Here is a 121,896-nt window from a genome sequence, read left to right on the forward strand (position 1 = left end):
TGTCCTAGTCCCTTGGTAGTAATGTGCTCTCCTCAACATATTGAAATTGGATATGAAAGGATAAATGTTTTTCCATAATATCTGTTCAGTAAGCCAATACAGGCCATCTTCCCATTTGTCCAACTTTTCTAAGAAATCAGAATAACTTTTTCAGTTGCTGTAAAGCACTGTTCCTTAGAACAAAAATAAATCTAATGTGGCAAATGTACCTTAACTTAAAGAAAAGGCAAACTCAGCTTCTTGCTTGCCAAGCATAACTGAGATGCTCACCTCTGCCACCAAAGAGCAATAGTTATTTATAGTAGCCAAGATGAGGAGCCTGGGGCTTTGCTCTCCTCATTTTCTTTCTTTCTCTTTCTCCCCATGCCATAAACCTACAATTTGAAGAGGCTGAATGTGAAACGCATGTAGCAGAATTGGGGCAGAGATCTATTAGAATTGAAATACTGTCTTCAGAGCCCATGTTCTACAAAAGCTGATCTCCAGCTTTGGTAATATTAATTGTGGTTATGGGATTTTGTTTTTTGTTTTTTGTTGTTTTCTTTCAGCCCACAACACTGCATACATCACCCAGAATAAAATACAGACCTGAAGTACAGTTGGATTTATGAATAAGAACAGGACAAGGGTGGATGGATGCGAGGGGACCCATTTTTGCTTTGTTCCAGAATACTAGGTGTAATATGTTATCCACATCTCAAGCAGTCAATACACAACTGAAACTTTAAAACAGACTCTAAACCACACATCATACAGTCTAATATTTTAACTCTTCTACTTCTCTGATTTTTGAACTTTCATCTGATGAAGCATTTTGGAAAACTCAGATTTTGCACTTGGGTGGTGATATTTAAGTTCTCAATAAAAATATGGAATACTTACACATTTTGGAATTATTATTATTTATTACCTTGCCATAATATTTCATAGGACTGGGTTGTTTGAAGTAAACTTACTAAATCAATAGAATCATCTGGGGATTTTTTTTTATTGGTTTCTTGTTAGCAGAAGTGGGTGCAGGAAAGGGCTTATTATTCCAAATCTGTCAGACCTACATGACTAATAGGCCTACCAGGAACCTGAAGAAATATACCATGTAACTATCTCATTTACTTCACTTAAATCTCTACACAAGCAGCATTGAAAACAATGCTTTTTTACATTCCTGAATGGTTATTTAATATACTGTTTCATCTAAAAGGATGGAAAATGTTTTTTGAGCTTATGGTACTTTGTAGCATTTTGCTTTCTGAAATGAGTCAGAGTACAAATATGTTTTGTGGAATGTCATTGTTTAAACAAATAGTAGTTCAATAATTTTCTTCTTAGTTTTGCCAGATTTAAAAGAATAATATCTGACGTTCACTCCTAGCAATAGTAGTAAAAGGCACAGATGTATAATACTTTCATTACATAATATTTTCTCAAAAATGTAACAACACTTTTATGCTAAAATAATTTCTTTAAAGTGCTGGTATTTCTGATTTCTTGTAGTAAAGAACTGAACATATAACTTTTTTGTAACATGTAAGTTTTTCTAAAGGTAGATTTTATTCCTTCAACTCCTCTGAATTCAGAATTGAGAAAGCTAAATGAAGCTGCTATTTATTTCTTTGTATCCTGCCCTTATTATTTTTGCAAATAATTCTAGGTGGAAACACATCCAATACACCTTCTTCTTCCAACAATTCTGTGAGGTAAGTTGGACTGAGAGAGAACGATTGGCCCAAGTTGTTTTATTAGCACCATTTAAGAATTCAAAATATAGTGATATACATGTCACAGAGGAAAAAGTTCCTCAATATATTAAATTGATCAATCTGTCCTGAAGAAAACAAATGAAATGTCCTCACATCATTAATATTATTCCAAAACCACCTAATATCCAAAATAGGATGGAAGAGCTAACATACGTTATCCTCAGAGCTTCAAAACAGCAGCACTTAAATGGTTGTGTATTTGACTGGGCTAAAAGCTCACCAAAGCAGTACACAAAAGTAAATAAATTGCTTTCTTGAGAATCGGCTAGCGGAGGATAATGTCAACTGAACCTAACTTAGAGATTTGTTCAAACCACTCCAACAGATTAAAAAGCCAGGGAATAATGCAAACATGAACTTCAAAAATTTCTGGTGCGTCCATTCTCCCTAGTACTGAAATGAAATCATTAAAAAAGAATGTGATTCATGTGTCTTAACCAAACATTCAGAAAAAATGGGTTGAAAACATTAATAAAGAGGAAACAAGTAAAATATAGAACATGCCTTATAATAAAGGAAATAATATTGCTTCTACAAATAAGTTTCCTATCCATAAACCCGTGGGCTTTTTTGAAGGTGATTATAATCACACAGAACAAGAGTGACCCATAGGATATAATATTTGCATTTTGAAAAGGCTTGGACTGGATCAGAGAGGCTCATGGAAGATCAAACTACTAATGGATACTAATATTAAGGACTATTTGCTATCTTAAATACTGAAATATGAAAGCAACTGAAAGGGTTAGGGCTAGGGTCAGGGTTTGAACAGGTCTCCTGTTCAATTTTTTGGGCTTCCCAAATTCATCCGATTGACCAGTATGTGACATAGAAGGTTGACCTAGATACAGTAAGGCTTTTATTATTTTACCTTCTATAGAGAAAGACAGCTTCTCTGTCTTTCTCTAAAGAAAGAATAGAATGCTAACTTCTCAACCAATGGCAAGATACCAACTTTGATAAAACTCTTCTTTGGAAATTGTTCAGTCATTTGGACAATATACCACATCTAGCAATGAGACAGAATCCGCCTTGCCTTATTTCTACAATTTTATATTTGAGTTTAGTTTAGTTCATGCTAACATTGGCCTTTTGTTCCTGTTAACTATCCTAGCCTACTTTATGTTACCTTCCCATGATCCATGTGAATATGGTTGCATTTTGTCAATCCCAAGCTATATGGTAGTTTTTTACACATAGCCCCAGTAGATGCAGAATTGTATACTTTTACTTATCTCAAAATCTTCTGTCTCTCTTGAATGTCTACCTATTTTGCACATCTGAAGCATATTCATGTACTTTCCAATTAATTCAATTAAGCTTCTGTCCAATTATTTTAATGTTACAAAGAAAAGAAAACATAAATACATAAGAATAACCAATGTATCTTCCAAGGCAGAGACTAAGAACGTAGCATGAAATACTACTTCATTATCAATTGGGTAAATAGTCTAGCCTCCTAGAAATCTCTTTCCTGAAGGAAAGGGGAAAGGTGGCCGCCCTTAGAAAACTTGGTGCCAAACACTTAAGATCTTAAGATTGTTAATGTCCCTTGGGACAATGCCAAAGATGCCACAAATGATCAGAACCACTGGAAAACACTTGCTGTCCAATGTGCTCTGCACAGGGCCTGAGGATGACAATGATAAGCCTCTAGATCAGGGGTCCCCAAACTTGGCAGCTTTAAGACTTGTGGACTTCAACTCCCAGAATTCTCCAGTTGCCAAGTTTGAAGACATCTGTTCTAGATCTATATGGACTGTTAAATACAGACCAAAGACATTAAAATATGGAAAAACGTTGCATTCCAATAATCCATCCTTTATTTTATTTTTTGTGTGCCTTCAAGTGAGGGTTGATTCCTGGTGATTGCCTGGAAAAGTCCCTGCAGGGTTGTTGTTTTTTTGGGCAAGGTTTTTTCTAAAGTGATTTGTCACTGCTTCCTTCCCAAGCCTGAGAGAAAGTGACTGGCCCACCCAGCTAGTTTTGTGGCTAAGGTAGACTAGAACTCAGGTCTAGTCAGATGCCTTAACCACTACCCCACTACCCTGGATCTCTAACTCACTCTATAATAGGCACAAAACTTTTGTGCAACACTGACATTTACTACACAGGAGCTCCTTCGAAGCTAATATCCCCTAAAGCAGTGGTTCTCAACCTTCCTATTGCCGCGACCCTTTAATACAGTTCCTCCTGTTGTGGTAACCCCCAACCATAAAATTATTCCTAAAACCATTGAAAATATGTGTTTTCCGATGGTCTTAGGCGACCCCTGTGAAAGGGTCATTTGACCCCCAAAGGGGTCCCGACCCACAGGTTGAGAACCACTGCCCTAAAGCTTTGTTTTGCTGTTACTATTATTTGCAAGAGAGTTGGAGGAAGGAAAAGAAAAGGACCTCTGCAGACCGCCCCTCTTTTTTGATAACTGAACTAGGGTAACCTTAAAGAAGAGAAGCTGGCCGTCCTTGCGCCCCCCGGGGACAAGGCCAGCAGCAGTTTACTCCCTTGGGATCCCTCTGGGATCGGGCGCAAGATTGCCAAGTTGCTGTTCAAGCGGCGCAACCAGCTGCTCCTCCAAGCGCAACGCAGCGCCTCCTCCAAGCGTTCCGCCTTTCGCTCTCGGGAGGGACAACCGCGTCCAGCTCGCCAAAAACCAGGCAGCTGGCGGACGGCCCGTCCCCCTTTCTCCCCTCCGCTGAGTCGCTGAGCCGCCCAGGGGCGGTCCTCTCCAAGCCGGCCATCCCACCTGGCTCTGCCCGCCTCTTCCGCCGGTGAACCACGGCGAAAGCCGACCGGGCGCTGCCGACTTTTAGCCAGCGGCAATTGTTCTCCTTGCCTCGGCGGGATGGAGCAGAAGCTGGCCGAGTTCCGGGCGAATCGCCGCGCTTCTAGCTCCCCGACTCGCGTTGTGCCCGCTTCGGGAAACCCTGCCGCCACCGAGACCGGGGACAGGGCCTCAGCCCAGGCTCCGACGGAGGTCGGTGCGTTTCTACGCCCCGACAACGGTGGTTGCCAAGTTGCCCTTTGCTGGTTTTTCCCCCCCAGTCCCGCAGACATGGACAACGGAGCCAGGCGCATTTGGCAGCTGCTTCCGTGCCACATCCCGTCAGAGCTAGTCCTACGATTGCATCTTTTTTGCCTCCCTGAAGGGGGCGATGTTGCGTATAAGAAAACTTTTAACGCTAGGCTAGAACCTTGTTCCTGGAGGGAATCCAATAATAATACAGTATCCTGACTTATCTAACCGCCCCCCCCCCCCAATACCTTAGATCTGCCTTAAAAGTCTCCGTACCTGGTGCCTGTATGTACAGGTAGTTCATAATGGACAGGTAGACATTTTTTGCTGGCCCCTTTTTTCCAGTGCCCCAGTCTTTGATTTCATGGTGGTCTCTCCAGAACTAACCAGGTCTAACCTTATTTTTTCAGCATCAGTAGAGATCAGCCAGATACTGCCACCTTTGAAATTGTCTTGCTCTGTGGATTTCTCCAATGCCAGTAAAAATAATAATAATAATTGATTATTGTCCCTGCAAAGGCTGTAGTTGGAAATTGCAACATGAGAGGTCATGAAAACTTGCAATTCTTAATTCTTCAGCATATGCATATGTACTTGTTTTTCTTGCAAAAGGGGTTTTTGCTAATTCTGCATTTCATCCAGAGATAAAGGAAGAGTTTGATGCTCTTCTTCCCCTTTGTATTTTTGTTGGGACTACATCTACACTGTCTCTATGAGGGCGGATAGGCTTGATTGCTAATAATTTGCCTGTGGCCAAGCAGCATGGCCAGGTGTGACTCTTTTTGGTACAGCTATATTTCATTCATTATATTAGTTATTAAATGTATATCATTATGGTAAGAAAGAGAGAGGCATTGAGACCATGTATACTTTTGGGAACATCTAGATTGCATACTGTAGTTCCTTGGGATTTCTGGCACTGAATACTGGTAGTTCTTATCAGCTGCAGGCTATAGTTCTTCCATGATTTTTAAGGGAAACTGATCTAATGCCTACTATGAGGCCTTTTGCCTTTTGCCCAGACATCTTAAATGGTCTAATTTTATGTAGCATTTTAGTCTTTTAATAGATAGATATTAGAGTCCAAAACAAGCCACTGTATTATACAAAAAATTGTGACGTGTGTCCAAAATGGTATCACACACCATGCTGTCAAGTCAGCAGGTGATAACTTATTGGAAAGCAAGTTAGTAAAATTTTAAATCAAAAGTTGTGAAAGGCTTATAGGCACTGATAGTTTACTACTAAATATTGGTGGCTGAAAGGATGTTGAATAGTTAGGGATATAAATTTAGCCTTGTACTTGATTAACACTTGTCTGACAAAAGAGCTCATAGCCACTTAAATAATCCATGATTATTGAACAGGCACATAAGAATCAGATCTAAGCCTTATTGTTTTCATTATAATATAATGGTAATACAATATATTTCCTTATAATGAATGTTACTAATTAATGGTAGTACTATATATTTACTTCTAATGAAATGTTACTAATTAAGATAACTTTTCTTCGTAATCTAGCTTCGCTCCAGTACTTCCTGTAACACGAGACTGAATTTAATATTTATTCTGCCATGGAAGAGAAAGAAGTTTTAATCTCAGCGTTGTAGGGGAAAGTAATAATTCAGTTTAACACTATGGCCACCGTGCAATTTTAAAAAGTTCTCAGGATTTTTTTAATAAGTGCTATTCCAGAAAAACGAACGTGACTATTTTCCAGCAGCATGCACTCACTTAAATGGAATAAATAAATATTGGAAGGAGGGCCTTCTTTTGTTTAATTCCATGCACTGACCTTGCTCCTCCAACATGTTAAAATTGCGTCAGTGGAGTGATCAGTGTATCATGGGAACACCAAAAAGGGGTCAGTTGGCCCAGCCAACTAACTCCTGGGGTTAAAAGTGGAGCCAGTTTTGCATAGGGTAGAATTAAAATCCACCCACACAACTATGCTATGAGAGCACCAAAACCCAGTTAGAGCTTATTATTATTTTTTCAAGAGAAGAAAAATCCAAGCCATCCCTTTACAGAATTCATTGCAAAGACCTAACAGCACAGAATATACCTATCAAACATGAATGACGGTAGCCAGCCAAACAACACTTGTTGTGTGGGAGCAGCTAGCAATGGAACAAAATTTTGCTAGTACTTTTCCAGTGCCAGGACTTGTGAGAATTCTTGGAGAAAATTGTTGTGTAAAGATCTGAATGGCTTGATGGGCAGTAGAAGTCGGTAGCTTGTCCATCTGGTAGCTGATGATGGCATATGGAAGACTTGCATCTTGGAATATCTTGAAAAACAACTTTAGAATATAAAATTGAGTGACCAGTAGAAAAACAATACATTGAAATGTCTTGATTGTATAGAAACCGAATTAAACTATTGGAAAATAATTATTTGAAGGAAGAATGAAAGGATTAAAAACAAGGGCAAAAATTGAGAAAGTTGTAGGTATGTTTTTATTATGCATTTTAGCAAGGTCATGACAATTCAAATGTATAATCCAGTTATTTTTATTTTATTTCCCAGGAATCCGGTCAAAGATCAGAAAACCATGAGGCCCAAATCATTACATCTCCTCTGCCACGGTGGATCCATTATGTACTAAAGAATGAACTCTTTCTCAAGTTTCTTCTCTGGTTGATCCTACTTGGACTGTTTGTGGAACTGGAGTTTGGTTTGCCATATTTTGTTCTGTCTATGTTTTATTGGATCTATGTAGGAACTCGTGGTCCTAGGGAAAGGCAGCCTGGAGAAAAAAGTGCATATTCTGTATTTAATCCTGGCTGTGAAGCTATCCAAGGAACTCTCACAGCAGAACAGTTTGAGAGGGAATTACAGTATCGGCCTTTAATTGAGAGATAAATAGACTAAAATTCATTATTGTATGCTTAACCTGCTCATGAATTACAGAGAATAATTTGTTTGTTCAATTTCTTGTGATATTCTGCAACATTTTTTTATTTTTAAAAAACACTGAAGATGTGAATTCTGTTTCTAGTGTTAAGAGAAAGGATGGCTATGTAAACTTTGTCAGACATCCATTGTTAAGCTTTTTGAACACCTGATAGACAAATAAAATGAAGAAAAACTTATCCAAATAGTTGTTTGAATGTTTCTAATGAGAAGCAGGCTTGGAAATAATGGGATACCTATAGCTGTTAGTGTATTGGAGAACCCCAAAATTGCAAAAACGTTGCCTGCTCCATTTTCTCACGAAGCAGTTTAAGAGTATTCAACACACTTTCCTTGACTTTGAAGAAGAGGGTTTAATCCAGACTAGTTCACAAATTATGAACCCCATGATTTCAGAGGGTTTACTTCACATTTATATTAGTGTTTTGCCATCTAATTATAGTATCTTTTGAAATAAGTAAGAAGTAACAAGAATATTTTACATATTGATCTTTGCAAAGGAAACTGGTTTCTGATTTAATCTGAATGTTGCCTATATTTGACAACAATGGAGTTTTTCTGCAATAGGGTAGCAGCCCAATATAGAAATTCTTCATTTGTACTTGTCTCGTTGATAGGATATAGACCTTTGCATATCGTGTATAATTTTCATTCAGCCTAGATTATTTTTGAAATTCAGCAAGTTTAACCAAAACCAAGTGTGTAGTTCTGACATTTAATGTTATTCTAATCAGTAGCTATACATGACCAAACTTTTTTCTCTAAGGTTATTGAGATTCCCAATTCTAAAGGCATTCTTTTCGTAAGTGGTATAAGCATCCTTTTCACACATAAGCAGTCTGTGCCTTAAATATATCAAATGAATGTGGATCAGTTTACAGATAGTCCTGTACCTATGACTATTTGTTCAGTGATCAAAGTTATGACCGTGCTGAATGAATCACTGGTCCTCAAAGTTCTATCCATCCCAGCAACCTCACAATCATGTGATTGTGATTGGACACAGCTGGTTGCTCAGTGCTCTGGGAATTTGTGTTGTCATTTTGCAAACTTCCCTGCTGGCTTCTCTACTCACCTCCTCGTTCCCTTCACTACCTAGCAGCAGACACTTACCTGCTTGCTGGCCTGGGACTTACATGTTCTTGCTGGCTTCCCCACTGATTGTGAGAAGCTGGCAGGAAATTGCCTCACATGAGGACCATGGGTTCAGTTAATGGCAGCAACCTGGACTGTAGGGATTGCCGTTGCTAAGCAATGTGGATGCTCTTTATGATTGCATTGCTTAGTGATATAATTTCCGGTCCCAATTACCATTGTCAAGAACTACCTAGAATTTGGATTTGTTTGTGCCTTTGAATCTGTCATGATTCCTGGTAACTATATGGATAAGGCCATGCAGTTTTCTTGGCAAGATTTCAGAAGTGGTTTGCCATTTCCTCCTTTCGAGGTTGATAGAAAGTGAGTGGGCCAAGTCACCCAACTGTTGTTTTTTTTTTAACCTAAGGCAGGATAGGAAGTCATGGTGTCCAGTTTTTTAATCTCGGGCCCTTATTAACTACTATAACCACTCTTAATTTAGATAAATACTTAGTAATAAAATGCAACACCAGTTTTCTTTGTAGACTTGTAAATATAAATCTTGAGAAACAGATAAGCAACCTTGCTGTTCAGTTCAAAATCAGGGGCCTTCAAGCTGCTATCTGCTGTGAGGTACAGGATCATACAGTGGCAATACTAAAAAAAAAAAATCTGCACTGGTTATTAGTTGCTTACTAGTAACAAGTGTTAAGATTGACCAATAACATCCTAAACTCCCCCACCCCACCCCAAGAATATGCAGTGTTTGAGGTTGTGTTCGTCTCCTTTTCTCACATTTTTTGGACAGTCTGTATAGACTTATAGTGTACATATTGTCTAAACAGCTGAGAATAGGGATCAAACACAAACATATATTGTATTTTTCGGAGTATAAGACACACCTTTCCCCCTCCCCAAAAAAGGGTGAAAATTTAGGTGTGTCTTATACATTGAATGTAGCCCCGCCCACCCACTGGCCCCCACCCTTTGGCCTATGTCTCATAGCAGTTACCTCCTTGCAAGCAAACAGCAAGAAAAAACAGCTCCTTTCAGCTTCAGCACAGCCTAATTAGCACAAGTTGATTGGATCGGCTTTCCGACTCTCAGCTGATTTGCTCTCAGCTGCTTTACACAGGACTCTGCTGCTTGCTGCAAAGAGGTAAATTGCTGGAGCAGATTTTTTTTCCTTGTGCTAATCAAGCTATGCTGAAAACGAAAATGAAAGTAAAGCAGGCTGTTTGCTGCACCGAGGCAAAATTGCTCAGAGGCAGAGGGAGATTTCTTTTTCTTCTTTTCCTCACCAAAAAAGGTAGGTGCGTCTTATACTCCGAAAAATACGGTACTTTGCCAGGCTTTTAATTGCCCATTTAGTACTCTGTGTTAATTTATACTTTTACATTTTTATGTTTTCTGTTTTCAATTTTATTGGTTACCTTCAGTATTCACTGGGGCAGAATGGCAGGGTGACAGTCGTCCAGTCCAATCAAATCAAATACTACAGGAAGTGGCAGTGTAGCCATTTCACTATTTGTTCCGAATTTGTTCAGTCACCTCAGTTTACTCATTCACTCATCACTTCTTGTGTCATAAATTCTATTATTTGATTGTGTAGTGTGTGAAGTATTTCGTTTCCCAATCTCTCTTCCATTTGCAGTTCTATGAATTGCACTGCAGACCCAAATTGTTTTTTCCTAGCTCCTTGACCATTTCTTGTATACTTTTATTGCATTTATATAATTTCTCTATTTTTTCTTATAAGCAGAATAATATCTGTTGGTTAAAACTTTGACAGAACTTAGTAATTACGGTAGCTGCACTTTCTATCCTTCTATTTGCTTGATAAGTGAAAATCTATTTTGCCTCAGTTTACTCAGTGCTTGATTGCTTTAACAAATGATTTTACATTGATTCCCTTTCCAATCTGATACAGAAGCCATTCTTTCATCCTCATTAGAGCATATTTCTTATTTGAATTCTTCAAAAACTCTTGGTAGCATAAATATGATTTCCTAATGCAAATTAGTCAATCGGATCTAGAAATTAATCATTTTCTGAAGTCCATTATGACTGTATTGAGTTTCCATGGCAACTTTCCACTTACAAGTATATTAAATTTGATAGCACAGTACTTGCTTTTTTCTGTTCTGATGAGAACATTTAGTTCATCAACAAAATCAGTCCAAAATAGCAGCTTTCTTTTGACGAACAATAGCCCTTTAGAAAAACTCCATTTTATTTCTGCTTGTTAAGCTCCTTTTTAAATATAAATCCAATGTTAAGAGGAAGAATAATCAGAGCTATTATCTATGGAAAGGTTTGCATGACATAATACAACCCTTAGGTTATATTTTGGGTGGATTTACAGGTTTGATTTAGAATTCATTAATATTCTCGGATTTGAACTTTTTGAGTTAAATATCCTATTTTTAACAAACCCCTCAAAATATTCTGACATAATTTACTTGTTATTTAAATTACAGCAATAAAAAAAACAGAAAAAAAATCTTGTAAAAGAGCAGATATGGTGCTTTTCATTGGTATAATTGACAATGTCACCATATTAATGTTAAAAGCTTAAGTAGCCTACAAATAGGCAATAGTATCTTCAGAAGAAATTATGGTACATTTGATGCAGCAAATGAGATGTGTAGCAGTGGTCTATATGTTTGTAAACCAAAAAAAAAATATCTGTATATCAGGAGTTGCTTATGGAAAGCCAGAGAATTAAATATTGAATACGAGTTGCTGCAGTAATTTAAATCATTAGATTTGAGACCTGATTAAGTCAAATTTAAATGTAATCCTATGAAACAATTATCCAAATTCAGAGGTAAATATGGATGATCCACTTTTAATATTCAGTGGCCAAAATTATAATCTGGCATTAAAATTGCAGGTTTAAAATATTGTTTAATTTTCTTTTTTTTTTTTTTTATTGAAAAAGTTTTAAAAACAAACATATTTTCCCCACAACCCCCCCAACCCCCCTCCCCCTCCCCGACTTCCCAGAGCAGAACACAAGGTATTTCTATTGATTTTTAACAATAATCTAAATTGCATAACCAATCATTAAACTAACATCCCTAAATATTGTTTAATTTTCTTGTTGAATTACTAATGCTTCAGTATTTACACTGGATTATATGTGTTTCTTTTGAAAGTACAGAAGAGGAATTATATTTGTTAATAACAAAGCAATAACAAAGTAAGGTGTCAGCTAATAAGAAGACTAAAATTATATTTAATTTTACAGAGGTGGGCCAGCATGAAAAGCACAGGGAGCTGTCTTTAGCAGCATTTATGAGAAATGGATACTAACTTCTAATGGGTAAAAAAGTAAGGTAAATAGGGTATGTCAAGAAGCCTAATAGTATTGCTGATTACCTGACTTCTGACATTTTACTATAACATGTAAGGTTAATCCTGCCAACCTCATAGCATAAAACTATCCTAAATTTTTGGACATTTATTCAAACCATTTATTTAACTCAGTAGCTGGATTCAACGCTTGATGTTTTACACATTATTTCTTTACCGTTTTTTTAAAAAATGATTTTTATACTGCTTAGCTGAAAACAGTTATATGGACAGTTTGAAATCTCCATCCCAAGGAAAAGAGACAGACAGAACACGTGTGAATGGGACTAATTTTTCAGAATATTTTATAAGTATTTTTTTAAATTTTAAAGTACATGCAATATTGAACACTTTCTAAACATGAGTCAGAGCAGTAATAACAAAAACAAGGCATTCACTCATTTTTATTAATCCTGAATATATCTTTAGGTCCATTTACAGTACAAGCAAGTACTTAGTTCCATACCTCAGAAGCTGAAGTATTTGTATGTATAACTATCAAATGCAACTTTACTATCCATATACCTTGAAATAGAGTCACAGTGAGTAAACAGGTTGCTGGTGCCTTTAGCTGTTCAATGCATATAAACAAGCACTCATACAATACAGTACATATTCTGAAGCAAAGACATTTCGGATGCAGATTGATGCATATATTCCCTTTCTTATACCCATCTACGCTAATCTGGTGAGGAATATTTTAAATAGATTGCTTGCAATCGCAAACATATATCTTACTTCTCAATATTTCTACAGCTTCAAAGGGGAAATAAAAGAAAATCTTGCCACCCCCTCCCTCCCCCCCCCAGCTAAATTAAGTTCGTGGAAGAGTTACTAGCCACATTTAGAGAGTACTAGGCAGCCTGTGGATCACTTTTGGTCATCATTTCAAAGATATTTCCTTACTGAAACAGAGAAACAGAATAATACTAGCAGGCAAAAAAGAAGTGGAATGACTTCCAACTTCTTGTTGGCTTCCCCATTGAGTTTCTGGGATACTGGCAGGAAGTGTCAGAAAACCTTCCTTCCTTCTTAACATTCCTGTGGCTTCCCTATTTATTTTGCTTCTGGGAAGCTTGCAGGGAGAAATTCAGTGAGGAATCCAGCAGGAAGTTGCAAATCCAGGACCAGCAGGCAGGTAAGTGAATGCTGCTGAGTGGGGAAGGGAATGAGGAGGTGCAGTGTAAGTCAGGGCGCATGGGTGCAGAAGGATTAGGAAGGATGCACAAGAGGTGCTGTGGAGGATGCACAGAATTGCAGCGTGGGTTGGGAATATGTGCAGGGGTATATGAATGTGGCATGGGTCAGGAAGAGAGCATAAGAGGTGTCGTGGGTTGGGGAGGACACTTGGGATACACAAGTGTTGGCACTGCATGAGCACAAAGGAGCTGGGGAGATTGCGTGGATAGGTAAGATCTGAGCAACATGCAAATTTCCCTGCTGGCTTCTCCATTGACTTGTTGGAAGCCGCCAGGGAGCATTGGAAATGAGGATCATGTGACCCTGGCTGATTGTGGCAGTACTGAAGCAGCAGCAATGCAGTACAGCTGAAATGGTCACAACGTACCTGAATTTCATCCCCACAGGAGTAATGAGCCCCTGCATTCTGTAAATTTACCCATTTGAGGTACCTTGGTTCAATAATGGTTGCCCTATGATGCACCATTTTACACAACTGAAGGTTACAAACAAACAAGTTTTAATAGCACATAATTATCTTCAACAAATGAAAAACAGAACACCAAGAGAAGAAAATGCTTGAGCCATATAGAAGAGCTACACATTTTTAAAAGCATTTTTCCTTCTAAATGTAAATTACTTGGAAAAGGTCTCTCCAGGTTAGGTGTATATGGTTAGGCAGATACAGAATTCCTAGACAAGGCTTCCTTTGGAATCTGCTTTGATGCTGATAGGTTTCCATCAGGTTTTCCTTGAGCCCTCTTACATTAACCTAGGCCAACACGGTTTGCATTATCTATTGGGAGAGCCCAATTTGGGGTTTGCAAATGGTGATCAGATCTTAACTGAAATGGTGAGAAAAACAGATGAGTGAATAAACAATTTTCCATTGGAATCTCTATCATGTTTCATTTTCATTCAGAACTTGCTAGTCACCAATTCAATGCATGTTTTTTCATTGATCTATGATCATTTCTTCAGATTGAAGAAAATATTTGGAGGGGCACTTTGCTTCATGGGCAACTCTGGTATATGCTTAGAAGATCAGGAGAAGTCAAATCTTTGAGACACATAACTATCTTGATGCTCCAAAACAATGGATTAATGGGAGTTTCATAAATTGCATAGCGTTGTGAATTGCACATACAGGTAGTTCTTACTTAATGACAGTAATTTGGACCAGCAATTCCATCACTAAGTGACACAGTAGTAAAGCATAATGTCATGTGACCATACTGACTTATGGCGATTGTGGCAGTTCCAGTTGCTGTCATTAAATCAATCCCATACAATTATTAGGTGCACTTGTCATGTGATCATCATTTGCAACCTCTTGCTGGTTCCCCACTGATTTTGCTTTTCAGAAGTCAGCAATGGTCGCAAATGGTGATCACTTGAACATGGTGATGCTGTGGTAGCTTTATGATGACCAGTCTTAAGTCTCCTCATTCAGCAGAGTCCTTCCTCCTCATTAGGTGGCCAAAGTATTTGAGTTTCATCTTCAGAATCTGGCCTTCTAAAAAGCAGTCAGGGTTGATCTCCTCTAGGACTGACCAGTTTGTTTGCCTTGCAGTCCAATTTTAGCCATTAAATCCCATAGCAATTTAACAGACTTTAGTCACAGGAGGAAACAAATAACTGAGTTCACTAACAACACAATTTTACTTATGAGAAGGCAATATTTAAGCAGATTACTAATGAATGCATAGAGGAGAACTGCTTTATAATAATTAACTTCAGCTAATCATAAAACTTATTTTGGTAGATATCTAGGACTGTCACAAGACAAATTACTTGTTTAGAAATAGGATGAATGTTCTATGTAATATGACCAGTTTATCTTGGTGGTAAACCCAGACTATATTACATATCACAGCTTGTGGCTGACTTTAGAAGCATTGTGACATTGTAACCCTTCTCTACAAACATAGTGACTTATAAGACTGAGTCAAGTCTTTCACCCCACAGTCTCTCACTTTCAAAATCTGCCAAAAATTGCACAAATAATAGTTTTAAATAGCAATTATATCTACCTATAAATCTCTGATAATGAGTATAATGAACTATACAAAGTATAATTGGAGAAAAATATGCAAATACAATTTTTAAGGTCCATGAATTATAAACAGTCAGTGGCTAATCAGTTACATAAAGTATCCACCTATAACTGAAAATTACACTTCCATTTTTGCTTACTTGGAAACAAACCTCAAAAATTCTTATCGTTGAACAGACAATTATAGGGCTGCATTGTAAATTTGAGTCAATCACTGTTGCAGTGTTTGAAGTGATGGTTTTCCTAAGAGTTTGGTAGGATCTACCGTTTCTGTTCCTAAAAGTGAGTGTACAGCTCCACATTTCATACTTTGAAGCCAAAGGAACTTTAGATTCCACCTGACTTCAGGTTTTGAAGGCAGATTTTCTGTGGTCAGTACAGTAGGTTATATTGGACACAATGGTTCCAATGACTTCATCTATTTGTAAGTCACACAAATCATGGACAGGGGCTCTAACAGAGATTTAACATAGCTGTCACATGGGGAAAGTTTTTTAATGTCTTGTATATAGCATTCAGAGAGAAGCGTTTTGCAATTAGAAATTACAGTTGTGGAATTGGACTATAGTAACAACAAAGTATTGAAGGCAATAGTTCTTCCAATAGACATGGGGATACAGGAGGGAGGTGCAGCCAGCGCAATGGTTATACTGAGTTAATGAAAGTGCTTATGAGCTTTATGTGTTCTAGGATGGTTTTTTAGATGCATTTTTTGTTTTTAAATTGCAGTATTGTTCTTTTTATTGTTTTATATTTTGTTTGTCTCATAATCTCTCTCTCTCTCTCTCTCTCTCTGTGTGTGTGTGTGTGTGTTTTCTGAGGTTTTCGTGGGTGTTTGTATGTAGGTCTTTGGTTATTCGGGTTTTCTCCTGCGTAAAATTGGAAGTGACTTGGCGACGTTTCGACGAAGTCTCATTCGTCATCTTCAGGTTGGTGTTTTCGGCTTCGTGCTTCTAGGAGCAATGTGTGATAGCAGTTGTTTCTTCCTTTTAACTGCCAGTGGGGGTGTGAATTGATTGGGTGGGAGCTTGGCTGTGTTCTAATTGGGTGGAGGTGTGTTCTGATTGGTTGGGGCCTTGGCTGTGCTCTGATTGGATGGGGGTGTGTTCTGTTTGGGTGAGGGCTTGGTTGTGCTCGGGTTAGTCTGAGTTGCAGGGGGATTTGAGCTGGTGAGCTGCGTTGCTGTTGTTTGGCTTCGCGTTCGTGGTCGTGCCACATCTTCATGGTGGGTGTCAGTTTGCTTCATGTATGGATTGGAGGGGTTTAAAGTGGCTAATGATGCAGCTGTGGTCTGGCTTCTGGTTTGTGGTCGTGCCTCATCATCGGTGTTGGTTTGGGTTTGCTTTTTGCGTGGATGTGTGGTGGTGACATCCTGTGTGGTTTTCGTGAGTGTGAGTCTGGTGTCATTCTTTGTGTTAGGGACTCGTTTGTCAATAAAGGCGGGTTTCCCAATGGCTGGTAGGCGGGAGGTATCATCTCGTTTATTCATGCTGTGTGGGCGTTTTTCTATCTTGATGGCTTCTCTGATTATTCTGTTGTTAAAGTGTTCAGTTTTGGCGATAGTTCTGGTCTTTTAAAAGTCAATTTCATGTCTTGTGGCTTTAAGGTGTTGGACCAGGGAAGAAGTTGGTTCCTCTTTTCTGACTGAGTTCTTGTGTTCTTCAATGCGTGCACTTATTCTTCTGTTGGTTTGTCCGATGTATGTGGTGGGGCAGGCAGTGCATGGGATTTCATATACTCCTTGATTTTCTAACTCAATTTTGTCTTTGGGGTTTCTTAGGATGGTGGATATTTTTCGGTTTGTGCAGAATGCTGTCTTGATGTTATGTTTGTGGAGGATCTTGCTGATTCTGTCTGAGGTGCCTTTTATGTATGGGAGGAGGGCTTTGCCGTTTTCTTGTTCTCTGTCTTGGATTTTAGTGGGGGTTTCTTTTTGGATTAGGTTGGTAATCATATTTCTTTGGAATCTGTTGGATGTTAGTACATTAATGAGAGTGTATAGTTTGGTTTTTAGGCGTTGTTCGTCAGCTAAGTGTTTTGTTCTGGAGATGAATGTCTTGGCTACGGAGTTGATCTGTGCTGGGTGGTGGTGTGAGAGTGCGTGCAGATAGCGGTTTGTGTGTGTTTTCTTCTGGTAGATGGTGTGTCCTAGGGAGCCACTGGATTTCTTGTAGACTAAGACATCCAGGAAGGGAAGTTGGTTGTTAGCTTCTGTTTCCATGGTGAACTGTATTTTGGGGTGTAGGCTGTTGAGGTGTGTGAGGAAGTTGTCCAGTTTTTCTTTCCCGTGTGGCCAGATTATGAAGGTGTTGTCTACGTATCTAAGCCAGAGTTTGGGTTTGTGATCAGATTTTTCTAGAGCTTGGGTTTCAAAGTGTTCCATGTAGAGGTTTGCAATGACAGATGAGAGGGGTGATCCCATGGGTGCTCCTTCTATTTGTTTGTATTTTTGTCCGTTATAGATGAAGTATGTGTTGGATAGGCAGTGATTGGTCAGATCTAGGATGTGCTTGGGGGGGTTATATTTGTTTTGGATAGCTGTCAAGGCTTCTTTGATTGGCACTTGGGTGAAGAGGGATATGACATCAAAGCTCACGAGTAGGTTGCTCGGCTGTAAGTTTTGTTTCTTTATGATCTCTATGAACTGGAATGAGTTTTTTACATGTGAGGTGATGGATTCAGCATAGGGCTGTAGTTGTTTGGTGAGAAATTTGGCTAGGTTTTGTAGAGGTGAGCCTATGGAGCTGACTATGGGTCTAAGTGGGGTTCCTTCTTTGTGTATCATGGAGAGACGAATGAGACTTCGTCAAAACGTCGCCAAGACACTTCCAATTTTACGCGGGAGAAAACCCGAATAACCAGTCATACACACACACACACACACACACCAAAAATAACCTGTTCATACCCTATTACACACTACAGTGGTTGAAACATGAATAACAATCCATTAAGCTTTAAGAAATCCAGGATCAGAATGGCTACAAACATTACTATTGCCATATTCTGCTTGCCATATTCTGCTTTAATCCAATAGCATCTATTAAAAAAAAATATTAAAACAACATTGGCACATAACAAATTCAGGTTTGAACTGTTTTTCAAATTAGCACCAGTACCCATCTTTTTATTCTGATGAATGTTTTAGGAATTATTGACACCTTGAAATGGATTTACTAATAGCAGAATATGGAATTTATATAGTTTTAATTCATTCCAACTGAGGAGTCCACTTAATTACTAAGATTCTGAAGATTTCTCTGCAGCATGAATGCCAGCTATCTCTCCTATTGGATTGTGAGCTGACCAAAGTGCTGAAATTATAGCTCCAAAATCAACTCACTCAAATCATATTTCCAGAAGACAGAAAAAAAAGCTATGGTCACATATAACTATACTGTGCAGAATGTTTATGACCAAGACATCTGAGCACAAAGAGGCAGTTTTCACACATATACCTTCTAGGTTTCAGCATAATAAAATATAGCATTTCTGTCTATTCTTACAGGGACAGTAACATAATCCACTTAAAAATACAAGACAATAAGCTATTAATTACTTTGGTTCATACTAGCATTTAGGCAGCTTTCTGAAGCAGTGAAGGACTATGCAAGAGCTAAGGCATAAAAGGCTAGGGTATACTACAGCCAAGTAGTTCTTCAGACAAAAAAAAAAAAGCTAACAAGTCTGAAACCGTGCAACAAAAAGCAACATATCCCATTACTTCTGACATTTGAACAAGAGTTGTTCAGGTCTTTCCAGGTAGCAAGAAAGTAAACTTTCCCAATGCCGTTGGAGCTACTTATTGTAAAAAAGCATTTACTGGACTTGCATTTCAAATATTTTTTTAAAAAGTTAAACATTACTGCCTCAGGACTGCAGAGAACATGTTTTCATTAGCATTAATGACAAAAAGTACTGGCCCATATTTTTTAACTATAATGGGCATGCTCTTTTGTGAAAAGCTTATTACAGCCAAAGTACTGTAGAAGATATTTCTCTACAAAAGTGTTGCTATGTAGAGAAACTTTCTATTCTGGATTGAGTGGCTCAAAATGGCTATTTTTCGCTTAATAATGCTACCAATAAGAAAGGCTCTGAAATGTATACAAAGATTATGCAGACTATAACTGCTTTTTTCTAACCATGACAGTGGTTAGCCTTACCTTTCTCAAACGCTGATCTTTCTTGTTTGCATTAATCAGCTGCATTCTTATAATGTAATCAATGCTTCAAATTGTCTACCTGTTCTAATAGGTTATTAACCTCATGCTTTGTAACTGCATCAACACAGGTTGTTAGAGTTTGGGCACCTGAAGGCCTCTGGTTTTAATTGGGGAAAAACTCTTTAAACTTACGTTGGAGGTGACGTCTACCCTCAAATGCACTGATTATATTAGCCATCTGCTTTATTTTAAAAGATTATTCAGCTGCCTGCAGCAATGAACAGCGGAAGGTCAAGTCTTTTAAAGACTCTAAGAGTCTGGCTGGGCGTTCAATTTTATCTCCTACAGTTCTGGTCAGAGGGGGCATTTCTTCTGCATCTTAGTTGAATGTAGTAGCTTGACAAGTAGCAGCGTAGACTGTGGTTCCAACTGTACCTCCACTGCTAATGCTGTTGGCTGGATACTTAAGTGGCTTCATACTGTTGTCTCTCTGGACATAAAAGTGTTCTAATCTCCATCGTTCCCAGCTTTTCTGGAATTCTGTCCGAACCTTCCATAAGGAAACAAAGGGAAAGAGAACGACATATGATCTAGTATTGCTGTTTTGTTACAGAGCTTAAAAATCACATAATATTTTAGATCATAAAAACAATTCAAATCAAAATATCTTTATTATGATGTTTGACCTTTACAGTAGGAAAACAGAGTTTGGTACAGCAATTCATTGTCAGGAAAAAGAAACAGTAAGAATGTAGAACCACCTATCAATTCCTGTAAATGTTTTGTGCATTTGTACAAATTGAAGATATTTGGCCATCTGATATAAATGTAAAGTTAGCATCCTTAGCAAGGTTTTAATGTAATTTGAGTATTCCAAGACATCTCAAATAGGTTGTTTTATACTAATGACAACAGATATATATTAATGGCGCGTGCGCATACACACACACACACAATACAGAATATAGAAGATTTATTGAACTTCTTTGCTGCAGAATGAGCTGTTCTAGTAAATTTAGACAGAGCATGACTTTATAAAATCTGGTATGTTTGCTTATAGTTTTTTTTAAACCCTCTTTTCTAGCATTCAGTGTTTCCAATGTAATTGCAGCAAGTCCAGCTTCTTGTATAGATAGCGTTAAAGAGCATTATATCAATAGTTTTAAAAGCTTGATTAAAATGTAGGGTTTTTTTTTTCATGAGCTCTGGCTGAACCTCTGAGGGACTTACTGAGTAAATTTGCACAGTACTGAAATATAAAAACAATTACAATTGTGACTAGTTACATATGTATGTTGTGTACATGCAACTTTTGTACTCTAATTTAAGGATGAGCAATTTGCTATGAGAAGTCCCGATAGCATGAGCAATGAAAGAAAATATGCAAATTACAATACATCAGAAGAGTAATTACTGTTGATGAAATAACCATCTACCTCAACACAATCTATACCACAGGTGTCAAACTCGATCATGTCACGTGATGTATTGTGACATATTGCATTGTTTTTTGCCTTTGCAAAGCCCGCATGTGACGCATCCGACCCACGGGCCGTCATTTTGACAGGCCTAATCTGTACTAACAGCAGTTTTGGCTTCAGAGAGGACAACACCGTAACACCGCTCCTGCGCGAGCTGCACTGGCTCCCGGTGGTCTTCCGGGTGCGCTTCAAGGTATTGGTTATCACCTTTAAAGCGTTCCATGGCATAGGGTCTAGCTATCGAGACCACCTGCTGCTACCGACGACCTCCCTCGACCTGTGCGCTCCCACAGACAGGGCCTCCTCAGGGTGCCATCAGCCAAACAATGTAGGCTGGTGACCCCAGGGGGAGAGCCTTCTCTGTGGGGGCACCTACCCTCTGGAATCAGTTGCCCCCAGAGATAAGGAGAATCCAAGACCTCAGTGCCTTCCGCCGTACCCTTAAAACCCACTTTTTCCAGCAAGCCGGGCTGGCTTAGGAAGAAATTTTTAAATGTTTTAAATGTTTTAATTGGTTTGTGATTTTTAAATTTTGGGGCCAAATTTATATATATTTTAATTGTTTTTAATATTTGTATTTCATGTTTTTAATTCTGGCTGTGCACCGCCCTGAGTCCTCAGGGAGAAGGGCAGTATATAAATTGAAAAATAAATAAATAAATAAATAAATAAATAAATAAATAAATAAATAAATAAACAGAGGATTGAACCTTGTATGTGCCAAACATGGGTCTACCATAAGTTTCTCCCTCCCCCAAGCAGAACAGATGAATGGTGTGAGGAAGAGCATGCATTTACCAACCATATCCAACTTCTTTCAAGCCACCATTAGTAGTTTAACTAAAACACAGTTGAGTGACATTTCGTATTTCATTAAGTAAGTTGCTTTGAATCTAGTTAAAATTTATGGTGACTGAAGTTGTTGAATACCAAGTTTGGTATGTGAAAATAAAAACTCAATCTAAATAGTATTCATTCTACTGTTCATTTGATTATAATCAACAACTGAAAAGGACTATTTCAATTCATTCAGATATGATAGAAATTTGGTACAAATTATTTCACATTGCTTACAATATTGTACATGAGATCCACTATTATTTAATTATGGATAGGCAATACTTTATGAAATGGCACATTATTTGGATGGAATAGCCAAATAATGTCTCCCCAAAGCTCTTTATGATGACAATTAAGGAACAAAAAGCATCATTGTACTTCTATATTGCCGTCACCACATGATTTCTTAATTGAACATATAGTTTTTCCATTTCTGCTAGGTTGAAGATTAATGTAATTTCTCCAGCCTTCATCCATGACTGCAATTTAAGAAAGCATATTGTTGTATAAGAGTTAAAATCTAATTGTATAAAATCTGCTCTGAGCCATTTTGTCAGGTCAACAATCTAGTGATATGTGAATGAACTCCAAGGTGATAATAGGAAATAACTATGGCATTGGGGAAAGAAAACTAATTATAACCGTTATAGCTTTATCAGCTTTTAGCCATATCAGCTTTTAGGGGGAAAAAGGGGGAGGGAAAATTGGCAAAGTAAATAATAATTTGAAAAATACCACTGTGAGGTTATTATTTCTAGGTTCTAGAATCTAGGATCATGTCTTTTTACAGGAACCTCAGTTTCATCTTGTCTCTTTACATAATATGGTACATTTGATTTTTGTAGAAATAATATAGAGTGGCTTATTAAATAATGACAGGACTATGCATATCTATACACTACTATTATTTTTCCACATCTATAAATCAGAAACAACTTAAAACCTGAAAGTTACAATGTTTAACCTAAAGTAGAGAAAATGTCTGAGTACAATTCTTTCCACTGTGGTATATTGATCTGCATGCCTGCAAAGGATGGAAGTGTAGCCTCTAGAAGTAGATAAGATATCAAAAACAAACCAGGCCTGCAACTGTGAGGATGGTTGAGCATCCCATATATTTAAACTTATTCCCTGTAAAAAAAAAGTTTCCAGAAGTTAGTTGATTGACTCTTTGTTAACGTATAAGTGTTTACATGTATTTGTGTTTTATGTTTGTTTATGTTAATAAAATTTAATTAAAAAAAAATAAAAAAAAATAAACTTATTCCCTGTAAGCAGTAGCATATGTCAATCAGGAAAGCTTGGGTGAAAGAAGAGCTAAAAAGAAGAGTATGAGTAAGAAATAGGATTAAGATGTCTCCCTTGTGGCCTTCCTTTTGCTTTTCAGATTGGAAATAGATTTGTCCTGATAATATTGTAGTGTGTGCATGGTAAAAAATGTTTAAAGAATTTAGTAGAACTGTAATTAAATACTTTATTACATGTTTTAATGTGGAATTACAGTATTTCTTTAAAAAATCAGGTTTTAATTCTTAGTAGCACATTAATTGAAAATTCAAGGAGTTTCAGATTCGAAATCCTTCTAACCATGCATCTATAGTTATAAGGAGATTTATTTGGCAAAATAGAATAACTGTCTATACTGGTTAAAAGTACTACAACTTTGCTAGAGACAACTATTCTCTTGTCAAATTTTCCATCAGAGATAAACATTCAAGTAAAAATTTTGTACAGATTCTGGTATTTTATCAGAACAAGAACTGAGTAATTCAAATGTAATTACTTGTTAACAAGAATTGGAATTGAAAGCTGAATCGACTGAAGAAAACAATTGAATGACAACAAAATATGATCAAACAACAAGAATCTATCTGCCCAAAGATATTTAGTTTATTTCCATTCATGTTTTCCCTTGAATGGAAATTTATCTTTAACATCTGTTCCACAGCTTTTCAAGATTCACTTTATCATGAACAGTAGATTGGGCAGCAAATGATTTCAAACATACCAAAATTATGATTACTTCATTTGTGGTAATTCACTGTTCGCTAAGTTATGCAGACCTATTATTGTGCTCAATGTTCAATGAAATTCACTTGTTTTTAGAAATAGAACCATATTGAATGAAGAATGCTATCTATTGAATGATGTACAGCTACATGATTTAATAGATGCTTTTTGTGTGATGAGTACAACGATTTTAAAGAGGATATGAAGCTCTGCTACTTGTTCCAGCATTATCTATTTTATAATTTGTAACAATATGACAAATTTCTTTTTTCATTTTGTTTTCTGCCCTTGTAGCATTTAAATTGAATCTTCGGAGAAAAGCGGCATACAAGTTGAACAAATAAATAAATTAATGGAAAATTCCCTATATTTCAAAGTGATAATAATAATAATAATAATAATAATAATAATAATAATAATAATAATAATAATAATAATAATAATAATTTTATTTCTATACCGCCCTTCTCCCGAAGGACTCAGGGCAGTGTACAGCCAATTTAAAACACAGGACACAACAATGATTAAAAATTAAAATAATTAAATAGATTTGGCCGATTTAAAACCCCAAAAATTAAAATACCCCAATTTAAAATTATTATATTGATAGCCCTGCCTGGCGGAACAACAGGGTCTTCAGTGCGCAGCGAAACATCCGGAGGTCGGAGATCTTACGTATTTCCGGGGGCAGTTCATTCCACAAGGCTGGGGCTCCCACAGAGAAGGCCCTCCCCCTGGGTGTCGCCAGCCGACATAATTTGGCTGATGGCACCCTGAGGAGACCCTCTCTGTGGGAACGGACTGGTCGGTGGGAGGCTATTGGTGGCAGAAGACGGTCTCGAAGGTACCTGGGTCCTATGCCATGGAGCGCTTTAAAGGTGGTAACCAACACCTTGAATCGCACCCGGAAGACCACTGGGAGCCAGTGCAGCTCGCGCAGGAGAGGTGTCATGCGGGCACAACGAGTTGCACCCATAACCACCCGCGCGGCCGCATTCTGGACCAGTTGGAGCCTCCGAGTGCTCTTCAAGGGGAGTCCCATGTAGAGAGCATTACAATAGTCCAGCCAGGAGGTGACAAGGGCATGAGTGACCGTGTGCAAGGCGTCCCGGTCCAGAAAGGGCTGCAACTGGCGGATCAGGCGAACCTGATAAAAGGCCCCCCTGGCCATGGCCGTCATATGCTCTTCTAAAGACAGCCGTGCGTCCAGGAGGACTCCCAGATTGCGAGCTCTCTCTGTGGGGGGCAAAGATTCACCCCCAATAGTCAGCGATGACACCTGCTGACTATATCGGGACGCCGGAAGCCACAGCCACTCTGTCTTGGAGGGGTTGAGTCTGAGCCTGTTCCTCCCCATCCAGACCCGCACGGCCTCCAGGCAGTGAGACATCACATCAAGGGCATCGTTGGGGTGGTCTGGGGTGGAGATGTACAGCTGAGTATCATCAGCGTACAGATGACACTTCACCCCCAAACCACGGATGATCTCACCCAGCGGCTTCACATAAATGTTGAACAGAAGAGGCGAGAGGACCGACCCTGTGGCACTCCCCATGCGAGACGCCTCGAGGTCGACCTCTGCCTCCCTGCAAACACAAACTGCGAGCGGCCGGAGAGGAAGGAGGAGAACCACCGCAGAACGGTGCCCCCTATTCCTAACCCTCTCAACCGCTGCAGCATGATACCATGGTCGATGGTATCAAAAGCCGCTGAGAGATCTAATAGGACTAGGACAGAGGAACATCCCCTGTTCCGAGCCCTCCAGAGATCATCCACCAACGCGACCAATGCCGTTTCTGTGCTGTGCCCCTGCCTGAAGCCCGACTGGTACGGGTCTAGATAGATAGCTTCATCCAGGTGCCTGGGCAGTTGTCGTGCCACCACACTCTCAACAACCTTCGCCACAAAACGAAGGTTGGAGACCGGACGGTAGTTAGCTAATTCAGCCGGGTCCAGGGAAGGCTTCTTGAGGAGGGGCCTCACCACCGCCTCTTTCAAGGCGGCGGGAAAGGCACCCTCACTCAGAGAAGCAGTTATAATCCCCTGGAGCCAGCCTCGTGTAACCTCCCGGGAGGCCAGTACCAACCAGGAGGGACACGGGTCCAATAAACATGTGGCAGCACTAATCCTACCCAGAACCCTGTCCACATCCTCGGGAGCCACACTCCTCCCAGATAATATTCTCAAGACCTACCCTTGTCTCCTCCCCCGGACTGTTAGATGTGTATATCTTCTGCCATATAGAGGTCTCAATGAAAGCCACAAATTACAATGTGTTACATATACCTTGCTCTTTGGAATTGCTTCTTTAGAAACGATATTTTTATAAAGTGATTCTTGCATAGAATAAATGAATAATAATAAATTTTTAACTATATGCATCAGACTGGACCCCAGGACAAAATCCAGTCTCAGTTTTTTATGAATGAGACTTGTTAGATCTCCATTGAACAGCAGTTATAAAATATGGTTTGGTTGCTTCTGTGTGAATTTCAATAGCATTTGATACTGAATGGGTTGTAGCCAGCATATCTTCAAATTGAACTTACATTCTAGTGAGTACATGAACATTTCCGAAGAGTTTTCTTGGCAAAAGTACAAAAATGTTTTGTCATTGTCTAGTAGGTAATTAGATAGCAATCTTCCATCTAAGTATTAACCAGGCCTGATTCTGCTTAGGTTTTGAGCTCAAGCAAAAGTCATTATGGAAATTATCATGGAATTCTCTTTTCTGGATAAACAAATTCTCTTTTCTAGACAAATAAAGCCCTCCCAATTCGTTTAAAACGTTCTTAAATCAAAACACCCTTCCTTTTTTGCTTCTTACTAATTGTACCCTGGACACCACCCAGAGCTCCTCAAGCGACTTAAGCCTCTGTTTAAAATTTCTTAAATCCAAAAAGGTAAAACTCACCTGATGCCAAATTTAGTTTGTCATTTTAAAGATTCAAATCCCGTTTTTAAAGTCCTTTTTAAAATAAAGGCTTTAAAAGATTTGGAGCCAAAGCAGCCAGCATTTGGTAAATAAATATGATTTCATTTTCTTTTAAATGTGTTATGGATAGAAGTAATTAAAAATTAGTATTGTGGAATAAAGCAACTTTTTATGCCTCTTACCTCAGTATTGTTAAAACAGTAGAGAATTGCCACCAAAAGTCCCTGAAAAGCAAAGATAAGAAAATAGCAGTTAGAAAAACCACATATCCTTGAATTAAGCATCACTAGCAAAGCTAATAAGGAAACAGACTATATCTAATATTATTTCCTGCAGCATGAGAAAGCAGTTCAATGGAAGAATATTTCATTTGGCTAAATAGTGCCTTGCTGACTCAAGACCAGGAAGAAAAGCTCCTACAGAATGTCAGTTTAATTCATTTTATTAGCAACTTGGTTCATTGCCCTTTTGAAATAAAATGATAAAAAGGAAGACAACTGATAATCAGATAGTGGCTGGTTCAATGTAAAAACAGCAGCACTAACAGGTTAAATCAGATGCACATTCACTACAAGGAGTTTCCCAGAATTAGGAGCAGTGTGTTGATAACATAGTCTTCCCCAACCAGACAGGCTGGGATTGCAGTCCATCAACCTGATGACCCTTTACAAATACTCTGCAAATAATGCAAGTCACATCTCTTGGAAAATTATATGAGTAATTTTCAGATTAGCTTGCAGCCAGCATACTTCTATGTAGACCCTAAGCCTATTCAGAGCATTCAGTTCAGCTAGAAAAATATAGCTTGACGTGTAACATTAGAAACCTCAAAACATTTAATATTTGACTCTTAAACTAGATTAAAGTAGATGAATTAGATAAAAAGCAAATCGGGGAGAGATAGAGCAAAAACAAGATTTTATATAGCTGTATAAAAAGTCTTTTCCAGAGTCATTGGAAATAATTCTGTGAAATATTAACATGGACAGTCCTAAAAGACAGTCTACCCTCAATCCTTTCTCTATATAACAGCAGCAGAATAAAGGCAGAAAGTAGGACACCAGGTGATCTTTTCTGTATTCCACATCACAAAGACAAAACAATCTGGTCCAGGGGGATGATGTATCCAGGTGTGCCATATTAAGCAAGTATTTCCAACTGAGATTGCAGGGCACATTTTGATTCATATTTGCACATCGTACCACTTGAGCTGTCAAGTAAAATTGATGGATTCCTTTGTTCAACTCCAACCCGCAATTCTGAACCAGCTTGCATGTCTTGCATCAGTCAGCTGCAAAAATGATGAAATGACTTGGCAATTTTTTTTTTTTGTTATTTCCTGTTCTTCAGTTCTGATGAGCACTCAAAATTCTGGACAGTTGACAAACCTAATGGCTGGGTAAAAGATGCCTGCAATGAAATTAAAGGGGTCCTTTCCTGTTAATCTAATGAAAAGGAAAATTGTGATTTCTCATCTGGTGAGAGTGTAATCTAGATGTCTACGTAGATTTTCAGTCATCCAGGTCATGGTAGTCCCAAAGGTGCTTTTTTTCAAGAGGCAACTGGACTTTCTGGTTTTCCTTTGAAGACATTTTGCTTCTCATCCAAGAACCTTTTTCAGCTCTGACTGGATGGTGGGGAATGGAAGGATTTATACTCCTTGCGGACAGTTCGTCACTTGCATTCTTTTAGAGGGTCATTAAGATCACCTGGAGGTTTATCGATGTCATCAGAGTCACCTGAGTGGTGCAAATTGTGTGGATTCCAATTTCCACACCAATTTGCACTGCTCAGGTGACCCTGATGACACAGATAAACCTCCAGGTGACCTTAATGACCGTCTAAAAGAATGGAAATGACCAGCTGTCTGCAAGCAGTATAAATCCTTCCATTTCCCACCATCCAGTCAGAGCTGAACAAGCTTCTTGGATGAGAAGCAAAATGTCTTCAAAGAAAAACAAGACAGTCTAGTTACCTCTTGAAAAAAAGCACCTTTGGGAGTAATCTAGATATATTCTATGGTATATCAAATTCTAACCAGTGATGACATTCATCCTCTCAGTTTCTGGAGCACAACAATCCTAGTGTAGACTGGAACTGACACCACTGGAAATGGACTTTCAAAAAAGAAAAATCCTGAAATCCTGATTATAAAATTTCAAACTGAATAAAGAATGTAGATCCTACCTGAAAAGAAGAGGAGGAGAGTTCAAAAAAAAGCTTCACAAACCGCAGCATCCCCTTGGCATGCTCATCAGTAACAAAAGCAAAGATGATCTCATGTGTACCCAGAAGTGGGATCAGAATCAGTGTAGATTTGGCCAATCTGGGAAGATCAGTCAAACAGGTTAACAAACAGAAGTAAAAGGTTCATATAAAAGAAAAAAAAATCCACTGGAATAAAACAAATTTAACCACTCTTATTTGTTGCCAAAGTAGTCCAATTAAGTTAACGAGACACATAGTTTCTCTTCCAAATTGCTAACAAGCCAGTTATACTTTCACTTCCTCACAGTCTCCATTTTGTGTATTCCAAGCCTATCTGCTTGTCTTTTCCCTTTTTTTAAAAAGGTCCCATTTATCAACTCTTTCCTTTTCTCTCTTCCAAGAATAATCCATTCCCATTTTGTAAAAAGAAACAATTTTTCAAAGTTTATAGCTCCCCAAAAGAGCAGTCATTCCCAATTAGCAATAAAGTCTGCTCATGGGTGCACACACACTCGTGGGTACGTGTGACACTTCTGCGCATATGCAGAAACATCTGGGCGGATCCTCCCGCCGCCACCAGTTCGCCTGATCTGGGGCGAACCGGTAGCAACCCACCACTGTTACATAGGGAAAAAAATGTTTTGATCTATAGGATAGGACTGATTTCCCCATAAGCTATTCCAGTTACAAAAATATACTCAAATATAAAATGTGAGTGACTTCGTAAAATGGTACTTTAAAATATTATGTGTCTAGCTAGAGAATTAAAAGAATGTTTCGTTAAACTTGTACTGGAAATGGGTATTTGTGGATGTATCATATTTGCTGAAATGGTACTTATTGGACATATATTTATATACAGTATGCCACTATGCCAAGCAACATTAAATATTAAAATCAAATATAAATATTGATACAAACATATTGGTACATTTCTACTCCATACAATACCAAAACTATTACTTTAAAATGCCTGTTAAATCAGAACTTTTCCACAATAAATAACTTGAAACCCACATAAAAAAAGAATCCCACAGCTTGACATGGGAGTGACAGGTAAATCTTCAAAGTGATTTATTAGGGAGACTTTTTAAGAAGCTGCATATACTTCAAAACACTCCTAAAACAGAGTTGAATTTCCTCTCCTTAGGAAAAAAAAAGAAATCTGACACATGTACTCTCTGCCACTATTCAAAATTCATCTTTTTAAAATTGTTACTGATAAATGGCACCACAATTGTGTTTCCTCTTATTAGATGTAATCTGCACCTTTCTCAGTTGTCATAAGCATTTTTCATTATGATCAATTACCGTAAGCATTTTGCTTGGGGGGGGGGCAGAATCTTGATAGTATTTTTGCCTACAAATGATCTTACCTGCATTTTATGTCATTTTTGCGCAACAGATTGGCTTGCAGCTTAGAAATTATAATGCAAATAACCCTGATAAAGATCAGGAAGTTCACCTGAATAAAACAAAAAGGAATTACGAAGCAGATTGTAGAACTGAGCAGCATATCTCTGTTATCTCTATAATAATATTCATTTTAAGATTATGTTGCCAGATAACTTACTCCAAAATTATGCTCATCTTATGAAATATCACGAAGGAATACATCATTATATATTCTAGTTGACACATTTAATATGAAATTTTAGATACACATGCCAAGTATAAATTGATATTTTAATTGATGCCTTAATTATTATAATGGTTTAATTCTTACGCATTTTATCTATAGCTTATTATTATTATAACATTAACACAGGCTATTAAGGATTCTTGCCAACAGCTTTTCTGTTTAGCACAGAGTCCAGTATGCATACCAAGAAAAGACTGGCTTTTTAAGAAAGAGGATTTTTGTCACAAGTAGACTATGAAGTAGATGGACATTCAATTATTTATTAATTGGAACACAGAAAAAGGCAATTTCCAAATTCGTTTTTACAGATAGACTGGTTAAAAAACTGTCATGCATCATTTATGCATTGAAAGTTAGGGGACAGAAAACAATTAACGGAACTCCTACAAAATTATTTTACTAGTGAAAGGACAGCTACACTGCCAGCATTTTTATTATCCCTTTCCACTCACTACCCATAATCCATGTTTCTATTGCAAGGATTTCCAAACACTTACCCCAATAGCAACCATAATAGGTAGCCTGATTATCAGCCAATAATTCATGTTCAGATTCTTGTTCCAACAGCTGGAATAATAAAAAATGGGATAAGGATCAGCACATGGAGATAATTATCCCACATTTCTGTTCCATACATAGAAAAGCATGCTACTTAATGTTGATGCATAGCACAGCTGAATCTTAGAAACAGTTTCAGTTAATCTAGATAATTGGTGCAAAAATGGGTGCTCTCAAGATGTCTCGGTTATATATTAATAGTAGTTAATAAAAGTTATTTCATTAGAAATCGGAAAACAAATTATAGGGCACAGTAGATGGTCACATTTCCATCCTCAAAATAAAAGGTCACAGACAGATTGCCAATAAGTCCAGATATCAAACTACTATACCAAATCAATCAAGGATTTTGATTGATAATGGGGAAAAAAATATGTGTTTTGGTTTGCAGAAAATTTTGTTCTTGTAGCTGACTAGACAACTGTCTGGTTTGTCCTGACTTTCAATGAAAGCCTGTTCAAACAATCTGAGTGTGTACACATGCACATCCCTGCAAAGCTATATTTTCAACAGCTCCTTCTTTGGGCATTTTCCCTCCTTCAACAATTCCTTCCAATCTATCTTTCAAATCACTTCAAAGCTGACAAGCTTTGAGAAAAGTCTTTATAATCTATTGATTAAATTACCATGAAGAGATTGAACATTATTAAAATATATCTAATTACAATTTATAGTATAGAGGTATAATGTTTACAATTTTGTGATTGAAGGTTAAATTGCTCCCTATAAAAGTGAGTGACTTTTCCCCTCTTACTTCAATTGTCCCCAATTATCTTATCCTTTATAAAACCCAGTAAGTATGTGGGAACTAAAGTAGTCCTAAAATGTACATGGACCTCGCATAGCCTCAGCAATGTCTAATACTCTTAAAGATAGGAGCTGGACAGAGACACATTGCTGGAGAAAACACCAAGTCAATCTTGAGATTCTCAATATATATGGCAAATGCCTGCCTGTACAACATTTTGCTCATGTACCATTTACACACCACTGAAGATGATAGGTATAGAAGAGGTAGAAATGGACGCTGCTATCTCACTATGCATTTATGCATTATTCACAAGGCACTACTTGTCTAATTCTACAGACATGCAGCTAAAGTTTAAAAAAATATCCTGAAAGTAAGAAAATCTTTTACTTTTATTTTTAGGCATACTTTTATTTTTAGAAATAACAGCCTCACTCTCAAAACAGACATACACAATAGCAAAATGCTATTGTAACTGGATCTGAAATGATATTTGGCACTGTGAAGCAATTTTTTCACTAAGACAAACCAAAGAAAAAAGTCCATTAGTGAGTGACAAGTAACTGCCTACCAATTTACTCAAAACTGTCATTCACCACACAGCAAATTATGCTGGAATACGAAGCTGTACTTCTGCATTCAGTACTTGGTCTATCACTGGGTTGTTGGCGGAAAGCTTATTAGCGCTCAGGATGATTTAAACTCTTTTGACTAGTGCTCGTTTCAAGCTTGATATACCCCTTTACATCACCAATCCCACTAGGAGATATTGAGAAGTTGTAGGCACATTTCACAAGTATTTCCCCCACTTTTTTTGATAATCTGATGTTTCCTGATCTTTGTGGAACATGAGGAACTGGATATAATAAATTGTACAATGTTTGTGTTCACATTTCTGTATGGATTTGGCATAATGTAACAAGAAAGGTCTTAAGCAACATTTGTAAATAAAACACAGGAAAACTCTAGATTCCCTCCCTCCCTCCCACCTACCCACAGCTACCAACTCTGCCCACAGTCTGGAGTTTGATCCTGACAGGGCTCAAAGTTGACTCAGCCTTCTATCCTTCTGAGGTCGATAAAATGAGGACCCAGATTGTTGGGGGTAATATGCAAATAATGTTTACATTGGAAACCACTCAGAGAGTGCTATAAAGTGCTATGGGGCAGTATGTAAGGCTAATTGCTTTTGTTATCATTCCCATAAGAAAATTTGTAAGTTTTCCAGAATACGTTTTCACATAGGATCCAAAATTCCCTAAAACTGTAGATTTCCACAGGATATTTCACAGGTGCTTTTTCAAAAGGCAACTGGTCTTTGTTTTTCCTTGAAGACATTTCACCCTCGTCAGAATAGAGCTGGAAAGGATCTTGGAGGTCTACCAGTCCAACCCATTGCTCAAGCAGGAGACGCTAAACAATTTCAGACAAGTGGCAGTCCAGTCTCTTCTTAAAGACCTCCAGTGATGAAACACCCACAACTTCTGAAGGCAAGCTGTTCCATCGGTTAATTGTTCTCGCTATTAGGAAGTTTCTCCTTAATTCCAAATTGCTTCTCTCCTTGATTAGTTTCCAACCATTGTTTCTTGTGCTTTGGAAAATAAGTTGACTCCCTCTCCTTTGTGGCAACCCTTCAAATACTGGAATAGTGCTATCATGTCACCCCAGTCCTTCTTTCCACTAGACTAGTCATACTCAAATCTTTAAACAATTCTTCATCATGAAGACATTTCCACAGAAGCCAACTATAACCTAGGATCCTTATAACTTCTCAAATAAGAATATTTAGCATGTCCCTAAATGTCAGCTCCAAAAGATCAGGTCTTCTTCTCCTACATCAAATTAATGCCATCATGCTGGAATTAATTTTTTGAAATAGGGAAGGTTGGATACTGGTTGATTGTTGTCAAACACCTCTGGATAGACGGATGGGATCTTAAGGATCCTTCTCCTTCTCCTTCTCCTTCTCCTTCTCCCTCTCTTTTTTTTTTTTGATTTATATACCGCCCTTCTCAGGACAGCTTACAATGTGTTAAGCAATAGCCTTCATACTTTTGTATATTTATACAAAGTCAGCTTATTGCCCCCACAAACCGGGTCCTCATTTTACCTACCTTAGAAAGGTTGGAAGGCTGAGTCAACCTTGAGCCTGGTGAGATTTGAACTTGCAGTAATTGCAGGCAGCTGATGTTAATAACAGTGCTTTAGTCTGCTGCGCCTCCAGGCCTCTTTTAAGGTTGCCCCTCTCTTTCACGAGCATTTGGAGAGCACTTTAAGGAACAAATACACTTCTTGAAAACTTTCTATCCCTCTGCTGAAAATATGCCAAATGAAGTTACACTTTGCAATATGGCTGTTGACATATCATACATAGGTCAAAGTGGATCAGCAGCTGTCAGAGGTTGCAAACAAGTATCTTAAGATGAGAGATATATTCATTGCACTCAGTGCCTCCAGTCCTCATAAGCTGATTGGCTTAACAAAGAGTTTCAAAGTCTGAAATTGAACATAGTCCACACTAGCTTCCCAACTTGATGCTTCCCAATTTTGATTAATAAAATACTACAAACAAATATGAAATAATTGTATTGTGTAGCCACAAGCAACTAAGTGCAACCTCCCTTGAATTCTGTTGACCCTTACTGAACTCCAAACAGATACTAATCATTAATTGAGAATGTTCCTGTGCGTAGGGTGAATAGCAATAAACCAGTTTAATTGGATTTTCACATGTAGACCCAATCTTTTGTACCTAACACTGAGTGACATGCTATTTTTATTGGAGAATACAATCAATGAGTGCAATTAATGAAGTTTTAACTTTTTTGTTTTGATACAGGTATAAAAACATAAAAGGTAAAGGTTCTCCTCGCACATATGTGCTAGTCGTTCCCAACTCTAGGGGGCAATGCTCATCTCCGTTTCAAAGCCGAAGAGCCAGCGCCGTCCAAAGAAGTCTCCGTGGTCATGTGGCCGGCATGACTAAATGCCAAAGGCACACAGAATGCTGTTACCTTCCCACCAAAGGTGGTCCCTATTTTTTCTACTTGCATTTTTTATGTGCTTTTGAACTGCTAGCTTGGCAGAAGCTGGGACAAGTAAAGGGAGCTCACCCTGTTACGCGGCACTGGGGATTTGAACCGCTGAACTGCCGACCTTTCGATCAACAAGCTCAGCATCTTAGCCACTGAGCCACCACATCCCTATTTGATACAGGTATACATACATAAAATTAGGTTTAATATTATTAACTGCCTTACATGCCATTCATGGATGGAGAGATAAGACAAGGGTGTAAAGGAAGCAGAGAAAGGGCCAGGAAGGATGTGGCAAAGGTTGGAGTGAGTGTATAGGGGCATGCAAGGGGTGAAAAAGAGGCACAGTCAGGCTCAGGGATAGTATGAGATAGGTATGGTGAAGCTCAAGGAGGATGTGCATGGTAGGCACAGTACAACTGCAGAGGGGGTTGGGGAGAGTGGGTGGGTGGGTGGGTGGGTGGGAGAAACATGCAATGACATGATCTTCCCTGTCGAATTCCCCGTTGTCTTTCTGAGGAAACAGCAGGGAAGGCTACAAGTAGCAATCATGCTGTAAGTGTGAGTTGTTTGCCAAGTGCTCAGATTGCAATTACATGACTGCAGGGGTGCTGGGACAGTCAGAACTCTGAAGACCAATTATAAACATCATTTCTTCAATGCCATCATAATTTTGAACAGTTGCTGAACAAATGGTCAACTAAATGCAACCATTTATGCTAAATGCACATCAAAGAAAGCACTTATCTTTTTCTTTAGTTTGTCAAATGAAATATGTTGAGAACCCAACATATTTCAAGAGATGTGCAAAACCACTGTGTCCACTTACCAGAATAATAGTCAGCAGAACTTGGGTGAGAAAGAGGAAAATTATTTGATTTTTAATTACTGTATTTTTCGGAGTATAAAACGCACCGGAGTATAAGACACACCTACCTTTTTGAGTGAGGAAAAGAAGAAAAAGAAATCTCCTTCTGCCTCTGAGCAATTTTACCTCCTTGCAACAAACAGCAAACAGCCTGCTTTACTTTCAGTTTCGTTTTCAGCATAGCTTGATTAGCAAAGGAAAAAAAAATCTGCTCCAGCAATTTACCTCTTTGCATCAAGCAGCAGAGCCCTGCACAAAACAGCTGAAAGCAAATCAGCTGAGAGTCGGGAGGCCGATCCAATCAACTTGTGCTAATTAGCCTGTGCTGAAGCTGAAAGGAGCTGTTTTTTCTTGCTGTTTACTTGCAAGGAGGTAACTGCTGGGAGGCAGAGGCCAAAGGGTGGGGGCCAGTGGGTGGGCGGGTACATTCGGTGTATAAGACGCACCTAAATTTTCACCCCCTTTTAGGGGGGAAAAAGATGTGTCTTATACTCTGAAAAATATGGTACATCATTGTTATTTGGACCTTGCCTGAGCAACTAAGTCTTTGAACTTAAACAAAAATTCACTCATCCAATTCTGCAAGATGTTTTTATTAAAGGTAACTGATACCATTTAGGAAGGGAATAAATTATTTGTGCTTTATGTTTAAAACTATTGATTTTCACTTCTATGCACAAAGAGAATTGTGCATCAGTTGCTGGGATCACTGAAGATTGAACATTATTTATTTTTCATTATCCTTCAAAGGCAAATCATAAGCTCATTTTATAACATGGAGTAATTTATTATAAGTATGAAGACTATTAGGATATTTAGTAGCCATTCCTACCTTTTAGACTAGAGTAAGGGGCAAAATGTTGCCTTTTACAGAGAGAAAAGCCACAAGTATATTTTACAATTTTACAAATATCTTTGTAAGATTTAGATAATCGATCATACTCCATGAGTTCTACTGATTTGATAATGTATTTAACAGAAGTTGTAAGTCTTTTTTAAAATAACATAAAAGGCAAGCAATTGAACATAAACACTTCAAACACATCTTTAAACTGACAAAAATCTGCTATGTTTGTAAGTGTTCTGGGTGCTTAGAAACAGAAAACTGAAAAATTACTGTAATCTGGTTTTTGAAAAGAAATTCAGAAAATGTTGGAAATACCCAAAAATACATTAATTGCATTAATAATAGTAATAATAAAAACTGTATTTTCTGTACAGCTTACTCAGACAGTTGAAAGTGCTGGATTTTACAAAGACTTTTAAATGAAACTTGTAGGTTCATCATTTATGCACAGAGCAACAGATGCAACAAGATGCAATGTCACATTTGCAACAGCCTCAAAATCATCCTTTAGAACAGTGGTTCCCAACATTGTTTTGGCCATGCCCCACCTAAGCATCTCTAAAATCCTGATGCCCCCCCTGCAATGGTGAAATGTAAAATTTGTTACTACCGGTTCTGTGGGCATGGCTTGATGGGGGGGGGGGGGATGTGCCTGGAAGGGTGTGGCCAACTTTTGTTTTTTTTACTTTTAAAAGCATTTTTTCTACAACCGTAAGAGGTTGCAGAAAAAAATGCTTTTAAAAGCCTCTGACAATCAGGCAGCTGAGCTGGGATCATCAGAGTCTTTTAAAAGCATTTTTTCTACAACCTCTTCGGCTGAAGAGGCTGAAGAAAAAATGCTTTTAAAAGTAAAAAAAAAAAACCCTCTGATGATCGTGCGGCTCAGTTGGGCATGGGGGGGGCAGGGATTTTTGCTACCGGTTCTCTGAACCACTTGCTGCCATTGCTACTGGATCGGGCAATCCGGTCCGAACCAGCAGCATTTCACTCTTGCCCCCCTGTGACATATAATTCTTACTTTACTCAAAAAGTGAACTCTACTCATGTGGAAGAAGCCTAAAAGGCCAATAACTTGGTTTAAACAAGTTAAATTGCCCCCATTAAAAATTAAATTGCCCCCCTGTGAGGCGTGGGCCCCATGTTGGGAACCACTGCTTTAGAAGAATCTTTTTTTACCCCTTTCGTGTTTGTCTATACTACTCCTTTCAGCAACTACTGTCAAACTTAATTCAAAGACATATTCAATGTCACTAATTTAGTACAGAAAGCAAAAAGGCACCAAAACAATTGCAATAACCAATATTCTCACTGTTATACTGACAATTTACAATACCCAAACACAATAGTAGCAATATTAAATACTAAACTGTTCTAGAAGACTAGGGGGAGGGAACACCAGAATGCTCACTCCAATGGACATAGTTTGAAGGCTTTTAGGCAATCACTTTACCTACAGTTATGGGATAAAGTTTTACTGAACTTTATCCAGAACTGAATAAATCTACAGAAGCAGTGGTGTTTAAGTATATATATTTAACTTCTTTTTATATATTCTTCTAAACACTCCTAAAAGCAGAATAAGAATATGGAGTATATCACAGAAGTGAATACATCCCCTCACATTTTGTAAATATTTAAGTATGTTTTCATGTGACAACACTGAAGAAATGACACTTGGCAACAATGTAAAGTAGTGAGTATACAGCTTGTATAACAGTGTAAATGTGCTGTCTCCTCAAAATAACGCAACATGCAGCCATTAATGTCTAAACTGGTGGCAACAAAAGTGCGTACACCCCTAAGTGATAATATTGCTCCCTACATCCCCAAATATTTCAGTTTTTACAGACATGGCACTGACTGTACATATTGCTTTTATAAAAATTCCTGCAAACCCATCAGGTATCAGATGAGAACATGCATATTAGCAGGTCAGAACAATACTACTAAAATCATTGTATTATTTTTCAGCTACATAAAAACTGAAGCTACATTGCATAGAAACGTTGGCGTAAGAAGGGAAAATTTTGATTAGAGAGAACGATTAAAGCATCAAGCACAAAAGGGAAGTAAACAATACTCAACTGATACGTATCAATTGGCCTATATCAAAACACAATAGTAGGAATTTGCTCTACACACCGTTCCATAAAATGAATGAATACACTGTGGTGAAAAGTGACCAGAATAACAGTACAGGTTTCACTTCACCATAATTTTTTTTTTATTATTTTTATATGCCGCCCTTCTCCGGAGACTAGGGCGGCTTAATCATTTCCAGTGGGCTCCAACTAAGTGAATAATAAGGTATAGAGTGTAGCCATCAAAGCAAGACAATAAGATGTAATGGAATTGCAAAAGAAAGATGAAGATATTATGTGCATTTTTTCTTCACTTAATGAGTGTGCATAGGTTTTAACCAATAGTTTATGGGTTAATATCTTAATCTCTCAATCAAAAGCAAAATCAAGAATTTATATTGGCATGGTCAGATATATTTCCTTTATCCCTTCAGGTACACTCTTTATCGACAGGTGTTTTCTTGGCACGTATGCCAGTGTCAGGGGAGATATCTTTATATTTTCTCAAAACAAAAAAGTGATTAAGTAATGTGTATATTTTCTAACCTCTAACCTATATTCTCTGAATCTCTATGTAGAGAATCTACATAGAATCTATGTTTCTAGGACTGGACTATGCCAAAACTAACTTTGGGATACATCTGTTATCTCTAGGGTCCAAATCAATTGAAGATATATAAGGAGTTTGTTTTATCAGTCTACTTTTAATATTACATTTACTATTAGTCTTGTATTTGCAATAAAAGCTTTAAGTAACCTAACGAATTGGACATTCATTGATGATTATCTGTTTACTTGCTGCCATGGGACAATGCATAAATTCAGGTTGTGCCTTGTTATCAATTTTATGTCCGATCAAATTTGTCACTGAACAGGTGTATTAAAATCATTTATAACTGGCAAGTAAATGACAGCTAAATAAGTGCAAAATATAATACATATTCAAACATATTCATCCTGAATTTTTCCCCAAATTCATTCTAGTTGTAATTGATAAAGCAAGGGCACAAAAATGTATTTATTGTGTATGTATAGCTGGCTTGCTTCATCAAATGGATACCCACAGCTAAAAAAGCTTTGTATATTTTTTATAAATACGTTTTACTAAGTCAAATGAAAGAAAAAAGAAAATCAGTTCCCTGTTGAGACTAGCACCTATTCTGCAGGACAATACTTTATAATAATAACAATCTGCCATTGAAGCTTTTTGCAATCCACAGGAAGCATGGCTTATTACTAGAGATATGAGTAAACATGCTTTATCAGACTAAAGAAGCTACAGAATCAGATTAAAAGTTTACAAGTTCAGTTTCCACGGTGACAATTCACTAGTATGATTGCAGGAATAAATTGATCAGGGGCTATGAGAATTGAGATTTAATCTAGACAAGGCACAAGTAGTGATGGTCAATAAACAAACTGGGGAATAAAAATAAACTTGGAACAAAATGCAGAAGTGAGAATGCTTTAGTGTCCAATTTTGAAATCATTATTACTCCCCATCTATTTCATACCCACTGGTTTTATATTTATTTCCAAAGTCTGCCATATACTAAACAAATAAACATTTCCAAAGCCAATTCAATGTCAATAGCCCTGATAGGTTTAGAACCAGGTTACTAGAAGGATATCCTGCAAAGGGCCTCCCTTTGCATTAGACTTGTCACTGGAGATTTATCATCATGGGGAAAGTGAAGCATTGTAGCCTATACTTGAATGCAGCCTACAAATCAAAGCAATACATACAAATAAGTACGAGAGAGTGTAAGTAAGAAAAATGAAACTCAAAACAATCTACCTGTGGGTGGGAGGACAGAAAGTTACAGTTATACTATTTTTTTTCACCAGGGTTTAATGATTTTAACCAGGTATTTTAAAAAAAAACAGCTACCAGTAGGATGCTTTTTAAATGGTCATTTTATTAACCAGATTTGTGTTGTTGTGAATTACAGGTAGTCCTTGATTTAGACCACAATTTGAGCCCAAGATATCTGTTGCTAAGCGACATGGTTATTAAGTGAGTTTTGCCCCATTTTATGAACATGCTTGTCAGTTGTTAAATGAATCACTGCAGTTGTTAAGTTAGTAACATGGTTGTTAAGTAAATCTGGCTTCCCCATAGTCTTTGCTTGCCAGAAGGTTGTAAAGGGTGATCACATGAACCTAGGGCACTGCAACAGTCATAAATATGAATCAGTTGCCAAGCATCCAAATTTTGATCACATGACCATGGAGATGCTGCAATGGTCATAAGTCACTTTTTCAGTGCCGTTGTAACTTTGAACAGTCACTAAACAAATGGTTGTTAAGAAAGGACTACTTGCATGGGGTTTTTATGAGGGCTGAAAGGTGCTATATAATTGTTTTACCAAAAGCATAAATCCATTGGAAACTCACTAATAAGGCATATATCCAATAATACTTCCTTGTTGTTGTCCCCTTCAGTAGAACAGTAAGTACTGTGTTGTATCCTGAAACCAGAATCAATGACCAGAAGCTATGGATAGCCCAATCCTCACGGATCATGGATTTACACTTAAAATCAGCTAAATGTTTTTTGTGAAAATTTTATCTCTTTTCTGTGGAAAAAACAACTAGACTATAGAGTAGCCTATCACTAGTGTTTGATCTCTGATTAGTGTCATTTCAACAAAATCACAACTCTTGATCCTCAAAATGTGCATTTTTTCCATCAGATTAATGTCATCATTGGAAAGTTTTATTAAATAAGCCAGGCATATTGGCTGCCTCTAGAAATACAAGTTTAAAGACAGGCTGTCCAAGTGTGATGGTGAGTCATGACGAAGAGCAGGATACATAAAACAGTGTACTTTTCCAGCCAGATGTATATTTAGGCATGCAGAAGTTGCTGAACAGCAAAAGCTTGTGCTTATTTGTTTGGATAAAATGTAATGAGAAGCTTTTAAACTAATCAAGTGACAAGTGGAGCAAATGCACAAGATGTCAATATAGTAGCCATTGCCAAAGCAATTATAACTAAGAAAAATGTGCAACTTCACCCCCTTCCACAAAACACAACCTTCACATGAATTAGTTAAGAATCAGAACTGAACCAACCCCTCATCTTCATAAAGGTACTTGACAATTCCCCAGAGGATTACAAACAGCATTGGCACACCTGGGGGGAAAAAAAGGAAAGAAGAAATGCATAGAGAATGAGTCACTAGAAAAACAATCAGGAAGGCTTGCAATGTTGTGAAATTCTATTCAGTGCAAAACTTCCTTAGTCAAATGAGATTATAAGTGGCACTTATGCATTTACAAAGTCCCTTATAATTATCTGATGACCTTTAAAATGCATTCTCCTTAAGAAAGCATTTGGGTTGAAAATCATAATGTTGGAAGCACTTCAGTAATATCTTCAGATATAGTATAAGACAACATCATGTTAGTAGATAGAATGAAGCCCAGAAGTGCAAATACAGAAAAATCCAAAGAAATAAAGCATCACATTCCTTTAATTTCTTGGATACCTCTTGTTGGGATATGAAGTACCAGAGGATACTCAAAATATGTAATTTGTTCTAAAAAGAAGGCCATGTAGTTCTTAGCTCTTTGTCAAGGAGATGTTGATTAATCAATCTAGTGAGATGATGCTCCTTCTCCATGTTTCCTGCAGTGCTATCATGGACATGTGCAATTTGAACAAGTTTGAATTTCCTCCTGCTTCACCTTTCTAACCAATCCGTTCTTATGGTAAGAAAATATGGCTAATAATGTACAAAGAAAATATGCCTTCCTCCCACTGTTAATGGCTATGAATACTGAAATGCTGATATTGCTGATGAAAGACTGTTTAATAAAACGCAAGAAGTCAGTAAGCAATTACAGTTTGTTTAATGCATACTTGTGTGGCACAGACAAGCATGCATTTTCTTTTTAATATCTCATCATTTTCTTTAAAGTTAATGCCAGAGTGCTCTCTTGCTGGAAAATTGATAACCTTTATATAATTCAAATGGATAAAAGCAGGGGTGAAATCTACTTACCTTCCTTACCAGTTCGGAAGTGCACGCTCGCGTCCCGTATGATTTTGGACTCTCCATGCATGCGCAGAGGGTAAAAAACAGATTACTTCCTGGTTAAAACCAGGAAGTAACGATATCCAGGCGGAGCCTTGTGCTGCCGCCCCTTCCAGTTCTCCGAACCACCCACCACCACCACTACTGGTTCGCCTGAACCGATGCGAACTGGTAGCATTTCACCCCTGGATAAAAGATTTAAAATTAAATATAGAATTTAAGTTAGTTTTAAAGTAAAACTAACATTTAATTATATGTGGGTAAAGTTACTGCTATATAATGTAAATATCAGTATGCCATTGTTTGTTTTTCTTCTTATTCATTGGTTCTATAATGGTTGACTTTGTGTGCTTTTGTAAACTACTTTTTCTAATTGGAAATTTCTGGTTGCCAGCATTAGTTCCCTTTTGCAAGTTTAGTAAAGCCAAAATATAACCTATTTTTTTTACTGTTGTCCTAGCTACAGTTAAAAATGCTCCCTCAATTATTAGATGAAAATTACTAATCAGTAGGCTGGATAGTTTAGCACTGTTCAACTAGTCTTGCAGATTGAAACCAAGTATAGGAACTATGAGAAATTATCATTTGGTGACTGCAGATGTTAAATCATGTATTTAACATTACATTATTCACAATTTATTAGATAGCTATAAATTGGCTCAACTGATCATATAAGCAATAGGCTTGGTTACATGGTGAATCAGTCCCCATGTACATCTGCAATAATGGATAAAATTTTGGGTATTATTACCCAGAAATATTTTTTCTTATCTTCTCAATGTTGCCACCACTTTTGGCTTTAGAATGTACTTAATAGTACATGTTTTCTTCAAGCAACAGAGAAAAAAAAAAACTACTGATACTCCTTTATTTATTAAATTTATTCTGATTTTTCTACTGTTAGTAGAGTAGGCAGGCAAGTGACGTGACAACAGAAAATGTCTCGCTAAATGTGATATAATGCCTAGCCGTGGTTTAGTGCTGCATGATATCCTGGGATAGTCTAACTGTCCCTGTGAAATCTTGTAGCAACCTACAATTAGCTGTTATGAACTAAGTTTTATGATCAGACTAAAATTCTGATTAAATCCAATTTGTAAAAGGTTTATAAAAGCAGGGAAAAGCAAACAAAAAGAAGTGGGGAAACTTCTGAAGAATCATTTCAATCTTGTTCCGATAAATTTCAGTCATTGGCTTTGATACTATTCCTGAATTGAACATACATTGTTGCTATGTTTTACTCCAATAGCAGCTATAGGTAATCAAAACCTTTTGTATTCCTCTAGTACTTAACAGAATGGAGCATTAAATCTGATAAGAACTCTTATTAGAGAAGATATTGCTAGAATTTAAAGAATGTGTAAGATTTTTTTTCAAGAAATAAATCAAGGATTCATGATGGCATTTGTGCTATATAACATTTGTGCTATATCATTTCTTAGATAACTGATAAGGAAGTTAGCCACTGTAAACACTGAGTGGGTCGGGAAGAAAAGAGACACTTTCATGAGTTAAAATGCAATTTAGAAGTTTAACATTTAAAAAGTGATATTTACACAATTAATATGTCCAATGGGATTACAGAATTACCATCAGTGGACTTGTTGAGAATGAATATTGCATTAACTGTCTACTGGAACAAGTAAATGACAATAAATATAATCCAGCTGTGGTAGTAAAAAAATGTATCAGATTTTTCATCCAAATTCATTTATAAACCCAGGTGCATGTTTAATTAAAAGAAACACTTATTTACTATGAATGCTATCTTCTTGACGTTGAAACAAATTAAGGCTGTATTTATAATCCATAACATTTGTAAAATGAAATATGCAAACTGAAAGAGAACAAATTATATTTCTGCAGAACCAACAGATGTGCAAAGCAATAACTGCTGTTACTGTAGAATTGTCATGGCCAGAATATATCAGAAACATCCCCACTTCTGATTTTTATTTGATGTTTGAAATCCAATTATTAATCCAAATGCCAGTCGCTGTGAACCCACTGCAGTATTCTGAGTAAATAAAAAATAATAAAGAGCTCAGAGATAAGCTGCTGTGTTGCTGCTAAATTTCATTGGTTCCATATGTTGAACAGTCTGGATTTATATTGGACTATTATATACTGTACAGTTACCGCTATCTTTAAGCAATCTTTTCCCAACAGCATATGCTTCTGGTAAATTGAATGTGCCAGTCCCAAATGTCAGTCAGCACATTTGGAAGATACCACATTACAGGAAAATGTGTTTAGATGAGTTGCAACAAAGGATATAAGTTGCTGACTAATGATCCAATGCAGCTTTTTTTTTTTTTTACCTCAAGTGATATTTTAATATCCTTTATTTTATGTTAGCTCAGATGCTTACTTAACTTAGTTGCTGATTATTTTTGAACTTTTTTGTACCTAGGAAAATCTCTATGCACCTGTAAATTATCTTTTTTTGTGCTTGGTTTAAAATTATAAGAACCTGATGTTACCTGATGTTTTATTAACAATAAGGTAAAAATACACTACAAACGAAATATAGTGAAAGCAAATAAGTGTTTGTAGAAAGTAATGAGAGGGCCTTGAGAGGATCAGGCAAAACCCATTACATAAGCAAAGAGGAATGAGACAATCCTTAAAGCTCAGAGACTCAGGCAAGTGGAATGGAGTTATCTCTTCACAAGTAGTCTGAACTTCTGAGAAAAATATTAAAATTACATAAGGTGAATTACCAAAAGAGGTTTTTTTTAGTTTTATGGGCAATTTAAAACTTGTTGATGCAGTGGCAGTTCAAGAGAGTATTCTAATTTTTCTGAAAGACAGATCTTTTTCAAGAACATACCTCTATGAATTCAACTAAGGTTCATAAAGTATAGATATTACCAGAGAGAGTTTGGTTTTTAAATGGAAACCCAGTTCTTTCAGAATGGTAAAATGAAATGCCATTACAGAAAGAAGCAGTAGTGGAAAAATATAAAAAGAAATAGATTTTTTGAAAATAATCTTAATAAAAGTAGAGATATAAGAATAGTTTGGGTGGAAGCAAATCTTTCAAGAGGTTACTTTATAACTCAAAAAGAAGAGACAAGGGAAAACACAAGCTATTTTCAATGAGACAAAAAGAAAAGAAGAGGAATTAAAGAGGTTTCCAGAGACAGTAAATATTCTCAACAAATTAAGCTTCCGCTTAATAACAATTATCTATGTTAATATTAAGAGAAATGAAAATAAAACTGACAAAAAGGAGTTTATAAATAAATCAGGAAGTGGTTGGCATACAAATTATGAAAAGAAAATGACATTGAAGTTATAAGGCGGAAGTACTGAAATAACAGATAATTTGACTATGCAAAGAAGTATTTCATCAATATTATTCCAATTTATATAAAGGACAAGCATTTCCTTAGAGAAAACAGTATGTAAGAACATGTAAGAAACAAAATTTACTGAAGATTACAGAGAAATAGAAATAGATTATGAATGGGCCTATAATAATAAAGGACGTTTGTGAAGCTATTAAGAAGATTAAAACAGGAAAGGTATCTGGACCCGATGGGTTATTGGTTTTTTATTATAAACGCTTTGAGTTATTAATTCCTCAGAAACCTTTAACTCAGTATTAAAAAGTTGGTTATGAAATAAAAAGGCTGTTCTATTAAATCAGAATTACTATATGTTTTGCCCTAAACATCCTTAATAGCAGAAATGATATTACTTGGATATGGCTGTTACAATCTAGAGGACAAAATTTCACTTGGAGTTTTTCCTCTCTGTATTCAATTTATATATAGGTCATCCTTCAGATTCAATGAAGATAGGTTGTGCACATTATCTATGGACACAGAGATGGCTCTGCAAACATAGTCTGGAAGTTCAGAATCTAGCACAACTGGGGCATGGGACTCCATTATAATAACTTTTGGTGTTATTCTGTGATGCCACTCAATATTTTCTATCAGTTTTTGATTATGACTATCTTCAAAGTCAGTAGAGGCTTCAAAGGAGTTACAGCTTTTAGTTCCCTTTGCTGGATGTCACAGTAGCACAGGTTTCCTTCACAGCATCTTTGAAGTGCTTGTGTGGATGACTTTTAAGGTCTCTTCACAGTTTCTAGTCTAGTACAACTGGTGAGCAACTGGTGAGTTATATGGTGGTCATGCATTCTAATTATTTGTCTCACACTCCATATCTGGTCTGTGATAATCAAGGACTCAAGGGTGATGGACTTCACATGTTTCCAGACCTCCAGGTAGGATGGATGGAACAGAGAGTATGCATGTGAAATTTCTCTAGCTGTTTGATATGTTGTTGGTACAGTGTCTGGAACTTACATCCATATAGGAGAGAATGGACCACCACAGTTCAGTAGGCTTTCAACTTTGTGGCGATACTAAGGCTGTGTGATTGAGCACTCTAGTATGCAGCTGCCCCAGAGCCTGGCTGGGCTTGCTGATCTGAGAATCAATTTCTTAGTCCAAAGATCCATTGCTCAAGATGATGCTTCCCAAGTATTTGAAGCTGTTTGTATCTGTCAGCTGGTGTGTGTGTGTCAACAGTGATTTTTAATTCTACAGGATGACTATTTGGCACCGGCTGGTAAAATACTTCAAACTTGTTCAGGCTGATAGTCTTGTTTTCATTATTTAATAAATATGCTATAGCAAGAGCATACATGGAATTCTTCAGTTCCCCAGACACAAAACCTTACTCCTGTGTAGGCTGTCTTGCGTATTTAAATTCCTTATCATTTATTTCCTTTAACTTTTATTTTCTAAATTTTCTGATATTTAAATTTTATTTTTCCTTCTTCATGTAATATTGCAATTAGCTACCATTATGTTGGCACACTATCTCTTTATTAAAATCTTCTTCTTCTTGTGCCATATCCGTCATCGTACATCAGCGATCATGTTGGCGTTCCTATTTTTATCACCAGCCACATGAAATAGTGCTGCTGAGTTTTGTCCAAACCAGTCCCTTAGATTTTGAAGCCATGATGTTCCTCTTCTGCCTGGACCTCATTTGCCTTCAATCTTTCCTTGGAGGATTAAGTGAAGTATGCCGTATTTTTCCGGGTGTCGCATCACATGTCCGAAATATTCTAACTTTAGCTTTTTAATGGTTTTGATGATTTCCTTTGGCTTTCCCAGGTGGCTTATCACCTCCTTTTATTAAAATAGCCTTCCAAATCTTATTGCATCTGTTTTACAAAAAGTGTATCATTTTATGATGATGCATTTAAGTATTATTTTGGGGAAAATAAGCTTTTCTTATAATAATTGACTATTACTAGATTTTGGTCATATTAGTATAGAACCAATATTATATTTATTATTCCATCAATTAAGGATTAAGATACTAAAAAAAGATCAAGTTGGGAACAACTCTGGTATAGAATTGCTATAATATAACAGTAACCACATTATCTTTTACTGAATCACTTTTTTCACCATGAAATTGGAAGACATATGAGATTTACAATACCCGGAAGCAGAGTTACAAAGTTAAATGCCAATATAGGAGCAGAGGACATATAGAAGTTACTATGCCCAGTAGCAGAATTACCAAATTAAATACCAATAAAAAGTAACAAATTAAATGTTGATAATAGAAACCTGCAATACTTGCCATGCAGAAAAAGTAAACTGGAACAATATAATTATCTAATAAAGAATCTAAAAAGTGAATCAAATATTCAGGCATATTTGTTTGATTCATATCTAAACCACAAAAGATATTTAAAATATGAGCCATAGTGCTCTGGTAGTTAGAATGCACTATTACAGGCTAACATTTGCCACTGCCAGTTTGATCCTGACCAGCTCAAAGGTTGACTCAGCCTTCCATCCTTCCAAGGCTGGTAAAATGAAGACCCAGATTGTTGGATGCAATAAGCTGACTCTGTAAATCACGTAGGGCTGTAAAGCACTATGAAGCGGTATATAAGTCTAAGTGCTATTGCTATGTAATTAGCAATAGCAACAGCACTTATCTGAATGCTGCTTAGTAGGACAATATTAATTCATAATACAACATAAGACATGATTGCCAATTTCTCTCTCTTTTTCTCTTCTTCTGAATCACTTCTGAGGACATGTACAAGTTATTATACCCAGTAGCACATCTTGAATTCCCACTGAAAGATTCTTGATCAACCAAAAAAAAATCTTTCTTAGGTGGAAGGAGATGAATTTCTTGCAACCCCTTGACCTTTATCCATTAGAATAAAAATTTTCCTTGACAACTTCAATGTTCAGTTCCTTAAAGGAATCCAAACAAACCTTCATTCAACACATTAACTTAAAGAGAAAATAATATGATCAGTCAACAAAAGCTTATCAATTATAAAGTTTTAGCAATGGGAGATATACAAACCAACAAGCAGAAGAAGCAAGCCAGAAATTCAACTCAAGTTTTTATTACAGGTATGATTGTCTTAAGATTCAATGGTACTACCTCTATCTGTTGCATTAATAATGGAAATTTATGACACATTATAAGAGAAAATCACTTTTTGCGAAGCTCACAGGACAAAAGCAGCAAACTCGTACCTATCTAGAGCAAGACATGAGAAGTTTAATAAAATAAAAGTGTAGTGCACTATAAGATAGGAATATTGCCAAACCCAAAGCAATACTGAATCTTCAGTTTTGGCATTTCTAAAGGCACTCTTGAAGCTCAACTGTGCACAGAAGACTCAGAGGGCATATAGGGCTTATAAATCCCATATCGCATGGAAATGCATCCTGCTTAGCATTAGTAAGACATAGGAACATGCAAACAGTACTCACTGCTCTCTGTTAGTTAGATTTATGCAATCTCAACGGCATTAGCTTTGTATATATGGCAATGTACACACACAACATGCCTCAAGGATAAAATATAGCACAATATCTAAATAACCATCAAAATGTGATCTTCTTTTTAATTAGCATTTTACTATGATTATTATTTAAAAGAAATAACTTGTCAAGTACATTGCTAAACATGCATTTATAAGCTGTCTTCTATTTGGTTTATTCAACACTCTACTTCTGAATCACCCCCCATTCACTCCAAATGAACAGTGCTAGGGCATATCTGATTCCCACTGCTATACTGACTGAAATAAAACATTTTTTTAAAAAAAAATCAAACCAATCACAGGCCAAAAAGCAACAGTCCAATCACGGCACTTTAAACAGTTGGATTAGTCAAACTGGTGCTATTTGAAGGGATGGCTTTGTTCCAACTTTCAAAACAAACACTGGGATTTGTTTTGAACTTGAAATGAATCTTTTAAAAATACACATTTTACTTTACTTTTACTTTAAATTCTCAAAGTGGGATTTTAAGATAAGAATATTTGGAAGTCAAAATGTTTTGCATCCCTAGTTCACATTTTTGGCAAAAAGCATTGATTTTTTAAAAAAAGGGAAGTATACAGTATATAAAAAACCCTAAACCCTATGAAGAACTAGAACTAATAAAGGACACTCTATGATATTGTAGTAAAGTTTTAATATTAATATCTTAAATAAGTTTCTTAAGAGTTCAGGAGAATAATTGTTTAATGAACAAGGTCTGTATCAAAATCATGTTATAGTTCAAAGCCTAAAAGTCCCTCATAGCCCTTTTCTAGTTAAATTCTTCTTTCTACCTCTTGTGCTTGCTGACATATTGCACCAACCCTATCATAAATAAAGAGTGGAACAAAATTATCAAAGTGGGATAGATAATTTCTCACTCTTTTTGATTGGGAAGATTGGATGCAAAAATGTTGGAGGAAAGAGCACTGGGATTTTTATTAACTTTTTCTAACACAGATTTGAATGTCTCAAATTGAATTATCACAGTATCCTGATTGTTTGGATTTTGTCATCACAATAGAAAGTTGTGATTTCTATAATTGTGGAAAATTCAGTCATGCCCATGTAGGAATGCATCTAAGTCTGACTGTCCTCCTATTAAGAGTCTATAAAAATGACACTAATGTGAGAGACCACAGACCGAGGGAGACGATTTCAGTTGGAGAGTCCCCAACATCCAAAATGCAGAAATGCAAGAATAGACAATAACATTTTGCTCTGTCCTGCTTTCTGCTTTTCTGGAATGAAAGTATTATGGAAGCTGGTAAAAGAAAAGCTCAGTAGCTTTCCTAATGAAAAGTGTATCTTTAATTAGTTAAACACTTATATTTGACTGATATTAATCTCATTAAGACTAATTATTTTTATAGCCTATTCAAACTGCTTTAACGTTGAAATCTCCTGCCACAAGTTACAATTAATATTCCAGCTTTTAGTATTTCTTATAAGAAATCTGAGTATTCGCTTTACATGCTGTGCTACTTTGTATAATTTTAGACTTTTAGAACCACAGAAGTGTGTGAGTATTTCTCAAACCTTACATCCTCCCATTAGCAAAAAACCTTCATGATAAGGTAGTCCTTGCTTAACAAGCAAATTGGGACTAGCAATTCCACTAAGTAACACAGTCATGATCTGCAAATCACATGATGGATTTATAATCTTACACCCGTCATGGTTGTTACATGAATCGCCTGTGGTTGTTAAGCGAAATATGACGTGATCACGACTTGCAATTTTATTGCAAGTTTCTCTGTTAACTCTGCTTCTCAGAAACTGATTGTGAAGCATAGAAATGGTGATCACATGACTGTAGGAATATTACAATAGTCATAGATGTAAAGCTTCTTTTTCAGCACCGTTGAAACTTTGAATGGTTACTGGACAGGGCAGTTGTTAAATGAGCATTATCTGTATGACCAATCATTCCATTCATGCTTCCTTGGATGACCCTGATTTCCAAAGAGTGGCGAATCGGAACAATAGTTGAGGAATTAGATACTTATACACTCCTACTACTTCCAAAATAGAAAGATCCAAAGCATTTTCTACTAGGACAAAATTGAGAAAACTTCTGTTTAGTTCCTTCAACTCTATTGGCTATAGCAATGATATTCTAGCAACAAGTTGTTCTGTCCAATGTCAGAAGAGGCATGCAAATCACAACTTGAGCTGCAATTCCTGTCTGCATCTCTGCTGGGTTGATGAGCAAACCTACTTTGTAAAATATTGCCTAGGATACAAGATAGGAATAAGAAAAAATAACAGCAAGATCTTCATAAAATCAGGAAGCTACAATTTTATAAAAACATGGAATAAAATAAAAGTCTGAAATACTGAACCAAGTACATGCTTCAGCTTAATAATTTCTATTTTATCCCAGGGGAAGAAATATGTTTTGTTGAATACAAATTGGCATAGTGCAATTATATAAAGATTTGTGCTTAACCAATAACCTAGCATTCATTTATTTTCCACTAAAAAATTAAGGTCAACATTTTAAAAGCTATAGACTGCTGTAAATGGCATGTAAGATAATTAGATTTTATTAACAATATTTTTATAGCAGAATTGCAAGAACCTCAAGCTACGTATAATAGAATTAGTCAACTGATAAATTAGAAAGTGTAAATGTATGAGAGAACATCAATGGTTAATGAAAACTGCTAAACAAACATCGACTTAAATTGTTAAGAAAAATATTGCAGCTTTTTCAATGAATGGAGGAATGAATGAATGGATATGAGCCTGTGTGTGTATATGTGTGTGTGTGTGTGTGTGTGTGTGTGTGTGTGTGTGTGTGTTTGTGCATGGACAGCATGTGTGTGGTGGAGGAAAAATAGCCTTTGTGTGATGCAAGACATATATCACTGATTCAGAGGTACACATGTTCACAATAGACTGACATAACACTATTAGCACAATGGTTTTTAATTTTAAGCCATTTACTAATTCCTATCATTATCTTTCCCTACTTTCTTGCAGACACATGCTGGGTTAATGTCTTCAGAGTTGTTTTGCAACAGTAATTGCATCTTTTTTTTTTGAGTAGTTAGTGGCAATTCTGAACACATCAGTATGGTTGCAAGGAGTTGTAAGTATCTGCCCTAATGTGAACTAATCTGATTTATTAATGCCAAGTCTCATCTGCCACCCTGTTGCCTTGTGAACCAGTAGAGAGAGATCCTTTGGGAACTCTTTGTAGATGAAAGTTTTGTTCCCTATGTAGACTTTTATGGTCTTAAATACTGAATTGTAATCTACATTTGACTGGGTCAGAGTCAATTTCCCTTTTTGAAGGTAACCATAATGTTGGAAAAACATGGCCCGGCTATTGAGTTCTGATGGATGCAAGATATTATCAGTTGAGAGGTTCCAGAATTGCATAACAAAAGCATAATTGCTATAAAATAATCAATACTTGCTAATCATATTAAAAATAGGATGGGGCTGTGGAGTCTAAGAACACATTATCACTATGTAAAGTTTTAATTTAAGTAAAAGAAAAGAATGCATAACAGTTTAATATGAAATACAGAATGGTATAAATATGTGCCACATTAATGTCTCCAAGAGAAAGGAACTACACAGGCTACTAACATTAAAACAAATTACTCAAGGTCAAAGAAAATGTTGGTGAAATGAAAATCAAGGAGCAATGGAAAATTCCAAAAATCAGAAAAGCTTTTTAAAAAATATTATTGATATTGTAATACATATTGTCTATTTGTAGAAAATCAGCATTAAGAGGCTTCCCAATTATTCATAAATAATTGTAGAACAGTTCCAAAAGTTGTTTCTTTCTTGATTTTGTTGATTCTATGAAAACATGACTAACAATAGAATAAAAAGCTGTTCAAAACTTGTTTTAAAAGCAATTTAGTTAATGGTTGGTGAATATAAATTATATACCCATATGTATAGACTACATTAAAGTGACTACATGAATCACTTATTTTCAACTTCTCTCTTCATTCCTTTTCCTATTTGAGCTTTAAATGTTATAATTATTATTTTGTATTCTATGCAACAGAGCTCCTCCACAATTTTTATTTTTCTGAAGTAATTTCATACTCTTATTAGCTAAGAATCTCTTCAAATACATTTTGAAGGAATATAATCTATAATTGGTTTTCAAAATGTTCTATTTGAAATATATATTTTTCCTTTTATTTGAAATGTGTAATTTACCCCTTTATACTGAAAGAAAATGCACATCCCATTTCATATTTATTCTACTAAACATCATAGTAAGTTAATACCCATTTTCAGTTATCTGTTAACATTCAAATGAAGGACAGTTTGTCATTAGTAAGTTTTTATCAACACAAAATGAGAAAGTCCTCCGAGTTTTCCTTTCCACTCCTTGTAGGAAATTATTGCAAATGCGCCTTGAATCCAAAATTAAATTATGTGACTGTCTGTTTGGGCTTTAAGATTTATCTTTCATCTCATTGTCTTGATATTTCATATTACTAAACACTCAGTACCAGTGGGAGAGCCTTGGGAACAGTGCTTTGTTAAATCTATCTGTACAGTTGCTGTGCGTGGATGTGTCTTAGTAGCCTTCAAGATTGTTTTGTAGAGAAATAAAATTGTGTACATCTTATTTATTAAATTAAAGCTAGGATTTTGCATTATAAAAGTAAGAGCTTACCAATTCTTTCATAAGCAGAATTACACATAATGTTTCCTTTAACATGAAGTGAATTAAATTATATACAAAACTCTATATAGTATTAGCAGAAATAAGTTTTTGAAAATATTATCTATTTAATAATAGGGTAATTGGCAACCAGTCATAAGTGTGAACAGCACCCAAAATGTGATTATATGCCCATGGGGGTGTGTGTGACATATAACATGGCTGGAATTGCTTAGTCGGTTGTAAAGCACTATTTCAGATGCTGTCATAACTATAAATGGTTGTTAAGTAATAAATTCAAGTCAAGAAGAATTACCCGTAATTCAGTTTCCTTTACTGCAAAAAGATCATGCTTCTAATCCTGGAGAATGAAATCTCTGACAGGCTGAGAATAAAATGAGCATGATTTTCTAAAGGGAAAAAAAGGAAAATAAAAACAGAGAATGGAACGCCATTAAAGTAAAGTGCTCAAATATCATTTAGCGACTTTTGCTCTTTAGGGCCTTGGGTTTGCTGCAAAACGGCACACTGGTGGTCTTGGGCAATTTAAATAGTTGGAAGACAGGGAATCTCACTTTATATATTTCCTTATAGAAATCAGACATTAGACTGAATTATTACATACACAAGAGGAAGGGACAAACTCTTATTTTTGTTTAACTAGTTGCCCCCTTTTCTTCATTTATGCCTATAAAATGGGCTTTAAAAATGTATGTCTTACTATAGTTATCACTTCAATAAAGAAAATAGATGATAACTACAGTACGTTCAGTACCCCAAAGGTGTATTGATCATAGCAGGGTAATTGTGCATGATTCAGAACTCCTTGTATATGAAGTTTATTTTGGGTTCTTTGTTCTAAACAATTATACAACCCCTTTTGCTTCATTTAGTGTTCTGTTTTCAGCTCATAACAGGCATCAGACAGCCTCTGTTCAGAACGTACTGTATATAGTTAGCCTACTGGATGACAACCACGGAACTCAAGTATTGCTAAATATAATCTGCAATCAGAAATATTTCAGGTCAGCCTTTTATGATTTTTGTAATGGAGTTGGGTTTCTACTAAACAATAAAAATAAAACAATAAAACCTTCAATTTCAACTTGCTTAGAAAGCTATTCAATAACTTTAGTATAGGGCTCACCATTTTTCATGTTTTTGCTTTCTATAAGTTTAAATAATTTACAGTAAGTAGGTTGTTATGAGATCTATGGAACTTTACTAGAACAGCCCAATATATTTTCTTATGAATACTTCATTGATTATTGGTTGGGACAGAACATAATATATTCATCCTCCATACATCATGTGTACTCGGGTCACATAAATAATATGCATGTGATCATTTATATGAATTTTACAGTGCACTTATTTAGAATGTTCACATAGGGATGTAAATCTGTGGAAGAGAAAAAGCCCCATCAAACCCATTCAAGATGTATTTAAATGTTTTACCCCCACTGGCATTTAACACAATACAGGCTAGAGGCTGTATTAAACTAGGGATCTACAGTGATTCTACAATCCAAAACATATTGGGAAGTTTGTCTTGTATATTCTGCACCTGTGCAGAAATATGTCACTGTTTAAAAATGATTTGATTAATGAAATGACAGGCTACCGAATAATGTATATTTACAATGAAACATTATATATTATCTTAAAAGATTTGCCTTATGATTACATTAGGGAACATGGTAGTAAACATAACAAAAAAAAAAACCCTCTCGGCCATGAAATAGAGAATTACACCACAGGAAGGAAGGTTAATGAAGAAAAAATAACACATGGTTTTATGCTAGTAAACCCTAGGACCAACATCAGGTAGAAAGAGAAAGATGCCTTTTCTCTTTGAAAGTAAATACACAGCTCATGTAAGAGACAGTTTGGTCCAGTAGTTAAGGCACCAGGCTAGAAAGTGGGACATGGTGAATTCAAGTCCTGTCTTAGTCATGAAAGCCAGCTCTGGGTGACTCTGGGTCATCATTTTCTCTCAGCCCAACTCACCTCACAGTGTTGTTCTTGAGAGGAGAATATGAGAAGGGAGGTGTGTTGGATAAGTTCATTACCTTGAGTTATTTGTAACAATAATAAAAGCATGATATTAAATCAATGTCCTACATTGGCTCATTCATTATTATGTTAGTACAGGTAGTCCTCGACTTACAGACATAATTGAGCCCAGAATTTATGTTGCTAAGTGAGAAATTTATTGAATTTTGCCCCATTTTATAACTTTTCTTGCCACATTTGTTAAGCGAATCACTGCAGTTGTTAAATTATTAACATGGTTATTAAGTGAATCTGGCTTCCCCATTGACTTTGCTTGTCAGAAGATCACAAAATATGATCACATGATGCCGGGACACTGCAATCGTCATAACTGTGAACCAGTTGTCAAGCAGTTGGATGTAAATCACATGACCATCGGGATGCTGCAATGGTCATAAGTGTGAAAAATGGTCATAAATCACTTTTTTCAGTGCCGTTGTAACTTCGAAAGGTCACTAAATGAACTGTTGTAAGTCGAGGACTACCTGTAATGTTAGCATTAAAAGTAAAGCAAATGATAGTTGTGCTAGAGAATTCAGAAAGGCCTCTGCATTATTTCTGAGCATGTTCTGATTGAAAGTGTAAAAACAGACAAAGTGGATTTTTAAAAAATCTATATTTCTTTGTAATAAATATATGCAGTATTTTCTCAGTTCACATCTCCTAAAATACTAAACCAAGAAATACCATATTTAGAAAAGAGGCATAAAGACTACTTACCCCAGCCAACACAAAGGTAAAGTCGAAAGATTCTCTGCTCTGAAAATACTGAGAGGGCTAGTAGAGTATATAGGTACATTCCTTCCACCAGTAGCCAATAATAGTTGGCAGTCACACAATATTGCATCATCACAAAGATCAAACGGCAGCTGAGTGACTCCTGAGAGGGCAAAGATTTGAGTAAATACTTTAGGTGCCGCAGACCAGGAAAAATGTAAAGTGCCCATGAAACCACAATGCCACCATGCCCTCAAAAATTTGATAACAATGCAACCTTTGGAGACTGTCAACAGCAGGCTAAAAAATAATTCAATTCAGTAGCAAATATTCCTTCACTATACAGCCCTTTAGCATGCCTATTTAAACTACTGTATTTCTTAGCTGACTTGAAGCATTATAAAGTTTTCATCTATGTCCAAGGGGACATTTCTATTCTGCCCAAGAGGCAGCTTCCCTTATGCTCATTCTCCACAAAAAATGTCACTCAATATAGAAGCCTCAGTTGAGTAACCTGGGTTGTGGCAATAGAAGCTGCCAGAAAATGATGCAGAGATGCCTTGTGAAGGCAAAACTTTGTCTCTGCCAAAGTATATAAACTCCCTTTTTTCAACACTGCAGCGCTTATGCCTCATTATATTCTGAACAGATTTTGGAAGAGCAGTGCATTCTCCTTCTATCTGTTTCTCTGTGTTTATTATTCTCAGAATGTAAGCCATTGTTCAAGAATAAAACTTTTAATAAAAATAAGAACTGCCATTTCCTCTGAAAATGTTAGTAACTACATTCCCAATTGCATCTTATATCCTGGTTCCTCTCTCTGACAAAAGTGGGTTTATTTGTATAGAACAGGAATAGGGCTAGACAGTATTATGTAGTATTTCAATGTTCTTATTATGAGGAAAATGATATCTTTTTCAAAGGATATTTCTAATCGTATTTATTAGGATACTGATTAAAAATCAGAGTTTTTGGACATGGTATCAAGATTTACCATTTTAAGAAAGATCTAAGCACTTACAGTTGCTTTTGGACTTCTGAAGTATAAAAAAAGAAAAGAAAATTGAAGCTAAGAAGAAATCTTATCCTCAAGTGAACTGAAAGAGGTTTCTATTTTAAGTACTTTCATCTATACTCATATGTAAATCTAACAAGCTTTCCCCCAAAAGGAAATGCACACCTTAATGCAAATATATTGCATTCACATACTTCTGTTTAGGAAAATATGTTTAGCCTTATCATACCTGGTAGGAAATTACACTCTCCCACTGTTGTTGACGTGGGGCTGTCTTGTACATCCATGTGAGCATGGAGTCCTTAATAAAGATGGACACAGCACGTAGGATAAATGAAGTAAAAAGGTTCAAGTGAATGTAGTTCCTGGTACAATGTAGATGCCTGTAAATATAATTATGATGCTTAATTCACTTGAAAACATGTAGGCTATAATGATTGTCAAGTGAGGTACCAAGGGAGCTCTGTTCAAAACTGAAGTGTGTACATCAGATAGTTACACTGTAGAGTTAAAAATACATTTGTGGGTTGCTCTCATTTCTGAAATGGAAAGCAAACTACTAATACTAAAAAATATACAAAACTATTATTGGAGTACCATTTTCTATAGTATTCAGAGAAAAAAAGGTTTAAAAACAAAGATTTAAAATTGAGTTTTAAGTCCCGTAGGTAAAGATTTAAAAACCCATTGTGTAAAACATGCTTAGTTTAACTGTGCACTGCACATTCTGCAGGAGATTGTGACAGAAGCATCCATTCCCATCAAGAGAAAGCATGCTATTTACCAGCAATTGTTTGAAAGGCAAATTGAAAGAGGACTATTACTGATATAGCACTTAAGAAAGACCTGCATGCACACAGTAGGAATAAGTGGAGCGTGATTTCACTTCTGGCATCCCAATAGGCAAAAATGAAAATTCATTATGAGTATCAAGTTAAGAGAACATAAATTTCAGCATGTCAAAAAGAAAAACTTAATTCAGTGACTAAACCTGTCATCATTAGAGCAGCAGTACTTTATTTCGGAACCTCTTCTCCTTATTTCTACCAATTTATAACAAACCATATTTAAAAGCAGATGAAGTAGAGGAACAAGTTTGTTGAAAAAAAGTTCTTCTGTTCTACCTCTAACAAAACCAATGTTCTGCCAATTTTGAAACAGAATATTCATACCAGTTTAGCTGTGTCCAATTTAAAAGCAATGTTTATTTGCTTTTTTGCAGCTTTTTTCCTTTCCCGCATATCCACTCAAGACAAACTGTATTTCGCTTCTTATTATACACTTCTCTTTAATTCCATACTTTGAAAATTTCCCAATTGTCATATGACGTTTAATTTTATGCTACTCCTAATTATTCATCGTTACATTTATTTTTTGAAGTTAAGCATCAAGTACCAGATAAATACATATGCTAAAATTCATTCTTTTTAGCCATGTGGCTTACCTGAACCAGAGGAGGATGCCAGTTGCTATAACAAGGGCTGAGAAAGAAACAGCATATCCAGTGGTGTAGATAACAGAAAGGAATAACAACCGTCTTCCTGTTGAGTCCTGAAAAAGTAACACAGAAACAGCTGAAATAAAATTACTGGACTTTTCCTGTTTTGTTGTGTCATAGTTTGCTTCAATGGAGCAGACAGAAATTTTACTGGAAACACAGAAAAAGCTGATCAAACATATCTACTACATAATATTCAAACAATCAATCAGAACAGAGCCGAAAGGGAGACCCTGTACAATTTGAGATAACTGGCTGTCCAGTCTCTCCTTAAAATGAAGCATCCACAACTTCTAAAGGCAAGCTGTTCCATTGGTTGATTGTTCTCAGAGTTAGGAAGTTTCTCTTTAATTCCAGGTTGCTTCTCTCCTTGATTAGTTTCCATCCATTGTTTCTTGTCTTGCCTTCTGATGCTTTGGAAAATAAGTTGAGCCCCTCCTCTTTGTGGGAGCTCCTCAGATACTGGAGAGCTGCTATCATGTCACCCCAATCTTTCTTTTTTCTAGACTAGCCATACTCAGTTTCTGCAACCATTCTTCATATGTTTTTTTCTCCAGGATTTTAATCATACTAGTTGCTCTTCTCTGCACTTTTTCTAAAGTCTCAACATCTTTTTTTGTAATGTGGTGACCAAAATTGGATGCAATATTCCAGGTGTGGCCTTACTAAGGCTTTATAAAGTGGTACTAATTCTTCACGTGATTTTGATTCTATGCCTCTGTATATACAAACAGGGATTGTATTAGTTTTTTTGCCTGCTGCAATTCATAGTAGGCAAGGGATGTACCATGTTCACAGTATGCTAAGAAGTGAGCAAACTTCGTTATTTCTCCTGGATTATAAGGTGACTCCAGCATCAGTTCCCAAGTATAACCTAGGTAACAAAGCTTCATTTTACAAGTTTGTTAAGATCAGTGAGAAAATAATCTGCTTGCAGATGCTAAAGATATTTTTATATGTATATGTATTCTAAGAAGTATTTCATTTTCAATAACCCAATATCTACTAGATCTTCCATTAAAATGATTTCCATAAAATTCCAGTGCTCTAAATTATATATTTCATTTTTTATTTATTTACTCAATCATTTTCATTCATTCATTCATTCATTTGTTCATTCAATTCTATAGCCAGTCTTAATCTGGTCTTCTCCAGATTGTCTCTGGTGCACTTCAGCTCTCATAATTCTTGTTCAGCATTATTTTACAGAAGAGAATACTAGTTTTTAACTGCTGTTTTAGCATAGAAATTCTGCAATTTTTGCTTATCAATGAGCTCACTAAGAATAAGTATGAGCTCACTAAGAATAAGTATTCATTTCTATAGCAAGGAATTTCTTTAGTTACTTTAAAAAGGTAAAGGTTCCCTCGCACATATGTGCTAGTTGTTCCCAACTCTAGGAGGTGTTGCTCATCTCCATTTCAAAGCCGAAGAGCCAGTGCTGTCTGAAGATGTCTCCGTGGTCATGTGGCCAGCATGACTAAACACCAAAGGCGCATGGAACGCTGTTACCTTCCCATCAAAGGTGGTCCCTATTTTTCTACTTGCATTTTTTATGTGCTTTTGAACTGCTAGGTTGGCAGAAGCTGGGACAAGTAACGGGAGCTTACCCCATTATGCGGCACTAGGGATTCGAACCACTGAATTGCCGACCTTTCGATCGACAAGCTCAGCGTCTTAGCCACTGAGCCACCGTGTTTCCTTTAGTTACTTTAGCCAAGTACTATTATTAGCAAATAATCCAAAAGGCATGAAACTGATGATGTCTCACTGCATTCCAATTACTTTTCAAGTATTGAGTTATTTTTTTTTCAAACAAATGATATACTTTCCCATTCAACATGCAATTCGGGATGACACAGAATTAAAACAAATGACATACTATAAAATAAAATATCAAAGCCTTAGTTATTTGTAAAAATAATAAAGGCAGGATACAATTAAATAAAAAAATGAAATGCAGTAAGACATAGAGAAATGTCACCAGATGGAATTTAATTTCCCTTTTTCATTATCTTCCTGGAAGATGAAACCAGGAGAAATTATATAATTTTGTCAATGTATTATCTTCCTCCCTCTGTATCACATACTCAAATGGTTTCCTTAAAAGTTTTTCAAGTTCTAACTTTAGTTTCATTGCAATTATCAGTATTACAAACCCAAAGGACATAACAATCAAGAATATTATGTCACATCTCCCTGTTTTCAATCCCACTAAAATTGCAAAACAATCCAAATCATTCTATAAGAACTAATGGAAGATTCCATGCTGCTATTGTTAATAGAAAACTTTATTTTAAGACACTTCCTCAGCACCAAGAGCAAAGAATGTAGCATTGGGGCAATAGATTTGTCAAACAAATATTGTTTGCTTACTTCATCAGGAACCATACATGCCGAAATGTTCCTCCATGGATTGGTGGAATTCTCCTCCATCAGCCATGTCCCTTCCAGTGTGCAGAAACGGTAAACTTGTCCTGTCCAACAAGCATGAATGAAAAGGCAGGTGATAGAAAAGCCAAATGGAATCAAATCAACTGCAAATATAATTAAAATCTTATCCAGGGGTTGCCCACAATATTAATATAGCCCTGACTAGACTGTAAATTATTTATTACATGTTTTGGGAGTCCAAGACAAATTAGAACCCAAAAGATGGAATTGAGTTTGCGCGCTTCAATTCTTTGTACCAATTGTGGTAAGCAAAGTTTCTCAGTACACTAGAGGTTTAACTCTATATAAATTTAAAATCAATCTATTCCCAGAATCAGACCATTTGTAGTGGAAACAATTCCGCTACTACCAGATAAAAAACCAGTATTTGATTGGTATGTAAGAAACAATCCAAATAGTATTTGATTGGCATGTAATAAACGATCAAATAATTTGCAGCCTAGAGTTTTCTATGCTGTCAATATAGCATTTACATTCAACTAAGTATATGTCATCAATTTTGCTGCAGTCTTATTAAATAAGGAAATCAACTTATGTTTAATTACAAAATTGTAATGTTTAATTTCTAAAAAGAAGAAATGCCACAAGACATGCCACCCATCCTTGAGTTTTGAATCAAATTAAGGGCCTGGTGGCTCAGCAGACTGATAGCATTGTGATTAACACCAGCTGTCTGCAATTACTGTAAGTTCGAATCCCACCAGGCTCAAGGTTGACTCAGCCTTCCATCCTTTCTAAGGTAGGTAAATTGAGGACCCAGTTTGTGGGGGCAATAAGATGACTTTGTATAAATATACAAAAGTATGAAGGCTATTGCTTAACACATTGTAAGCTGCCCTGAGTCTCCAGAGAAGAGCGGCATATAAATCAAATTATATATATATATAAAATAGGCAGCTAATTCTTGGTTTGGCCTAGTGGAGGGCTGTCAAACTTGATTTCATTGAGGGCCACATCAGGGTTATGTTTGACCTGGGGGGAAAGGGTGGGCATGACCAGGGAGGGCATGGCCAGCTTGGCATCACTTGTGTTGGGGGTGCCTATGGCCCGAGTGCTCTGCCAGAGAAAATGGGCTCCTGACCTCCATTTTTGGCTGGGACGGCCTTCTGCAACAGTCTGCCAACAAAAAACGTAGCTCGGGAGGATCTCATTTTCACTGACTGAAGCACCACAGGTCAGTCCTTCCCTATTTCCAGGGCAGCCTTGTGGCCAGATCTAAGCATCCCACGGGCCAGATCTGGCCCCTGGGCCTTGAGTTTGACACCCCTGGTCTAGTAGTTAAAGCAACAAGCTAGAAAACAGGAGACCGGGAGTTCTGTTCCCACCTGAAAACTGGCTGGGTAATTTAAGACAGTCACTTTTTCTCATAAGGTTGTTGTTATGGAGAAAATAGGGGCAGGAAGAGAGGAAGGTAGATTTTCTGCCGTCAGTTATTTATATATAACAAAAATAATAATAAAGGCACGATAAAAAAAATGTTTTTAAAACACCACGTCATAGGAATATCCCATTATTTTTACTCTACATATCCCAATATTCAGGATTCCTATGAAAAATATGCTTGATCTGCCTGGTAATATTTACCTAATATTAGCAAACTTCAGATTATCCTCAAGGCAATCTTCTTTAATCTGATTTTATTTCAGGCTACCTTTATTTAAGAATCTTATTTAAGAGATCAGGGCTAAGTTAGTTCTTATTAGCCTTTTTGAAAAACACAAAAATGGTTTACCAAAATAACATGGTTTTAACATTCTTGTGGCTTATTATTTTTGCTGCATGTTACATTTACCACCAATATAGGTTTTTACTGAAATGTTGCTTTTTGTAAATCTCTTTAAAAACAAATAACTGGACTTTGTATCCAAAATGATATAACAAAAATAGATATTAACTATAGTGTATAACCATTGTTATTACAGATCCTCACAACTTGCCCTAATGTTTATCGTTTCCAAATTCAAGAATACTGAATAATTCCCTAAATTTCATACGGCCATAAAAACATGTTCTTCTTCATAAAATCATTTTTCTCTCACCCTTTTAAAAGTTCAACCTTCTTCTCTAAATTTTCTGTAAGTTGCTATTGTAGTTATACCTATCCTTCACTATTGGACAGTTCAGTCCCATCTGGAGAACAAATTCCCTCCATGCTCATATTTTTTTTTTTTTAAACCAGAAAATTCTGTCTTCTGGAATATTGGCAGGGCATTTTTAATTCATTGTAAAACTTGACTTTGTGTCAAGCAAAAGCAACCAGAATCACTTTTACATGGGAGAGGTTCTCTGGGTAACAAAAGATGAGTTCCATCTATTTTCTCAGCATAGGATCAAATGTTTTAGGAGGCAGTACTGTGCCATAGCAGAATAAAACATCTGCCATGTAATTCTGGCCTTAAGTCCAATTATCAGGGAGTTAGTGTAGCTTTATGAATATACTTGTGTTGGTGACCTATAAACAACTTTAAATTAATGTCCAATTGTTAAGCTCTTACTTCTTCTTGGGGATCTTATTTTTCTCGTGTATTGTCTGGAACCAGAGAAATCGATAAGCATTTAAATCTTATTCAAAAGGGAGCAATATTCCAGAAATTATGCTATAAAACTACACAATTAGGCTAGGGCTTTGATTTATTTAGCTTCCGATGGAACATGCTTTCAAATAAAGTTAGTTTCTTAGAAGCAGCTCTCTTTGAGCCTATCTGCTGGAATTTCATGTCAATTACATCTTGTTAGTATTAAATGTTTAAAGATATGGAGTGGTGCCTAGAATTCAAGCAGTCCCTGTATGCACATAAAATAACAAGAGGGGAGGACAACAGTTAGATCTGGAGTTAATATCATCATTTATCCTGTTCTGCAATAAGCTTCTAAATCAAATCAAATGTTACAGCTGGCTAAAGTCTTTTGAATACAGGAAAATATGTTATCACATGCCAAGAGGCTCACAAATATTTTATCAGCTAGCTCTTTTAAATGCTTTCCCTGTTAAAATAGCCCACCTGATTGGTTTTTTTGTGCAGCTGCAGAACAGGAATAGTGGGAGATTAGTCACCCAATTGTCCTTCAGAATAAATTGCCACATAATTTATTCTTTGAAACAAATTACAGCAACTCGTAGACTATCACAATTTATCCAGACAGGGAAAGACAAACTGAGAGAGAGGAAGCAGAGTAGAGTTTTCCCTCTGTGCATTGTGTGTGCATTTTGAACATTGAAAGCTACCCCAAATTTAATGACACTTTTTAATTGTTGACAAGGGATATGTTCTGAAGAGCAAGTAATTTTCTTCCAGAAGGAAGTTGTGAATCTGAAGCTTATAAGTAAGGGCTGAATTCCTTGCTGTGGTAGATTGACTTGACAGAATGGTTTTGCCTCTGATGACAAAAACAGGTATCATAATGGATATTTTCTTTTCTAATTTATTAACTGCATAGGCAATACATTGGCTTCCAAAAGGAAGGGCTGGGCTGTAGGCTGGGCAAACTCTGCTTATAAAATTCCCAGGCTTACTTTCCACTGAAGTAATTGTAAGTTAGAGTGTATATAATGTAATGCTTCTTTTGATTCTCGTACTGTTTTCTTTGTAAATATAATGATGGCAAAATGGTATCAGTCACTGCAAAGTTTAAAAATAATATTTAAATGAAACTGGAACATTTTAAAATAATGGTATGTTTAAGAAACTAACAGGTAATTGGGGTTCAAACTCTTAGAATTCCCAGTCAGCGTATTTAAGATATGAGATTAAAAAAAGCTGGAAATCAGATCTACTTGTAAAATGTAATCATAGTTGTATTTTCTCCAAATATATTTTTGCAGCAGTTACAGAATATCTAATACTGCAAGGTATAAATCCATAGTTTAATAACAGAGGACATTTTACATGTAAATAGTCCATGTTCAGTTTCTGACATTTCCAAATAGGACTGTCAAATCCCTGGACAATTATTCCTAATTTATAAAGTAGTATCTGCACTCATTGCCATATGATGTTCATTTTAATTGTAACAGTGTGATAGATTTCCGTTGATTCTATTTCAGATATAGGACATTTACATGGAGATATCTACATAAACTGGAAATTCAGCTCAAAACGTTCTAGTTCCAAATCAATGCTGAGCCACCCTGATTTAACTACTGTACTATTATACAGTACAATTTTTTTTTTAACATAGCTCAAATTTTCTGAGAAATCACCTGAATAACCCCAGACATATGAACATAGCAAACTGGGAGAAAAAAAAGTCTGAGACTACAAAAATACGTGGCAGATACAGAACACTTTGCACTTCATTATATATATGCTTGGCAAGCTATATTCTACCTGTGAAAAATTTCACGTTGTACTGGTATATTTGAGATTTGAGATCATAATGATGATGATGATCAACATATTGTAGAAATTCTTTTGAAAAGGGACAGAAAGATGTGGGATTTTAGAAATGTTTTAGCTGCAATATTCCCCACACCTGATGCTTCTCTATGAAATGATCTCTCTACCTTCAGATTGTTGATTTTGATGAGGATTCTGTCGATTCTGCATTATTTTCAGAATAAAACATATTTATGATTTATAACAAAGTCCCTATTTTCTACTGCTTTCAAATAACATATAGTCTTTGCTGGAATTGTGGCTTAAAAAGAAGACCGTTCCGTAATTCCAATAGGATCATCAACCAAATCTATCTGTATATCAATTTTCCAATTAACGTGCAATATATTAATTCTCTGGATTATATGATACCAGTAGGTAAGAAACAGACCCACCATTTTCAACTACAGACAATAGGGGCAACACATTCCTACACATTTCCAGTTATCATTCAGGGCACATCACATCCTACAATATGTATAGGCAAGTCTTAGGAAGCAATTATGTTACTGCTGCTTTCAACAGAGTCTAAATACTACACTATTTACATACTAACTTTCTTAGAATTACAGAATTCAGCCAAGAGCATGAAGAAACAGAAGTCAAAGTTTAGATGTGATGAGAGAAAAAAACAACTTAACATCCATAACTGAAGGGATTTAGTTGAAACGTGTCTGAGAATAATCTTTCCCTCACAGAACTTGGATATAGCAGGAGGACTCTTTTCAGTTAGTAGACAGATTTTCATAGGAAGGAAGGAAGGAAGGAAGGAAGGAAGGAAGGAAGGAAGGAAGGAAGGAAGGAAATAAATAAATAAATAATTGAACAAGACATTGCATTATTTTATGCCTGTTTTTTATGGAGACAAACACGAGTCATGTTCGTAATGTGTTCTTGCCAGTATATATTTTCTAAAAATGAAAATATGCTTCTATAAATACAAGCAAAACTCACCAGTTTATATATAAAAAGATACATTGATCCAACCAAACTTTAGAAATAACAATTTTCAGAAAATCGTTTGGTAACGTTTTCTCTCTCCTGTGGATTTTTAGTTAACATTTTTCCACAAAATAATTCCATGTCACTGTTCTGATACGATCAAAATTATTTGTAAAATTTAGAAATGGCTACACTTATAACCATGACTGCACTTATGCTACAAATAGTGCTAATCATACCTATGTCTTGTGTCCATGTGAATGATTCTATATTGTGCAGCATGCAAATATGTATGAATTTCTTGCCTCAGTGAATTAACATCTCACATAAAAGATTTTTTTCTGTTTTATATCCAGAATTTATGAAGCAACGATGCCTTTGTAACATCCCAGAATGACTGCAGTAACAAATTTCCAAGGGTTGGCTTTGAAAAGTATTCAGAAATGTCAACTGGCTAAGAATGTTTTAACCAAATCATTGACCTTACCACAGCTTCACTGGCTATCTAAACTACTCTGATGTAACTGCTTCTGACCTGAAAAGTTCTACATCCCTTGGGACTAGATAGTCTGAAAGATTGCTTTATCCAGTACACAGTACAGCACAGGAGTGTTGACAAGTGGATGTTAAAAGACCTCCCAAAATAGTTGTCTTCTACTGTGAAATAAGAATTCAAATAAGCTTTACTCTTTACTCGGCATGATCCTCTACTTGTGTTCCAACTGATATCCCTCCTATAAGCACACAGCAAATGTTTACTAGATACATCTAAAGATTCCCTTCATTTCATTTTTTTTTTCTATAAGTAGTGGGATTTAGAAGAACATTTGTTTAATGAAAGCCTCTTGAGCTGAATATGTGAGCTGAACCCCCTCAGTGGTGGGTTTCAAATTTTTTTACTACCAGTTCTGTGGGTGTGGCTTGGTGGGTGTGGCATGGCTTGGTGGGCATGGCTTGATGGGCATGGCAGGGGAAAGATACTGTAAAATTTTCATTTCCTCCCGATCAGCTGGGACTTGGGAGGCAGAGAATAGATGGGGGCGGGGCCAGTCAGAATTTTTACTACCGGTTCTCCGAACTACTCAAAATTTCTGCTACCGGTTCTCCAGAACTGGTGAGAACCTGCTGAAACCCACCTTTGGTACAGATCAGTTATTATGTATATATGTATCCATCCATCCATCCATCCATCCATCTTGATAACCTTCTCACAACATCTATGAGTGGTGCCGAGTTTTTTTATTCATAATCCAGAGTAAAATATAAATTGTGTGTTTGATTATAAAAACATAAATGAAAAATATGTATCACCCAAACTTTATCGAAGTATATGATTCACACAACATGTCTTAGCACAGTTCAGCCCCTCAGTGCATTTTCTTAACGTAAGTATAGTTTGAAGCAGTGCATTGCTGGTCCTTGTCTTAAAGATCCTGCTTGAACTGTACACATCAAAGGACTCCATGGGTATGTTATATTAAACCAGGTTTCCTCTATTCTGAAAAGCCATAAACAGTAAGTATGGTTGTAGTTCTTATACTGTAAGTCTTGTTGGGAATTTGCATCTTTGGAAGATTTCAGTTTTACAGGATTTAGTGCCATTAAACAATTAACATACAGGACCTTGAAGGAGATACAAAAGGTAAAATGGATTATCCTTGCAGCTCCAAACTTTTTTGTAGTTTACAGAGAGTTACTGGCAGCTGAATTTAAATTATAAAAATGAACAAAAATGAAACTACATTGTGAATTATATGAGCCATCTTTTTTAACACAGCTCTTTTCCAAGTTTTAAAAACTCTTTTATGGTTTTTAAAAAGAGATGGACCATTAGCAGTCTTCTTGTACTCTTATTATACATAATGGTACCTATCATTATCTTCATTTTACCTCTAATTTTATCTGATTCTGATCTCTTATAAATGTTGATTGATGGTATCAGCAAATGTCATTTTGGCATCACTGTGATTTGCCTTGGGTCCTACTGCAAAATATAAATGCATAAAAGGAAAAATCTGGGCATATGAAGCTAGGTGAAAGACAAAATAGTACCCAAGTCCCTTGTGTTTTTCATAGTCAAAATAGACAATTAACAACAGATAATACTGAAATTTTGTACTAATGCAATTTGAGGCCTCAAACGTAAAGCATCCCTTCTCCCCATTAGTGCAGCTATAATTACTTTCATGGAAGCAAAATATGTTTTGGAGAAACTACTAAGAAAGTATTATTAGATTAAATTAAGAGATTTTAGCTTTCTTTCATTTGTTATTCTGAACTAAGAAGGAAAGTTATGTTATTAAGATTGAAGGAATACAGAACTATCTCTTGCCTCGAGGCAGTAAATATTATATGCCTTTAAAAAATGACAAAAGCTACTAGCTTGCTGGTTTTGCTAAATTACAGGTCTGTGCAAGTCAATCCAAGAAATGTTTCTAACATGAGAACAACTGACATTGCACACATTTGTATTTTCTTGTTACCTTGAACAAATGATTTGATCCACTATATTACTTGGCTACAAAGTTCTCACTATTGCTCGTCTTCGGGTATTGTGATACGATGAGAAAAGAGAAGAAAACTAAACTATGTAAGTCTGAGATTGAAAGGTTTTATATAGAACCAAGAAAATGCAGATTAATACATTTGTTGTTATTAGTTGCGAAGTCGTGTCCAATTCATTGTGACCCCATGGACAACGTTCCTCCAGGCCTTCCTGTCCTCTACTGTCCCCCGGAATCCATTTAAGCTCACGCCAACTGCTTCAGTGACTCCATCCAGCCACCTCATTCTCTGTCGTCCCCTTCTTCTTTTGCCCTCAATCATTCCCAGCATTAGGCTCTTCTCCAGTGAGTCTTTCCTTCTCGTTAGGTGGCCAAAGTATTTGAGTTTCATCTTCAGGATCTGGCCTTCTAAAGAGCAGTCAGGGTTGATCTCCTCTAGGACTGACTGGTTTGATCACCTTGCAATCCAAGGGATTCACGGGAGTCTTCTCCAGCACCACAGTTCAAAGGCCTCAATTCTTTGGCGCTCAGCCTTCCTTACGGTCCAACTTTCACAGCCATACATTGCAACTGGGAAAACCATAGCCTTGACTATACGCACTTTTGTTGGCAGGGTGATATCTCTGCTTTTTAGCATGCTGTCTAGGTTTGCCATAACTTTCGTCCCCAGGAGCAAATGTCTTTTAATTTCTTGACTGTAATCTCCATCTGTGGTGATCTTGGAGCCCAGGAAAATAAAATCTGTCACTACCTCCATTTCTTCCCCATTTATTTGCCAGGAATTGATCGGGCCGGATAACATGATCTTTGTTGCGACCCCGGCCCCGGAGGCTGATTTATCTTCACATGCCGAGTCGGAGGATGATATGGAGGAGGAGGAAGCTGTCACGAGCTATGTGCCGGAGGGGCCGTCTTCACTGGTGAGTCAGCAAGAACTGACAGTTGATGACATGCCTCTGGACCCCAGCCAAAGTGAGGAGGAAACAGAGGCCGGTAACGAGGAGGGGGAGCCCTTATTGGATGCAAGAGAGAGACATAGGAGACGTTGTAGAGAACAGCTATTGCCACGTCCCAAGAGGTGTGGTCGGGAGATGCAGGGACACACCCTACAAAGTATAAAAGGGGTGTGACTGGGCTGGAAAGGCGTAGTGAACAATTTGTTGGCGTTTTGGATGTAGTGGATTTACAACTGTTAGTCTGGAGTTTTTTGACAAGAGTCTGCATTCCTGCAGTAGCTTGCTGGCCGTCTGCCAAGACCTTTGGAACTTTGCCCGGTAACTATTGGGCTGATAAACGCTTTGGAAGAGAATTATTTATTAAAGGGCCAACTTCAGTCTATCTAGTCTGTGTTTGTTACTGCCAGGCTATTTGAGCCTCTGCAAGGCCACTCGTGGGAGGGGACAGAACAATCTTAGTTTTCTTAATGTTGAGTTTCAAGCCAACTTTTGCACTCTCCTCCTTCACCCGCATCAAGAGGCTCTTTAGTTCCTCTTCAATTTCTGCTATTAGAGTGGTATCATCTGCATATCTGAGGTTGTTGATATTTCTCCCGGCAATCTTAATTCCAACTTGTGATTCATCTAGCCCTGCCTTTCTCATGATGTGCTCTGCATATAAGTTAAATAAGCAGGGCGACAATATAAAGCCTTGCCAAACTCCTTTCTCAATTTTGAACCAATCAGTGGTTCCATAGATTAAGACATATTGCAATACAAACAGGGAAGGAAGGGAAAGGAAGGCCACAAATTTAGTGGAGTTGGGTAGTATGGGCTCAAACAGCTTTTCATAATTAAAAAAACTGAACATTCCATTTTGGCCATGAAGAAATAGGAAATTCAAGAACAGTTGGGAAAAGGCAGCTTGTAAGCCTTAATTTACTTCTAAAGGGACTTGCAATCTTTTAATGATCAACTCACCAGAAATCCAAACACTAATCCTATCCCCAGATAACACAGCTTTTACTTATTTTCAAAAATACATTAAAGATGCAGCCAATTGTGATAATTTATTAACAATGCAGGAGTATGGTAAATCTTGGTTCTTTTTCCCACACTAAAGGTTGTTGGTACTGAGCAGCCAAAATTGGTATCATAAATCCTAAGGATAGTAAATAAATAGACTACTTGAAGGAAGGCCTCTAATTCTTCATGCAGGGTGTTAAGAGATTTCCTAATCCCTTACTTACATTCTTAAATTCTAGAGACATATTTTTAAAATAAAAGTTTACATCTAAATATTCTTAGAAGGCTATTCTTTCCATTTGTATCTCTGAAACAGAATGAATAAAATTAGCCTGCTTAGATTCCTAAAAGCTGCCAAGCAATTTGCAACAATTTGAGGTCAATTTTCATTAACAGCTGTTCCAGTCTAGGACTCATCTTTCCACATATTACTTGTTAGGAATACTATTTGTATGAAACAATAATATTTTAAAGCAGGGACTATCAATTTCTGGGTTTCCAGAATCTGCTGAGCCACTAATTTTGGCATTCTTCACCACTGATCATGCTGGCTAAGATTGCTTGGCATTGTAGATCAGCAAATTTTAGAATGCCACAGGATATCTAATCCTATCTTTTAGTACATAAGTCAGTTAAAGTCTAGCCCATTGCATCATAACACTTTCCTCATTCTGGAAAATTTGCTAAAATGATAATTCCCTAGATGTCTGAGGATGATAACTAATATCCCTGGCCAGCATTCCTGATCATTCAGGGAGCCATATATATACATACTTAAGACTATTCATTGAGTGACTATTCAAAGTTACAATGGGCTGAAAAATGTAATTTATGATTTATGACTGTTGCAGGGTCCCTATTGTTACATGTTTATGATCTAAGCACTTGACAACTGTCTTAAATTTACAATGGTTGCAATATCACAGGGTGACACAATCACCATTTGCAACTTCCTAGCAGGTTTCCAATAATCAAATTCAATGGAGACAAAAAAAGGTTGAAAAATCAGACATGGTCACATGATGACTCACTTAATGACTGCATTCTTTGTCAGAGGTTTTGGTCCCAATTGTCATCATAAATCAAGGATTAGCTATACTGTGGTTGAAGAGCAATAGGCTGTAGATCATTGCCTGATGGGCATTCAGCTTTTAACAAGTTTAGCATCGTAGTGAGAAGAAAGAACATTTTGACCTTTTTCCAGGATTGGTATGCAAGTAATTTACCTGAGCTACTTGATGGTAAATACCAAGGGCAGCTCATATTCACATAGGTGCCAGGGATACCATCAGGCCAGCAGACATAGTTGTCAAAAGTCCTGTTGCAAAACTTGCCTTCTATGAATAGAGAATAATTTAGAAGTCAGCAGAGGAAAACAACAACAAATAACATTGTATTATATATATTACTTTAATTATTTGACTTTAGAAAAGATATTTCCAGCCTGCTTTTTTTATCATTAAATACAATTTCAAAGCAGCAAATTGAATTTTAGAAGGAAATATTTAAGATTTAATCTTACAATTAAACCTCAAAATTCAACAGCTCAAATCCTCAATTAGATTTTTAAAAAGCCAGTCTAGAATTGCAGATCATGGCAATGGTGCACTTTTTTCCCCTTGTTGAACTATACCTTTCTCAGAGATTTTGTTCTCAACATTTATAGACCTACTATCAATCATAAATTACTTAATTGTAAATAGGAAGTATATACTGCACAAATTGTTGCAATATTCTTTACAGCACAGCTGACAAAAAACTTCAAACTATGTATATATTTATATGTTCAGAGTGAATCTTAAGAACTGAACCAAATATTGGTCCTAGGTTGACTATTTTACTGACAAAGTGAAAATTACACTATTAGATTTAGGTATTCTTAATTAAAATCAGACACTGTCGATCATTTAATAAAGAATATTGCACTAATAAAAGTTTCTATATCAAGGACTGAAAAGTGGCCAGTGTCCGTGTGTGCATATTGTATATACATAAAATTTTCAGGAAATTCAGTAAGTCACAAATTCTTCTGGTTTCAGCTGACAAACAGAAACCACATGATAATGACTTAAATAAATAAGACCATGGGTATCGTCAAGAAAGCAACTGCTTTCATTGTGACCACCTAGATATCTTCCACTTTGTCTTGCTTACAACACCTGGCATTGTCTTACTGGTCTATCAAAGTATTCAGAGACTTCATGTGTTTGTCCTAGACAGAGATCTTTTGTCATGTTGTTTTTAGTTGTAAATGATATGCATTGATACACTGCACAAATTCCCACTCAAAAGTCCATCCTACAATAGGATTTATTAAACCATGACAGTTACAGTATTAGCTGCTCAAAATGATAAAGTGAAATTAATTCCATCTGGCTATTATTATTACAAGTAGGGGTAATTCTCCATGGCTGTTACTGGCAGTGCAACTCTGAGAGGGAGCAATGAAAAAAAAATGGTTCAGAATCAGATCTAAAAAAATGATTAAATTCAGACATACAACCAAATGTTATAGTGATGAAGGCTTTCCTAAACATAAACTAGGCTGTTGTTTCTAATGCTTTTATAGCTAAAATACCTTTTATAGCTAAAAACCCCAATATTTTGCGATACAACAAAATATGCTTTTAAAGATGTTCAATGGTAGTTGTGAGTGTACAAATTGATCCTTGTTTGAAGTTTGAACATTATTAGAGGTTTGAACCTTATTAAGACTCTGCTTTTTTAGAAGTTTGAACCGTATTAGAACTCTGCTTTTGGAGTCTTTGGCAACATTTTTAGACAATATTCTGTAGCTCCCCAAAGTTGATTGATATTTATTTTATTTTACTTTATTTATCAAAAACGTATTAAGTAATAAGTATAAACATAGATTGGATACATAAAATAGATACAAATAGAGGAAACATTAGGACAGGGACGGTAGGCACGCTGGTGCTCTTATGCACGCCCCTTACAGACCTCTTAGGAATGGGGTGAGGTCAACAGTAGACAGTCTAAGATTAAAGTTTTGGAGGGTTTGGGATAAAACCACAGAGTCAGGTAGTGCTTTCCTGGCACTGACCACTCTGTTGCTGAAGTCATATTTTCTGCAATCGAGTTTGGAGCGGTTCACTTTAAGTTTGTATCTATTGTGTGCTCATGTATTGTTGTGGTTGAATCTGAAGTAGTCACTGACAGGTAGGACATTGTAGCAGATAATTTAATGAGCTATACCTAGGTCATACCGAAGGCAATGTAGTTCTAAGTTTTCTAAGCACAGAATTTCAAGTCTGGTGGCATAAGGTATTTTGTTGCGTGCAGAGGAGTGGAGGACTCTTCTTGTGAAATATTTCTGGACACGTTCAATTGTATTAATGTCCAATATGTAGTGCGGTTCCAGACAGATGAGCTGTATTCGAGAATTGGTCCAGCAAATGTTTTGTATGCTGTGGTTAGTAGTGTGACATTACCGAAGAAGAAACTATGCAAGATTAGGTTTACAACTCTTAATGCCTTTTTGGTGATGTTGTTACAGTGGGCTTTGGCACTTTTAGATATGAGTACTCCAAGGTCCTTGACAGAGTGAGGGTCATCTATAAGGTCATGTCCACTCATCTTTTATTTTGTGTTCTGGTTTTTTTTTTTTGCCAAACATTTTTTGATATATTTGTGGTTGCCATATATTAAATTTAAAAAGCCCTACCTGCCACAAGTGGGGGTGTTTCTTGCAGATACTTTAAACACTGAAGCCGATATTCTTCCCAATTCTGCTTTAGGGAGGGAAATGAAGAATATGGTTTCTGAAAAGAAAGAAAATGAGTCAGTTAAATCCGATTGTCCATTATTTTCCCATAATATTAAAGCAACTATTTATCATGTGATTATCTCCTCAAATTTATGAACTAAATTAGTTCATAAACAATTAGTAATTAATGTTCAACAAAATATTAGACTTGGCGAGATTCTGCTATAGTAATCTTTGCTATGCTACACCTTTCTAACTGTAAAACGGAATGATTCTAACAATCATTCTTAACTTTGCTTATTGATAGCCAGCTCCAAATTAATTATTCATGACTTGTTCATTCATGCATTGTTTTGTTGGCATCTGACATGATTTATTATAATTACACACTGACTCCAATATGCAGGGGCTTCAATCTTCTTTAATGAACAGACTATCCTTTCAAAATTACAAAAATGCTAGATATGTTTGACAGTGGCTCACAATACAGACACTAACTGAAAGATTAGTTCACACTTGTTGAGTGTGATGAGAGCTCTGTATGGTGAAATTAAAACATGTGTTGAAAATAAATGGAATGCTTAGCAAATGGTTCAACAATGAGTAGAACAATTATATGAGGATGTATGATGTCTTTTCCTTTGTTTATTTGTAGACAAAAGAATATGGAAAGCTGATGGTAATCCTAGCTGTATGAAGGTTGGGGACATAAATGTGTATGTACTTTAGTACACATATGATACCATGGGTAGAGATAGAACATACCTACCGAAAATGTTTCTGGAGCAGTGAATTTGGATACTGAATTTGGACAAACAAAATGTGGAATAATCTCATAAACATTTGGCCCTTATAGAATGTGCTAGTTCTTATCATTATGACAAACATGACCTGTATGTTATTTGAAAATAAGTAGGTTGAGACATAGAATGAAGTTTAAAAAGACATGTTAAAATGGGAGAAACTATAGCTTTCATTTCTGGGGAGAATTTTTATGATAAAAAGAAATTTCTTGCCTCAAATGTCTAGGAAAACACGTCTCAGACAAAACTTGTTTGATAACTTATGTACCATTTTAAACAGTGGCAGAAGAACATTTTTAGATTTGTATGGGGGGGACAGGGACCAAGAGTTAAATGGGGGCATAGTTATCAATGGTTCTCTTATTTACAATTATTAGAATGATTTAAAGTGGACAAAGAGTTCTTGGTTTTGAACATTGTGAGACAGAGTTTGAAATAGTATTACATACAAACAATGAACATGTATTATAGACATTTAAAATAGAAGAACAAGTGAAATAATGTATGATAAAGTAAGCTAAAGTATTTTGGTCATAATGTACAGTTGGGACAAAGGGAAAATACATAGTTGAAAGGATTGAAATTTGGGCTTTTTATAATCTTAGAAGAGGATTTTTATAAAATAATGTATCTATACTGTATATATCACTAGACAAACTCTAGAATGTATAAAGGCAAGTCAAGTTTCTGCTGGATATGTGAAGGACAAGAAAGGACATTTTATTATGTTTGGTGGTTATATAGAAAGGTAAAAAATTCTGGATTCAAAGTAATACACTGATGCAGTGGATTTTAAAGATTAATAAATAATTGAGATCAGAGGTTTTTCTTTTGGGGTTGATGGACAAACCATTGGGAAAAAAGTCATGAAACTTTGTTTTTGTATATGGTTATCTGTAGGAAGATTATGGGAAGATTCAGTGCCATCCACAGTGGAGGAATGGTTGAGTAAAGATAATAACATTTTCTAAGATTACTAAATTTACTTAATTGATAAAAGATAATTATTGCTGACTGGAAATCCGGCATGGATTTTTTGTGTAAAACAGAAAAAAAATGAACCCATGATTTATAGTTTTGAGACTGAACAAGATAGATTACATCAAGAAGACAAGTTGTAACCGTAGAGTAAGGCTTCCAAACTGACACCATTTCATAGCAATTCGTAAAGTGAGAAAGCATTAGTTTTGACTCATTTTTATTAAGTATTTTGCAGCACAAAGAATACATAACTATGATATTATCTGAAAATGGGAACATCATTTTAATAGAAATTAATCTGATTGCAATTTTTTTACTAGCATAACAAATGATAACTTGTTACATTTTTCCGTCTTTTCATCACATACCTTCTAAAACAAAATTCTACATGATAAAACATGATAATGAACTGTAAAATTTTACAATCCTTTAAATAACTAATGACCCATCTAAACTATCTTCCTTGTACTCAGGATAGTTTGGGCAGCATGCTTAAAAAAAAGTAATAAAACCATCAGCAGAAACCTAATTATGCAGAATCTACCACTAAACTGCTGATATATCTCCTGACCAGAGTTATTGATACAAGTCTATATCCCCAAGCAGAAGATTAATAGCTCTTGTAGTTGTATCCTGATTGCATGAATTTAGGGGAAGAGGGTTGCCATGATTTTGCATATCCATGCTTTATTTCTAGCAAAAAAAGTAGAAGAGAGATAGAAAAAATACAACATATACCGTATTTTTCAGAATATAAGATACACTTCTTCCCTCCTAAAAGAGGGTGAAAATTATACACCGAATGTAGCCCCGCCCACCTGCTGGCCCCCACCCTTTGATCTCTGCCTCCCAGTAATTTACCTCCTTGCAGCAAGCAGCAAACAGCCTGTTTTAGCTTCAGCACAGTCTGATTAGCACAAGCAGTTGATTGTCGGTTGGATCGGCCTCCCAACCCTCAGCTGCACGGATTGCCATTGCCTATTACTGCACGGGCCTTCACTGTTTGCTGCTAATTGCTAGGAGGCAGATTTTTTTTCTTGTGCTAATCAGACTGTGCTGAAAATGAAACTAAAGCAGGCTGTTTACTGTTTGCTGCAAGGAGGCAAATTGCTGGGAGGCAGAGGCAGAGGCAGAGTTTTTTTCTTGTTTTCCTCCCCAAAAATGGTAGATGCATCTTATAGTCTGGAGCATACTTATACTCTGAAAAATATGGTAGTTTCCACAATTTAATTGAAAAAGTTACATTCACATGTCATACATCACGTATAAATATAGAACATGGTGGTTGGCCACTATCCAAGCTGACACCAGCCAGAGCATAGAGCAGTTCAAATAATTAGTGCAAGTTTGAAAGATGTGGAGAGACCTGGACCATAAAATTGTCAAGAGTCGGACACAACTGGACGGATAACATCATCATCATACCTGGTAATTCCCTCTCTCTGTGGGATAACAAAACAGAGGGAAAGTCTGCCAATCTTATGAAATTTTCTTTCTTATGAAATGCGAATGAACACTTTCTTAATAGCATTTTCTAAATGAGTTCAATATCTTTTGTTACCTTGAAGATGGTTATTGTAAAATGGTTAATAGACAAGCCCAAAGGACTTGTTCTGAATATTTTTGAAGCGCACATAGGGTTACTATTTGTATTTTGAATATACTTAATAGTTGCAAGAATGTAGTTGTGGTTAGCTAAGCAGTACTGGATAGCAGTTCTTTAGAACAGAGATTTCTAAATTATTTCCCTCAAAATGTCAGATTGATCCATCTGTTTTCAGATCACATATTTAAGCACAGTATTTTATATGTCACAACGGAGCAAAAATTCACTGTCTGCTGTAGTTGGGCTTCTCCAGTTTTTGGATTTAATCAACTATTCTACTGTTCGTACTTTTTACATATGTTTACCGCTTGCTTACAATTTATTATTAGCTGCATGAAGATCTACATGAATGAAAGTCAGGGTAAATATTTTAATAAATGGCATTCACCTTTGTTTATGAAAAATGTTAACATTTAGATCTTTTCAATTACTCTAAAATTCAATTCTACCCAGGTTCATCCTAATTGCATTTATTCTACTACTGTACTCTATAAGGATTTATTCTAGTTTAAATATGTATAAAATTTCATGACTGACTGCAGACTGTAGTATCTTCTTTAATTTGGAAGGACTACTTTCAACAATTTTAGCCCTGCTCAACTCACTGAGAGTTTTATAGTGCTTCCTTTTATATTCCAGAAACATATTTTTAAATGTTCTACATACACTGTACATTAGAAATGTACATCACTTACCTCTTTGTTTACTAATGTGGCTAATTAAGCACTGAAACCAAGACCACTGCCCTCCACAGAAGTTAGGTTACTGTAAAAAGTGTGAATGTGAACACTGCTTTCTGCTATGCATTTCTGTATTTCTCTGCATGTAACTGAAAAAAGAAGCAACTGAAAAGCCACCCTTGTTCAGCCTTCACATACATGGAAAAGGTATCGGAGGGGGGGGGAGGAAGGAACTGTTTTTGTGTAACAAACAAGCCAATGTTATTATAAGCCATTATGATCAATTACAAAGATGCTCTCAGAGAATCATAAAGGCAATTCAACCTATGTTCTTGTTACACAACATGCACATTTATTAACTGCCTTTATTTGTATAGTTTTTCAATAATAATTACTCTTTGTCTTTATAATGCAAAGCTCCCTGCTGTGAGTCTAATCCTTGGCAGTATAGTTCCTGCTGAAACCTGAATTGCAACTGTGGATCCGATTTAGGAATTAAAATTGGGAACAAGCAGATTTACCTCCAGTAATTTGTGGGAATATTTAGATTTTTTAAAAAATAAAATGTAATAATGTTACATTCATCCTGGCATGGATATAACTGTTGAAGCATTTTATAGGATGATTCTTTTATGAATAATGATAACTATAGTTTCGCATTATATTTAAGCTACTACTAGATGGAATTGGTTTTAAGGGATTATAATATCTGAAGCAAACACCAGCTTCAAAATAATTGTTCCACAGTGATGCAAGAGAGGTAATTAAAGATAAACAAAATAGGGAACAGACGAAATGGCTTCTAAAAAAATATATTTTACAAGATTATGGCATGTAACATATGGGTTTAGACACAGAAATTTCCATCATTAAAAATGGCAGATTGGAAAGCAGTGAGATACACCAAGCAATACCCTGGGTCAAAGTTTTCAACACTTTAGTTAATGACTTGGGTGAAAGGGCTGAGGGGATAGTTACAAAATTTGCAGATTATAAAAAATTATAAGGAATGGCTAATGCTTTAGAACCAGAAGAAACAATTAAAAAAAAATCTAAATAGGTTTGAACAATGGCCAAACTGTACAGGATGAAATTATAAAGAAAGATAAAAAGATGGGACAGACCTGGTTTGGCAACTGTAGATATAAAAAAGATCTGGATGTTCTTGTAGATCGCAAGTTGAACATGAGCCAAGAAGGTGATGCAGCTGCTCTTTTGAGATCTATTAACATGAGTTTGAGTACTCATCCCAAAAATTAATTATCCCATTATATTTCAGCTTGGTCAAACTCAACCTGGAATATTGTATGAATACCAAACAGTTTTTCAATGTCCTTTTAAAACTACAATGAATTTAGAGGAGGGCTACCAAAATGGTGTGCAAGACTGGGAGGCATGACCATAAAGAATAGTGAAAGAAATCTAATAGAACACAGTTGAAATAACAGCAGAGAGATTAACAAATAGAGAAAGAAGAGATCTTGTTCTTTCTTGTTCCAGAAGGGAGGACCAGAATCAACTGATTTAACTACAGGAAGTAGATTCAAATTAGATTAGTAAGAGAAGTTTCTTGATGGTATGAACTATCATCCAATAAAATAGATTGCCTCATGAAGCTATATGTTGCCTTTCAATCAAAATCCTCAGAGAGACATATACTCAAAATGCTGTAGCAGGTATTACACTGAGAAAAGATTAGAGTTGATCAAATCCTGTAATCCCTTCCATTTGTATGATTCTAGATTTCTAGACTTACTTTTTAACTAAAAATAATTAAAATATAAACCAACACTCAAAGAAATCATTTCAATTTTACACTGCAGAGTATAAAGTTTTAGCAAATCTAACTGCAGATCTATTGTGCAGTCCAGTCAAGCTCTTAGTCACTATTTGGAATAGGAAGGTGACTGAAGCTCTGGATAGAATTGCACCTATGCAACCTCTCCTCACCCATAGACCTCTCTGTGTCCTGTGGTATACAAAGGAACTGAGAGGGATGAAACACACAAGGAGACGTTTAGAGTGCCGCTGGCACAAGACAGAGGATGAACTTGATTGAACACAGGTAAGAGTTGCTACTAAGGCTACCTCGTGGTGATTTGTGTGGCGAAGTATAAATACTTCACATTAATTGCATCTGCAGATAATTGCCCAGTGGCCCTCTTTAAGGTGAGCCTCCTCCTCCTGGGGAAGGAGGTGATTGAGGTCTACTGAAGGAATTTGCGGATTTTCTGGAAGACAAAATTGCTCAACTTCGCTTCCAGTTAGATGCTGGTGTGGTTGCTGGTCCGGTGAAAGCCCCTGAGGCAGGTTCTTGCCCTGTTATCTGGGAATAGTTTGACCCTGTTACTCCCGAGGAAGTGGATAGAATCCTAGGGAGTATACATGCAAGCACCTGTTTAGACCCATGTCGTCCCTGGCTTGTGAAAACTTCCCAGGAGGTGATAGGCAGGTGCTTCCTACAGCAGGCGGCAGTGCCCACTTTAAGGAGGCTGTTTGCCCACCCACTTCTTAAGAAGCCATCGCTAGACTCCACCGGTTTGATAATTTCTGACCTGTCTCCAATCTTCCCTTTTTGGGGAAGGTTGTTGAGAAGGTGGTCGTGCGGCAGCTCCAGAGGTTTCTGGATAAAACAGATTATCTCAATCCCTATCAGTCAGAATTCAAGCCTGGATTTGGGACAGAAACGGCATTGGTCGCACTTTTGAATGATCTCTGGCAGGAGCGGGATGGGGGTAGTGCATCCATCCTTGCTCTACTTGACCTCTTGACGGCTTTCAATACCATCGATCATGGTATTCTCCTGGGGCGGTTTTGGGGAATGGGAGTGGGAGGCCTTGTGCTATCCTGGTTCACTTCCTTCCTCTGCGGCCGCTCTCAGTCAGTGTAGATAGGAGGGGAGAGATCCAGCTCTTGCCCACTGCTTTACAGGATTCCGCAGGGCACAGTACTGTCTCTGCTCCTGTTCAACATTTATATGAAGCCGCTGGGTGAGATCATCCATCACAATGGACTGAGATATCACCAATATGCTGATGATTTTCAGCTGTATGTCTCAGCCCATGGTGAGTTAAGTGATGCCATGTCCTCCCTCTTGCAGTGCCTGGATGCTGTTAGGGCCTGGATGGGGAGCAATGGGTTGAAATTAAACCTTTGCAAGACCGAATGGCTCTGGGTTTGGGGTATGTTGGCATAGGGAGAATTGCCACCTTTGGTCTTGGATGGAGTGGCACTAACCCAAACAGACCCTGTTGTGCGTAATCTAGGGGTTTTTCTGGACTCACGACTCCTGCTCAAAGAGCAGGTGGCAGTCGTGACCAGGAGGGCCTTTGCGTAACTGCGGGTTGTGTGCCAGTTTTGCCCTTTCCTGGATCAACAGTCCCTACTCACAGTCACTCATGCCCTAGTCACTTCCTGTCTTGACTATTGCAACACGCCTACATGGGGCTGCCCTTGAAGAGCATCTGGAAGCTCCAGTTGGTTCAAAATGCAGTGCCCACATGGTTTTGTGCAGACCCTGATGTGCACATGTATCACCTCTCCTGCGGGAGCTTCATTAGTTGCCAATTTGCTTCTGGGTGCAATTCAAGGTGCTGGTTGTCACCTTTAAAGCCCTTCATGGCTTGGGATCAGGTTATCTGAGGGACCGTCTCTTGCCAGTCACATCTATCTGACCCATTAGAGCGGGCAAGCAGGAAATGTTGTGGGTCCCATCCCTGAGTGAGATACACCTGTTGGGACCCAGAAGAAGGGCCTTCTCTATGGTGACTCCCTTTCTCTGGAACATCATTCCCCCAGATATTAGAATGGCCCCCATTCTTAATACTCTTCCGGAAGGTGCTGAAGACCTGGTTTTGGCAGTGGGCCTGGGGAACACAGAGTGGGATGGAACTCATTAAATGGCTTGTGTGATCTCTGTCACCGGGGTGGGGGGTGGGACGTGATTTTGTTATATTGTACTATATTAATTTATTTGATTCCTTTTGTTAGTTTTTATTGTTTTAAATGTGGTCTTTTATTCTGTAAGCCGCTTGAGTCGCCATGGGTGAATAAGTGGCAATATAAATTTAATAAATAAATAAATAAAATATTTGGCATTAAAAAGTCCAGTAAACGTCAAAGGAATGTTCTATCTTTGTAAGCTTGCAGTGTCATGTTGTGTCACATTAATCCCAAACTATTAGTTATCATATTACTATGATAAGCTTTTCTAAAGTTTAATGATTTTAGTAAATTTTGCTAAAATAAATACAGGTAGTCCTCTACTTACAAGAGTTCATTTAGTGACTTTCAAAGTTACAATGGTACTGAAAAAGTGACCTATGACCATTTTTTACACTTACAACATTTGTAGCATCCCTATGATCATGTGATCAAAATTCAGATGCTTGGCAACTGGTTCATACTGTGTTTCCCTGAAAATAAGACCGTCTTATATTTTTTTGAACCCTGAAATAAGCGCTTGGCCTTATTGCCATGCACTCAAAAGCCCGATTAGGGATGTCTTATTTTGGGGAAAACAGGGTACTTATGACCGTTGCTGTGTCCCAAGGTTATGTGATCACCTTTTATGACCTTCTGACAAGCAAAATCAATGGGAAAGCCAGATTCACTTAACAACTGCGTTACCTACTTATCAACTGCAGTTATTCATTTAATAACTGTGGCAAGAAAGGTCATAAAATGGGGCAAAATTCACTTATTAACAGAATTTAAAGTATTTATAATTTATGAATTATATAAAAATTCCTTCTACCGAAATGAAATAAAGGAATATTATTTTTATTATTTTAAGCAAAGACTTTAACCACAGTCTCTAGTGGTTTTTATATTATGCCTAGCCAGGCTTTGGAATATTATTAACAAACCATAATAAAAATAATAATAAGATAGCCCCTCTTTAAAGAATGCCTAATTTATAGGGTTCCATTTTAATAGAAACATCATGTTGCTGTAATTCAGGCAAATAACATTCAGAAGAATCTTTGGCCATAATTTTCAGACAACATATATCAGATTAATTTAAATAATACTACGAAAGAATGAAAATCAAATCAAAATGTATATTAACATATAATACACATAAAAGACATTTTACAAGTAAAAACAAGGAATACATATGAGCATTTTCATGAAATGTTGTTTTGACATAAATAACTTTCCCAAAAAATCTAATGAACATTCATCTTCAACCCCCTTAAAACCCATAAGCCTAGTCAAATGCTTCTGACTAAATAAACTCAGAATAATCCCAACTGAAAATGTAATTGTAGAATTTAATTTTTCTTTAACTGCAAGGTATGTTAACACAATCTGTACCAGGAAAGTGCCTTACATCATATGCCAATGCATATAGCAGTAGCTATGTCAGATACGATGTTTTGTTCCATCAAAGCTTAAGCCCTCTTGCTAAATTACCACATTTCTATCAGGAATTACATTTTACATTCCATTTTACAGAAAGCATTTCAGATATTCTATATTTCTTACACAGGAGGACTCTGTGACATAATGATAATCCAGAGAGTTTTTCTTTAGTCCTTAACATTGTGGGAGTTCAGTGGAAATCAATAAATATATATTGTGTACATGATGAAAACTGGTGGGTTGGAAATTAGGTTTTGTATATTTTTATTCAATTTTTAAGCTCACAATAATTTCTTGAACTTTGTCTTTAAATTTCCTAACTAAATCAAGACTCTCAGATTGGTTAGTGAAGGCTCTGAATGTACCTTGACTGGAGGGAAAATATCATAAAGCAGATCTCAAAACACAAAACTTCCAGAAGATCTTATACCTACCTTGTACTTCTGGGAACATTATGATTTCTCATAGAATTGGACAATGTGTTGAGTACATGTTTCACTAAGATGAGAAAATATGTGAAAAGCAAAAGACAGTATAAATTGCACATGGGATGGCAATGGAATGGATGAGATAGATACGGAGTACAAATTGTGCAGAGATCAGAGAAATTCTTCATTCTGGCACCACATTTCATTTAATCTCAGAATTATCAATTATTCAACTGAATAAAGAACTGAAACAAAAATCAAATGGAAATTCATTGCCAATTTTATAAACCAATTTTAATTTTTGACAACAATAGAAAATACACCAAATTCGTATTTGCCACTTTTCAGATTCAGGCCTTCATGCTGAAAATCTTATGGATGCATTTTGAATAAATGACTCAAACAAGAAACACTCAGGAGTGTTTTTCAATGATCAAGAACCAAAGTCAGATTTAATACCCATCCAGATTGAATCTCTTGGAACAATCATGAAATTAAAAGTAAAATGACAATTTTAAAAAGAATAGTGAGAAACAACTCTTTGCCTTTGAACCTAAGTTACATCTTACAAAGAAGGAATCTACTGCAAAGAAAGGGAAGAATGACAGAACAATGTGATTAGTACTCCTGCCAATTGCATGTATCATGGACACACATTGCTTTACAGGTAGTCATTGTTTAATGACCACTTACTCAGTAATTGTTCAAAGTTGTGATTGTGCTGAATGACTGGTACTTATGACCAGTTCTTGAAATTCCAGCTGACACAACATTCTTGTGATCATGTGATCACGATCTGGGGACTTGGCAACTAGTTCATAGTAACACCAGTTGCAATGCCCTGTGGATCATGTGATTGCCATCTGCTATCTTCCCTGCCAGCTTCCGCAAGCAAAGTCAATGGGGAAGGTTGCAGAAAAGGCTGCAAGTCACTTTGGCAAGACTCCCCCACCTGGCAGCAATGTTCCTCACATTGGTTGGTAATTCTCACTTAATGACAGCAATGGGAACTGCTGGGATTGCCATCATTAAGCCATGCAGTCATGTGACGTAACATTGATTATGTTGTTTAGCAATGAAAATTCTAGTTCCAATTACCATCATTAAGCAAGAATTATCTCTATTCGGAAAAGTAATTGAAGTACAGACTATTTTGTCATCTCATAGGTTGAAAATATTTCACAGTCCTGACTAAAGCAAATACTAAGTTGTCTATGTTACCTCTTGAGTATTCAAGTCAATAAAAAAGTTGGGGTCCTAAATAAGTAAGAGTCAAAGCATAAACTATTCCAACACCAGCACCCATCCCCAAAGCAAAAGCAATTTTTTTTTTTAAATAAACGACCACCTGCAAACAGGAGGTTTGACCACTTGGCAAGAAAAAGAAATTGGTGAGCAGCAGTATCAACTTGTTTTCCTCTGATGCACTGCCCAGAAACTTCAACCAGTGGAAACCAAAGAGAGAGGAAGGGTTTCTTGGCTTGCCTTTTTCAAGACCTGCCAGCCAAAGTTTAGGGAGTGAAATTGTCTATGGACTGCCTCTGGGGCATATGCTTCTCACTTGGTAATGCAGCCACCCGATTTGAGGTTACAGGAGAAGGCATCTCTTAACTTGCTGAAGAACAGCTATTTCAGCCTCTTTGCATAGTAACAGCTATATTGCAAAAGAGCAAGAAGAGCTTCATCCTTCTAGAAAATAATTCTGAAATTTCATCAGAAACAAAGCATTCCTTTAAAGCTTTGCACAGCTTTATCCAATTTAGTTGTTACTTTCTTACTCACCTGTCCTCGGGTGAGATGCAATGAGCCCCATTCTCCTATCCCATATAAAAGAGAAATTATCACAGCTATTCTACATTTTACACCAATCAACTTAAACAGCTGATTAGGATTTTTTCTAAATATAGTAATTCAGTACAAAAGTTTGTTGTTATATTAGCCAAACATTACAAAAATAATTTTGGGTGCAATATACAATTGATCCTTGGAGTTCAGGCTAGTCCTTGGAGTTCAGGCCATCACAGCGTCCTTGTAGTCTTGAGATTGTGATCTGGGAGCTTAGTGTCTTTTTTTTTTAATTTTTAAACTTTTATTAAAAATTTAAAAAAAAAGATTAGTGCTTAGTGTCTAATAGGCAGTTAGGATATTGCAGTGAGCTGTGGACACTTGATTATGGCTTTTGGCATTCCCTGCCATCATCCCACAAAAACGGTCAATGGGGAAGCTGAAATTGCATGAGGTTCTCCTTTAATGACCCATACAGTCTTCAGGTGACACCAGCAATTGGGATTTCGTGAATTATTGATACTAAGCATCACATTCAGGTAACATTGTGCTTTATGACTGCATTGCTTTAGCAATAGAAATTCTGGTCCCAATTGCCTTTGTAATCCAAGGATTTAGGAGCCTTGGTGGCACAGTGGACTAAAGTGCTGTTAAGTAGTACTTAGCTGCCAGCTGCCTGCAATTACTGTGAGTTCAAATCTCACCAGGCTCAAGGTTGACTCAGCCTTCCACCCTTCTGAGGTAGGTAAAATGAGGACCCGGATTGTGGGGGTAATAAACTGTATAAAAAAGAACACCGCTTTGGGGGGGGGGGCGAAAGCCCTACTAAGCAGGTATATACAAAAGTATGAAGGCTATTGCTTAACGAATTGTAAGCCGCCCTGAGTCTCCGGAGAAGGGCGGCATATAAATCGAACCAACCAATCAATCAATCATTTATCAATCAATTATATTTTATTAGATTTATATTTCACTTTTCATTCATGAGCTCACATTAAACTATAACAAAATGTATCACAATCTAAGAAACTACAAGCTGACCGAGATGGACTTTCACTCTCTTTTGCTTTTTTGGGGGGGCGGGGGGGGTTATGGGTTTCATCTGCCAGGTGCCAAAATGGTGTCAAGTCTTTCAGGTGATCATGTTACAATGTTCTAGATAAACGTTCTAGATAAGAAGATGCATTTAGCAGCTATTATACAACTCTTCCTGTGTTTATTATTTTCCAGTCAAATCACAAAACACTGCTTTGACGCAAGAAGTCTTTTGAAAGATTAAAAGGTTGCAACTAAAGCGAACAAGGCACAGGAGGGCACTAACATGAATCACAGCTTCAAATGAAATACATCACCACTTTATGAGCTTGTTTTCATCTATTGGAATAGCTAATATGAGCTCAGTTATTTAAAGAATACGAAAGGAGAAGTGGAAAAAGAGAGATGCACTATCTGAAGAGCAAATGAAGATAAAGTACTCACTGGCGATGAAGGTATAAGCTGGGGAATAGGCAATTCCCATTTCTTCTCTGACAATCTACTGACAATCTAGAAATAAGATAAATATAAGTTGAGGATCAAAAGCTCTGTACTACAAATAAAAAAAAAAGAATAAGGCAATGATTTTGTTTCTTGTATTTCAAAAAAGGCATTTTGGTGTAGAATTGGATAAGATGGAAAGAGAAGTTAAAATCGGAAAATAACTCAGCCTCCAAAGTTACTGCTCATTGTCTGTAATGAACTGAGGGCTCATTTCTTCTAGGGAAGAGGAACACAATTTAGTGGCAAAATAAGGTGAAAAGGCCATCAGAACAGGCCATCATCAAAGGGATTTTGAATACATTGTTTAACTATGTTACACCTGAGTTTCACAGTTTTCTGTGTTCTTCCATCAACAGTTTGAAATATTGATTTAAAGGCTTGTTCTCACTTTGAAACACAAAATAAACATAGTGAGTAACTTGTATCCTCCACACAAATAATGAGAATTAGGCATTCAACAGTGAAACAGCTAATCGGCTAAGCCAAGTTCACATTTAAATACAGTATGTATTGTTGACTTCAACTATCCATACATTTAAATACTTCAATATTTCATATATCAAGAAGAGCATAAAAAATTCTTGACCCTCATCAATTAAACATATATATCTTTTATCTCTAACAGTAACATATCTAATTATAACAAATTATATTTAATTTAGCAACAAATAATTTCAGATTGTGGGCAAAGATTATGGTCCAAGAGCTAGTAAGTAATTGTTCAAGTAAAAAGACAAAGAAAAGCTGCAATAGGAAAAAAAGGAGCCTTGGTGGCTGTAGTGGTGCAGTGGTTAGAACACAGTACTGCAAACTAATTCTGCCAGCAGTTTGAGTCTCACTGGCTCAAGGTTGACTCAATCTTCTATCTTTCCAAGGTCAGTAAAATGAAGTCCCAGATTGTTGGGGGCAATATGCTGACCCTGTAAACTACTTAGAGAGGACTGTAAAGCACTAAGAAGCACTATATAAGTGCTATTGTTAAGAACAGAGGTGGGTCTCAAAAAATTTTACCACAGGTTTGCCGCGCACTGATAATGTGCTTTTTAACATTCTGACTGTTTTGTGGTTTTTCATTTATGTCTTCTTGGATTTTTATAGAGTTTTGTGTTTTCTATTTAACTATGTTCTGAATAAAATAAAATAAAATACAAATATATAAAAAAAAGACCTTCAAGGTCCTTCCAGCCCTATGATTCTATAGTCCATGTTCTATTTCCTATTTCAGTGACAAAGCCTTATAAATAAGAAGGAAGACTCTCAGTTCAACTGACAAAATTATACAGTAATAAGATTGTAAAGGAGTAAGCTAAGTGTACAGTAGAAAGTGGGCAAGGAATAAAAAAATAATCACAATCCTTCCTCATATTAACAGTAAATAACATTCTAAGTAAACAATAATAAAATCTGACAAAGGAAATAGAAATCTAACAGAGCTGTGCAGGATATCCAATATATAGCTTAATCTTTGCTGTGCTCTAGGTGATAAGGTTACATTTTTAAAAATGACTTCAAAACTTGAATGAAAAAGATAAGTGAATCTTTCTGGAAATGAAACTACCAACTTGTTACCAGCTTTTTTTTCTTTTCAGAAAATGGAAATTATTCCAAACAAAGGAACAAAAGGGAACCCAAACAACCATAATAAATAAGCAAGTCAGTAATTTTCCTACAGAATAATATTGGCCTCAACTGCAGAATTGGATCCAGAACTAGTTTTCATGTGCAATTAAAAACACACATGTGTGCTGTTTGATGGAATCTTCACATCATGTCCCTGGAGTGGTGAAAGAACGGAAAAAAGCTGTAGTAAGCCTACAAAGGAAATTCAGTTTTAAAATGTTTAAGGAATACATCAAAGAAATTTAAAAATATAAATATTTAATTCAAGACAGAAAACCCCTAATTCCCTATAACCCAACATGTGGTTCAATATATAAATATATAAAAAGACATTTATTTTATTAATTTATAGATAGCCGCCTTTCCTTCAGGAGCTCAATGCTTATGGTAGCAAAAGAAGGAAGACAATGATGCTACATGCATAATGATGTTACTATGCAACTGACACAATTGCTTCAGATAATTTTGATGCAAGTACATAGCTATTTTATTTATCTGACAATGTCAAAGCTTGTCATTTTGCGGTCAGCATAAGCAGTCTATTATGAATACCTCTCCCTTAAGGCTGCTTATGTGAAGACAATCCTTCAGTTTTTATTCCCATAACTATAACTCAGCCAGATTCCATCAAAAGCAATTTCAAGAGTTCATGCCTAATAGGCAGAGGCTTATTCTTCTCTGAATGGGTGTGGTCAGAAGAAGGCCTGAGATAAGACTGGTCCATTACAATAACAATTCATGGGAATCAACTATTATTTCCAGTAAGAAATCAATGCTTCTCAGCCTGCTGTGATGCAAGGACAAGAGAAAGAAACTTTCAATCTTGGTTACACTAAATATATGGTATGAATTTTACCATTTATCATGCTGCTTTTCTTTGTTATTAAAGACTTCCATAGAACCATCTCCAATGCTTCTAAAAAGACAAGAGAGTTATGTCTCCAAATCTTTGCCTACAAGCCTTCTAATTTAAGCATCTGTCTGAGTAAAGTGTGATACCTTTCCACTGGTTCTCCAAAAGCACTGTGCAAACCACAGCTGGATTATATACAACAGAAAATCTGTTCCTTAGACAAGGGAAATAGAGGGATGAAATAACCATTTTAACTATAATCCCAATTTTCGCAGTAGTGCTGTAATTTTATATAAACCCAAATTATATATAATTATAAATTTTACATAATTATAAAATTTCATCTGAATAATAATAATAATAATAATAATAATAATAATAATAATAATAATAATAGACTATGATTTTGCTTTTCCCTAAAAGTAAAATACTATAAAACCCAGTTTGTCTGTATGTTATTCACAATTACTCTCAAACCGTTTCCGTGCGTAAAACTCTAATGGTACTCTGCTTCATAAGCCACAACTTCGGGTGTCACTCAACAATATCCTTAACAATTTTTTTAAAAAAATTCTGGGCAAAATCCTGTTCCTTCAGAGTGATACTGCAATGCCACTCATAGCAGGCTTCTTGATTATACATCATTTTTTAATCTCTTTTTGCCAGCAGCAATGACTCAGTAATGCATTTCAATGAATGCCACTATTTTAGTTTAAGCTTATTTCATTGTTTTTATACCATTGCAATTATACAACTCTCAGGATAAGATCCACAAGAGTGGACCTACATTAATGATTAATAAAGGTAGTCCTCAATTTGCAAACACAATTGAGCCCAAACTTTATGTTGCTAAATGAGAAATTTATTAAGTGAGCTTTGCCCCATTTAATGACTTTTCTCGCCACATTTGTTAAGTGAATCACTGCAGTTCTTAAATTAGTAACATGGTTGTTAAGTGAATCTGGCTTCCCCGTTGACTTTGCTTGTCAGAAGGTCAAAAAAGGGGATCACAGGACCCAGGGACACTGCAACTGTCATAAATATGAGTCAGTTGTCAAGCATCCGAATGTAAATCATGTTATCATGTGGATGCTGCAATAGTCATAAGTGTGAAAAATGGTCATAAGTTTCAATGCTGTTGTAACTTTGAGTGGTCGCTAAATGAACTGTTGTAAGTTGAGGACTACCTGTTTTTCTATGAAATATAAAAATTAAAACAACTTCAATCAAATCGAAACTATAAAGATTACATGTCTGCTATGAAGAGCCTTATGTTTCACATGACTCTGCAATACAAGAAATATAACCAGACAGAATTTTTGATGATGATGAAGGTAACTTGACATACCTTGGGTTCTGGCAAACAAGAGAAAGTAAGTATATCAAAAGCAGAGCTATTTCAGGAAATATGTCCCATTTTTTGCCTAGATAGGTTTATAATCTAAAATTCAACGTAGAAGGAATAATACAAAAAGAATAAGAAACTGGAAATAGATGTAAACAGTGAGATAATACAGTATGTGACAGAATGTATAGTATTATGCCTGCTTAATCTTGATTACAATACTTTTTCAAAAAAGTCAACAACAACTTTTATTTCAATGTAAAATAATTTCTGTAATCCACTCAGGTTTTAGACTCAATCTGCAGAACATGGGAAAACACCATGATTCATTTCCACCCCCACCCCTAAAAATCTGCTTGCAAGCAAATCACAGCAATTTTATTTGTAGCTCATTTAACATATTGTCTGAACTGGGAACTCTATTTGGTTTAATTTCAGAATACAATAAAGAAAGAAGTCACAGTTTGTTGTCGGCTTCTGATTTGTGAGCCAACAGGCATAGTTACTGCAATATACACCGATTTATTAGTGTCATCATTTTCTCCAGCCACCAGCAGTCAACCCATATCCCACCCAATTCAGACAGAATGGGAAGATAGATTGCCATACTGAGGAAAAGTTATGAAACTCTTCAAGACTTTACAATCTCACCTGCCATGAACAGAACTCTTAATACTGTTCACTGAAACTAACCTTGAAAGAAGTGAGCTCTCAGAAATAGCATTCCAATTCCCAAACATTCTAGCAAGATACAAATATTAAGGGTATGAAATGATACTGATTATACTGATATTCATGTTCATCCTGTTCCCACTGAATAGTTGGCAGTAAAGCAAATCAAAGGTTTTTTGGCTTGAAAGCAGACTGGAATTGGTTAGATAATTAACACTTCCTTTCTACCTATTTGCCAATAGATGTGTGGAATTTTGGAAATCTTACTGTAGTCATTGTGAATAATTAATTTACTATATTTTCCACCAAGTTTCCACCAAGGTACAAAGCACCTAAATATAATTAAAATAAAACTTTAAAAAATCAAAGTAGAACATTTGTTATGATTCACACATCAGTTTATTTCTATTTTAATAAATTTAGAAAAAAATGTGAGTCTGTAGCACAAACAAGAGCAATTTAAAACGATGAAGCCTATGGAGCAGCACAATAATTCTCAGCTTCAAACCTTCTTTGAAAAATACATTCTATTATTATATTTTCACTACTTTTTTTTTTTTTGGCCATGCCAACTTTAAACTGTTAGGTCTAAGCTAAGCTGAAGACACAAGGCAGTAAAAGAATAATTACAAAACTATTAAACATAATCTCTAGTATATAATTTCATGGGTCTTGCATTTCCTAATGGCAAGTGATTGCAAATGAAGAATAAGACTATGTCTCAAAGTTACTGTTTCAGACAAAGGAAGCTGCTTGCTTTAATTCATTATCTATGACCCAGGATAACTTCCTCTGAACCTGTTGTCACCCTGCTCAGGATCCAGTGCCCATTTATTCAGTGTACTGATCAGTTCTAATTAGCCATTCCGCCTATGATTATTTTAAGTAGTTTTAAACACTCAGAAATAATTTTGCAAACACCATATTGGGATGGATGCCAAAAGTGCATAAATTACTTTTGCATATTAATGCATGTACAGTATCTGATTTTCAGATAACAGATGCATGCATGGGACTTCTCTTGTAAATGGAGTGAAGCTGCTTTCACCATCCAACTGTTTTAACATTTGCCCTATTCTGCATTCTGAGGAGGAATTCACATACATCAATCTGTCCTTACATCCCTGAAGCCAAAGTACCTTTGCCTCATCTATTCTGGGAGAAATAGTGCTAGGGGAAAGAAGCCACTTTCACCACCAATCTGATTTGAAAGACTGCTCTCCAGAAGGTACTTCAGTTCACTAAGCATTCAGAAGTTTGAAAGTCACAAATAAATGATGAAGTCTTCTTGATGACTTATTGGGCATTTTCCTTAATATTTTCCTATTATTTGCCATTTCCACCTTCTGAAATCATGCTTCAAGTCCCACTCTAGTAGTATACAATCCTATTATTTCTTGATGAGCTCACTTCTAAGTATTATAACCTTGTTCAGTTTTCCAAGATCAGCAAAATTCAGCTATGTGCTGCCACCTAACTGGGCCATAAATACCACAGTGCTTACTCATTTAAGGATGCTTAATTGGATTATGACATGTTAACATTGTGAGACTAACAGCAAAACAATTTGCCAAATATTAGTTTCATGCACGTCACATTCTGTTCTCATATGTCATGAGTATGATTTTCATGTAAGTGTTTCTATCAATTAATCTCTGAACATCCTGTTTTTAACAGCAATTTTTTTTGAGTTTAGGCAGCTGTAAAGCAAGACAAAATGGAAGGCAGCTTAGACAGTGAAGAAAACTAGAAAGTTGCACAGCTGTTTCCTACAGGAAATAAGACTTGCACTATCAAGAAATCAAGACTATCTTGATCATTACACAAATATCAGCAGCACTTCTGTTATCATTTCTATAGCTTCTTATAGCAGTGATGGCAAACCTTTTTGGCACTGAATGCCCAAACCAGAACGCGCGTGCGCATACACATACACACACCGCAGCCCTGGAAACTTGAAGACCAGCTGGCCAGTGTGCATGCATGCGCTGGCCACCTGGTCTTCTGGTTTCCGGCATGCATGCTGGTCTTCGCATGCACCGGAGCCCTGGAAACACAAAGACCAGGTTTCCAGGTTTCTGGCACACGCAAAGATCAGCGAGTGCACCGGAAACCAGAAGAGCAGCTGGCGACGGCACGTGTACCCACAGCGAGGGCTCTGCGTGCCACCTCTGGCATGCGTGCCATAGGTTTGCCATCACAGTCTTATAGCTTCAAACATATAACTGGGCAGACTAGCAAGTGATTGTCTGACACAAGGACAGCACAGTCTCAAAGAGGGAGAGAAGTTGCAGGCATCTTTCCATGTTTAGATTAGTTCACAAAAGCAGCCAAATATTTTGGACTGCACCATAGTCTTACCTGAGTATTCTGTACTATTATTTAAATTCTAAATTTAAATTAATGTACTATATGCATTACAATGCCATATCTACTGCTATCACCTGGATTTCCAAAATGATTTAGTGAACAAGACATAATTCCTGATGCATGCTGGATAATTGAGAAAGAATACCAAAATATTCAATTGCCATGATGTCTGTACATATGAAGATCAGAATACTGCAAACCATGGTATTTCTGGAAAAGGCTCTAATGCCAGTTAAGTTGGAAAGAAAGCTAAGAGAATGACTAGCAACAAGGTGGCTGGACTCAGTTACAGTGGTAATGAGTACATCACTGGAAGACCAGTTAGGTACAGATTGTCATGTGGTTGCTGGCACATCTGTCTATGTAACTAGATGCCACATAATCAATCAATTAATGAACAAATCATAGAGACCAGGTTGTAAATCACCTTATACCATAAAGGTTGAGTCTATACAGATAGTCCTTGACTTACAACTATTTGTTTAGCAACCATTCAAAGTTACCGCAGTACTGAAAAACATGACTTATGACCGATCCTTATGCTTATTATTGTTGCAGCATCCCCATGGTTATATGACCAAAATTTGGATGCTTGGTAACCATGTATTTACGATGGTTGCAACATCCTGAGGTCACATGATCACCATCTGCAACTTTCCCAGCTGGATTCTGACAAGAAAGTCGATGTTGGGAGCTACAGTTGCTTAATAACTATATAATTCACTTAACAACTGCAGTGTACACTTAACAATCATGGCCAAAAAGGTCATAAAATTGGGCACAACTCATTTAACAACCACCTTGCTTAGCAACAAATGTTCTGGTCCCAATTTTTGTTATCAGTCAAGGACTACCTGTATAGCATACTAAACTGAAAACAAGTAACCTTGAGCTTTAGTATATATTGAATAGAATTATGCTGGATATATAAATCTCTAAACAAAATATGCACTAATGGTATATGAATTAGATAGGAGACAATTACTGAAAGAATGCTGACAATCTTACCGAACCATTCTTCTCAGTCTGCTCCAGCTTTTCAGCTAGGTGATCCAAATGCTGATGTTCAGACACCTAAGTAAGGAAAAATATACAGAGACATACATATTAATAAGGCAAAAGAACCCTACTATGCTATATTTTCATTTTCATTTGGGTGTCTTTCCTTATGATTAGTCAAGCAGGAATTAGAAATGTCAATAAAACAGGTACCTTACCACTGAATAAGACTTTTGGTAATTTCTTCACGGTTTTAACTTTTATTTTTGACATTTTCAGCCAGAATTAATGGAACTCTTTATTTTTCATACTTAGTTTCCTCTGATACTCAGAATATGCTGCAGGATTGCAAAAGGATTTTGAATGCAGGAGAATAATAAAATGACATAATTTGCCTCCCGCTTCCATTCCCATACACTTTGGGAGAATAAAAATATGCCATAGGCAAAGATAATGAACAAATTCTCAAGCTGTACTATAGTGTCACTAGGCTTTCAGAAGTATAAGATCCAATTCTGTAATGCCTGTTCAGTCAACAAATTTGTTAATGAACATGTTAAAACACCAATTCTTTCAATGCTATTTTTTATCTTTCAATTAAACTAAGATTTAAAAAATTCACTAGGCTCAGCTGAAAGAAACTGTGTTATCAGCTATCAACAGTACATTTATGGTGGACATATGATAAAGCAAAGCAATATTGGAGTAGGATTTACATCTTAATACAGAAGATTCCCAAAGTGAATATAACAATTAAACCAGAAACTTTTCTTCTGGGTTTAATGGAAAAAGACTTGGAACTTTGATGTTATATATGTTGATGGCAGCAAGTTTACTTTACACAAAAAATGGAAGGACACTTGGATTCCTACAATGTGTGAATAGTTGCAAAAGTTGATTAGTGTAGACATGGAAAAACTGACTGCTTTTATCAAAGAAAAAAATACAATTACTTTTGTTTCTATTTGGAAACCACTTCTGGACTTTGTGTTTGAAGTGGAAAAAATGAAACTTTGATTTTGGGTTTTACTGATAAATAAGGTTGTTGTTACAGAAACACCTATATTTCAGTATTTATATTATTATGTAAAAGTAAAAAAGTTGAGGTTTGATGTTATTATCTTATTCTATTACACCAAAGGGAGTCGGAAGTCAACACTTTTTCTTTCTTTTTTCCCCTTGTCCTACACTTTTCCCTTTCCTTTTTCCTCCCCTATTTTCTTACTATTTTCCTTTGTATTTTTTGTATTATATATTATATTATAAACTAATAAATAAATAAACAAAAAAGGAAGCAATCATATTACCCAAATCTGTACAGGTCAAACTAGGATATTTCCTGATATAAATTGCTGGCAAAAGACAAATTAGAAGAGATTTGGAAATGAGAGGACTAGAAACAAAGTCTAATGAAGAGACATTGAAGGAACTGAGAATGTTCAGCTTTGTGAAAACAGAATTAAGGCAGAAATGATGTACTCTTTAAATATCTGAAAGCATGACACACAGAACATGGCCAATTCTATTCTCCATCGTTTCAAAGAGAAGAATACAAAATAATGGATTTGAATCACCTGAGGGCAAGATCAAAATGAATGTTAGGAAACCTTCCTATGAATAAGAGATATTCAGGTAGGTTAATGGAACCAGCTATTCAGACAGATTGTGGGCTCTTCTTCACAGATCTGAAAAGTGGAGAGTAGATAATAATTTGTGTTTCTGCACTGAATGACATGTTAGACACAATGGCCTAAATGGTCCCATTTAACTTCATAATTCCATGATAAGCCCCTTATGTAGGTGCATAAAATATACTATTTATGTATTAAAATCTATATAAAGTATAGATTAAGTGGTTTTTCCAAATTAATTTAATAAGCTTTGTGTCCTAAAGAAACAAAGTTTAACAAGGAACAAAGAATTACATTTTATTAAAGAAACACATTGTCTTATTTTTCTTCCTGTAGTCACAAATGAATTCTTGTATTCCACATTCCACATTTCTCTTTTCATTCTTTTTTCTCTTTATCCACTTCCGATATTTAGGATTAATTTCTCCCCTAATCTAAAATAAATAATTTGAAAATGAGATTCTGGAAATGGGATCGAAACGTTCTTCAAAGCGCTAATTCAACAAGCATACATATTTTTGATGTTTCAGCTAAGTCTTTTAGAATCTTCCTTCTGGCTAGTTAACTTGCACAGCAATGTCATTTATAGCCATTATCAATACACCACTGGGTAGAAAGAAAGTTCAGCAATAGCCAAGCTGCTGGGAAAACTGGAAGAGTCATTTAACAGATAATAAAAAGAAAAATGTTAGCTTTAAGCCAACAGACCTCTTTCTGTTCAAAACTATCCAGTTCATAGAAAAATGACAACAGAGACACATTCCATCTTCTTGAAAAGATACCTTAATAGGAAGTTCCCAAATTTTGCTGTGGAGTCATCTAAAATGCTAAGTGCATTTGTTTAAGCCCTCCAGCATAAAAATGAAGACTACATTGGGTCTAGGTATGGGAAATTGGAACCTTGTTGGAACTCACTTCTATTTTGCCTGAACAAGGCAGCTGCCAGCTTGTCCAAGCAAAACAGAGACCAGTTCTGACAGCAATTCAACTTTGAATGTACATGCCAGGAGACTTCACACAAACTTGGGAGTCCTGGAAGACTTTCCTCAGGCTTTCTTCTCTATTTTGCTTCTCCAATCTGACAGGCAGTTTGTCTAGGTAGAACAAGTTCTTTTTTACATGCTCAGGAAACATGCAGTCAGTCCCTCTCAAATTTGCTCACAACTTTCAGGAGGTCATGTCCCCCATATCCCCTGAAACTCTTTCAAATCACTTTCTAATGGATTGCTCATGAAAGTTTTTATATCTCTGAAAACATTCCACATGAAATAATAAATTACTGATCTGCTCCATTGTGTTTTGGTCATATAATAAAATCCTTCTGACTCGAACAAAACTGAATCCAATTTCAAATGACAAATCATTTAGTACACCAATACTAAAGCACTAAACAGAAACACCAACTCTATAAACAAATGCATAATAGAAACATAACACAGAAGTGAAACAAATATTTGACCAACCACTGATGTTACAAATGATCAATATCTTATGTTATTGTAAATTATCACAATGAAGGAATATATTGGAAGTTAATCTACTATATTTGGAATTTAGCAAATTTGGGAAATTTGTATAGAAAAACATATATAAACTTAAAATACTTATACTTCTGTGACTATCAATTTTCAGAGAATATTAATTAACTTTGCAAACAGTAAGTGACTGTGAATAGATGCTTATGCAGTGGTAAATGCAGTACTTGGCAACTGTGCACAAAGCTTATAATTCTGAGAAACATGGATGCTGTATGCTTTTATTAAATCCTTAATCCTGATAGTTCTAACAATAGTTGGAAGGCAAACTGTTAGTGAAAGATACTGAGCTTGAATTGGGACTATTTAGTATTTCTAGTAGTGAAGATTTTAGTGGCTATCTTAGCCTTTTCCCACCAACATGCATTGATGTTATATATTTGATATAAATCTATGGGCACACTTCAAAATTGAGACATTTTGGCATGAAACTGCGTTACCTTGGTACATAATTTTCTTTTAGCACAGTCTGTGCAACTCGGAAGTGTAATCATAAATTACATTAACAACACTTAACTTTAAAGGAGATGGTAGAAGGTAATCTAACAACCACTTTTATTGTACTGGATTTGTTTAAAGATGTCCTGGTTCTGTAACTTAAAAGGAGAGAAGAGAAAAAACTTGTTCTTCTAATAGTGCAAGATGGGCATGGAAAAGAAGATTCTAAGAACATCCAGTATTATCACATGTTATTTAAGCATATTCATGAAAAACAATTTTAGATCCATTATTTCCAAAGTGTCTCTTCTGTTTTGCTTCTCTTTTATTATTATTTCTCTTTTTCCTCTAACCATTGTCTTATTTTTTAATTCCCACTCACTCAAATATTATAGAACAATTCCTTTTTCTCAAGACAAAAGGAACAAAGAATGAATGAATGAATGTGTAGTCCAACATGGGTAATCAAGACATTGACAGCCAGCATAGTGTACTTGTGAAAGTACTGAAATAGGAACAGGGACACCTAGATTCTTGTTCATATTCATCTGGATTTATCACTGTGTTTCACAACCTAAAAGAGAAAGGAGCAGGCAGGATAAAAACTACATTGCCTTCGATATGACCTAAGTGTAGCTCATAAAATTATCTGCTACAACGTCCTACCTGTCAATGACTACTTCTGCTTCAACCACAACAATACACGAGCACACAATAGATACAAACTTAAAGTGAACAGCTCCAAACTCAATTGCAGAAAATATGACTTCAGCAACAGAATGGTCAATGCCTGGAATGCACTACCTGACTCTGTGGTTTTATCCCCAAACCCCCAAAATTTTAACCTAAGACTGTCTACTGTTGACCTCACCCTATTCCTAAGAGGTCTGTAAGGGGCATGCATAAGAGCACCAGCATGCCTACCATCCCTGTCCTAATGTTTCTTCTATTTGTATCTATTTTACGTCTCCAATCCATGCTTATACTTATTACTTAATTACTTAATACTTAAATACATACATACATACATACATACATACATACATACATACATACATACATAACTGGAAAGCAAGTTGTGAAGTTTAGAGTTAGGTCTTAATGCTCAGATCAAAAGTTTCTATTTCTATTTTCTATTTCACTCAAGATAGCAACCACTTCTCAACCCTGTATTTCATTTATACTCCTTCCATGGACAGAGAATCAAATGAAACTAGCCAATCTGTGCATATTATTGCTGCTTTTTGTAAATGCATTTCTGCCCTTACTATCAAGAAAGAACTATTAAGCATGAGCGACAGGATTTAGAAACAGCACTTCCGTAGGAAATATAGAGATAGCAGTGGTGCTTTCAGGTAATGCCGCAGATAAAACCAGATGCAGAGAATTAAAATGCAACATAAATCCGTCACAATACTATATGATTTAGATTTATAATAAAATTTTGTCTCAGAAATTATGGAGCAACACACAAAGAAGATGTTTTACCACTGAATCAAATCTAAAGTAAGCAGCAATAAAACCTACCAGCAGATAAAAAGATCATCAGAAAAGATCAAGACAGAAAATGTAAGCAATACTGTTTATATTTAACAACAAACATTTTGGTTTAATAAAACATTGTGAGAATGAGATGGATGGAAGTACGCATATTTTCTTACTCTGCTTCTCCCTTCAGAAGACCAATAAATCAAGAAAAATCCTTTGTATAAAGTTAAACGTGGGTAGAATGCTTAGGTATATCTAAATAACCAGATGTTTAAACTATCCAGGACAAAGATTTGCTGGTGGTTTATGTATCCAGGCATGTTTAGGCACCCTTAACCCTATATTCAAATGAATCCAACTTCCCCTAGGCTTGTTTTCCCATTTACACATAAAATAAATGGAAAAAAGGAATCAGTATAGTCTAGTTTACCATAATCTTTATCTTGCCACTCTAGCTGCAATCTTTGATAAAAGAGGAGGGAGGGAGGGAGGGAGGGAGGGAGGAAGGAAGGAAGGAAGGAAGGAAGGAAAGGTTCCCTTAAAGTAGAGTGTTCAAATGTGAATGACCCATATTTGAATCTGCAAATGATTAGAGACAGCTTTTTCTGTAGCAATTAGCATTTTAAAATAAAATACATTTTAAAGAATTGACAAATGCTTATTAGAAATGATTGTTATGCATGGTGAAATAGTACACTATCCTTCAAAGATGCTGTTAAACATAGCTGATCAACCAATAGAACAGCTTGCCTTCAGAAGTTGTGGGAGCTTCATCACTGAAGCTTTCAAAAAGAGACTCGACTGCCATCTGTCAAAAATGCTCTAGGGCAGGGGTGTCAAACTTGATTTCATTGAGAGCTGCCTCAGGGTTGTTTGACCTTGGGGACCTGCAGGCGCGTGGCCAGTTCAACATCATTCATGTCCGGGTGCCTGTGATGGCCTGAGCGCTCTGCCAGTAAAAACGGGCTCCCAAGCTCCATTTCAGCTGTGATGGCTTCCTCCAACCCTCTGCTAGTGAAAACGGAGCTTGAGAGGGCCACACATAGCCCTTCCGAGCTCAGTTTTCACTAGCAGAGGCACTGCAGGCCAGTCCTTCGCTGTTTCCAGAGCAGCCCCGCGGGCCACATCTAAGCACCCCGTGAGCCATATCCAGCCCCCGGGCCTTGAGTTTGACACCCCTGGTATAGGGTCTCCTACTTAGGCTAGATGTACCTGCATGGTCCCTTCCAACTCTGTTATTCTGTTCTCTTCTGTTCGGATTATGTTGTAGCATTGAAGCAGTATTATCAGGTGAACTGAAAGAAAGGTGTGCCTGTGATTAAATCTGAGAAACATCTGCCAACTTTTTTCTCTTCAACAGCTATAATTTAACACATTATTATGTATTCAAACACCAATGTTTATGACAAAATATTTTATTATTCCTGTTTCCTGTATGTTATGTTTGCTTCTATTAAAATAGAATTAAAATGCTTAGAGGGGGGAGGGCACCTTATCCAGGCTTCAGGCTTCAACTATCCAAGCTTCAACTATCAGATAGGTGTTAATAACATAGATTTCTACAAGCAATGTCCTTAAGAGCCTGACTCAAATATTATAAGATGTAGAAAATGGAAATCAACAGCTATTGCACTACTGTTCTAGGTTTTCTACAACTAACACTGAGGTCCCAGAAGAGGAGAATGACTCATCAGATTCTTTTCTTTTGCATTTTCTGGCAGTTCAGCCCAGGAAGTTTTGACGTTTGATTTACTTCTCATAGCTAAAGCCCTTGACTACAACAGGAGCCAGAGAAAATGCAGGCACATGCAAATATTCCCATACTTTTGTGACATCTAACCATTCATTTTCTGTTAATAGACTCAGATGGTCACTGATGTTTTATCAAGTGGGAGCTAATGACAGATAATGGTCTATCAATAGCTAAGAGCCACTCTTCAGTGTTTATGGAGAGATACCCATCTCAATGGAAAAGGCAGAAGCATCAAAAAGCAGATTTTGGATTAAGAATCTATTATGCAATAGGTGGATTGGACTACAGCAAGCAAATGAAAAGCTGCAACTTTCAGGCAGAAATAAGAGACAAAAGCATCCAGTGCATGCTTCCATGTTCAGAAAACTAATCTCAGCCTCTGATGACTGTTTAAGTGGGGAGGATATATGTTGAATAGTGGTTTGGAGATTGTAGATATTGGTAGCTTTGGACTCAGCTGATAACAAGATAGAATTACAGTATAGAGTAAATCAGGGGTGTCAAACTGGCGGCTCATGGGCCGTATGCATCATGCACAGGCCCTGCCAACCCCAGCTCTGTGAAAGGGGGGAAATGTTGCAAAATGTCACATGATGGCAACGTGACGCCACAAGTTTGACATTCGTGGAGTAAATGAAGTTTAAAAGGGCTAGAAAACAGGAGACTGTGAGTTCTAGTCTCATCCTAGTCATAAAAGCCAGCTAGGTGACATTTGGCCAGTTACTCCCTCTTAGGTCCAACTCACCTGTCAGAGTTGTGGGAAAATAGACGGAAATTGTGTTGGATATATTCTCTGCCTTGAGTTATTTGTAAAAATAATAAAGGCAAGATACAAATACTGTAAATAAAATGATAAAGTCAATTATTTTTGAGTCCTAAAACTATCTAATCTCCCAAATACTATCTGGTAAATGATCTTATTGATTTTAAGGATTACTGTGACTTGGGGGACACACCCATCAGTCACTGAATCTTCAGTAAGGAAGGCATTTTCTTCATCACCCTATGACTATGCTATTCTTTGCTCTAGAATGCCAGAGAAAAAGATTAAGATTATAGCTCTGGTTGTTCGTTTACTTTTCTTTTTCATTAGATCCTGGGTCGAAGTGGCATTCATCAAGTGTGTACTTGCTCTGCTGTTTGGAAGATTCTATATCTATATCCAAACGGGTTTTAGAGAGTGAAGCTTGGTAGAATCCAGTGTCTTTAATGCAGGCTCCACAGAAGGTTAAGCTGAATGTTTTTACCTGGCTTCTGGCACACAGGGTGGCGCAATGGCTCAGTGGGTAAAGACATTAGGCTGACAGCCCGGGTTTGAGACCCAAGTGTCATGTGATGAGGTGAGCTTCCGTCTTTGCCTAGCTCTTGCCCACTTAGCAGTTTGAAAGCATGCAAATGTGAGTAGATAAACAGGTACAACTTCATTGGGCTCATGGCCTCAGAACGGAGATGAGCAAGCCCCCTACAGTCAGCAGAGTAAAATCTGCAGGAACTCCTTTCCTGTCTTCCTGGTATTCTATCCACAGTTCACCCACATGTTCTCTTTAAATCCTGTGAATTCCTCCTGCAGCACATGGTATATTTTTATTTTATTTTATTTTATTTATTTATAAAATTTGTATGCCGCCCTATCTCCAAGGACTCAGGGCGGCTCACAACAACAATCGACCAAGCAACTGTTAAAATCAACAAATATACACAAAAATATGAAAAGTTTTAAAAATTTTAAAATATACTACCCCATCAGTCCAGGCTGGGGGACATAAATAGCCAGGTTTTCAATTCATGGCGGAAGGTGCAAAGGTCAGGGGCCAACCGGAGCCCCAAGGGAAGTTGATTCCAAAGGGTGGGGGCACTCACAGAGAAAGCTCTACCCCTGGGGGTCGCCAGCCAACACTGTCTAGCCAACAGCACCCTGAGTAGGCCCTCTCTGTGAGAGCGCACCGGGCGATGGGAAGTTGACGCTGGTTGCAGGTGGTCCGACAAATAGCCTGGGCCTAAGCCATGAAGAGCTTTCACCTGGAGGGCAACCGGCAACCAATGCAAGCTGCGCAGGAGAGGTGTAATATGGGAGTATCGGGTCTCTTCCGCAACAACCCGCGCGGCTGCATTCTGTACCAGCTGAAGCCTCCGGGTGGTCTTCACCTGATATATCAAATATATCCTGATTTGATTAGGGTAATAAACTATAAGCAATTCTACTTCCAGTTTACTATCTTCTTGGCTTAGTTGGCTCATTTCTTGTTTGCCTCTTTACTTAAAATAGTTTCATATTAACCAAACTCTTTATTTTGTACTCATCTTGGAAGTAAATTGTGGAAATTTATTGATTTCTCATTTGACAGTATTTATTATGTTGACCCATGACTGTTGTGCTAGGTTTGCCCCCAGCCATATTGTGAAGTATGCAGATCAAGGGTGAGTTCTACTTACCTTTACTCCTGGTTCGCAACAGGAGCATATGTGTGCACTTGCTATGCTCACGTGCGCGCTTCTGCACATGCGCAGATCGTCAATTATGATGTCCAGGTGGGTGGGCGGAGCCTCCTGCCGCTTTTACTATCAGTTCTAAAGAACCGGACAGAACCGGGAGCAACCCACCACTGATGCAGATGATACAACAGTAGTGGGTCTTATTCAAGATGACAATGACAGTGCTTATGGCAAGGAAATAGAGGGTTTGATAAATTGATGTAAAAAAACAGCCCCGTTTTAAACGTAAGAAAAATTAAAGAGATCTTTGTTGATTTCAGAAAAGGCAGGCACAGCTACACACCTCTATGTATTAATGATTCACCTGTGGAGGTGGTTAGCAGCATCATGTTTCTGGGTGTGCAGCTAATGAATAGGCTAGCTTGGTCACTCAACATGAGACACTGGTGATGCGGGCACAGCAATGCCTGCATTTTCTGCATTGCATGAGAAAAGTACATCTTCTTTCCCCTGTCCTTACCACTTTCTAATTTATAGAGTTGTTCAGGCCACTTGGAGGTTTATCTGTGTCATCAGGATCACCTCAGTAGTGCAAATGGTGTGGAGTCTTCTTGGAACTGTTGAAAGGAGAAAGTTCTAGACTGGAGATAGATGATATTGTATCCCTCCCCCTCTGTTGAGAGAGGTCTGTTCAATTTTGACATACATGGTCTCTTTGACCCCTCTTTCAAACCAGTAGTCTTCTCTGTCCAAAATGTGGGTTTTGCTCTCTTCAAAAGAGTGACCTTTGTCTTTTAAATATAGATGGACTGCTGAATCTTGTCCTGATGGGTTTGTTCTCCTATGTTGTGCCATGCATTTATGTTGTGCCATGCATTAATACAGGAGAACAAACCCATTAGGACAAGATTCAGCAAGTCCATCTGCATTTAAAAGACAAAGGCCACCCTTCTGAAGGCAGCAAATACACATTCTGGACAGAGAGGACCACTGGTTTGAAAGAGGGGTCAAAGAGGCCATCTGTGTCAAAACTGAACAGCCCTCTCTCATCAGAGGGGGGGGGATACAACATCATCTATCTCAGGGGTTTCAAACTGGATTTCTTCGAAAGTTGGATCAGCATTGTAGTTCTCCTCCACGGAACAGCCCGGGGGGGGGGGGGAGATGGCCTGGATGGCCTCCTGCAGCATTTTGCTGGCCTAAACAGGGTGCAGGGGGGCCACATGCAGCCCCCATGCAGTTCATTTTCAGCCTAGACCGCCTCCTGTAGCACTCTGCCAGCCAAAACAGATGTGGGGTGCCATTTTGGTCAGCAAAGTGCTGCAGGAGGCCATCCAGGCTGAAAATGGGCCATGCAGGGGCCACACATGCCCCCCCGTGCTCCATTTTGGCTGCCAGAGGTACCGCGGGCTGATCCTTTGCTATTTCCAGGCTGGCCCTGTGGGCCAGATTTAAGCATCCCGTGGGCTGCATCCAGCCCGCGGGCCTTGAGTTTGACATCCCTGATCTACTTCCAGTCTACAACACAGTCCTTTCAGCAGTTCCAAGAAGGCTCCACGTTCATTTGCATTATTATGGTGACCTAACAATACAGATAAACCTCCAGGGGGCCTCAATGACTCTCTAAAAGAATACAAATGACCAACTGTCTGCCAGGAGTATAAATCCTTCCATTCCCCACCATCGAGTCAGAGCAGGTTCTTGGATGAGAAGTGAAACGTCTTCAAAGAAAAATCAGAAAGTCCAGCTTGAAAAAGCTCCATAGACACGAAGCAGAAGGAAGTAGCTATCATTTGCAAGATACAGCTTACAATAAACTATGTACTTTAAATCCTTTAATTAAAGAGAACGTAATTTAATGAATCAAAGCAGTCATAATATCACACATGCTTTCTTTACTAATAAAATGAGCAAAAGGTGGCAAGCTAAAAAATAATGGAATATACTATTATTTTTCATTGATTTGTACCAGAATTATATGCTTTCATTGGCATTCTCTCAAAGGTAGGTATTCTGTGATTTCTCTTTCTGACATGGATTACCTTAACACATTTGTCATTAACAGGAAAAAGTATGTTTCCAATGAGATACAGTCATGCTATACTGGTATATAAATATATCTTTGACAAATATTTTGTTATTCCTCTTTTATCTTTTGCCATCAATCCATTACTTCAGTAAGGAAATAATATGCGTCTTGCTTCACCTGCTAACTGACAGTAACACTCAGATACATATTTTTTAAAAATTTTGATTTATATGCCGCCCTTCTCCGGAGACTCAGGGCAACTTACAAGGCATAATACATATATTAATTTGTAGGTGATATCAATGCTACAAAAGAAGCATAAAAATATGGCATAAGTCTGTGGCCCGGGTATTTACGAGACCACCTTCTGCCACCGATAACCTCCCACCGGCCAATCCGCTCCCACAGAGAGGGTCTCCTCAGGGTGCCATCGGCCAAGCAATGTCGACTGATGACAGGGGAAGAGCCTTCTCTGTGGGGGCACCCGCCCTCTGGAACGAGTTACCTCCAGGAATACGACTGATCCCAGACCTCCGTATTTTCCATCGAGCTTTGAAGACCTTCCTATTTCAGCAAGCCGGGCTGGCTTAAAATTTTAATGGGTTATTTTATGGGCAAAGGGTTTTAAATTTTGGGAAGCCAATTTGATTTAATTCTGTTTTAATTCATCTTAATTTTTATATTGTATGTATTTTAATCTTGGCTGTTCACCGCCCTGAGTCCTTCGGGAGAAGGGCGGTATACAAATTTAATAAACCTAAACCTAAACCTAAACCTGTGGGTATTTCAAATCTCAAAGTTAATCATTAACTGAGCTACTTTTTCTAAACCATGTGAAATTCAGAACAGCACAATGCAATTTTAATATTCTCTGGAGGAACACATTATTATAATACTCTATTTCCAATGTTAAAAGGCATAAAAGCACTGCAGACAGATGCAATATATTAATACTGATTTGTTCAGAAACAACCGGTTGTCAGCATTCCAATTCAGGCAATAATAAAGAGGAGAGCTGATAGTTACCACAGTCATTTAGTTAAACAAAATATGTGGCTAAATAATAACATTTGTACATCGTCCAGCACCCTCAAGCGAGAAGGGCAGTCTAGAAACATGAAATATAAGCAACATTTATGCTTGTCTGATTAAGAGAAATTTCAACAACAAAAAGGAAGGATTAGAACAAGATCTGTAATTTTTCAAGTTGAACTATCCTAGACATTTATGTAGTTTTTCCTCAAATGTATACAATTTCACTTTTAAATATTGCAAATGCAAGTGCCAGGCACATCTGGAGAGAGCGAAGTTTTATTTCCTCCCTTTTCTTGATACATGTGTTTGAACTTAACCAAAAAGCCAAGAGACTATACCTTTCTTTGACAGTTGATCCTATTTTATTGACTCAAAGCAGTCCGCAAACACCTCTGTGTTTCATTTGACAGTATGTTGGTTTGTAGAGAAATTTATTTTGCATGCAAGGGAGTACCTCTTACAATGGAAATAGTACTCCTAGAAGAACAAGGCAATATGAAATTAATACAATGACATGGCTTTATTTAGGATGCAAATATAGCCAATATATAGGCCTTTGTTAACAAATCAAAACAATTCAGAATAAGAACCAAGGTAAGGTTTAGGTTTTATTAAATTTCTATACCACCCTTCTCCCGAGGGACTCAGGGCAGTGTACAGCCATATTAAAACACATGAATTTATAAAATTTAAAACCAATTAAAATCAGATATATAAAATTTGGCCCTCAATTTAAAACACACATACACCCATTTAAAATTCATATTAGGCCAGTCCGGCTTGCTGAAACAGAAGGGTCTTAAGGGCGCGGCAAAAAGTGTGCAGGTCGGGGCTAAGACAAAGCTCTAGCTCTAACCAGATATTATCAAATGATGAAAAGACAGTAAATAGGCTAGCAACAGAACTGAAAGTCTGTAAACAAACAAACAAACAAACAAACCCCACATTCCTTAAACTTGGGACTTTGTACCAAAAGAACTGATATGATAGTAGTATACTAACACTCTCCACTTCTCTGGGAAAATATTTTGGAATTTAATGAGAATTCAATGTCATTTTTAAATTCTTAAAATGCAACAGGCAAAAAAACAATGTAGCCAATAAAAGTAATGAAGGTTTAATTTTACATTATGAATTTGCTCTGGACAACTCTATTTATTTAAAGACCACTATCAATCATCACCATCCATATTGACACAGTAGTTTTCTATTAAAAATTTCAGAAAATAAAATTAGCAGAACCCATACGTGAGTACTGCAATGCTGTCCATATTTCCATACAGAGGCTTGCATTGGAAAACAGACGCCAATTCACAATGTTTACATATCACTTAACTAACATCTTTATGTATCAAAATGCAACCCTTTAAAGATATAATAGAAGCAATTCCAACTATGAACTTTGCCATAACTTCTGTAGGGCAATGAATTCATTCTGGAGATGTGCAAAATGTATTTCAATAATGTATATGGTTGCCCACACTATCCTGTGTTTCTGGGCAACTAAAATAAATTAAAACCATAATATGAAACCTAAAATGTAAAAAAAAGCATGCTAACACTAATGCCACAGCCCCCCAAAAGACTCAAATCCAACAGCCATACAACTCAATTAGGCAGTGACAGAAGGTACATCTCCTGGGTCCCACTAGATAACATTGCTTAAGGAAGGGACCCAGATCATGCCCATAAACAACCTATTATATTTCTGGGATAAGCAAAATCTGAGGCAGTCACCTGCCCTTATGCAAGACTTTACAGGAGACAATCAGCATCTTGAATTGCACCTGGAACACAACTAGCTACTGCAAGTACAGAGCAGAAGGTCACAAATTGTTGCATTCTAACTAGTTGCAGCTTCTGAATACTCTATAAGGGCAGCCCCAAGTAGAGCTGCAGTAGTCTAAGACATGAGTGACCATATGCAGGACCTTCCAATCCTGGAATGGGCCCAAATGATACAGAAGATGGATTTGTGAATAGGCCTTCCCAACTATAGCTACCACTTGGTTGAGTAAGAAAAGTGAATCCAAGATTGTGTACCAGCTCTATCTGGAGGATGCTATCCTATTCAGAAATAGAGATGGAAAGCCTGAAGATCTGAGTGGTTTCAAAACCACAGCCACTCGCTCTTTCCTGGGTTGAGTCACAACTTGTTCTTTCCTATAGACTTTCTTAACCTCCAAACACTGGATAGAACCTCAGCAGCATCATTTGGTCAGCCTACATAGAGATATATCAGAGAACATCAGTAGCATGGTATTGTTCCTTCATCCCATGCCACTGGATGATTTCACCCAACACCTTCACAAAGGTGTTCTAAAGAAATAGGAAGACATAACAGTCCTCCTTCCCTGCCCCCAAACACTGACGGGAGCCAGGCTATTTGCCACTGAGTGTTGATGATGCCAGTGTTGTTTACATTTAGCGTTTAAATGAAAGTAGCTACACAGGAAGAAATTTTCTACTTCTGAGGTTAAAGCCTCTCTCTTGGGTAGCAGCTTTTTTCTTTCTTTAGCTCTGAATCTTGCAAATCTTTTATTGGTTTATAAAAACTAATCTGAAAAGATAGTGTAAATACAGATTTGAAGAGGTTCATGGTTCTGCCTGCAAGGCTAAAAGTTTAGATGCAGGCTAACTGGAATAATGTAATTTTTTCCACAAGGATGACCTCCTGCCTTGAAGGAGGATAGTGGTACTAAATGTGGGAGATGAAAAAATACAGAATTTCTTATTCATCACATTCCTTTCAATTAGAGTATCTTTCCACATAGCACAAATGATTTTTCTAACACACACACACAAACAAAAAGATTGGGACTTTGCTACCAGATTTGGAAGTATCAATCTATATGACTACTAGTATGCCGCAAAAAGTGAGAATTTTCTGTATTTCTTTGCTGACCATGAACTATTAAATTGTTTGCAATGTAAGGAGCTTCTTCTGAATCCCACCATTTCCTAGGGCTGGAACATTGTCCTGAATTTGTTTCCATAAATTATGATTGACCCAGGCTGGGTTAACAGAACTTCTGAAAAGTAGTATTTTAGTTTGAGTTCAAAACAAGTATTGTTTCTGTTTTGTGTATATCCTTCATTTGTTCTATACAAGAGTTCTCCTCCCAAGTAATTTTTAAAAATACAAGAACACCCTCCAGAAGGAATGTTTTTTTCAGAATGGTGGAGGAGTCTTCCTATTGATAATTAAGAGCCTCTCAGCTATTTCAGTTGAACTAATCAACAGAGTGATACACATTATAAATTATCTACCTTTCTGTGCTGATCTCACCACTCTAAGCTTACCCAACTCCCAATTAAAATCTGTTCTCCTGGAAATATAGCTAGTTCCAAGAAAATGCATCAGTCAGTTACAACATATTTGATGCTAACAAATTGATTTCTTCAGATTTACCGGTAAATAGTTTTTTTGCACACTAAATTGACCACAATTAGTAAAGAATAGCACTGTGCTCAGGATCCAACTTTTGTTACATGCATTTTCAGATAACTCTTGCATGGAAGACAAACAGATTTAAACTTTAAAGCAACAAAAAATTGCATTTACTTTAATTCTCAGTAGAAGAAATCTATCAGAATTAAGCACTTAAAATATTTCTGTGGAGAGTCAAATGCTCAAAGACCACCATATGTAACACTGGCAAAGTCTAAATCAGGAGTGTCAAACTCAAGGCCCACGGGGTGAATCCAGCCTGTGGGCTGCTTAGATCTGGCCCATGAGGCTGCCATGAAAACAGTGAAGGACTGGCCCACAGTGCCTCTGCCAGTGAAAACAGAGTTCATTTTCACTGGCAGAGGGTTGCAGGAAGCTGTCACAGCTGAAAACGGAGCTCGGGAGCCTCTTTTTGCTGGCAGAGTGCTTGGGCCACCACAGGTGCCCCTGACATGAGTGACATCAAACTGGCCACACCCACCCTAGCCACACCCACCCTGCCCCCCAAGGCCAAACACAACTCTGATGTGGCCCTCAATGAAATCGACTTTGACACCCCTGATCTAAACAAACTAAAGGTAAGATGACTATTCATTGTCATCAGGCTTAGCTAAGCATTCATACGATTTTCTTGACAAAAATAATGAAGTGGCTTGCCTTTGCTACCTTCTGGGATGTTTGACTTCTGAATCTACTCTGTTATCCTGAGATTTCTGGATAGTGTGTCATCCGGATACTAACTTTTTTTTTTTTTTTAGATCAACCAAGGCAGGCTAGATGCTGCCACCTGCTGTGGATAATGATGTAAATAGAATTAGGTAGGAATAAACAAGAACTTTATGTAGTGCTCCATCTTTCACTTGAATTGATTAAACAGAGTAATTATTGCAGCAGGAATACATATGTTTAAGACTTCTTCAGAAAGATAATTATGTGATCATGCAAAAGAAAATACTTCCTAGCCATCCAGAGTTATTTAAAACGGGCAGCCATATATATTTTCTAAATAAACAAAAGTGAGCATTGTACTTCATACTACCCTGTTTCCCCAAAAATAAGACATCCCCTGACAATAAACCCAATCTGGCTTTTCAGCGCATGCACTAAAATAAGTCCTCCCAGAAAATAAGCCCTCCCCCAAAATATTTAAAGGCATGCGCAGCTGGTTCCCACCATTTCCTCTGGTTAGGGTTAGGGAGACAGAGCTGTAGCCCCGTCTTGCTCCACGTGCTCCCAAAAAATAAGACCTCCCAAAAATAAGGCCAAGAGCTTATTTCAAAGTTCAAAAAATATAAGACAGGGTCTTATTTTTGGGAAAACACAGTAGTACATGAAATAAAAAAAAAGTTTGGGGTATATAGGTTTATTAAAATATTTCTAAAACAAAAAGTAAGAATAAACCTAATATAGGAGAAATGGATTACCTTTCTTCAACTATTACCTTTAATGGTTACCTCAAACTGAGATTCACTGAACGAAATGTGGCTTACTTTTCAGTAAGCTAAGGGAATGTGTGGGGTAATACATGCAAGGGAGTTTGGCATTAGAAATTTTGTTGGTAATTTCATTGTATATATGTACATCTATATGATGTACAATGACAATCAAGGCTATACTACTACTACTGTCTTCAAACAAACTAATTGATATTGGTACTTTTTATGCACTAAAATGATGCAGCCTTTTAAAAATATTTTCATAGCATCAAGTACAAGGATATGTTACCAAAAGATACTGCTAAAATCCAATAGAGAAAGGTTGGTTGGTCAAAAAGCTTAGTTACAACATTGCACCCTAAATAATTATACAGATGAAAAATAAAAGGCATTCCAAGTTGTTTTCATTCAGCAGTTAAGTTGGGCTGCTATAACACTGTTTGCCTAAATCTTCCTTTATCCATCATCAACTCTTGAGTTTGTCTTGTCAAAGAAGTCTGTACCTTGAGATTGTTCTTCTAAAGAAATGGAACATTGTTTTGACAAGTTTTTTACATTTTGTTCTGCACATCCAAAACCTCACAGTATTTGGTTTTTATCAATAAAAATGCCCTTATTCTCTCACTTAGTCAACAGTGGCATCTTTCTCTACCTTCTCATTTAATAATGCAATTCCCTGCATTAATAGATGCAGAAGTTGTACTAAACCACATTCCCTTTTTTCCAGGGGTGAAATTCAGCAGGTTCTGACAGGTTCTGGAGAACTGGTAGAGGAAATTTTGAGCAGTTTGGAGAAACGGCAAATACTACCTCTGACTGGTCCCAGAGTGGGGTGGGAATGGAGATTTTGCAGTATCCTTCCTGTGGAGTGGGGTGGGAATGGAGATTTTGCAGTATCCTTCCCCTGCCACACCCACCAAACCATGCTCACCAAGCCACAGAACTGGTAGTAAAAAAAATTGAATTTCACCACTACTTTTTTCCCCATTATTCAGCAGCCAAATCCTGTCTTTATTTTCTCTAATTCTCTCTCTGTATTAAATTCATATTGTATTCACAAAACAACCCCACTCTTAATACTTCTAACAAACTCCAATGTCTGCAGACAGTTCCCAAAAAGTTCAGAAGGTATCCTAGTTTTATACTGACCAGTTTCTTATATACTTACTTGTATTTATATTTTTAATAGAACAAGGGAAGAAAAGTATAGTGGCAATACCTTAAAATACTCAGGTTTTTTACCATTACTGATAGGTACTGAACAAAACACTAGTTCTATAAATACTTCTCTAACGCACAAATGGCAAACATGTCTAAAACAAAGCACACCATATATTTTGCTGACATTTAACCTCTTTTGCTCTTAGAAATCATTTATTTTCAATGCTTTCCATGGCTAGCAATTCAGCTTTGTGTTCATGCATTGCCTTTTAATGTTCTGATTTAGCTCACACTGCAGTGTAGAGGTAACACTTCGGAAGAGATAAAGATTAACTTTGGATCAAGTAACTGAAATGCATGCTACCCTTTTTGGCTCTATTTAAAATTTAGCTTCTCTCACAATCTTCTCTATTATAATTAGTTTCACCATGTTTTTTTATTAGAAAATGAGTTGGCTGAGGTTAACATTATTCATATTTAAACAAAATATGATAGACATAATTCTTTTCTATATAATGTACATCTTTAAATAATAGAACCATCATTTCTATTTTGATTTGATAAAAGCAATAGTCACCAAGCACAAAACAGATGCCTGAGTTACAACTTGGACCTCAATCTCCTTCTCCACAGTACTTACAGAAAACTTTGGTTATTCTGCAAAATTTTAACTAGGGAAAACTCCTACAATCACATGAGACTTTTACTTGCCCATTGCCTTGGAATTATGCTCCACATGTAATACACACATATATAAAATCAGTGGGAGTCAGACAGTATAAAAATTTAACAATAAATAAAAATAATTTTAACTATGTAAAGCCTAGCATTTTTAAGCCCTTAGTTCCGTATCAATCAAAATGCTAAGAAAAGTGATACTTTTAAAAAAAGAACTGCATCCCAATTATTCATGAATTTCTATGCTGTACCACTTCATGCCAATTTAAATAATGTTAGAAACAAACTTCAGGTCAAGTTTGACTTAAGCTGGAATTATATGAAGAAAGAATAATTATAAATAAGAAACACCCCTACAGCAAACCCCCCTAGTAAACTGACCACAAGTAACAACCCAGACAACAGCCCAGTAAGAGATGCTGCTGCAAAGTTGTTATTCATAGTGTTTGTTGTACACCAAGTTGCAGGATTGCCTATTTTGCACATTTGCTTCAATTTTCATGATGAAAGTATGAAAAGTTATCAATGCCTGAGAGCTTTTGCTTTTCAGATACCTTGTGGCACTGACTGATCTGTTGGCTTCCATGCCTAAAAGAGGACCAGAACCTGGGTTATCTAGTCCATCATTTGAATCATGTACAGTTGTATACCCTAACCACTGGATCTCTATGCTGTTGGTAAGTAATGCTCAGAAATTAAAATGATCTTTGAGCATTGTTTTAAAATCAGCTACTTCTTAACAAGCCAAGTGCCTAATTTCCCCTCATCCTGAAACACATTTAAATCCCAATAGAAGAGTATCTTTGTAACTCAGAGTTGAACTGTGGAGTTCCTCAAAGAACTACCAAAGCCATTATTGGCAGAGCAAGCCACCAGAACATAAAATGAGAGCAAACCCCTCTCTTCTAGCACTGATGATGTTATCTAGTTTGGTAATGAAAAGTCTCCAAGAAAACAACCAAGCTCAGAGAGCATCAAGGATTCCCACATACATTAAAGTGACTACCCTTAGTTGGTTCCATTCACCAGTAACCTTCTAAAAACACAAAATTGTACAAAAATGACACAAAGGGAAAAGAAAACAGAAGTTCATATGCTTGTGTGATGTTCATTTACTGGCTAATAATGGTCTGGTTTCAGATAAGCCAGAGAAGAAGTGTTTCAACTCAAGGCTTTTAAGACAGACAACAGCAATAATGAATAATTATTCTCTCTCTTCCTCACTGATGGATATTTCATGGAATAAAAAGCTGAAATAGTAGGGTAAATCATAGGGAGTTACAGATTGAAGGCAGCATCTGGAGACTATCAAATGCTATTAGCAACAGATAATGCACATGGAAAACCTTATCTGAAAACACCCAGAGTAGCTCCAGAGCACCAAACCGTATGTATAACTTGAAACCTTATGGAAACAGGAAGGTTGATATTTAGGAAGATAATTCTTGGGACAAAACACTTCAAGAGGCTCTTAAGGAAATATCAGAACATCAGAGGAGCCATTTAATTTGAAAACAAGGGTCACCCCTCTTCACTATCCCCCAAAAAGTGAAGTTGGTACTTAGGAAAATCACATTATTCCAATCTTTAGTACTTTCTAGAATCTGAAACCGCATTTGAACAAATTTATATTTGCCCAACTTTTTAAAAGCAAACCCGGGGAAGCTGTTCATTTTTAATGTAAAACTTTGTTCTATGTTTACACTTAATAGATGACGATATCCCACCATCTATTTACCACATCATCCTCCCAAACCTTTAAAAAAAAAAAAACAACAATTGCTACCAACCTGTCTTCCATTGAGGATCTGTATACTGCATGAGTCAAAAAGAGGGCTGTGAAAATATCTAGACCCCTCACATCCTGGACATAAATTGTTTCAACTTCTACCTCAAAATGAAGCTATAGGGCACTGCACACCAGAACAACTAGACACAAGGACAGTTTTTTCCCCGAATGCCATCACTGCTTAACAACTAATTCCCACAACAGTGTCAAATAATTTACTAAGACACTATTACTATTCTTCTTCTCTCCCTTACTAGTATCAATCTCTTCCCACTTATTACTATAACCATGTTGCTTGTATCTTTCAATTTATATTGTTTTTGTTTCTTAGTATGATTTGATAGCTTCTTAGTAACCTTGACTATCACTAAGTGTTGTATCTTTTTATTCTTGATGAACGTATTTTAGTCTCCTTATGTACACTGAGAACATATACACCCAAAGACAAATTCCTTGTGTGTCCAATCACACTTGGCCAATAAAGAATTCTATTCTATTCTATTCTAAGCTTGGCTACCTACTTTTTACTAATGAAGGGGGAGGGGCGGCAGGGGGAAAGAGATCGCCTAATGGCAGCTAGCCGAGCCGAGTTTCTTCCTCGAAGATCTTAAGAGCAAAACTGGGAATTATCAGGCGAGGCAATGCCGAAGTTTGCACAGGGGAAGCCACCCGAGGAAGACTTTCAACTCCACCACTTGGCACCCTCCTCGCAAGGGTTGAGCTCCGTTTTTCTCTCCAATCCTCCCTTCCTCCTCAAAATAAGCCAACGGGAGACCCGAAACCGCAGGAGATTTGCAACGGTCATGCCTTCCCTATACCCCGCCTCGAGCCCCCGGGCTCAGAGGAAGGAGGGTCCCCTCTCTCCCATTCCCCTCCGCTTGCTCACCTTGCTCGAGGGCGCTCCCCCCGTAGTGAGGAGCAACGCCAAGGTGAAACTCTTCCAGGGAGCAGAAAGCGCCGAAGGCATTGTTAGCCCTTGCAAAACTTGGCCGCGCAGGGAGACCTTAGTCTCTTAGTTCCCGCGCCGCGGACTTTTTGAGTGAACTTTGCGGCGCAGGCTCGACGGCATTTGTAAGCTCGGCGATGGGGGGGGGCTGGGGAGCGGGAGCCCAATTCAGTCGGAGCGCGGCTTCCCAGCCAATCGCTTCCAGAACAGAGTACGCGCCCTGCGGGTGGGGGGGTGTCATGCCTTTGGATTGGGAGAAAGCGAAGCGCAACCGCGAGAGACCCACCCTCGCTTTCCCTCTCCGGCGTGAAGGTACACGCCACGTGCGCGCGCGCGCGCGCTCGACTGTCCGCTCCCTCCTTCTTCCTTTCATTCATTCCCGCGCGCTCGGCGACCTACAGTAATAAGAAACCCTGCACCTTACGCTTCGAAGCGGTTGGGTATTTTCGGTTTTTTTGTTAAGCCATCCTTCTAGGTTCAGGGCTGTTGTTCTCAAATGCTAGGTTTTTTTTTAAATTTGATTTATATGCCGCCCTTCTCCGGAGACTCAGGGCGGCTTACAATGCGCTAAGCAATAGCCTTCATTCTTTTTGTATATTTATACAAAGTCAGCTTATTGCCCCCATAACTGGGTCCTCATTTCACCTACCTTAGAAAGGATGGAAGGCTGAGTCAACCTTGAGCCTTGGAGAGATTCGAACTTGCAGTAATTGCAGGCAGCTGGTCTTAATAACCAGCTTAATAACAGGGTGCCTTAGACCACTGTACTACCAAGGCTCTTGCCAATTAACTAATTATAACCTTTGAAAAGGCGCTGTGAGGATATTCTTCCTGCCAACGTTTGGTTCCTAGGATTAATGCAATCCAGGGGCCTTTCTTCTAAGACAATGATCAAATAATTTTACAATTCATTAATCAAATTAGAATATTGGAAATGGAATAGTTTTGTGTAAGTTCTCCCAGAAACACCTTGTTCAGCCCCACTTACAAAATGCCTGAAGATGATAGGTGCCGTTACAGAGTATTCCTCCTTCAAAGTCATACTTTTGGCCCACTGGAGAAAATGCAAATACAGAAAAGAGTGGAAAATGAAGTCCTGTCAGCTTCTCCACCCTATGCCGTAATTAGAATTACTGCTTAATATCAGCTTCATCTAGAAGTATCTAAAACCTTCATATGTTGAACTTTATAAATACATTTGCTTTTCCCCAAAACTAGTCACAAGACTAGTGACTGAGAAATGGTTAAGGCTGAGAGACAAAAATGTTTTTTTCTTAATGTTTTTCCCATAAAGACATTATTCAAAATCACTCATGAGAGAAAGACACTTGCTCAATTTACTTTGGTGAGCTACTGTTCATTATCTCTTTGTAATATAACTAAATTCCACAATTTGTTCATTCCTATCTGCAAGGTTGGGCTGTCAGAATTTGAATGTGCCTTCAATAGTAAAAGCTAATTGTAAAAATGCTTTTTGTCTTTTGTCCAGGTTCTATTACATATTTGGGAATAAATTGTCCTAAGAACTGCATGCCAGTCCCAAGCCTGGATAAATGGGGAGGGCTGAGGTAAGATCTGGTGATCTACCTTGTTAAAATCTTGCCAAAAACTGTTATGGAAAGGTCTCAAATGAATTGAATATTGTGCTCAAAGGTAGACTAGAAAGTACCCAACAAGTTTCTGGGGAAGAGCAAGATCCTGCAGTGAGTAGTCAAGACGTTAATGACAAACCCAGCAAGAATTCCAGATACTGATGCAGCCATTGGTGAAAGCAAACATCTGCGTTGCACAGTGATATATCAGATAGCAACATGGAATATCTGAGGAATGAGCCAGGGTAAATTGGATAACATCAAATGGAAGATGGACAGATTGAAAATCAGTCTCCTTAACATTACACTGGATTGACAATGGCTATTTCGAGTTTAAAGAATTCACTATCTATTATTCACTATCTATTAATCAAGATATGTCACCAGGAAAATGAATGGAGTGGCATTTGTCAAAAGCAAGAAATTCATCCAAGCAATGCAAAACTTCTAGATGGTTAATGATAACATTATAACCATCCAAATCTGTGCTAGACACCCCTCAGAATCACAGCTGTCCAAGTCTGTGCCCCAATAACTAATGCAATAGAGGGTTTTTTGTCAGCATCAAAAAAACCTGAAAATCCTCTGAAGGTCAACATTTATGTTGCTAAGTGAGACGTTTGTTAAGTGAGTTTTTCCTCATTTTATGACTTTTCCTGCCACATTTGTTAAGTGAATCACTGCAGTTGTTAAGTTAGTAACACAATTGTTAAGTGAATCTGGTTTGCTATTGACTTTGCTTGTTCGAAGGTCGCAAAAGGGGATGATGTGACTTCAGGATACTGCAACAGTCATAAATGTGAGTCAGATGTCAAGCATCTGAATGTAAATCACATGACCATAGGGATGCTGCACCGGTTATAAGTGTGCTGTTGTACCTGCGAACTGTCCTGAATGAACTGTTGTAAATTGAGAACTATCTGTATCCAAAAAAGACATAGTTTATATTCTGGGTGATTTCTATGCAAAAGCAGAAACAGGCATCATTGGCAACTTTGGACGTGGGAAGAAGAACAATGCAGATAATTGATTAAATTTTGTAATGAAAATCATGTTCATATCATGAATAACTTCTTCAAACAGCCCTTGTACATTTGCATGTTTGCACATTTGGACTATAAATTGCACTGTAACCAGGTTGACTACAGGTAGTCCTCAGCTTTCAAACACAACTGGGACCAAAATTGTAAGTTGTTGTAGTCATAAATTTATATTTAATTCATTGTGGCTGTAATAATTCAATAATGATTTATTGATCAGTAATTTATTCTTAAGATATTTAATAATGACTAATAATAACCAATTGATGGGATTACAAGGTAAAAACATGACAAATGATTAGAAGAGTAAGAAGGAAGGTGATGGGAAAATAACACTATGAATTTCTTTTCAATTGGCTGTCATAACTCCCCCAGACATTTCCCCAGATATCTCTCCAGATGTCAGCTCGGAGGAAGATGAACCAGTCCAGGCACATCTGGAAGGGAGTTGGTCAATGGCTCCAAGCAGCCGTCTAAGAGAGATCTGCGTCAAGTACAGCTGCACCAGAACACCCCTGAGGCTTCAGGTGGAGAAAGCATGCCACTACAGCCAGCCAGTGATGAGGAAGAGGAACTGCCTTCTACGCCTGATCCAAGAACATGTAGGGCAGAGAAAAGGCAGGAGCAGAGAAGGTCAGCCAGATTACTCGTGAGGAGAAAGACTTGCCCTTTTTGATGGCTACACCAAAAGCTGGCTATTTAGTACAACAGACAGAGGGAAGCGATGCTGGGAACAATGTGTTCGTTTCCTAGCTGTATGTTTCCTTGTCATTGTGATTCTTGCTTTGCTTTGGATTGACACCATGCCTTGACTTGGATTGTGCCCTGTGAACTCCAGACTTTTCTTGGCTCAT

General features: G+C 36.9%; 2 protein-coding genes across 3 annotated transcripts; one reads left to right on the forward strand and one right to left on the reverse strand.

Moving 5' to 3' along the window:
- The first annotated feature begins 4,511 nt into the window (after positions 1-4,511).
- SAYSD1 (SAYSVFN motif domain containing 1) lies at positions 4,512-7,843 on the forward strand. 2 transcript variants are annotated; one of them, XM_070949847.1, is made up of 2 exons: positions 4,512-4,737; positions 7,309-7,843. In XM_070949847.1, exons 1-2 carry the CDS (start codon positions 4,606-4,608, stop codon positions 7,642-7,644), a joined length of 468 nt encoding a protein of 155 aa, XP_070805948.1. In that variant the 5' UTR covers positions 4,512-4,605; the 3' UTR covers positions 7,645-7,843. The 2 variants fall into 2 exon arrangements, 1 of the variants encoding a protein (XP_070805948.1); XR_011600760.1 differs by having other exon boundaries at positions 4,653-4,741; positions 7,309-7,397.
- A 12,066-nt stretch (positions 7,844-19,909) lies between these two features.
- Positions 19,910-118,431, reverse strand: GLP1R (glucagon like peptide 1 receptor). The gene is made up of 15 exons (XM_070949862.1): positions 118,351-118,431; positions 96,617-96,682; positions 88,689-88,754; positions 75,518-75,614; positions 73,059-73,169; positions 61,972-62,072; positions 59,542-59,648; positions 58,327-58,480; positions 57,086-57,245; positions 41,862-41,922; positions 31,144-31,213; positions 30,381-30,469; positions 28,984-29,122; positions 26,979-27,020; positions 19,910-20,080 (listed from the first exon to the last, which is right to left on the reverse strand). Exons 1-15 carry the CDS (start codon positions 118,429-118,431, stop codon positions 19,910-19,912), a joined length of 1,515 nt encoding a protein of 504 aa, XP_070805963.1.
- Positions 118,432-121,896: the final 3,465 nt, after the last annotated feature.

This window comes from Pituophis catenifer, unplaced genomic scaffold, assembly GCF_029215685.1.
Source record: "Pituophis catenifer annectens isolate HBS135680 unplaced genomic scaffold, rPitCat1.0.hap2 SCAF_1, whole genome shotgun sequence".
In the NCBI taxonomy this organism is placed as follows: Eukaryota; Metazoa; Chordata; class Lepidosauria; order Squamata; family Colubridae; genus Pituophis; species Pituophis catenifer.

Excerpts from the sequence above, each read along its gene's own strand:
- SAYSD1 (XM_070949847.1), top strand. The coding sequence starts at position 4,606 with ATGGAGCAGAAGCTGGCCGAGTTCCGGGCGAATCGCCGCGCTTCTAGC. Across the intron at positions 4,738-7,308 it reads CAGCCCAGGCTCCGACGGAG|GAATCCGGTCAAAGATCAGA; the intron begins GTCGGTGCGTTT and ends TTTATTTCCCAG.
- GLP1R (XM_070949862.1), bottom strand. The coding sequence starts at position 118,431 with ATGCCTTCGGCGCTTTCTGCTCCCTGGAAGAGTTTCACCTTGGCGTTG. Across the intron at positions 88,755-96,616 it reads AGACTGAGAAGAATGGTTCG|ATTGTCAGTAGATTGTCAGA; the intron begins GTAAGATTGTCA and ends TCTTATTTCTAG. Across the intron at positions 31,214-41,861 it reads TACCTTTATGAAGATGAGGG|CTGTTGGAACAAGAATCTGA; the intron begins GTTGGTTCAGTT and ends TTATTATTCCAG.